Below are 112,334 nucleotides of genomic sequence, written 5' to 3' on the forward strand. Positions count from 1 at the left end.
TCAGAATCCAGAACTCTCAGGGCCTGAGACAGTCTCCAGTTCCAGTGCAACCCGACCTGAGTTGACTCTGCCACTACTTGCAGGGTAGAATGTTATACTCTGGGATATAAGATAAACTTCCCCAGCAGCTGCCAAGAGGGACCAAGAAACCCAGCCTTCAAGTGTAAAGAATCTAGTGTCCATTGGATAACTTCCAGTAAGAGACAAGAGGCAACAGATACATTCCATCCCTGTCTTCCCCAATTCCACTTAATGGACTGCCCCTGGGTAGTCCTGCAAGGCCTTTCTAAAAAATGTCCTGCAAGGCCTTTCTAAATGAACAAACAGCTGGGTTTTCTTCAGGCCAGCCGGATTAAACTAACTTGATTTCCCTCCACTCCTGCATGACTTACCTTTTTTCCTTTTCTCTTGCTTCCCTGGGGTTGCATCTCCCAATATAAGATTTTCCTCAGATTCTGTTTTATATAGTCTAGGCAAGCCTGTAAAAAACTTTTCTCCCCAGTGATCCTTTATTAAATCCCAGGAAAATAATTCTGGTTGGTCTTATTTACGTTATATGCAAAACCTTGAATCAAGTACAGTTTCCAAGGAATGCAGTTGGTCAGAGCAGGAGCACATTCTCTACCCATAACCAGAGTGTGCAGCTTGCTGAGGGAAGGGAAATGAGAACACATACTGGGTAAGCAGGAACAATGGCTACCTCAGTTTTCTACAGAGGAGCAGGGGTCACAGGATCAACACAGCAAGTCTCGGGCTTTGCTGGTTTGGATAAGGCTTACTTCCAGTAGTCTGCAAAGGAACTTAGGAGAGGCTTGTTAAAAGGTAATTAAAAAAAAAAAAGGTAAAATCATGACTCACACAAATATAAAATGAACACACACATTAAAACATGTTGCTTAGCCCATTATTGAGGGAACCAAAAAGATGTTACCACTAGTTCAAAGAAGTCAGAGGACACCTTTACTCAGGCTGACTCCACACTCTGCCTCTTACCAATGCGAGTCATCCCTAGGGGACATGGGTTAGGGGAGTGGTTTGGAGGAACAGGGACAGTTTCTTCATCCACTCTTTGCATTGGTTACTAGCTGTTGTTATGTCCTTTGCTCTTAATAGCTTTTCCCCACCTTCTGCCTCCACCTTGTTCAAAGAGTGTGCATCACAGGTTGGAAGCAATATGAAGAGGTGGGAGGCTGCCGTGATGCTCTGGGGGCAGGGGCCTGAACAGTGGAAGCAGCCATGGGAAAAGGACAGAAGGAAGCTTGGAAGAGACCTGCTAGAGGTGACCTCCCTGTCCAGCCATCCAGGATATGACAGCTAGTTGGGTGGGTATGCAAAGTAAGGAGAGATGGGTAATTCTAGAGATCTTAACCTACATGTTTAAGAGCATTGCCAGCATTAACCAGAGGGAGAAGGAACATTTTGGGGAGGAAAACAGATCCTCCCTAAATGGGGCAGGTGGATGGGGGTTTTAACCACGTGACATGCTGGCAATGCTTCCTCACGGAGCCTCTCAGTGGCTCATGGGATGTCAGAATGAAAGGGCTGGAGATGAGGGATTGGGTGGAGTCCCTGGGAATGTGGGGAACTCATGAGGGGCCCACAGAGAATGTGTGCTGTGGGAGCACCAGAACCTCTTATAAAACTGTTTGTCCACACAGGGCACAGTGGCACAGAATCTGTCTTTCGCTGGGGCTCCTCCCAAGACATCCCCATCTCTGTTCAGCAGGAGAACCTCAGGGACCCTTCCCAAACCAGTGATATTCAAATGTTTTGATTGCTACCCTGCCTGACGCTTCCCTTCTCAGCAACTCACTCCAAAATGCAGGCAAGTTGCCTGCTGGTGTCGAGCTGACTCTGCATCCCGTCCTGCCTGGGTTCAGATCCCTTTTCTGCCATGCACAGCACGGTGTGTCCATCCTCTGCCTCTCCGCCCTGGGGTGGATGGCACTGCCCTGATTCCTTCTACCTCCAGCTTCCTGGTTCTGGGGGAGGCCCTGATAGACCAGAGGGAGGACAAGAGACAGGGTACTGTGTCTGCTCCCTCCCTGCTCCAGCACCGTGGCCATGGTAGTGGCCATCCCTCTGTGCCCACAGCTTCTCTGGAGGTCCCTCACCTGGGCTCCAGACACACATTCCTTCCTTTGCTTCTAGGGATGCTAGAAACTAGGGGATGGCACAGGCTCCAGCTGTTGCTGGCACCCGGCATGTCACTGTCCCCTGCCACACCTCTGTAAACTGTTCCTATACTAAACTCTGTGCTTCCTGCCAGGGACCCTACTGACATTGCTGGCAACCAGTGCATCAGCATGTCTGATTTGTGTTTTATTTACTAGACCAGGCCAACATCAGCATTTCGAGCTTAACACTGCTTAGTGACAACAGAAGCACAAATACTTTCTGTATTCATTAAATTTCCACACTACAGAAGGAGCCAGTGCTGGAAAGGGTTTTGTACTTGACACTCCAACTCACACAGCATATTTCAAAGCATCCAGGACATAAGTGACATGCCATCTTTGTCTCCTAGGTTAAGACCATATACTGTTTCCCCATGCGTGCCTTGCTTTCCAGACAAATCTTCCTAGGCACACCTCTCCCCCCATCAGGTTTCTAAATCCTACCCACCCTTGGAGGCGTGGTTCAAATACCATGCTCCCCCTACCTCCGAACTTCTCCCAGTTATCCTAGCTTCCTGCTACTAGCAGGTGCTGCGTTCTGTTGGTCTTACTCCCCCTGCTGTAGTCCACTCTTAAAAGGGCCAGGTCTCACTCACTGTGGATTCCTTAGCACACCCAGCTCAGTGCCTTTTACGTAACAGTCAATAATAGGTTGTCTGCTGGAGAGATCTGTGAGCTGCTTCAGCTGAGATTAAACAGCTGGATTTCTTGTTTCCTGTTATGTGTCTCCCTGGCTCCTTTTCCTCCCTTCTCTCGTCGCTTAACCTGAGTCATCAGCTTCATCCTCCCACCTTCCTCTCCCTTCTGCCGGCCTCTGTTCTGACCAAGGCTTCCTAGCTCCTACAACCACAAAGGCCAGAATTAAGAAGACAGTCCCCCATGTCCAACTCCTTGGAAGCTGTAGAAAATGATGCTCAGAGCCCTCAGCAGCTCACCCAGGAAACTGGGTCCCAGGGGCAGAATGTTGACCTTGGTTTGTGGCACCCATACCAGGGATTTTGACCTGCGTCTTCCTACCTCCCCATGTGTACCTCAGGCCTGCCACTCCCAGTGACCCCAAGTCCCCTTCACTGGGGCCCACTTAGACTCATTCCTGGGCCTTTGCTTATTCTGGCCCCCTGCCTAGGCCTTCCCCACCAACCCGGGGCCAACCTGCTCTCCCAGAGCTGACCTGTGAGGCCCCATCAGTGTCCCTTCCACATGGATCTTGCTTCTTCCTCTTCACACACCTCTGTGGTTTTTACACAGCTTGTCCTCTAGTGTCCTTCAGTCATTTGTGTCTATGTGTGTGTGCACTGTGTCTTCAAGGACACATGAGGCCCTCACGGAATCCACCCTAGTCTTGTTTGGCTGGCAGCATGTGGCACAGAGCAGGGCTGATGACAAGGGCTCAGCCTTTCTTAGCTGGGTCCCTGAAACTTCGAGCCCATCAATACTGGGCTCACCAGGGAGGCCAGCTAGCGTTTCTTCCTGGCCTGGGTGGTCTGCTGAAAGATGAGGTGCGAGTTCCAGCCAAAGGCCTTCCTGTGCTGGCTGTGGCTCTGCCAGGGCCCCAGGAGGGGGCAGCTGCAGGTGAAGGCCTTCCCGCACTGGCACTTGTAGGGTCTCTAGCCCATGTGGCTCTGCCGATGTACAGGGAGGTAGAGCTTGGGCTGATGGTCCTGCCACACTGGGGGCAAATGTACAGCTTCTTGCCTGTGTGCACACCCTGCTGCACGATGAGGCTTGAGCCCTGGCTGCAGCCTTACCACACGTGCCACGGATATAGGGTTTCTCCCATGTGCACCCTCAGATGCCAGATCAGGTGGAGCTGCAAGTGAAGGCCTTCCTGCACTCCCCGCACCCACATGGCTTCTCCCTGGTGTGGATTCCCTGCTGGACGACAAGGGCGGAGCTCTTGCCACAATCAGTATACAAGCAGGGAGTTTTGGTGCTGAGGCGGGCGCCTCCATCAAGTTTCATACAGTCCTGGCCTCTCTCCTGATCCATGTTTCTTTTCTTTTGGTGCTTGGCATGTCTCTCCTCACTTGCTTGTCTGCAAGCCATTCAGATTGTTCTACTTTCCTGCTCCCCCTTCTCTGACTTCCCTAATGCACAGCCATCTGGAATTTTACCCTGGATTCTTCCAGAGAATTCTCTCAGATTCACTTGTTCCAGAATCAAATCCGTCTTTTTAATGTTGGTCTCAATATCTGCACAATACATAGAAAATGTAAACAAATAATATATTTAAAAAAACAAATAAAAATAGAGTCATCTTTATATTATGGATAGGAAACGTGAGACTATATTGGGATTTGAGGAAACAGTCCTCTGAAAGAGGCAAGATGGCTGAAAAGTACAGTATAGGGAATATAGTCAGTAATGGGATTATCTTTGCAGATGGTAACTACTTACTGTGGGGAGCATTTTGTAATGTATATAATTATTGAATAACTATGTTGTGATTCAACCAATAGGATACTGCATATTAACTATAATAAAAAAATAAAGGCAATAAAGCAGTGGGGCCAAGAGTACAGTCTCTGGGACCAGACAGCCGGAGGCTGAATCCTGCCTCTGCCACAAGCAGTTACTTGACCTCTTTGTCCCTCAGTTTTCCTATCCAAGTTACTACTAGGACCTATTTTATGGTAATGTTGTAAGAAATAGATTAATGTGCATAAAGTGTTTAGCTAGGTGTTAGCTATTAGTATAATAATCTGCTCAGTTGAGAAATAAGATATGGGGAGAGCAATACATCATCTTTATTACTGAAAAGCTGATATTGGTGAATGTGGCCTATAGCTGCAGGCAGGTGGGGTCACTAACACCTGAATCTCAGGATGAGAGAGCACCAAGTGCCCAGGGACTGCTGTGGGAGCATTAAGCAGCCTGAGCTACCACGGGTTTGCTCCTGTAACACTGAAGAGAAGAGGAACAGGCAGACGCACGGTCTGTGTGGATACTGGAACCCAAGGGAGAGGAGGGAGGACTGGCTTTCTCAGAGTCCATTTCTTTCCACTCATAGTTAAATCCAATCCCCTTTTGTCCTGGGGCAATAGTGTGGGGCCAGAGAGAGGTCACAAGTGTTACACCAGTGAGCTTCCTGAAATATCAGGAGTCAGGGAACAGGGGACTTAAACTCAAATTTTATAAATGTGTACCATGTTTTCAGTATGGGTAGAGAAAACAGAAAAGAAAGAGCAGTAAAGGAAAGCATGCATTCTGGGAAAGGGGCAGGGATGGCACCATCACTAGACATTTGCCCAGGGAGGGCACGCCTACAGATGTAAAGACTGCCAAGCCAGGAGGAGATACACAGGGTGTCTTGGGAACTCTCCAGAGCAGCAAGTAGGGTGGCTGGAGAAAGGCCCAGATTTGGACAGAGGGGTTCTGGGAGTTAAGGGGCTTGACCGAGAGGATGCAGGATGAGAATTCCTGAGAGAGCTCAGGCATCTATGAGATAAAGGAGAAGAGGGGAGAACAACAGAGCTGCCTGCAGGGAAAGGTGTGGAGGGCCTGCTGTGGGCAAGGCCAGTGCTGAGCTTGGCAGTGGGGAAGGTAGACCGTTGTGGATCCCCTCGCAGCCCACGAGATTAGTCTAGGCAGTAAAAGAGAGCAGAGCAGCTGCCCCTCCAAAGTGGTGGGGAGGGACACACACATGCCCCTTTCCACCCAAAGCTACAGGAAATAAGAGCAGGAAAGGAGGACCATGCTTGAGGAGGTCCAGAAGGGCGCGCGCGCGCGCGCGTGTGTGTGTGTGCGCGCGTGCACGCGCGCCTGTCTGTCTGTCTGTAAGTGCTACAGCAGCTCCTTAGCAGAGTTGTCAAGGTTCCACAGGGTGTGGGAGAGCCGGGAGCCAGGAAGGGGAAGAGTTGGCCCCACACTGGGCAAGTGTTACCTTATCAACCTGTTTTTGAGCACATTCCTGTAGGGCAGAGAACTGTACTGAGGGTAGAGAAGGCCAGGGTCTGCCTCAGTCCAGCACTAGCCCCCAGTCTAAGCTTATCTTCCATTTCCCAACTCCCTCCTCAGCTTCCCTGAGCTTTCTGGTCATACACTCCCCAAGAAAGGTTTCCTGCCTCTGTGTCTTTCGTTTTTCTCCTGGCCTGGAGTACCCAATCCTGTCCTCACCTTAACTGCTCATCCACTCACCCCTCTCCCCTGGTCACCCATCCTCTGGGCCTGGTTCTGCACCTCCCTCAGAAGTCTTTGTCCACTCCTCCCACAGCTCCCAGTGAGTGACTGCCCCCTCCTCTATCCCGACCACCTCTGCCATTCATCCTCACTACCTTGGCAATGACCTCATACTGGTGAATTAGATTTTTCTTCCCACATGTCCATCTTCCCAAGTAGGCTAGAGTTTCTGCAGGACAATAGCTGACTCCTATTATTATGCCTGTAGCCTTCTTAATCTGATGCACTTGTGCAAGTCGCTATGAGGACAGGATGCTAGGTGGCACAGTCCCTGCCCTCAGATGTGACAGGAGGTAAAGGGTGCTTTTGTCCTGCCTCCTTTGAGGCCCAGAAAACTCAGTACTAGTACATATCTGGCTAAATGCCCAGAAAGGCTCTGAATGATGGGCCTTGGAGTGAAAGTAATCCTGAGTACTACTGTGTCTACCAGACAGCTACAGCTAACCAAGGGATGAGAATTTGCTGGAGCGGTTCTTTGTTTATTGGGGTATTAGAAAGGATTTGGGACCGAGGCCCAGGAAAGCAGCCTGGTGGTAAACACAGCCTTGTGGACCCTGGCCTGGCTGGCATTTGGAGCCGACCTGCCCACAGAGCACCGGGCCACATTCTCTCTGGTGCCCTCCTCCACTGACAGTGCAGCACACTGGTGTAATTCTCAGAGACACCCACCAACTGACTGGGGAAAACAGCCTTTCCCAAGACACACGGAGCCTGTCTGGCCACCTTGGGGGTAAGCCAAGTGCTGAAGCCTGGGTCCTAAGAGGCCCACTCTGCTGAGAAGATTGGTATCACCTACATTGCAGAAGAGGGGAGGCCAAGGCTAGTGGGAAGCAGCCTTACCCAGCCTGGAGGAGGCCACTAGCTTTGGCCCCAGTCGTGCTTCCCCAGCGGTGGCCCTAGGGACAGGGTCCAGATAGGTCCCAGGAGGCAGGGGGCCTCAGGGGCTAAAGTCAGAGGAGCCCTGGGTGGCTTTCTCATTCCAGATCTCATGCTATTGTTGCCGGGATGGGTCTGAGACCTGCAAAGAAATGTTAGAGAAAGTCCATAGCTGACCTTAGGAAGGGAAGCTAAAGAGGGTCCAAGTGCCTTTTCCCTGTCTCCTGGCTGATGGACAGTGGGGAGAGCCCATAACAAGTGCAAGGACAACTTTCTGGGGAGGTTTGGGGCTGGAAGGTACAAAAGGCATATACCAAAGAGGCCCCTCCAGCAGGGGATGCCAGCCCCACACAGCTCTTGGTGCACCCCTCCCAAAGAGTATACCCTCTCTTCTTGGACGGGGACTCAACCTGGTTAATGGTCCTGGCAGTACCACATGACAGAACAGTTTTCACCCTGTCCTAGCCAGCTGCCTTTGATGCATCCTGTGAGGCTAGCAGGGTGGGAAATGCTGCTTCATTTGACAGGTAAGGAAACTGATTTGGAGTTTTGACTTCCCTGAGGTGAGGTGACCCAACTAGTCAAGAGGCAGAACAGCTCCTGAAAGATCCCTCATGGCTGCCTGGACACTGAGTTAATAAGAAGGGAGCCCAGCACACCACCTGTGCTTATACATTTAAGGGTCCAGGTCTCATGAGGAAACAAGAATGGCTTATAAGAGGCCAGAAGATGAGTCCCACCGCTACCTGGAAACCCTCGGTCCTTTTACTGCCCTCTGCTAGGGCCAGCCTATCTTCCACCTCTCCCACTAGGCTGTGGCCCACTGTACCCCTGCCCTCAGCCCTGCTGCTGGTGGTCCCAAGGCTAGAGCCATGGACCCAGGATTCCTCCTCCTCAGGCTCACAAGTCTTGTCCTCCTTTGTGTGTGTCAAATTCTTACTCGTCCCCAAGTGATGGCATAGCAAGTCCTGATTGGTCCTGAGCATGGCTTCTTTGGGCTCACAGAGTGTCACCTGGAGGGATGCAAACACTTTATCAGAGACTGGCCCATCTCAGGAGGGCCATCCACTCCTGAAGGAGGTAGGGCCAGCCTTGGGACCAGGCCCTCTGTGAACACAGCTCATGACAGTGATGCCCATCGTTCAAAGCCCGGCAGGATGGAAGGGAAGGTGCTCTTACCCAACGTCTAGAAGCCACCCCAGTCCCCACAGCTGTTTGGGACAAGTGCTGACCCATCCTGCTCCTGCTTCAGGTCCAGATCCTGCCAGACTTACTTCCTGAGACGTCCCCTCCCCTCGTAGGTGCTTCTGGCCTCAGAGGGTCACAGAACCATCTGGCTCCTTCCTCAGCATAGTGGCTCCTTGGATTTTAAACAGATTTTACCTTTGGGTGCCTGAGTTTTGACTTTACATCTCCCCCCGCTGACCTGTTTCCTGTCTCCTCATCAGCGAAGGCCTCTGCTTATTACTCTCAAAGCTCGGGCAAATGTGTGAAGTAACTTTTAGCAGCCAAGTTGGTGAATCTAGCCTAGCGCTGGGGCAGGACTGTGCTTGGCTGAGGCCTTGACTGGCTCCAGTCTCTGCCCAGCTCAGGGTCCACCACCCATACCAGACAAAATGGAATGGCTGCTCTGGAGCTCCTCCCACTAACATGCATACCGGAGGCTGGTAGTGGGAACTGCAACTCATGTTGAACTGTGAAAGCGTTAGGCAGAAAAATAGGTATGAGCAGGGTGGATAGAGAACAAGGCCAGTAAAGCCCACTAGAAAGGACTCAGAGTTAACCAGGTGAAACTAGAAAGCCAGAAAAGACAGTTAATCAGTTGAAGCTCCAAAGGTCAGGAGTAACTTGGCATGCCCAGATATTCCCCAGATAAAGAGAAGTATCCAAGCACAGCCCATGTCTTCATTGTGTCAATTAGATTATGCAATTGTAAGATTTACTTTAGCCTGCTAAAAGGCCCAGCTTATTCTTTAACTTAGCCTATGTGCTGTCCTTCCTCCTCCTTCATCTCCTAATCAAGTAATTTTATAACCAGGGTGGGAGACAAACACCGTAGCTAATTTTCCAAACAAGCCCAGATATAAACAGTATAGTAAGAACAGGTAAGTTTCCATCTTAGCTAAGATTGCATTTTAAGAGCCAAGAAGTTAGGAAGATTCCTAACACATTCTTTAGCAAACAGACCTCAAACTCAGCCCACCTTGAGGCAGGGCAGGGGTCTTGATTGATATGTTCCCAGAGGGAAGCCGCTATCCAGGGGGAGGAACCAGATCAGTATATTTCGTGTGTTAATTTAATTTTGCAGAATTACCTGGAGGAATGATAATAGAGGAAACATGGTGTCTCTCACCAGAGATAAACACCTTGAGGCCACTTAACAAGTCAATACCCGCTAGTCCTTTGTCACGTTCCTGAAAAATCCCTAAAAAGGGAACCCCCCAACCTTTCACGCTCCTCCTGAGGACGCCAGCACTTCTTCACTAAGTGCTTACTTCAAATAAAACTTTTACTCTGCTTCACTAATGAGTCTCTACCCTTCAATTGTTTGTTGTGGCGGGCACAAGAACAGAGGGAAAAAAAACTCAACCCCCATAAAAAAAGTACAAAGTTTTCCCAATCAAGTCATGCTTGGTTTTCTTTTGATCCATGGTTACCCTGTCGTCCAGCAGAAATCTGGCAGGCCTGTGCAACCAGGCAGCCTTTTAACAGTTACAAAACCACTTCAAATTCTTCATTTCATTCCAACTTCACACCCAGGTGGAGGCGGGGAAGGGAGCATTGCTGTTCAGAGAGGTTAAGGACTTGTCCTGCGTTGGAGGTGGGGGGCAAGGCCGGCCTGGAAGGCTTTTCTCCCACCGTGAGGTTCGAGTGAATAGTTTTCAGCAGCACCTCCGGGTTCTGCCCCGCCCACTGAAGGCCAGAGAAATCGGCCGGACAGGGGCAGGGCGCCACGGCCTCGAAGGAAGCCGTCCCTCCCCAGGACTGAGCCCCTCTTTTCCCAGCCCCGGCCTGTCCCCTTCCGCTTACCGCCATACCGTCCCGCACGTCTCCCCCCTTCCGGTCCCCACTGCCAATTCTCCCCCTGCCGCCCCTGGCCCCCCACCGAGCCCTTCCCGCAGCCGCCGCCCCCTTCGCCGCGCAGACCTCAGGCTGCAGCCCCTTTCGCTTCCCTCTCGACATGCCCCCACCCAGCGCCAGGCCGGGGCCCTGCCCCCACGCCCCCTCGCCCCGAAGCGCAGACCCTTTCTCCCCGCCCCCACCTCGCCCGCCGCTTCCCCCTTCCTCCGCCTGCGGCCCCGCCCCCGGATTTCTCGGAGCAGGGAGGCAGCTCCGCCCGCTCCAGCCGCCCACGTCAGGCGCCGCTCTGTGAACCCGCCCGGGGGAATCACCGGCAGCAGGCACTGCCCGGCAGCTCTAGGAAGCGGGAGGTGTCTTCATCTTTGTGGTTCTGCTGGGTTCCTCCGGCCCGACTCTCCAGGAAAAGGGGCGGGCAGCGGGGTCAGGACCCAACTCAGTCCTTATTCCAAAACTAATTTTAAGTGGACCCATTTCAAAGGACTTGGTGAAATAATGGGACAATCCCCTTGAGAGAAGTCTCTGATTTTACTTCAATACAGCAAAAATTAAAGTACTACTTATAAACTAGGGGAAATATTTGCAACATATATGGCAAATATACACCATAATTTCCTTACTACAGAGTTTGTACAAATAAATTCTTAAATGGATCAACAACCCAACAGAACTGCTAAAGAACATGAACAGGAAATTCACAGAAAAAAAATACACAATTTTTAAACACGAGACACGATTTCCAGTTTCATTCATAATTGAATGCAAATCAAAATGAGGGCACTTTTATCAGATCAAAAACTAGTTTTAAGGATGACTTGGGGAAATGGACATGTCTATACACTTACTGGGAACCACATTCACACTTTCTATCAAAATACCAAATGCACCTACCCTTTAACAATTTATCCTGCAGGCGAAGTTGCACAAATACCAAGGATGGTGTGTTGGTATATTCAGCATGGCACTGTGTGTAATAGGGCACACTACATGATGTGTGTACATTCATACAGTGGAATATCACACAGCAGTGAAAATAAAATGAGGTAGATCTTACAGGCTAATACAGAACCAGCTATAAGACACACTAAGTGAAAAAAACCAAGGTGTAGAGAGAGTGTCTGTGCCTGTGTGCTGGAAGGGGACACATAAGATTGTAAATGCATGGGCTATCTCTGGAAAGATCCTCAAATTTCTTTATAACAGTTATCCTACTTGGGGTACTCCAGCCTGGGAGGGAAACTTACTCTTCATTGCTGCAACTTTTAAGATGGGGGTACAATGAGAAAGGACCTTGAGAGAAAGGGGCACAGGCTTAGTTAGCCTCAGTTATTCTGACTGTGACTACTAGCTTTGCAAATGGGGGTCATCAGAGAACTTCCCACCTCAGGAGAGGAGTAAATAAGATAAGGAACATGTGGCATTCAGCACTATGCCTAGAACACAGGAACCCCTCAACTAATGGGGTGGTTACAACCTTGCTACTGGCCTGCTAGGACTTGGGTGGCCTGCTAGGACTTGGGCTGCCTTCCCCAACCTCTCTCCCAGCATTACAGAGGTGTCAGCCACTGTGCACACAGGGAGCCCGAGAGAGACACAATGGGACCGGGGCCTCTCAGGCCTGAGCCAGGCCCCATCTGTCACAGGTCATGTCTCATCAGGGTGCAGAGGCCCAGATTTCTGGTTTGGGAATTTGCTACTTGATCCTTCATGCCCCTAAGGCCTGCTCATCCATCTGTCCCTTCTCTGGCCCCATCCCACCACCTGGGTCAGAATCCCAGTGGTCTCTCAGCCTCTGACAAGCTGTCCATGTGGCCTCCAGGACTCCTTTCTTCCCTTACCCGCCTAGCCACCACACTCCAGCACAACCGTCTGCCAAACACCAGGGTGACATTATTCCCTGGTGGAACTCCTGGTTCTTGGAGGTAACTGAGCATTTTATTTTCCCAGTCCTTTATACTGTGGCTCCCTACTGCCCACTCCACTTTCTTTTATTAACTTTTCCCCTCCTGATCATGAAAGTAATTCAGGCTTATTGTAGAAAATGCAGACAATGTGGAAAATTTAACTACTGTTAACATCTGATGGACTGATTTCTATGCATGTACATTTAAGAAAACTGGGTTTTCTATACACACCATTTAACTTTGTACTTTGCATTTTTCATTTAATATGGAGAATATTTTGTATGACTTAACATTCTTTAAATTTTTTTTTTAGTGGTTACATTATATTCCATCGTATTGTAATTTAATCATTTCTAGTCACTTGGGTTCCATTTACACCTTTTGTAGATTAATAACCCTGACAAATAACAGTATCATTGTCAAAATACTCATCTTTTGGGATAGCTTTCTAAAGGTAGTACTACTGTACCAAAGTATACCAACATTCTTTTTAAAATGGTTTAGCTTCCCCTGAAATGATAATGGATTAAAATGGTTTAAATAACACTGATGGGATATGGGGAAAATTTTCTAGAAGATGGGAAATAGATGAAGTGGTAACTGATAAAGCTGGGTGGTCACAGCAGGGAACACTTCAAGGGCAATGGAGTGGAAAGAGGCAGGAGACCTACCCTGCCAGAGCCAAGCGGCCTGGAGCCTGGAACTCCCAGACACATGAAGGCTGGAAGAGAGAGAAGGGCTTAAAATTGGCATTAACTCAAAGTCTGTAATTAACACTTGATTCTCTTCTCCCCCACTCCTACAGTAGCACTCATAGCAACCCCAGACAAAAACATCAAAGGATTTTTTTACTAGAGAAATTTAACAGCCCATACAAAAGACTTCTGTATTCTGGCATTTAGAGGTTTCCAGGGAAACAGCTTGCTCCTCACCAATCACTACACAGAGGTCTCATTTGAGTTTTTGATACACATACACACACACACACAGATTTATGTATATGTGTATATATGCTGATTTATCAGTAAGAATCACAACATATTTGAGGAAAGTCTCCAGTGAAAGTGTGATAAAGAGAAAAAAGGACCCAGGGGCAAGGGCATGAATGAGTGAGATCATTCAGGTGACAAAAGAGACTTTTCTAATTAGAATACTCAGATTTGAGAGGTATCTCTAAAGTGAGAAGAGTAGACTACAAAGAAGGAACAAACAGAAAACAAGAAAAGGCTCTTAGAAGTTAAACTAATTACTGCTGAAGTAAAAACATTCACTAGAAAGGTTGAAAAATAATCAAGGTATGCTCCCAGAAAATGGCACAAGGCAAGGAACAAGTAGTTGAGGATCAACACACAAAGTACAACATGTGATCGAAAGAAATTTCAAGAAGATTAAAAACAGAAAAAAAAAAAAAAAAAACAGAAAGGGGGAACTGTTACATAAGTAACACAAGAAAATTTCCAAGAGTAGAAGTACCTGAGTCGCTAGATTGAAAAATCCCATTGAGTACTTCTGGGAATTGAGTATATCAGGAATAAAGAGGAGACTTTAAAAGCTTCCAGGTATGGCTGTGGGGGAACAGATCACAGGAAGGTAAATACTATTTACTGATTGTCAAAGAAATAAAAATCTGATTGGAATCACACAGGAATCCACAAAATTCTGGAGAAAGTTTTCAATCTAGAATTTCAGAGTTAGTCAAATTACCAATCAAGTGTGAGAGTAGAGGAAAATGTTTTTGATATGTAACCAATCAATAATTTTGTCTTCCATATACTCTTTCTTGGCAAGCGACAGGAAGATGTGCTACAGTGAAACGGAGGGAGTACATGAACAAAGAGGAAGATATGGGATAGGACACAATGGAGTCCAGTATAGCATCAGAGAACAGCAAGGGCAGTATAGAGCAGGACGCAAGAGGTCTCTGGAAGGAAATATACAGGAAAGAAGGGGGCTAGAATTTGAAAATAACGGAGGATGTGCTAAAAGCAATCAGTGCAAGGGGCAAAGAAAGGCAACTAGAAACTTCAGTAAAAACAAAACATAGTTCCAAAAGGGAAGCATCATCATAGAAAGCTACTTCGATCTGCAGTGAAAAACATTTACATGGTCATAATAACATTCATGCTGTTTATTTGCAACTTTTAGAACTAACCAATACACAAGGGATAAAAGACTATAGTTACAGGACAGAATTCAAGAATTATCAGACCTGACATTTTCAGAGGCGAAGAGTAGAAAAGATGGTGATGAAAGAAGTGCAGGGTATATTCCACATTTTACAAAATGGGGAATTGAGAGTTTATAGTTAATACAATAAAACAAAATATGTAAATACAATAAATAATTTTTTCCTTATTATAAAATTCTTGCTTATAGAAAATATGGAAATTCCTAAAAACAAACAAATAACCTCTTACTCACCCATAATTCTATTACCCATAGGACCTGGGTTTGAGCCTAAGCTCTGCAATGTACCACCTTTTATGGCTGTGAACAAGTCACACAGTCACTTATATTTTCTTAAATTTCCTTCAGGTAATTTATCTATTACATTTTAACTGTATATGTAACAATATTATGAGAACTGTACTATATACACAATTTTGAATCCAGATTTTTCTCACTTTAAAACAAAGTAAAATTCTGGATATGTATTATATGCTCTTCTATACTTCTAAATATGTCCTTGCTATAGGGCAGTCAGTGCTTTCCCAGAAAAATCTGACCAAATCTTGAAAGAAACTTAGGGTTAGGAAAAGTAGGTGGAAGCTGGGTAGGAGGTGGTGGTAACAGGCACCAAGGACAGTTGAGCAAAGGCACAGAGAGCAAGCATGTGCCTCTAGGCAGTAAAAGGTTCATGGAAAGTGAAGAGATGAAATTGGAAGATGACAATGAGAGTTTAGTAAATCATGTTAAGGGATCCAGGCATTTTTCCTGTAAGAGCCATGAGAAAGGGTTTGGTAGACCTTGTTTGTTTAGCACCCCAGGGCCTAGTACCATGTTTGCCACAAAAAATGCATCCTATGTATTTTTGTAATGAATGAATGATGTATAGGAAACCAAAAATGTTTCCAGGGGTTCCAGTGTGAGTGCTGAATAATGCTGCAATTTGCTGGGGAATCCTTAAGAGACGCAAAATTTAAAAGGTTATGTGTTTGGAGAGACTTAGAGATTCTGACCTCATTTAAAAAAACGTCACAGATGATTAAGTAGCGCATTCCCAGATGTGGCTTTAGCCCCTAGAGGATCCATGGATTGGCCAGAGGGAACCTATAACCCCAACAAATCAGCAGCTAATTGAATGTGCAATCTGTGTTTCTCCAGAAGGGAATATACAGCCTACATTAGGTCCTCAGAGGCTGTAGGCCCAGGAAGGCTAGGCTCACTGGATAGAGAAGCAAGTGGAGAAGTGACAGATGTTGGAGGACAACTGCTTAGGGAAGGAGGGGAGGGGATCCAGAGCAGAGGAGAATTAGCTTTGCCCAATGACACCTCTTCCTGACCCAGAGGAATTCGTGGCCAATTGTATTTGACAGACGTGTGTGTGTGTTGAAGAGTCTCTGCCCCATGTTCCCAAAGCACTGTATGATTTTATTATCACTTTTGCATCTCTGTGCTCCACTTTACGCATCTGCTGGTCTCATTCAAGAGTTAAGGACTGACTTCCCAGCTCTACCCTTACTGCCCATCACTAGGTCTGGCTCTTCCCCTGATAGCTAAGTCTGATAATTCTCGGCAACTTAAGAAACAGGGCTTCAGAGTTCCCATCTACTTCTAGATAGACCGGCCATGAGGGAAGGGAAATGACCCTAAGAAAAAGAAAAACCTAAGCCAACTCTGACAACAAGGGGTGCTCACTCCTCCCCTATCAGAAACCATACAGAAAAAGGGTTGTAATTGATTTTATGAGCTGGAATTCAACTGAGAGGGAGAGTTCTAACTGGAGAAGGATCTAATCTGTTTAGTAATCCATTAAGCTCACATGATTGTGGAAACCCAGACCTGGAGAAGTAATACAAGTAGAAATGTCGAAAGTCATTTTGGTGAATGAGGAACATAAAAGTATGTTATATAAAACTTGGTTTGCTTATGTAAATAAAATGTTTGGTATATTCACTTAAAATACAATTAAGTCGGGTCACAGAATCCTTACAGAAAAGGCTTGGCGGAGGTACAGGACCCCCAATGCAGCCAGTGTAGCTGGAATTCTGTTTTGCTGAAGCCACACAGAACACTGTGCACATCTAGATCCTCACACTGGAGCTGCCCCCCCACCTCTGATGGCACACATTTGTGGCCTGCAGGCTTTACTTGGCTGCAGTGGCTCACTGCCTTGGTTGCAGAATGTATTCTCCTCCAGAGTTTTAAAAAATACTGAGGCCTGGAAATGGAAAAACTTTTAAGTGCCCTATGTGATTCCAACATGCAGCCAACTGAAAACCACTGCTTTAATGCAGCATTGGGTCCGATTTGCAAGCCCAGCTTTACATTACAATCATCTGGGTAGCTTTTCTGAACCACCTACGAATGGCAATCTTTACCCAGGAAATCACAATCATCCATGGTAAGCATTTAACTGTAAGGATGAATATACAACCTGAAGCTAAAACAGTTTAACTGTCTTAATGATCATGAATCCCAGCTGACACCTTTCAGGAACATATACTTTTGGCCTCTTAAAGGGTCAAGTCACAGATTCATCCCTTGGATCTGCTCTCCCTCTTTTCTGAGGATCCTGATCATGCAGAGGGGAAAAAATATGATCTCAACAGAGACATATAGTGTTATCTTTGGGCCTCTTCACTCCCAGACGGGGGATGGGAACAGTCACTGTCAGGGTAAGTGAAGGCATGAGTATTTTTGATTCTTACTTTTGAATTCTATTGATTTATTGTGTCTGTATGATTTTAAATAGGAAAAGAAGTTGCACATGCTTTGAAAGGGGAGAGAAAAGGAAATTAATAAGCTTTCTTGTGTATGCCTTCTGCATGTGAAAGTGCTTTGTAAACTACAGAGCACTATTAATAATTGTTGTAGAAATGAAACAAATGCAGGGCACTTCTGCACAAGAGTTGCACCAAACTGCTTATTCCTGGGTATAGCACTTGAGATAAATGCTCCTGCATGCTAAGAGGAGGGGTAGGTGTCAGGAGACTTAAATTCCAGTCTTAGATTTGCTGCTTGCTGGTCACACTGCCTAAGGCACACCCTCTATCTGTCACTCAGCTTCCTCACCTGTAAATGGGACTATACACCCCATTCTCAAGCTCTCTACAGATCTGGGTGGGGGATTATAGGTGGTTAGACAAGCAGCTTGGTAGAACAAGGAGACTCCGGTTAGATCCTGGGTTTGAATACAGGCTTTGTCACTTGTTACTTGGCCTTGCATTAAATGACCACCATCAGGTAAACAGGCAAACACCTCCTTCAGTGTTTTAGGGACTAAAGTAATGATCTATGTGAAAGCATGAGATAAGTTCTAGGTACCATGATTCTGTACATTATGGTGCATAAACAAAGTTCTATATAAATACAAGGCAATATTATTACATAATTCTTCCTATTGCATAGTTTCATAAATCATTTTCCAGGAGTAAAGGCTCAGTGGTAACAAAGTTTCTTACCTTAGCCAGTTTCCTCAGCCTTCTAAAAGTTTTCATATTCCAATAGCTTTGAACTTTTCAAAAAAAACAAAAAAACAAATTAAGACCTTAGGAATCCCACTCTGTCTCCTCCCTCTCCTGTCATTTCTTTCTTCGGACCTCTTAAAAATTAAAAGGGCTCCACCATTTCTTCTAAAGACCATAAAGTGAGAATGAATCCCAAACTAAGCCTCCTGGCTGGGTCTGAGTAGAATGAGAGCAGAGACAGTGTGGGCATGCCTCTAGTAAGCCTTCTTTGACTCTTCTATCTGGGAAGGGATCTGTCAGTAGCATCTCACTCAAATGGAATGCAGTGGAAAGTGGGAGTTATTTGGAGCCGCTGATCTTAGCAAATACAGTGCAGCAGCATTTGTGGCCCCAGTACATTGTCTACATCAATCCTCAAGTGCTTGGCTGTGTAGACTGGGGAATGGTTAGAAGGGACTCATCAGAGGTCCCCACAGCTTTGCCATACTAAGGCTCATGAGGGATAGGCATTGAGAGAATTGGCTGTTTCCTATTTCTACCCATTTTAGGAGCTGTAGACAGTTATTAGTTTTGTGGAGGTTTTGATTTTTTTTAATTACTTAGAGACTGGAAACCTTGTATGTGTTCACAGGGGAGTGGTTACTGAATTTCTACCCCTTCACTAGTCAATGCTTAACCCAAAACACTAGAACACAAGGTTCAAAGCTCCAGAATACTACCATGCAGGACTATACCACTAATGCTTGTTGCTCAAGAAATTACCAGTTTAAAAAAAAATAATAATAAATACCTTTCTCAAAATGGGATCTTTATCACTTAGCTTTGTATGACCCATTTCTAAGAAAGCCACCACATTCCATTTTAGACAACATGATCACTTAGGACACAGTTACAAAGACCTTGCCTTTAGGTGTTTAGTTTCATTTTCTTTAAATTAGCCTCTGAAATGCTTCTATTGTTTTGTGCTGCACTCCTGAAAACTGTTACTTCTAAGTAAATAGCAGGCCTCATTTTTACAAAGGAAGAAGAAAACAAAGAGGTGTCCAATTTGGGAGTAGTAGCTTAATGACCAATGCCTGGAGTCTTCCTCTTTACTTGCTACTCAACAAGATGGGTTCTGTGGTGTCGCATGAGATGTGAGTTAGAAATGAAAGCTGCACCACACTTCTCACACTCATAGGGCTTCTCCCCAGTGTGGGTTCTCTGGTGTACAGTGAGACTTGACCTCTGCCTGAAGGCCTTGCCACACTCATTGCATGTATAAGGTTTTTCCCCATTATGGATTCTCTGATGAATAAGCAGGTACGAGCTGCACGTGAAGGCCTTCCCACACTCGTTACACACATAAGGAAGATCTCCACTGTGAATCCTCTGGTGCACAATAAGGCAAGAGAGCTGACTGAAGGCTTTTCCACACTCACTGCAGTCGTAAGGTTTCTCTGCAGTGTGAATTCTCTGGTGGACAATAAGGTGTGAAAAACAACTAAAGGCTTTTCCACACTCCTTACACTCATATGGCTTCTCACCAGTATGGCTTCGCTGATGCACAATAAGATTTGCACTCTGGGTGAAAGCTTTGCCACAATCATTACAGGCAAAAGGCTTCTCCCCGGTATGGATCCTCTGATGAACAATAAGGTTTGAGCTCCGAGTAAATGTTTTTCCACACTCATTACATTCATAACATTTTTCTGTAATGTGGACTTTCTGGTGCCGAGCAAGTTGTGAGCTGTAACTGAAGGCCTTTTCACATTCACTGCACTTAAAGGTTTTTTCTAAGGAGTGGATTTTTTGATGTACAGTCAGATTGGAACTCTGAGTAAAGGCTTTCCCACATTTTGAACAAACATACGGTTTCTGTCCAGTGTGGATTCGCTGATGCACAACAAGGTTAGCACTCTGAATGAAGGCCTTCCCACACTCATGGCACTCGAAGGGTTTCTCCCCAGTGTGTATTCGTTGATGTACTACAAGGTTTGCACTCTGACTAAAGCCTTTCCCACACACACTACATGTAAAAGGTTTCTGCCCAGGCTGGCTTTTCTGGTTTTTAATAGAGCCAGAACTTAGACTATATCTTTCCCCAGATTTCTGATATTTCTGGTCTTCCTCTTCTTTAAAACTTTCAGGTACATGACAGTCCTTCACTGTCACTTGTCTGAAATCTCTCTTTTCCCTCTTGATTCTCTGCCTCTTTATGTTCCCTTTTTCACTGGCTTCTCCAAACTCAGGTCCTTGAGGGTCAACTTTCTGGATTCTTCCTGATATTATGAAGGGTTTTTCTGTTTCATCACATATCTCCGTTTTTGGAACCAGTAACTGTGGGTTCTTAGTTTCAGCAACTGAAACAAACAGAAAATACAAATGTCAGCTTTTTATGGTCCAAAAAAAATTTTTAAAGTAGGCTCTTCAAGTCATAAAGGTTACTAAGTATGTGACTTCAGTGTCTGTAAAACAGCTTCATCAAAGGAAAGAATTCCCTCACACGTCACCTGTCCTCTGTAGGTTCTTCTGCCAGGTCTCTGCCCTCCCCTATACCTACAGAAGAATCCAAAGACTCATGGTCCTTCCAGTGTTTACCTCCATTAGACACTGAACCCAAGTGCCTCATGCCAGGAAAGCCATCTCGACAGCTCTCCTGATTGTGCGATGGCTGATCTCACAATTAGGACCAGTTTTGAAGGATACCAGTCTTTCCCCAGGTTTGGCTTTCTAGCCAGTTAGTGTGGATTTGTGTACAACCCACAATAGTTAATTAGGGAGATTCCCTCCCAGTGAATGAAGACCAAAGCAACTTAGGCTTCTGTATGAGGAAGTTAAATATCAAAGAAAGGATAAGCATGGACAGAAAGGGTCACACTGGATTACAAGAGGGCCACAGTGGCCAAAAGTATCCAAACCATTGAGGGGTTCTTGAAAACCTCTATGCTGCATAGCCTCTCAATGTTCTAGTAATTTAACTTTTGTGCCTCAGTTTCCCTATTTCTAAAATAGGGACAAAAACAATTTCTACCTCTTAAGACCATGACAAGATTAACTGAGTTACTCTATGTTAACTGCTGAGAACAGCCATGGATCACAGGGAGTGACTCTGTGAGTGTCTGGAATGAATTTCAGCTGGGCCAGCAGTGCTGTGGGTCAAAGTGCTGGAGTTCAGGAGGAAAGATGAACTTTAGGGGACGGAGTTGTCATGCTCATAGAATGGAGTACAAAAGAAGGTGAGCAGAAAACAGTTTATGCCTTATGTGGAGCAATCAGCCTAGCTTTATGTCAAACTGACCTTTCTGAGTTAAGTTTGAGATGTGGCCTAGTGTGGGAAAGTTGGGGTTCCTATGGCCAGGATCCTCACTGAACTTAAACCACCTGATGACATAACTGGCCTGTTGCTAGGCTACCGCTTCCACACCTTTAGGCAATAAGCTATTATTGCACTATATAGAGAGCTTGGCCCAGTGCTCTGGGCAGAGACAGAAACGCTAGTGCTTGACCTACTGCCAGGAGAACAAGCCGGGTAATAAACCCTTTCACCCCAAAGAACGTTTTGCTGTCAATTTCTTTGGTTACATTGAATCCACAGCAAACTTGCCCAGGGCTGAAACACATTGGCAAGACAATTGGCAAAGTCAACAGGGTTCACTGTTGACCAAGGGGAAAGACAGGCTGCCCTTATGGGAGGGGTGCTTCAGCAGGCTGCCCCTATGAACGGGGAGACAGTGAACTGTCCCCCAATGGGTATGTGGTCTGAGGTGGTTTGCCTCCTAGAGGACTAGGCCCCACCCCAGGACTGGAGGCAAGTGGAGGTGACACCTGACACTGTAGGGGTGGCCCTTGGTATAGTGAGTAGGTCTTTTCAGAGACTGAGTGCCCATGAGGCAGCAGGGACTGTGGGTTGGCTGTTTCTCACAGTATCAAAAAAGTCTGCAGGAGAGAAGGACACACTCCTGAAAAAGACCTAAGAAATGGCGGCACAAGAACACAAGCTGCAATCTGCTGTGGATTCCCTGAAGGAAATGACATTGACACGAGAGGAGGCAGCATGAGAACACTGGCAGTCAGGTGCCATTGAAGAGGTAAAAGATTCCTTGGAGAATGAGACAGCAGTACTGCCAGGTGTTCTGAAGGAGGAAGAGACCATCAAGGAAAAAGATGAACTCTTGAGGGAAGCACAGGCAGAGGTGGCATAAGAACGCCAGCTGTGAAGAATAGAGGTGAAGGTAAGAGAGCTTCTGAAGACATTGCTGTGAGACACGGCAGAAAAGATAAAGATTGTAGCAGATGAGGCACTTGGGGGAGGCGAGAGAAAGGTGCCATCAGCCCAGGAAATAGAGGAGCTGGGGAAGGATGATGGGTTGGTGCCAGAGGCACTGAACCCTTCTGTAAATCCCCAGTAGTTGTAAAGAAAATAAAGACCCAGCAGCTGAAAGTTCCCCAAGAAGAGGAGCAGCCCCCTCCCCAGGTCATGGAGCACTCTATGCTCCGCCCCTATACTGAAGCTGAGCTGGTGGTGGATTTGGGAACCCGGTTTAGGCAGAAGAGTTCCAAGTCAGTATCAGCTTGGCTCCTGCGTCTGTGGGACTTAGGCGTGGATGGAATTGTTCTGTCGGGATTAGAGATGGGAAAGCTGGCTACCCTGACTGTGCAGCCCACCTTGAGGCAGCGATTACAAAATGCACATCAGACCCCAGGGAGTCACTCTCCCCTCGATTGGCTTATGGCTGCACTTCGTGCTGTGTGCCCCAATCAGGGTGATCTGCCATCCTCTCCTGTTAGATGGCAGATGTATGCTGAGCTCCAACAGGTGCTACGAGAGCTCAGCATAAGAAATGCCATTTACAGTGCAGAGAATTATGGCCCAGATGAAGAGATTTGCACTACTGGGATGAGAAATATTGTGCTTCAAATGGCTCCCACATCCCTCTTTGGGTCTCTAGTGACCATTCTTTCCCCTCACTTAGGGCATCCCATAAGCGAGGTGACACATACAGTAGCAGACTTAGGAGAGGCTGAAACAATGAGAACAAAGAAATAGGGTCTGCTATTCATAAGAAGAATTTACAGGGCCCAATGAAGGTTAAGAGGACCGAGATGTGGGTTCATTTAATATGGGTGGGAGCAGATGGAAGGAAATTAGATGGGAAGTCAAATAGGATCTTACTAGAGCTATGGCAACAACTGAAATCAGAGCAGCAGTTCCAGCCATTAAGACCAAAGAGGCAGAGGTCAGAGACAGAGCCACGAGTCCAGCCTGTATGTTTGCAAGACTTTCTGCAGGAGAGCGAGCCATCCGCACTTGAGCCCACACAGGAAGGTGATTGGGGAACACGGTTTGACTGAGGGGAAGGTCAAGATATCTGCCCTGAAGGACCAGGGGGGACCACAGGCCACATGCTGAAATAGCTATCCATTGGTCCTCAGTGAACATACAACATGTCCTGGCTCTGGTGGACACAGGGGCTGAATGTTCATTGATTCATGGTAACCCTGAGTGGTTCCCCGGGACCCCCGCTATCATAGATGGATACGGGGGTAAGTCTATTAGAGGGAAACAAGCCCAAATCCCTTTGGGAATAGGGCGTCTACCCCAAAAAGGGTATACTGTGTATATATCTCCTATCCCTGAGTACATTTTAGGGGTTGATATCCTGCCGGGTCTATGGCTGCAGACCACTGCAGTTGAGGTCAGACTGAGAGTACGTGTGGTGAAAGCAGTTCTCAGGGGACATGCTAGGCACCCGCCCATAGCTTTGCCTGTTCCTTGGCGGGTGACTAATACCAAACAATACAAACTGCCTGGAGGGCATAAAGAGATTGGAGAAACTCTCCAGGAGCTGGAAAGGTGGGTATTATAAAGCCCACCCATAGTCCTTTCAATTGCCCAGTGTGGTCAGTAAAAATGCCATATGGCTCCTGGCGTATGACTGTGGATTATAGAGAACTGAATAAAGTCATACCCCCTATACATGCTGCTGTCCCCTTTATTGCAGGACTGATGGATAGCCTCAGCCATGAACTAGGAACATACCATTATGCTGTAAATCTTGCTAATACCTTCTTTTCCATTGGCATTGAGCAGGAAAGTCACGAACAGTTTGCCTTCACATGGGAGGGACGGCAATGGACTTGCACCATCCTTCCACAGGGATACCTCCACAGCCCCACCATCGGTCATGGACTTGTAGCCCAGGACTTGGCTACACAGGAGAAACTGCAAATGGTGCGGTTTTACCAGTATATTGATGATGTCATGCTAATGTCCGATTCTCTTTCAGATCTAGACGGTGCAGCACCTAGACTGCTGCAACATTTACAGGAGAAAGGATGGGCTGTGAACGGCACCAAGGAACAGGGACCTGGTTTGTCTGGCAAATTCTTGGGGATCATCTGGTCGGGTAAGACCAAAGTTATACCAGAAGCAGTTATAAAGTCCAGGCTTTTCCTACCCCCACAACTGTAGCATTGCTACAGGAGTTTCTGGGTCTTCTAGGCTACTGGGGAGTGTTTATCCCGCACTTGGCACAAATTCTGAAGCTCTTATACAAGTTGGAACGAAAGGGCATCAGGTGGGACTGGGATGAGACATTTGCAGCTGCCTTTACTACAGTAAAATGGGTAGTCAAGGCTGTACAGGCCTTGAGTGTGATAGACCCATAAACGCCCTGTGAGCTGGACATTCATGTCACTGAAGACGGTTATGCCTGGGGTCTCTGGCAGGGGCTTGAACGAATTCGCCAACCTATTGAATTCTGGTCACAACTCTGGAAAGGGGAAGAAGTATGATACACTTTGATAGAAAATCAACTGGCTGCTGTGCCGTGTATCATGCCTTGCTGGCTACAGAACCCATCACTGGAATGGCCCCAATAAAGGTAAAAGCCACCTGTCCCATCTTGGGGTGAGTAAGAGACTGGACCCAAAAGCCAAGGAGTGGTGTGGCATAAACGCTCACACTGGCCAAGTGGAGTGCTTACCTACAGCAGCATAGTGCCCTGTCTAGTAGCCCCTGGAGTGAAGAACTCCAACGCTTATTGGGGCCAGTGACATGTACTAGTGAAAAAGAGAAATAATTTGCTTTTGAACTATTAGTAGCAGAGAGTCCCTATCAGGAGGGAAGAGCCCCTATATCTGAAGATTTATGGTACACAGATGACTCCAGCCATGGGCAGCCCCCAAAATGGAGGGCCATAGCTTCCATCCTAAGACTGAGACAATATGGATAGAAGATGGTGAGGGGAAGAGCAGCCGGTGGGCAGAGTTGTGGGCCATGTGGCTTGTGATCAGCCAGGAGCCCTCCCCTATAGTTGTCTGTACTGACAGCTGGGCTGTCCTATTGGGGCTTGACCCTGTAGCTACCAACCTGGTACCATGCCAACTGGCTGGTTGGTCACTGACCCCTTTGGGGGCAAGAATTGTGGCAAAACTTATGGGCCTATGGTCAGACTAAAATAATTGCAGTATACCATGTGACAGGTCATTTGCCACTGGCATCCTCAGGAAATGATGAGGCAGATAAATTGGCCGAGATACGTTGGTTAGAAGTAAAGCCTTCCTCTGATGTAGCCCAATGGTTACATCAGCATTTGTTGCATGTGGGGCAGAAGATACTGTGGGCTGTAGCCCAATGGTGGAGCTAGCCTTTGACCTTAGAAGAAGTTAGCAGAGCCCGGCAGGATTGTGTCCTGTGCTCCAAAAGGGACTTACACTGAGTTCCACAGCAACATGGGACAATAGCTAAGGGGCCTGTACCCCTCGTCAGGTGGCAGATAGACTATCTTGGGCCTCTACCTGTGTCAGAAGGATATCGGTATACCATGATTGTGTGGACACAGTGACTGGACTTCTGGTTCCTTTTCCTACCCGTTGTGCAGTAAACTAAAAGAGCAGATGACCAAAAGAGGCCTGGGGCATCTCTTTGCCGCCTATGGCCGACCACAGGTAATTGAGAGTGATCAGGGCACCCATTTTACTGGACATACACTGCAAGAATGGGTGCGACAGCTGGGAATCAAGTGGAAGTTTCATGTGCCATATAGTACTACCACAGCAGGCATGATAGAGAGGCACAATGGCTTGTTAAAATCTGGAGTAAAGTCAGATACCAATAGTCTGTGGGGATTTTCAGTTCGCTACAGTCCATGTTATGGCGTTTGAATGAGAGACCCCGAAAGGGAGCTCTGAGCCCTGTAGACATGTTAACACACATGGCTGCCTCACCTATACAACTGCAAGTACAAACCAAGGAAGAATCACCGAAGCTGAGGTTCAGCCACCAAAATAGTATCATACTGTCAGCATCAATTGCACTGAACCCTGGAGACTCCACTGAGTGGATGTGGCCTTGGACCTTTTGACACATGGACCAATGATGGCTGGCTCTCCTGGCACCTTGGGGACAAGGCCTGGAAGCTGGGCTCCTGTGTAGTCCTGGAATAGCAGCAGAGTAGCCCCCAAAAGGTCACAGTAGTATATGCTGAATGGCCAGAAGGTAGGAGCATCTTGCCAGGGAGTTTTGTTTTATCATTATGGCCAGTACATGCACCTCCAGTAGCATTATATATAGACCCTTCAGTAACCCCCATGGGGAAAGGAGTACCCCAAGTGGTAAAGGTGTGAGCTGTAACCCCCATGGGGAAAGGAGTAAAAGTATGGTATACTAGACCTGGAAGGGACCCCCTTCCTGCTACAGTCCTATCACAGGACCACTCTCTTTCATACATCCTACCTGATGGAGACGATTTGCCTATGTTGGTGTCATTAAAACATGTTTCTTATTGCCCCAAAGGTCTTTGTGGATTGGGAACTTCCTCTGGCTTGAGGACTATTATAATTTTTGTTATTAGGAACCTCACCTGGCTTGAGGGTTATTATAATTTTTGTTACCTGTATCAAAATCTTGTTGTATTTTAATTTTTGTTATTATCTCTAAGTTGTTGTTATCTTCTCTTGCTATTGTGGAATCTGGTTACAGTGCTCCAGCTTTCTCGCACAGGGACCACTGTGGAAGATTGAAAGCGTGTAGATTGTAAGATGAGAATCCTGGAGGGGTGGAGTGTGGGGAAGCTGGTGTTCCTATGGCCAGGATCCTCACTAAATTTAAACCATGTGATGATGTAACTGCCCTGTTGCTAGGCTACTGCTTCCACACCTTTAGGCAATAAGCTATTATTGTGCTCTATAGAGAGCTCGGCCCAGTGCTCTGGGCATAGGCAGAGACACTAGTACTTGACCTACCGCCAGGAGAACAAGCCGGGTAATAAACCCTTTCACCCTAAAGAACGTTTTGCTGTCAATTTCTTTGATCACATACAATCTATAGCAAACTTGCCCGGGGCTGATACCCATTTGGTAAGACACATAGCCTGTTCCCTAATGCCAAAAATAGGAGAACACTAAAACATACCTAAGTTTTAGAAGTCTGACTAGTCTGACGATCTACATTGCCTCAGAGCCCTAATGGTGTCAAAAAAGGTCTTGAAGTCAGTAACATCATATCTGAGTTGTCTGTCTACTCTCTACCCCCACCACCCTTGACCCTGGAATGTGCATCCATTAGCCTAGTGTCAGTAGAGTGAATCCTCAGTGTTTGTGAATTAAACTAATGTCAGAAAAAGTACTCAATAATAAAACAAATGAAATAAGGTCCAGCAGGAGTGGAAGGCAAGCTTGCAGAGGTAAGTATTCCCACTGAGGGCATCAGCTTAGAAGTGAGTGGTAAAGGTGTGAGCTGCAAGGCATGCAGCAACTGTAGGAGGAGAATGCAGCATCCACAGAACATCCTACCAGAAGAGGCTTGGGTCATCCTGCAAACAGTGAGGTAAGTGGGTAGCACGGGGATGGTGGGGTACAAAGCAAAATGGGGAGGCAGGGGAACAACCCAGTTTCATTGCCTAGTTCAGACCACAGTAACATTAAACTGTATCACAGTCATTCAGACAAGATGGGCATTGTTGGAAAAAGGAAATACCTGAGCACCAGATACAGTGAAGCCCCAAATGTGACAAGAGAAAAAAAATCTGAAATGCTATCTTTTCCTGGTCATTTCTATTCCTACTATTCTGATGTCTTTTTAAAATCTATTCCATTTTTCTCCCTGTCATTTAACTGCTCTTAGATCTTTTCTTCTCTTACCTTCCCCTACTGCCTCTTCATCTCTCCTCTCTTGGTCTTTATTTTTAATTTTGTGTGAAATATTCTGATTTTTATAGTTTCACATCTCTTCTACTTTTCTTTTGCTCATTAGTTCTCCTATGTTTTCCACTATACTTTAACACCTACACTTCACCTTATTTTTCTCCCGTCTAACATTTCTGTCCTTTTTCTCACCTTTTCTCCTTTAGCTACCCATCACTGACACTGGGGACCCCTGTCCCCCACCAAGCATCTCTCCAACAGAAACAATGTCCAAGAACACTTTACCCTATGACCTCACTCCTGTCCTCCTCACTGTGAGATTTGGAATACTAGAAAGACATGAAACATGAAGCCCAGTGGGACCTACTGAACCAACTAGAGTCAGCAGAAGAAATAGGGAGCTACTGAACCAACTAGAGCTAAAAGAAGAAACAATTCCTTATATTTGCATATGCTTTATGTCATAATTATTACAGAGCTAGGCACAGCTGTAGCCTACAAGGTCTTAATGTGGCAGTAATTTAATAGGGATGAAGTAAGAGGCAGGATCTTGGCAAGTGCTCAGGGTGTAAGAAAAGGGAGTTGAGGCCCTTCTGTGTGCTCAACCTCAATGTCCTTGGGCAATTAATTAGACAAAAACCTAGGACCTGTAACTTTGGCTTCAGATAGTATTTTTTCTTTTTTTTGGATCTTGTAGGATTACTGTAACCTTAGGAAAGTAGAGAAATCAGTATACAAATAATGAAGTAGTAAACTAAAATCTCACTGGTGATCAACTGGAGTACAGACATAGTAATAAGTTTTGAAATCTTTTTCTAAAAAGGAGAGATGTGAAATGCTATATGAATCTGCCATCTTAGTTGGTGACTGTATTTTGAGATATGAAAGGCAATTTGATTTACTAAATTTATAAGTCCAATTCACTAGATTTACAAAAGCTCTGTTTATCAAGATTTCATTTATAAGATTTGTAAGTCTGCCAACTTAGGTGTTTGACATGTTTTAAAGAAATGTATTTTTTTATATAAGGAAATTGATACATAGGTAGACGAAAATGTTTTTAAAAGTTTAAAAATTTAATCTGTGAAACTTAAAGCTTAACTAAACATGAATTTAAGAAAAAGCACAAGTGCCTTTTCTGGTACAGAATTGGTCAGGCGCCCTCCGGTCAGCAGGGACCCCCGACCCCCCATGAAGTTGCTCCTGCAGGGAGGGGGAGGGGCAAGCAGAACTGGCAGCAGGGAAAGGGAGGACTTGGGGGCACACGGGGAGAGAGCTGGGGAGCACAATACAGCGAGAGGGGGCGCGAGCACTGGGAGATAAAGATGAGTGCGCACAGGAGGAGGGGGCGGAAGATGGCGGCGTGAGTAGAGCAGCGGAAATCTCCTCCCAAAACAACATATATCTATGAAAATATAACAAAGACAACCCTTCCTAGAATAAAGACCAGAGGACACAGGACAATATCCAGACCACATCCGCACCTGAGAGAACCCAGCGCCTCGCGAAGTGGGTGAGATACAAGCCCCAGCCCCGCGGGAGCCGAGCGCCCCTCCCCCCAGCTCCCGGCGGGAGAAGAGCAGGCAGAGCGGGAGGGAGACGGAGCCCAGGGCTGCCGAACACCCAGCCCCAGCCATCCGGGCCAGAGTGCAGGGCCCTCGATACTGGGAAAACAGGGCAGCAAGAACAGTGAGCAGGCACTGGAGGCTGGGCGCCAGAGGACATAAGACAAGCGCGCGACCATTTTTTTTTTTTTTTGCTTTTTTGCTGCTTTGTTTTGGCGAGCGCTTTTTGGAAGTCTTAAAGGGACAGGGACCCCAATATTAGGGAAACAGGGCAGAAAGACCGGTGAGCAGAGGCCTGAGGCTGGCACCGGAGAATAAAGAAAAATGAACGACCACCTTTTTTTTTTAATTAAAAATTTTTTTTAAATTAAAAAAATTTTTTTTCTTGTTTTTTTTTGTGGTCGTTTTGTTTTGGCGGGTGCTTTTTGGAAGTCTTAAAGGGGCAGGGCGGGTCACTTAATCCAGAGGTAGGGAACCCGGGATCTCTGGGCACCCTAACCCCTGGGCCGCAGGGAGCAGGGAGGCCCCTTACGGAGATAAATAGCCTCCCAGCAGCTCCTGCTCCAACGCGACTCCACCATTTTGGAGTAGCTGCCCGAGCCAGGCCACGCCCACAGCAACAGCGGAGATTAACTCCATAGCAGCCCGGCAGGAAGCAGAAACCCTGTCTGCGCGCAGCTGCGCAGCACAAACCACTAGAGGCCGCTGTTCTCCCAGGAGAGGAGGGCCACAAACGAACAAGAAAGGAAGTCCTTCCAGCCGTCACTCGTCCCAGTTCTGCAGACTATTCCTATCACCATGAAAAGGCAAAGCTACAGGCAGACAAAGATCACAGAGACAACACCAGAGAAGGAGACAGACCTAACCAGTCTTCCTGACAAAGAATTCAAAATAAGAATCATAAACATGCTGACAGAGATGCAGAGAAATATGCAAGAAAAATGGGATGAAGTCCGGAAGGAGATCACAGATGCCAGAAAGGAGATCGCAGAAATGAAACAAACTCTGGAAGGGTTTATAAGCAGAATGGATAGAATGCAAGAGGCCATTGATGGAATTGAAATCAGAGAACAGGAACGCATAGAAGCTGACATAGAGAGAGACAAAAGGATCTCCAGGAATGAAACAATATTAAGAGAACTGTGTGACCAATCCAAAAGGAACAATATCCGTATTATAGGGGTCCCAGAAGAAGAAGAGAGAGGCAAAGAGATGGAAAGTATCTTAGAAGAAATAATTGCTGAAAACTTCCCCACACTGGGGGAGGAAGTAATCAAACAGACCACGGAATACACAGAACCCCCAACAGAAAGGATCCAAGAAGGGCAACACCAAGACACATAATAATTAAAATGGCAAAGATCAAGGACAAGGAAAGAGTGTGAAAGGCAGCTAGAGAGAAAAAGGTCACCTATAAAGGGAAACCCATCAGGCTAACGTCAGATTTCTCAACAGAAACCCTACAGGCCAGAAGAGAATGGCATGATATATTTAATACAATGAAACAGAAGGGCCTTGAACCAAGGATACTGTATCCAGCACGACTATCATTCAAATATGACGGTGGGATTAAACAATTCCCAGACAAACAAAAGCTGAGGGAATTTGCTTTCCACAAACCACCACTACAGAACATCTTACAGGGACTGCTCTAGATGGGAGCACTCCTAGAAAGAGCACAGCACAAAACACCCAACATATGAAGAATCGAGGAGGAGGAACAAGAAGGGAGAGAAGAAAAGAATCTCCAGACAGTGTATATAACAGCTCAATAAGTGAGCTAAGTTAGGCAGTAAGATACTAAAGAGGCTAACCTTGAACCTTTGGTAACCACGAATTTAAAGCCTGCAATGGCAATAAGTACATATCTTTCAATAGTCACCCTAAATGTTAATGGGTTGAATGCACCAATCAAAAGACACAGAGTAACAGAATGGATAAAAAAGCAAGACCCATCTATATGCTGCTTACAAGAAACTCACCTCAAACCCAAAGACATGTACAGACTAAAAGTCAAGGGATGGAAAAACATATTTCAAGCAAACAACAGTGAGAAGAAAGCAGGGGTTGCAGTACTAATATCAGACAAAATAGACTTCAAAACAAAGAAAGTAACAAGAGATAAAGAAGGACACTACATAATGATAAAGGGCTCAGTCAAACAAGAGGATATAACCATTCTAAATATATATGCACCCAACACAGGAGCACCAGCATATGTGAAACAAATACTAACAGAACTAAAGGGGGATATAGACTGCAATGCATTCATTCTAGGAGACTTCAACACACCACTCACCCCAAAGGATAGATCCACTGGGCAGAAAATAAGTAAGGACACGGAAGCACTGAACAACACAGTAGAGCAGATGGACCTAATAGACATCTATAGAACTCTACATCCAAAAGCAGCGGGATATACATTCTTCTCAAGTGCACATGGAACATTCTCCAGAATAGACCACATACTAGGCCACAAAGAGAGCCTCAGAAAATTCCAAAAGATTGAAATCCTACCAACCAACTTTTCAGACCACAAAGGCATAAAACTAGAAATAAACTGTACAAAGAAAGCAAACAGGCTCACAAACACATGGAGGCTTAACAACACGCTCCTAAATAATCAATGGATCAATGACCAAATCAAAATGGAGATCCAGCAATATATGGAAACAAATGACAACAACAACACTAAGCCCCAACTTCTGTGGGACACAGCAAAAGCAGTCTTAAGAGGAAAGTATATAGCAATCCAAGCATATTTAAAAAAGGAAGAGCAATCCCAAATGAATGGTCTAATGTCACAATTATCGAAATTGGAAAAAGAAGAACAGATGAGGCCTAAGGTCAGCAGAAGGAGGGACATAATAAAGATCAGAGAAGAAATAAATAAAATTGAGAAGAATAAAACAATAGCAAAAATCAATGAAACCAAGAGCTGGTTCTTCGAGAAAATAAACAAAATAGATAAGCCTCTAGCCAGACTTATTAAGAAGAAAAGAGAATCAACACAAATCAACAGTATCAGAAACGAGAAAGGAAAAATCACGACGGACCCCACGGAAATGCAAAGAATTATTGGAGAATACTATGAAAACCTATATGCTAACAAGCTGGGAAACCTAGGAGAAATGGACAACTTCCTAGAAAAATATAACCTTCCAAGATTGACCCAGGAAGAAACAGAAAATCTAAACAGACCAATTACCAGCAACGAAATTGAAGAGGTAATCAAAAAACTACCAAAGAACAAAACCCCCGGGCCAGATGGATTTACCTCGGAATTTTATCAGACATACAGGGAAGACATAATACCCATTCTCCTTAAAGTTTTCCAAAAAATAGAGGAGGAGGGGATACTCCCAAACTCATTCTATGAAGCTAACATCACCCTAATACCAAAACCAGGCAAAGACCACACCAAAAAAGAAAACTACAGACCAATATCCCTGATGAACGTAGATGCAAAAATACTCAACAAAATATTAGCAAACCGAATTCAAAAATACATCAAAAGGATCATACACCATGACCAAGTGGGATTCATTCCAGGGATGCAAGGATGGTACAACATTCGAAAGTCCATCAACATCATCCACCACATCAACAAAAAGAAAGACAAAAACCACATGATCATCTCCATAGATGCTGAAAAAGCATTTGACAAAGTTCAACATCCATTCATGTTAAAAACTCTCAGCAAAATGGGAATAGAGGGCAAGTACCTCAACATAATAAAGGCCATCTATGATAAACCCACAGCCAACATTATATTGAACAGCGAGAAGCTGAAAGCATTTCCTCTGAGATCGGGAACTAGACAGGGATGCCCACTCTCTCCACTGTTATTTAACATAGTACTGGAGGTCCTAGCCACGGCAATCAGACAAAATAAAGAAATACAAGGAATCCAGATTGGTAAAGAAGAAGTTAAACTGTCACTATTTGCAGATGACATGATACTGTACATAAAAAACCCTAAAGACTCCACCCCAAAATTACTAGAACTGATATCGGAATACAGCAAAGTTGCAGGATACAAAATCAACACACAGAAATCTGTGGCTTTCCTATATACTAACAATGAACCAACAGAGAGAGAAATCAGGAAAACAACTCCATTCACAATTGCATCAAAAAAAATAAAATACCTAGGAATAAACCTAACCAAAGAAGTGAAAGACTTATACTCTGAAAACTACAAGTCACTCTTAAGAGAAATTAAAGGGGACACTAACAGATGGAAACTCATCCCATGCTCGTGGCTAGGAAGAATTAATATCGTCAAAATGGCCATCCTGCCCAAAGCAATATACAGATTTGATGCAATCCCTATGAAACTACCAGCAACATTCTTCAATGAACTGGAACAAATAATTCAAAAATTCATATGGAAACACCAAAGACCCCGAATAGCCAAAGCAATCCTGAGAAAGAAGAATAAAGTAGGGGGGATCTCACTCCCCAACTTCAAGCTCTACTATAAAGCCATAGTAATCAAGACAATTTGGTACTGGCACAAGAGCAGAGCCACAGACCAATGGAACAGACTAGAGAATCCAGACATTAACCCAGACATATATGGTCAATTAATATTTGATAAAGGAGCCATGGACATACAATGGCGAAATGACAGTCTCTTCAACAGGTGGTGCTGGCAAAACTGGACAGCTACATGTAGGAGAATGAAACTGGACCATTGTCTAACCCCATATACAAAAGTAAACTCAAAATGGATCAAAGACCTGAATGTAAGCCATGAAACCATTAAACTCTTGGAAGAAAACATAGGCGAAAACCTCTTAGACATAAACATGAGTGACCTCTTCTTGAACATATCTCCCCGGGCAAGGAAAACAACAGCAAAAATGAGTAAGTGGGACTATATTAAGCTGAAAAGCTTCTGTACAGCAAAAGACACCATCAATAGAACAAGAAGGATCCCTACAGTATGGGAGAATATATTTGAAAATGACACATCCGATAAAGCCTTGACGTCCAGAATATATAAGGAGCTCACACGCCTCAACAAACAAAAAACAAATAACCCAATTAAAAAATGGGCAGAGGAACTGAACAGACAGTTCTCCAAAAAAGAAATACAGATGGCCAACAGACACATGAAAAGATGCTCCACATCGCTAATTATCAGAGAAATGCAAATTAAAACTACAATGAGGTATCACCTCACACCAGTAAGGATGGCTGCCATCCAAAAGACAAACAACAACAAATGTTGGCGAGGCTGTGGAGAAAGGGGAACCCTCCTACACTGCTGGTGGGAATGTAAGTTAGTTCAACCATTGTGGAAAGCAGTATGGAGGTACATCAAAATGCTCAAAACAGACTTACCATTTGACCCAGGAATTGCACTCCTAGGAATTTACCCTAAGAATGCAGCAATCAAGTTTGAGAAAGACAGATGCACCCCTATGTTTATCGCAGCACTATTTACAATAGCCAAGAATTGGAAGCAACCTAAATGTCCATCAATAGATGAATGGATAAAGAAGATGTGGTACATATACACAATGGAATACTACTCAGCCATAAGAAAAGGGCAAATCCAATCATTTGCAGCAACATGGATGGAGCTGGAGGGTATTATGCTCAGTGAAACAAGCCAAGCGGAGAAAGAGAAATACCAAATGATTTCACTTATCTGTGGAATATAAGAACAAAGGAAAAACTGAAGGAACAAAACAGCAGCAGAATCACAGAACTCAAGAATGGACTAACAGGTACCAAAGGGAAAGGGACTGGGGAGGATGGGTGGGGAGGGAGGGATAAGGGGGGGAGAAGTAGGGGGGTATTAAGATTAACATGCATGGGGGGGTAGGAGAAAAGGGAGGGCTGTACAACACAGAGAAGGCAAGTAGTGATTCTACAACATTTTGCTATGCTGATGGACAGTGACTGTAAAGGGGTTTATAGGGGAGACCTGGTATAGGGGAGAGCCTAGTAAACATAATATTCGTCATGTAAGTGTAGATTAGTGATAGCAAAAAAAAAAAAAAAAAAAAAAAAAAAAAAGGGCAGTTCCTGTGTGGTAACCTCCAACGAGTTCTACACAAGGGTATAAAGGGCATATAAAAGTGTAGGCAAAGGGTCTGTTTGTGTTTATACAGAGGATCAAAGCCTAATTGGGCTACCCTGAAAATGAACTAAGATACGATATGAAAAAGAACTTCCAACATCTGCACTCTCTGGAAGACTCATGCCAGAAGATGATCATCAAAAAACCCCAACAAAGATCCACGCACTGCTACAGCTGTAGATGCACTCATCCCACCAGTTCCTGGACTTGCCATGGGAATGAAGAAGGAGATATCTAAGCTGACCTGTGCATACAGTAAAACAACAAATTTGACTGGATCTATACTGTTGGAACTCAACCAAGAATTTGGAGAAGTGCAAATTGTAGCGCTCCAAAGTCTTACAACTACAAACTATTTATTGTTAAAAGAACATATGGCATGTGAACAGTCCCCAGGAATGGGTTGTTTTAATTTGTCTGATTTCTCTCAGACTGTTCAAGTTCATTTGGACAATATCCACCATATCATAGATAAGTTTTCACAAATGCCTAAGGTGCCTAACTGGTTTTCTTGGTTTCACTGGAGATGGCTGGTAATTACAGATATGCTTTGGTTATGTAACTATACTCCTATTATGTTAATGTGTGTGTGCAATTTAAGTAGTAGCTTAAAACCTATACATGCTGAAGTTACTCTACAAGAAGATATATCAAAGAAATAATCAATCTTCCCATGTTTTCTTCCGCCTGCTACTTCTATAGCTTTTCTTCTTCCTTCCTAATTACAACCCTTAAACAGAATTCGTGCCTCATATCAAATTTACCGAGTATCATAATTCTTCCAAGTGGTAAAGATACCTCAAGACAAATGCTGGGCATAGAAGCCACAGGGCATAAATATGCAAAGAAGTAAAAAGCTAACTTTTTCAAACAATAAGGCTTCTCTCTCACTTACCAACTTCACATTTCCCTGTATGGCCCCGGAAGATGACTGGTTAGCCAGAGACGGGTAAGATTCCTCAAGGGAGGAACAACCTAAGACAGGCACAGTCGCAGGGGGGCCATCAGGTGAGAAATTGGGGATCAACAGAGGTGAGGCTTAGAACCTCACCTCCCCGCTCTGAGAGAAATCTTCTGCATACGTGGATGTTTTATTGCCCTGGTCTAGCTTGGATTAACACATAGTCTACAGGCACACACCTGATCATCTACATTTGCTCTCTTACAACACTAAACTATGTTTTCTACCTTTATCTTGTATCTACCTACCACTTCAGCATTTTATTAAAAATAATAATAATAAAGAGAGAAATGTGGTATCCACATATAAATCAAGTATAAAAACCAAATGAGTATTCATATTTGAACTGACTGTTTATAGTTCATAATGCATGAGCAAAACCAAAAGTTTCTGTGATGACTGCCCTTGTACTGTTCACTATGTAACTTATTCATTATGTAAGAATTTGTTCTCCATGTAAGAACTTGTTTGTTATGCCTCAGAAGATTGGAGACTGACAAAAATTAGGCTTGGGGTGGAATAATGATTGTGCATTGAGAATTGACTCCCCTATACAGAATTTTATTGTCGTTAACAACCATTTGATCAATAAATATGAGAGATGCCCTCACAAAAAAAAAAAAAAAAAAAGGACAGACTTCCAATGGTAAAATAAATTAGTAACCGGGATGTAATGTAGAGCATAAGGAATATAGTCAAGATATTGTAACAGCCTGGTAGGGTGATAGCTGGAACCTAGAATTATGTATATAAATGTTCTACCACTGTGTTGTACACTTGAAACTCATGTAATGTAATACTGTGTGTCAACTACCCTTCAATAAAAAGTAATTATTAAAAAAAAAAAAAAAAAAAAGAAAAAGCACAAGTGTTCTCATTTTTATAAAAGTATTTCTAGGTGTATAAATGAAATAAAAATAAGTATGCTTGAAAACTTGGTTTTAAATGTATAAACTTTAATTCACACGTCGGCAACAATAGATAAGCCTCTCAGATGTTAATCCAGCAATACACCAAAATTTCCAAAGCACTGTGGATAAAGTGAAGGCTCCTATGGCTTCTCACCTGGCCCTGGTCAGCTTACTCACTAATATGCGTGGGCAATGCGTTGTTACTGACTATATAAAGAGATCCACCCAGTGCTCTGGGTGTCACGGTGGCATGGCTGCATGGCTGCAAGAGAGCAGAGACTGGAGTGGTGGCAGCACAGAGGACAGAGACTGAGACGACTATAGTGGTAGAGAAGCCCAGAGGCAGTGACTGGCTTGCTGCCACGATGGGAATGAAGTTGGGTAATAAATCCTTTTACCCCCAGAATGTTCCACCATCATTCCTCATTCTCATTGAATCCATAGTGAATTTGTCTGGGGCTGAAACCCACTGGCAAGACAAGTACTTTCATGTATATTATGTAATTTTATCATCAAGATGAAAATTCTTGTGTGGGAGCTTAAACAGGGCAAGGCTGTGTCTTAATTCACTGCTGTATCCCCAGCATCTATCACACTGCTCAGCACACAGGAAGCAGGCCCCCAACAAATACTATATTTACTGAATGAATGCACACTAGTTTAGAGAACAGGAAATGGAGGTCCAGAGAAAGAACTTGCTCAAGGTCACAGAGTTGTCAGAGGCAGGGCAGCAACTACACTCAGATCTTTCTCTTAATTCTTAGAGCTCAGTGTCCTGCCATCACCTGCTATTATGGGAATGACTGGCAGCACAAGAAAAGGCAAATCTTGGCTGTGTACAGGGTCTTGAAGTAAGGGCAGGAAGGAAAATGGTGGCCATTCGAGGGTATGGGAGCAGCTGTGGGAAGTTTAAGACTATGAATAACTGTTAAGAAAGGGAACAGAAATGATACACAGGGAAATGCATCACAGAAGCTGCCGAGAGTTTGGGAGATAATTAAAGGAGATAAGGGAATGAAAGTTGGCAATCCTAACCTGCCCCACAACACTGGTTTAAGACAGTGACCTGGTCCACAAGTGCCTGAGGAATAGGCTAGGGAGGAAAATGGGTTAAAAATATTCTGGCACAGCCCTGTACCACGCAGCCTCAGAGCATGTGAGTGCCAAAGGTGCCTTGGCAGTCATCCAGGAATTGCTTCCACAACACAGGACCCATGGTCACCACACCGCTGACAAGTTACATGTGTCACTCTTTCATATGCAAGCTTCTGCCACTGCCAGTCAAACATATCCTGAGTCTCACCTCAGAGAAAACCAGGTGGTAAGTTTTGGACATCATTATGGTTGGCACAACTGCTCAAAATCCTCTATAATTTGCACAAAGATGTGTGAAAAATGAACATCTCCAGGAAAGATCTTCAAAATCACCACAAAAGCTGAGCCTTCCTACCTTAGCTAGCTTCTCTTGCAGGCTTACCAACCTGTGATATGTCTCCATGTGCAAATAAATATGAAACTTGCTGAACAAATGTGATTAAAAGGTGAATTTAGATAGTAGTTTAAAACCTATACATGCTGAAGTTACTCTACAAGAAGATATGTCAAAGAAATAATTAATCTTCCCATGTTTTCTTCCGCCTGCTACTTCTATAGCTTTTCTTCTTCCTTCCTAATTACAACCCTTAAATAGAATTCGTGCCTCATATCAAATTTACCGAGTATCATAATTCTTCCAAGTGGTAAAGATACCTCAAGATAAATGCTGGGCATAGAAGCCACAGAGCATAAATATGCAAAGAAGTAAAAAGCTAACCTTTTCAAACAATAAGGCTTCTTTCTCACTTACCAACTTTACATTTCCCTGTATGGCCCCGGAAGATGACTGGTTAGCCAGAGACGGGTAAGATTCCTCAAGGGAGGAACAACCTAAGACAGGCACAGTCGCAGGGGGGCCATCAGGTGAGAAATTGGGGATCAACAGAGGTGAGGCTTAGAACCTCACCTCCCCGCTCTGAGAGAAATCTTCTGCATACGTGGATGTTTTATTGCCCTGGTCTAGCTTGGATTAACACATAGTCTACAGGCACACACCTGATCATCTACATTTGCTCTCTTACAACACTAAACTATGTTTTCTACCTTTATCTTGTATCTACCTACCACTTCAGCATTTTATTAAAAATAATAATAATAGAGAAATGTGGTATCCACATATAAATCAAGTATAAAAATCAAATGAGTATTCATATTTGAACTGACTGTTTATAGTTCATAATGCATGAGCAAAACCAAAAGTTTCTGTGATGACTGCCCTTGTACTGTTCACCATGTAACTTATTCACTATGTAAGAATTTGTTCTCCATGTAAGAACTTGTTCGTTATGCTTCAGAAGATTGGAGACTGACGAAAATTAGGCTTGGGGTGGATTAATGATTGTGCATTGAGCATTGACTCCCCTATACAGAATTTTATTGTTGTTAACAACCATTTGATCAATAAATATGAGAGATGCCCTCACAACAACAACAAAAAAAAGTACACACTTCCAATTGTAAAATAAATAAGTAACCGGGATGTAATGTAGAGCATAAGGAATATAGTCAAAATATTGTAACAACTTGGTATGGTGATAGCTGGTACCTAGAATTATCATGTATATAAATGTTGAATCACTGTGTTGTACACCTGAAACTAATGTAATGTAATACTGTGTGTCAACTACCCTTCAAAAAAAAAAAATTATCTACAAAAAAAATTAATTAACTAATTAATTTTTTAAAAAAAAGGTGAATTTAGAGTTCACCTGTCTTTGTCCTGAGACTGTGTGTAAAATAAGCCACTTCTTGTGGCAAATGCATAGGCATTGTCCAGCATTCCTCTATCCAGGCCCCCTGGACTCGTTCAACGCCTCAGTGCTCTCTGTTGCTGGAACCAGGAGATCATACCACCAGTCTCTGAACAGATTTTGAGGAACCCCAGTGGTCAGATTCTGAATCACAGAGGTTGAACCTTACCTAGAGAAGCCATGTTCCCATAAGTCTCCATTATCTCACTCTTGGCCAGAGTCCCTGGTAACGAGTAGCTGCCAAGGCTTGAAGCAGCAGGCACCTCCTTCGTTGCTTTCAGAATCATAGCCATGTCCCAGAACATGTTTGGACCCTGAAGACAAATAGATACAGGTGAGTTTAGGAGGGGATTGTCAGTTGGAGGTCGTGTGAATACAGCTTTGAGGATGAAAACATAAGTAGCTATTCCTGGAGGCCACAAAACATTAAGGAAAAAAAAAAAAGGGAAAAGGAAACCAGTCTTCCCTAATCCCCAGGGTGAGTTAGGCAGAAAAGCAAACCTGCTACCTTTTTCCCTATCACTTTGATTTTACCTCATTGTCCACTCCAGCACCCAAACCTAACTTGCCCGGAGTGCATGACAAGTGAGCACAAAAGGACATTCTCCAGAATAGACTTTTCTGAGGTCTAAAGATCAAAGAAGCAAGGTTCTGATCATATTAGCACAGGGATGCTTTGAGAAACCTCAGTCCTTATCTAGCTAGCGATGGTTAAGGGATGTGTTTGAAAACACTGAGGGCCACAGTATATAGTTTCACTTCTCAAAGTGCGGTCCAGATCAGCAGCATCACCGCCTGGGAGCTTGTGACAATGTCAGACCACACTCCAGACCTCCTGAATCAGAATCAGCATTTTCAGAATACCCCCTGGTGACTCCTATGCATATTAAAATTTGAGAAGCACTGGTTAGAGTTATCAAATCTTTCTTGACTGTTATCACCTGAAGAATTTTTTTAAAATACTGATGTCTGGGTCTCGCCCACCGCCCGCCCCAGAGATTCTGATTTAACTGGAATGGGGTATGGCATAGCATCACTATTTTACAGAAAGCTTCCAGGTCATTCTGTGTAGCAAAGTATAAAAAGTACTATATCTCACATCAATCAGAAGAAAATGTTCCTATTATGTTCCAAAGGACTAAAGGCCAGAGCCCTAGCCAGAACACAAGACTGCAAGTGTGCAGTCTCCTCTGAAACCACTTGAGGTTTTCAGTTCTCTCACCCCTCCTTCCTCCCAGCCCTTTTTTACCTTTTCCTCCTGTTCTGATACATCAAGGCCTGTCTGAGGACCCTCCCCAGGAGCCCAGACCTTGATGTTCTCAGAGTGCACTTGCTGGCTGGATGCCTGACCTAGGAAGTTCTCCTCCTCGTCCTCTTCCTTTTTCACTGTCACTGGGCCCCAAGGGGCCAGGGCAATAGCCTCTCTCAATTCTGCAGTCATCTTCTCTGCTCAGCAGGGGAACTCCAATAGCTGGGGGCTGCCCAGCAGAAGTCAGGCCCCATCTAATTTTTAAGTTTCAACAGCTTCTTCTTGAGTTTCTCCCCTGGGCCAGGATGAGTATCGTCTACTGAGAAATCAGAAAACACTGTCAACACTCAGCAGAGGTTTGCCTGGATGCCACTAAGCCCACTGACCAGTTTCCTCAGTGCCTGGGCAGTGGCCACTGCAATACAGTACTCATAGGATGGAAAGAGTTGAACCATGGACACATAATTTGCCACCTTACAAACAGCTTTATATAATAGCCATGGATGTCCCCCCCACCGATTACACAATCTATTTTTATTGTAAAAACTTGAAAAATACAGAAAATGACTAAGAAAAATCACCCTGGTCTACCTCCAAAGACATAACCCCTGTATATAGAATTAAAGATATTTCTTATAAGGGAAAACCTCCTACACTGACAATTATGACTTAATAAAATTTTTGTGTTTACGGGAATACATATTTTCACAATTATCACCATGTGTTTTTCAAAGAAACACTATTAAAATACAGATTTATTTTTTATTGCCAAAGATACACAACAGCATGAACAAAAGAAATCTCAAGAAAAAGACTGGAAGTCTAGACACCAACATGTTAGGGACAGTCATTTCAGGGTCATAAGATTACAGGTAGTTTTGAGGGTTTTTTTGTCTGATTTTTAAATTTCCCACTTCTTCCAAATGTCTAGTAAGGTCAAGTATTACTCTTAAGATAAAAAAATATTTTTTCATGTTGCCATTCTTTATGCTTATCATTTTTAGTCTACATAATAATGTATGGTATTGACTGTCATTCTCACTGAAAAAGGACCAAATAATACAGAAATATGTAGAATTAAATGTCTACACACACACACAGAATAATTATCAGTTATCAATCTTTTCTTTCTCTCTCTCTATATATATCTTCACACATATTACTTTCCCCAAAAATACATTAGCTTACACTTGTACATTGTTCAGCAACTTCTAGTGTTTGTTTTTTGAACTTCCATATTTCACAACAGTCTTCAACAGATCTTTCAATGTAAGTACATACACAGGTACCTCATTCTGGCACAGTATCCTAAACCACGGCCACAATTTACCTAGCCACCCCCTATTTATGAACCATTGTTTTAGTAAAAATTTTATTTCCAGTTTTCCTTAATAATTATTGTTAAAAATGTTTCTGTTCAACTGGTTATTTCTTCTGCTGAATGACTCCTTTAGGATAGAGGAATTACTGGTTCAAGGATTTTATATTTGACATGTATTCTAACATTGCTTTCTAAAAGGACCACACCAAATGACACCATCACTAACTTAACAATACCCTTTATCATAGCCAAACCAGCAGGTTTTTGTTACTTTTTTAAATTTGTGAGTTAAAATATCTTACTATTTTAGCTGACCTTTAAGAGATTGAAAAATTCCTATTCCACTTCAGATGTTTTATTAGAAAAAAAGTGCTAATTTTATTAAGTCCCTTTTTGAGGCTACTGAAGTGATTATATGCTTTTTCCTCTGTCAACTTAATGTATACAATGAATTTGAGAACGCAGTAGTTTCATTTCTGCAACAAATCTTAATTCTGGATGATTATCCTTTCCATGGCTAGCTGAATCTACTGGGCGGGAAGGCCCTTAACACTCATTTCGTCTGTGTACTGAGCACGACTACCTACGGTGTTGTCATCGGCCTCCAGACCCAGAGTACAGTCCTAAGAAGGGCTTCCTTTTCAATGTCCTGTCCCTATTTCCAAAGGTGGCAACCTGTCGCCTCAACCCCACGCAGCCCTGTTCCCAGGGGGTGAGCCTGGCCCCTGGGGCGGTCCGTGTCCAACTTCCCCCGGAGTCAGGCCTCCGTATGGCGGCAGCCAGCTTTCCGAGGTGCTGGGGTGCGGAGCCGCCCCCAGACAGGGCTGAGTCCCCAAGAGAGAGATGCAGCGGGCCGCCCCTGGGATGACTCTTCTCGCGCCCCCGACGTTCGTGCCCATCCCCGTCAACCTCGCTCACCGTGCGCCGAGAAGAGATCCAGACAGAGCTCGCAGGTTCTGGAGTAGAAGGCCAGCGATCCAATTTACACCTACCGGCGGCGCGAGAACAATGACTGGACAGGAAGTGCCTCGAAATGGGCTTCCGGCTTCCCAACTCGTCAGGATGTCCTCTCTAGGCATCTCGGAGGTGCTTTCTTCTCGATGGGTGTCCGATACCGCTCTAGACCAGGAATGGGGAGCAAGGGCGTCTAGACTGAGGTTGCAGATGGACTGTGACACTGAGCCTCAGGGAAGATTTCCCCAGGCGGGGCAGTTAAGCGAGGAGCGCACCCGGGAGTCTGAAGCTATAAAGCACTAATCTGCAGAAAGCCCTGCTAATTTTGGCCCAAACGTTTTATTTGAAAATATCAAACAGTAAAGTTTAAAGAATGGTACAATATACCTGTATCCTTCATCTGGACTCAATATTATTAACGCTGGTACGTTTGCCTTCTCTCTATATACCACCTACTGAAAAACAATTTTTTGAAAGTTGTAAACATCAAAACACTCTATTCTAAATATTTCTATATGCATCCTTTAATAAGAATATTCTCCAAATTAACATCATTACAGGCAAGAAAATCAACGATCCCCTAATATATAATATCCAGCATTATTCAGATTTCCCCAACTGTCCTAAATATATATATATATATATATATATATATATATATATATATATATATAATAGTTTTGTTTTTCCAAATAACACTGCATTTGGTTATGGCTCTTTAGTGTTCGGGTTTTTTTTTTTTTTACCTTTTATTTTGAATTTATAAATTGACAGGAAGTTTCAAAGATACTTACCTTTCACCCAGATTCCTTCAGTGGGTACATCTTACATAATGACATAGTTTAAAAATTAGGAAATCGACACTGGTAAGACGTGTATGCTTGGGTGGCCTTTTATTACGTGTATTCATGTAACCACCACCACAATCAAGATCACAATTGTTTCCACACCACGAAGACTTCCCTAGTCTATCCCTCCCTCTCCCGCCTGCCCCTCCCACCATCCCCAGCCTTATGGCAACCACTAATCTGTTTTTTCGTCTCTATAGTTTCATCATTTTAGAATGTGTAAATAAAAGGATGTCAATGCAATTATACAGTATATGACCTTTTTGAGACAGGATTTTTTCACTCACACAGTTCTCCTGAGATTCACTGATTCATTGCAGATATCCATAGCTGATTCCCTTATTGCACAGTATTAAGTATCCCAGGGTATAGCTATTCCAGTTTTAACCACCTGTTAAAAGATATTTGGATTACTTAGCAATTTTGACTATTATGAATAAAACCGCTATGAACTGTCATGTACAGGTTGTTGTGTGAACTTAAGTTTTCATTTCTCTGGGGTAAATGCTCAAGAGTGCACATAAGTCAATCATATGGTGTTTGATCTTACAAGAAACTGCCAATCTATTTTCCAGAGTGGCTGTACCATTTCCTGTTCCTAGCAACATATGAGATCGTTTCTCTGAACTTTGATAACACTATTTTTTAAAAGCTATTATGATAGGTATGCAGTGATCTTTAACTTGCATTTCTCAAATGGCTAAAAATGTTGAACATCTTTCCATTTGCTTGCCATCTATACTTAAGTAAAATGTCTTCCCATGCCTTTTGCCTATTTATAAAAAATGAATCTTATTAAGAAACCTTCATGTAATGTGAAGAATCTTTATACAGTACAGATGCAAATTCTGTGCTGATACATGATTTGCAAATATTTCCTCCCAGTCTGTAATGTTTTATCATCCTCTGAAAAGTCTTTTGCAGAGCAGTTATACTGCTGCTGAGGTCCAGTTGATCACTTTTTTCTTTTATAGAGAATGGTTTTGATATGAGTCTGAGTTCAGTTAGTCCTACTCCCTTATTTATTTACAGCCTATGGATATCCAATTGCTCCAGGAGCATTTGTTGAAAATACCATCCCTCCTCTACTGAATTGCTTTTGTACTTTTGTCAAAAATCAATAAGGCATTTGTGTTAATCTATCTCTGGCTCTTAATATCTTTTAAAAACAACCCCACTCATCTAATTCTTGTGTTTCATTATGGGGAATTTCATATATGTACAAAAGCAGAGAACAGTACAATGAATTCTCAGTACACATCCAGCTTCAACAATTGTCACCCCTCCCTTCTTCACCATATCTTTTTGAAGAATCCAGTGCAGTTTTCTTATACAATATCCCACATTCTGAATTTCTCACGGTGTCAATTATCTTGTTCCTCTGCCTCCTGTATGTCCTGTAAACTAGCAATCAGATCTAAGAAGCTTGATAAATTGTTATACTTTTGGCTTGTTATATCACCTGAGGAAGCACATGATGTGTGTTCTGTCTTAGTGATGTTACATTTTGTTAACTAGTTAAAAGATAAATGGCATCTTTCTCCACTATTAAAGTACATCTTTCCCTTTGCAATTATTGTGCAATCTGGGGTGATCCTTCTACAGCAGGAACATAAAACATCTTCATATTCATTACCTCATCACAACTTTGTGAGGTAGATATTCTCCCTGTTTAACAGATCAGAAAACAAAGGCTCCAAGAAATGTAGGCATTTGTCCAAGCAAAGTGACTCATACCCAGTCTTAAGACTTTAAACCTGGGACCCCATTTCCAGTTTTCACTCTTGGGTACCTTTCAGTCTAATGAGGAATCAACCCTCAAGGAACTTCGGGGTTGAATTAATGACCTTTATTATAATCAATACACCACTTCAACACAATCAGCAACAGAAAACACCATCCTGATATTAAGGTATTTATAGTCCAGCTGCAAAATTGGAGTTTTGAGAATTACAATATAAAATTAGCAACTCAAGAATATAGTATGAATGAAATCTACAAATGTACATAAGGGCATAGATTGAATGAATGATTGGTTCACATGGAGTAACTGACCTGACCAACCAGAGGTGGATTCTGAATTGGTTTAATCAGAACTTGAAGGGACTGGCTCTGTGTGAAAAACTTACATAGTAAGTTAAGTGCTGGGACAGAATGGTGTTCCTTAAGTAACAAGTTACCATATGTCAGCAAAGGTGAAATGTTGATTACAATTGAAAATGACAGTGGCAGGATCATCAGCTCAGGAGGTGGTGTTAAGGATTTTTCCCTATGAATAAAGCAACATAGGATCATCCTTTCATTTTGACACTCTACATCTCTAGGTTTCAAAGTCAAAAGTTGAAAAATAAGTTTTCCTTGGCAACAATGTTGGCAGTTGGACATACTGTTTTTCCATAATAAGTATTTTTCCACTAAAACAAACCAGGCATATTATCTATTAACTCCCTTAAACATTTTTAAAGCTACAGGTTTAAAAAGACTTCTTTGAATAGTAAATTCCAAAGTCAGCTACCCACCATACTTCCTCTTATAAAAATGAGTATCTTTTGAGGCTCATGGCATCCTTATATTGACTTAATGAACAAGTATTACATTATATCATGTTCTAGATTTTGACCATACCTCTTTTTCCAACTTTACTGACAACTAAATTATTTCACAAAGTCCTTTCACAAATACCCTTTCATTTAATCCTCACAACAGCCCTGTGAGATGGGCATTATGTTAACATTTGACTGAGGAAATGAAGCTCAGAGACTGACTTAAACACATGACATAGCTTAGTAAAAGAAATAGCCAAGACCTAAACCTAGGTCTTCTAATTTCAAATCCAGAGCTCTTCTTAAAGGTCCTCAAACAAGAATCTTGCCCACCAAACTCCATGTCCGACTCATCTCGAACATACATACTGTCTATATACTTTCTATAGCAGTGATGCTATCTTTACGGTATACACACTCCCAGAAAAAAATGTCCACTTTTTAATACAAAGATATTTTTACTGTCATTTATAACTACATCATTACATCTTATAAAACATAAATCCAGCTTCTTCAGAGTCCTCAGTTGTTTGAAGGTCCCTTTCTAGCGTCATAACAAATAGCCTGAGAGTATCCTTTAACTAGAATTTGCAGATTACGTTTTTGTAGTCTTGAAAGTCTACATTAACTTTCTTCTACATGCAACTCACTTGTCAACAAAAGGGTCAACCATGGATTTTTTTCCCTATGAGAACTATATATTGCCATTTCTTCAACAGTTACTTAAGTAGGCAGGGATTCTATTCTATTTTACATATGACACTATTTCTGAATCTCTATCTTGGACTTGGCATTCCTCCACAGTATGGGTTTTTTGTTGAAGATGAAGGTTTGAAGTCTGAGATAATTCTTTTTCAGACTCATCACAGTCACAGAACTTTTCATCTGTATGAATTTTCAGATGTACAGTAAGGTTTTTCCTTTGCCTAAAAACTTTACTACAATCATTACACCCATATGGTTTCTCCCCAGTGTGGATTCTCTGATGGCCAACTAAATTCCTCTTAGAAGTAAAAGATTTTCTACACTTCTCACATTCATATGGTTTCTCCCCAGTGTGCATCCTCTGATGTACAACAAGGTTTTTATTCTGACTGAAGTCTTTTCCACACTCATTACATTTATAAGGTTTCTCTCCAGTGTGGATTCTTTGATGCACCATAAGATTTCTACTAGAGGTAAGAACTTTCCTACATATATGACATTCATACGTTTTTTCCCCACTGTGAATTCTTTGATGTTCAATAAGGTTTCTGTTGTAAGTAAAGCCCTTCCCACACTCATTACATGCATAGGGCTTCTCACCAGTGTGGATTCTCTGATGGGCTATAAGGTTTGAGCGGTAACTGAAGACTTTCCCACAGTCATTGCATTTATAAGATTTTTCCCTTGTGTGAATCCTCTGATGTCCAATGAGGCTTTTCTTCAGAATGAAGCATTTACCACACTCATTACACTCATAGGGTTTCTCACCACTGTGGATTCTCTTATGTTCAATGAGGTTTCTGTTAGAACTGAAAGCTCTTCCACACTCACTGCATTCAAAGGGCTTTTCCCCAGTGTGGATTCTCCGATGTACAAGCAGGCTTGAATTGTAACTGAAAGCCTTCCCACAATCCTCACATTTGTAGGCTTTCTCCTGTGTATGGAGTTTTTGATGGACCATGAAACTTTTGCTCATAATGAAGGTTTTCCCGCACTCTCGACATTCATAAGGCTTCTCCCCATTGTGGAGTCTCTCATGGTCAATGAGGTTTCTGTTAGAACCAAAGACCTTGCCACAGTCTTTACATTCATAGAGATTCTCTCCAGTGTGGAACCTCTGGTGTAAAATGAGGCTCTTCTTCAAAATGAAAACTTTCCCACATTCATTACATTCATAGGGCTTCTCTCCATTGTGGAGTCTCTGATGGTCAAAAAGGTAAGCACTCTGAGTGAAGGCTTTCCCACATTCAGTACATTTATAAGGCTTCTCTCTGCTATGCATCCTCTTATGGTCAATGAGGTTTGACTTGGAATTGAAAATCTTCCCACATTTTTTACAGCCAAAGGTCTTCTTTTCTGTATGTACTCTCTGGTGTAAAAGGAGGCTTTTGCTTCTAATGAACACTTTTCCACATTCTTTACATTTGTATGGGTTCTCTGCACTGTGGAGTCGCTGATGGTCAACAAGGTAAGTGGTCTGAGCAAAGGTTTTTCCACATTCATCACATTTATAGGGTTTTTCCCCAGAATGAATTCTCTGGTGTAAAATGAGGCTCTTCTTCAGAATGAAAGCTTTCTGACACTTGTTACATTTATAAGGTTCTTCCCCTTTGTGGAGCCGCTGATGGTCAATGAGATAAGCATTCTGAGAGAAAACTTTCCCACACTCATTACATTTATAAGGTCTCTCCCCAGAATGGCGCCTTAAATGTATAATAAGGCCTGAGTGCCTATAGAAGCCCTTTCCACACTCCTTACACTTATAAGGTTTCTCCCCGGTATGGATTCTTTGATGGTTTAGAAGATAAGCACTTTGAGAGAAGGCTTTCCCACATTCATTACACTTGTAAGGTTTCTCCCCAGAATGGTTCCGTAAATGCATTAAAAGGCTTGAGCGCTGAATAAAGCCTTTTCCACACTCCTTACATTTATGAGGTTTCTCACCAGTATGGATTCTCCGATGGTTTATAAGATGGGAGATTTTATTGAAATGTTTACAACATATATCACATTTGTAAAACTTTTTTCCTTCAGAACCTATTAAACTTTCAGAAAGAGCTGAACCTAAAGTGAAGCTTTCTCCAAATTCTTTCCACTTTTGGCTTTGCTTTTCTGGTTGAGCTCCTTTCTTCTTGTCTCCTTCACAGAGGGAACCTTTCTTCAGCGTATCTCTTTCCCCTATTTCATTTCCCCAGTGATTTACCAAAACTTTCCATTCATATTCTTCCTCCAAAGGAAGGACTTGGGGAATACCTCCTTGAAGTCTTTTTGATGTTCCTTTCTGAGAATCTGCTCTTTGAGAAATACTTGGCTTTGATGTCACCTCCTCATTCTCAGTCATGGTCTCCCATTCTAGTAAAAGGAATAAGAAATGTAAATGTTACCACATCCCTGTGTTAGTGCAAAATCTTCAAGTGACTTTAAAATAAGCTAATAGGGTACACTTATATAAATACAAAAAAATTAACTTTTTACTAAATGAAGGTACAAAGCAGAATGAAACACTGACAGAATGTTGTAAATAGACTGACACAATTCACTCTGACTCTTCAAAGCTCTTTGTCTTCAGAGGGCAGATGGGAAAATAGAAATGTTGAAAAAAACAGATGCAAGGAAAAACCAGATAGAGAACATGGGATCATATGCATGTGGTTCAGATCTGAGGCTCAAGAATTTGGATGGAATAAAGAATCATTTGGCTTATAAAGAACTATCTTTTTGTTTTTTTCATGCTAGCAAGGGAACGTAAAGGAGAGAAAATATTCTTAAGGACTCTGAAAAGGCAATCTTTAATTTCTGGAGAGTCAAATGCATCAATACTTTTTAGTTACTTGAAAGCAATTCATCTACAGGAAAAAAATCCATTTAAAAGCATCTTAATGCTGAGAATTCATATATAACTCTCACTATTCTAAAATTGATAAATGGAAATTTAAAAATTCATTTCACAAAAACATCAGGTCTGGGTTAGAAACTCTCAATTAGACACAAAGAAGAAATACAGAATGAAAAGAAAAGGTATAGAGACAAAATTTAAAACTATGATAGCATCTATAAAATGAGGCTGAACTAGTAAACCGCCAAGGTCCCTTTCTTCTTTCTCAGATATTGTAAAATGTGAAATCATTTTTTTTTGAAAATGCATTGGAAACTTACTTTTACCATCCAAATGTGAAAAAAATTATGAACTAGTTCCCCAAATTAGCTAAAAAGTAAAATTATGTGAATAATAGTAACATTATATCCTGTTTGAGAATAACAACACTGTTCTTCTACCTAAATAGCAAAACATAGGAAAGGAGTATACCTATTTTATTTCTTCTTCAAGTTTATGAGAGTACAAGAATGGAAAACATTTGATAAATGTTAACTTTAACTATATTCTTAGGTCAGGTCCTCGTGTCTCATCAACTGTCCCTGTTTCCAAGATTTAGTCAGGATTGCCAAACACCCTACCCTACTTCACCTGGCATGTATCCTGAGCCTACCCAAAATTGGCACTCCAGTTTCTTTATCCACAGTGTTTGGATCAAGGACTGGTTTTTCAATTTAAGAATGAAACTGGTAGAAAGGAAGGATCTCTTTGAAGTACAAGTGTTTTAAGGAAGTAGTTTTAAGGAAGTAGAAGTGTTGCAAGTGGTTGAGAGGGAAAATGTTTAAGAAATGAAATGAGCAAGTTTTGTACAGTTGCCCTTGAACAGCATGGATTTGATCTGCACAAGACATTTATACACAGGTTTTTTTCAATAAATATATTGGCATTTTTTTGGAGATGTGCAACAATTTGTAAAAACAGTTCCTTTCCTCTAGCTTACTGCATTATAAGAATACAGCATACAATTCACATAACATACATGTGTTAATTGAATTATCAGTAAGGCTTCCAGTCAACAGTAAGCAATTAGTAGTTAAGTTTTTGAGGAGTGAAAATTTATATGGATTTTTTTGACTGTGAAGGGGTTAGTACCCCTAAACCTTGCTTCAAGGATCAAATGTACACACAGTAGCTGATTAGATGGCTATACTATCTCAAATTTTAGTTTAGGAATCAGACAATATATGGGCCTATTGAGCTTTAGGGGACTTAGTGAAAAAAAATTTCAGAATAATAAAGGAAGCTAGTTATTTTGTGCAATCTTTGATTAAGCCTGCAAGAAACAGGCTTCCCTATCTTCATCCTCTCTATTCCTTTAATGCATTTCCACTCCACTGCCAATTATCTTTCTGATAGGTAAGTTTGATCTTGTTACTCAACTGCTCAAAACAACTGGCTCTTCATTGACTACAGAATAAAGCACAAATGACCAGCAGGGCCCAAGACATGCTCTCACCCACTGTCTGCCTACTTTCTGGTTTTATTTCTTGTCAGTATCCTTTATGACCTTAGACTCTAGCTAGAGAACTACCTGCAGATGCCCAAACATGTTGTTTTTGCTTGCTCCTCTATCATTGTCCATGCCTTTTCCTCTTCCTGAACTGCTTTTCCTCTTCCCAACTTACTATAAGCATTGTACTTACACCCTTAAAAACTAAGCTCAAGGGGGGGCGGAGACAAGATGGCGGCGTGAGAAGAGCAGCAGAAATCTCCTCCCAAAATCACATATATCTATGAAAACATAACAAAGACAACTCTTCCTAGAATAGAGACCAGAGGACACATTACAATATCCAGACCACATCCACACCTGTGAGAACCCAACGCCTCGTGAAGGGGGTAAGATACAAGCATCGGCCACGCGGGACCCGAGCGCCCCTCCCCCCAGCTCCCACCGGGAGAAGAGAAGGCAGAGCGGGAGGGAGAAGGACCCCAGGACTGCTGAACACCCAGTCCCAGCCATCCCAGCAAGAGCGCAGACACAGTGTGTGCGCGGGGGGCCCAGGATACTAGGGAAACAGGGCAGCAAGAACAGTGAGTGGGTACCGGAGGCCTGGCGCCAGAGGACATAAGAAAAGCGAGCGGCCATTTTTTTTTTCTGTTTTGTTTTGGCGAGCGCTTTTTGGAAGTCATAAAGGGATAGGGACCCCAATACTAGGGAAACAGGTCAGTAAGACCGGTGAGCAGATGGCTGAGGCTGGCTCCGGAGAATAAAGAAAAACGAGTGGCCACTTATTTTTTTTATTAAAAAAATTTTTTGTCTGTGTGTGGTTAATTTGTTTTGGTGGGTGATTGTTGGAAGTCTTAAAGGGGCAGGGCGGGGCACTTAATCAACAGGTAGAGAATCCGGGGATCTCTGGGCACACTAATCCCCTGGGCTGCAGGGAGGTCGGAGGACCCTTACAGAGATAAATAGTCTCCAGGTCGCTCCCCCTCCAACACGACTACACCATTTTGGAGTAGCTGCCCGAGCCAGGCCACGCCCACAGCAAAAGCGAAGATAAACTCCATAGCAGCCCAGCAGGAAGCAGAAACCCTGTCTGCGTGCAGCAGCGCAGCACAAGCCACTAGAGGTCGCTGTTCTCCCAGGAGAGGAGGGCCACAAACCAACAAGAAAGGAAGTTCTTCCAGCCGTCACTCGTCCCAGCTCTGCAAACTATTCCTATCACCATGAAAAGGCAAAGCTACAGGCAGACAAAGGTCACACAGACAACACCAGAGAAGGAGACAGACCTAACCAGTCTTCCTGACAAAGAATTCAAAATAAGAATCAAAAACATGCTGACAGAGATGCAGAGAAATACGCAAGAGAAATGGGATGAAGTCCGGAGGGAGATCACAGATGCCAGAAAGGAGATCGCAGAAATGAATCAAACTCTGGAAGGGTTTATAAGCAGAATGGATAGAATGCAAGAGGCCATTGATGAAAGTGAAATCAGAGAACAGGAACGCATAGAAGCTGACATAGAGAGAGACAAAAGGATCTCCAGGAATGAAACAATATTAAGAGAACTGTGTGACCAATCCAAAAGGAACAATATCCGTATTATAGGGGTCCCAGAAGAAGAAGAGAGAGGTAAAGAGATGGAAAGTATCTTAGAAGAAGTAATTGCTGAAAACTTCCCCAAACTGGGGGAGGAAATAATCGAACAGACCACGGAAATACACAGAACCCCCAACAGAAAGGATCCAAGAAGGGCAACACCAAGACACATAATAATTAAAATGGCAAAGATCAAGGACAAGGAAAGAGTGTTAAAGGCAGCTAGAGAGAAAAAGGTCACCTGTAAAGGGAAACCCATCAGGCTAACATCAGATTTCTCAACAGAAACCCTACAGGACAGAAGAGAATGGCATGATATATTTAATACAATGAAACAGAAGGGCCTTGAACCAAGGATACTGTATCCAGCACGACTATCATTCAAATATGACGGTGGGATTAAACAATTCCCAGACAAACAAAAGCTGAGGGAATTTGCTTTCCACAAACCACCTCTACAGAACATCTTACAGGGACTGCTCTAGACGGGAGCACTCCTAGAAAGAGCACAACACAAAACACCCAACATATGAAGAATCGAGGAGGAGGAACAAGAAGGGAGAGAAGAAAAGAATCTCCAGACAGTGTATATAACAGCTCAATAAGTGAGCTAAGTTAGGCAGTAAGATACTAAAGAGGCTAACCTTGAACCTTTGGTAACCACGAATTTAAAGCCTGCAATGGCAATAAGTACATATCTTTCAATAGTCACCCTAAATGTTAATGGGTTGAATGCACCAATCAAAAGACACAGAGTAACAGAATGGATAAAAAAGCAAGACCCATCTATATGCTGCTTACAAGAAACTCACCTCAAACCCAAAGACATGTACAGACTAAAAGTCAAGGGATGGAAAAACATATTTCAAGCAAACAACAGTGAGAAGAAAGCAGGGGTTGCAGTACTAATATCAGACAAAATAGACTTGAAAACAAAGAAAGTAACAAGAGATAAAGAAGGATACTACATAATGAAAAAGGGCTCAGTCAAACAAGAGGATATAACCATTCTAAATATATATGCACCCAACACAGGAGCACCAGCATATGTGAAACAAATACTAACAGAACTAAAGGGGGATATAGACTGCAATGCATTCATTCTAGGAGACTTCAACACACCACTCACCCCAAAGGATAGATCCACTGGGCAGAAAATAAGTAAGGACACGGAAGCACTGAACAACACAGTAGAGCAGATGGACCTAATAGACATCTATAGAACTCTACATCCAAAAGCAACAGGATACACATTCTTCTCAAGTGCACATGGAACATTCTCCAGAATACACCACATTCTAGGCCACAAAAAGAGCCTCAGTAAATTCCAAAAGATTGAAATCCTACCAACCAACTTTTCAGACCACAAAGGCATAAAATCAGAAATAAACTGTACAAAGCAAGCAAAGAGGCTCACAAACACATGGAGGCTTAACAACACGCTCCTAAATAATCAATGGATCAATGACCAAATCAAAATGGAGATCCAGCAATATATGGAAACAAATGACAACAACAACACTAAGCCCCAACTTCTGTGGGACACAGCAAAAGCAGTCTTAAGAGGAAAGTATATAGCAATCCAAGCATATTTAAAAAAGGAAGAGCAATCCCAAATGAATGGTCTAATGTCACAATTATCGAAATTGGAAAAAGAAGAACAGATGAGGCCTAAGGTCAGCAGAAGGAGGGACATAATAAAGATCAGAGAAGAAATAAATAAAATTGAGAAGAATAAAACAATAGCAAAAATCAATGAAACCAAGAGCTGGTTCTTTGAGAAAATAAACAAAATAGATAAGCCTCTAGCCAGACTTATTAAGAGGAAAAGAGAATCAACACACATCAACAGTAACAGAAAGGAGAAAGGAAAAATCACGACGGACCCCACAGAAATACAAAGAATTATTAGAGAATACTATGAAAACCTATATGCTAACAAGCTGGGAAACCTAGGAGAAATGGAAAACTTCCTAGAAAAATACAACCTTCCAAGACTGACCCAGAAAGAAACAGAAAATCTAAACAGACCAATTAGCAGCAAAGAAATTGAAGCAGAAATCAAAAAACTACCAAAGAACAAAACCCCCGGGCCAGATGGATTTACCTTGCAATTTTATCAGACATACAGGGAAGACATAATACCCATTCTCCTTAGAGTTTTCCAAAAAATAGAGGAGGAGGGGATACTCCCAAACTCATTCTATGAAGCTAACATCACCCTAATACCAAAACCAGGCAAAGACCCCACCAAAAAAGAAAACTACAGACCAATATTCCTGATGAACGTAGATGCAAAAATACTCAACAAAATATTAGGAAACCGAATTCAAAAATACATCAAAAGGATCATACACCATGACCAAGTGGGATTCATCCCAGGGATGCAAGGATGGTACAACATTCGAAAGTCCATCAATATCATCCACCAAATCAACAAAAAGAAAGACAAAAACCACATGATCATCTCCATAGATGCTGAAAAAGCATTTGACAAAGTTCAACATCCATTCATGATAAAAACTCTCAGCAAAATGGGAATAGAGGGCAAGTACCTCAACATAATAAAGGCCATCTATGATAAACCCACAGCCAACATTGTACTGAACAGCGAGAAGCTTAAAGCATTTCCTCTGAGATCGGGAACTAGACAGGGATGCCCACTCACCCCACTTTTATTTAACATAGTACTGAAGGTCCTAGCCACGGTAATGAGACAAAACAAAAACATACAAGGAATCCAAATTGGTAAAGAAGAAGTTAAACTGTCACTATCTGCAGATGACATAATACTGTACATAAAAAACCCTAAAGACTCCACCCCAAAACTACTAGAACTGATATTGGAATACAGCAAAGTTGCAGGACACAAAATCAACACACAGAAATCTGTGGCTTTCCTATACACTAACAATGAACCAACAGAAAGAGAAATCAGGAAAACAACTCCATTCACAATTGCATCAAAAAAATTAAATGCCTAGGAATAAACCTAACCAAAGAAGTGAAAGACTTATACTCTGAAAACTACAAGTCACTCTTAAGAGAAATTAAAGGGGACACTAACAGATGGAAACTCATCCCATGCTCGTGGCTAGGAAGAATTAATATCGTTAAAATGGCCATCCTGCCCAAAGCAATATACAGATTTGATGCAATCCCTATGAAACTACCAGCAACATTCTTCAATGAACTGGAACAAATAATTCAAAAATTCATATGGTAACACCAAAAACCCCGAATAGCCAAAGCAATCCTGAGAAAAAAGAATAAAGTAGAGGGGATCTCACTCCCCAACTTCAAGCTCTACTATAAAGCCATAGTAATCAAGACAATTTGGTACTGGCAGAAGAACAGAGCCACAGACCAATGGAACAGACTAGACAATCCAGACATTAACACAAACATATATGACCAATTAATATTTGATAAAGGAGCCATGGACATACAATGGCAAAATGACAGTCTGTTCAACAGATCGTGCTGGCAAAACTGGACAGCTGCGTGTAGGAGAATGAAGCTGGACCATTGTCTAACCCCATATACAAAAATGACTCAAAATGTATCAAAGACCTGAATGTAAGTTATGAAACCTTTAAACTCTTGGAAGAAAACATAGGCAAAAACCTCTTAGACATAAACATGAGTGACCTCTTCTTGAACATATCTCCCCGGGCAAGGAAAACAACAGCAAAAATGAACAAGTGGGACTATATTAAGGTAAGCTTCTGTACAGCAAAAGACACCATCAATAGAACAAAAAGGATCCCTACAGTATGGGAGAATATATTTGAAAATGACACATCCGATAAAGACTTGACGTCCAGAATATATAAAGAGCTCACACACCTCAACAAACAAAAAACAAATAACCCAATTAAAAAATGGGCAGAGGAACTGAACAGATAGTTCTCCAAAACAGAAATACAGATGGCCAAAAGACACATGAAAAGATGCTCCACATAGCTAATTATGAGAGAAATGCAAATTAAAACTACAATGAGGTATCACCTCACAACAGTAAGGAAGGCTGCCATCCAAAAGACAAACAAAAACAAATGCTGGCGAGGCTGTGGAGAAAGGGGAACCCTCCTACACTGCTGGTGGGAATGTAAATTAGTTCAACCATTGTGGAAAGCAGTATGGAGGTACATCAAAATGGTCAAAACAGACTTACCGTTTGACCCAGGAATTCCACTCCTAGGAATTTACCCTAAGAATGCAGCAATCAAGTATGAGAAAGACCAAAGCACCCCTATGTTTATCGCAGCACTATTTACAATAGCCAAGAATTGGAAGCAACCTAAATGTCCATCGATTCCAATTCATACCATATACATATACACAATGGAATACTACTCAGCCATAAGAAAAGGGCAAATCCTACCATTTGCAGCAACATGGATGGAGCTGGAGGGTATTATGCTCAGTGAAACAAGCCAAGAGGAGAAAGAGAAATACCAAATGATTTCACTCATCTGTGGAATATAAGAACAAAGGAAAAACTGAAGGAACAAAACAGCACCAGAATCACAGAACTCAAGAATGGACTAACAGGTACCAAAGGGAAAGGGACTGGGGAGGAAGGGTGGGTAGGGAGGGATAAGAGGGGGGAGAAGAAGGGGGGTATTAAGATTAGCATGTATGGGGGGGTGGGAGAAAGGGGAGGGCTGTACAACACAGAGAAGGCAAGTAGTGATTCTACAACATTTGCTATGCTGATGGACAGTGACTGTAAAGGGGTTTATAGGGGGGACCTGGTATAGGGGAGAGCCTAGTAAACATAATATTCGTCATTTAAGTGTAGATTAATGATACCCAAAAAAAAAGGCAGTTCCTGTGTGGAGACCTCCAATGAGTTCTACACAAGGGTATAAAGGGCATATAAAAGTGCAGGCAAAGGGTCTGTTTGTGTTTATACAGAGGATCAAAGCCTAATTGGGCTACCCCGAAAATGAACTAAGATACGATATGAAAAAGAACTTCCAATATCAGCACTCTCTGGAAGACTCATGCGGGAAGATGATCATCAAAAAACCCCAACAAAGATCCACACACTGCTACAGCTGTAGATGCACTCATCCAACCAATTCCTGGACTTGCCATGGGAATGAAGAAGGAGATATCTAAGCTGGCCTGTGCATACAGTAAAACAACAAATTTGACTGGATCTACATTGTTGGAACTCAACCAAGAATTAGGAGAAGTGCAAATTGTAGCGCTCCAAAATCTTACAACTACAGACTATTTACTGTTAAAAGAACATATGGGAGAGAGGGGTGGAAGATGGCGGCGTGAGTAGAGCAGCAGAAATCTCCTCCCAAAACAACATATATCTATGAAAATATAACAAAGACAACCCTTCCCAGAATAAAGACCAGAGGACACAGGACAATATCCAGACCACATCCGCACTTGAGAGAACCCAGCGCCTCGCGAAGGGGGTAACATACAAGCCCCGGCCCCGCGGGAGCCGAGCGCCCCTCCCCCCAGCTCCCGGCGGGAGAAGAGCAGGCAGAGCGGGAGGGAGACGGAGCCCAGGACTGCTGAACACCCAGCCCCAGCCATTCGGGCCATGTGCAGGGCGCTCGATACTAGGAAAACAGGGCAGCAAGAACAGTGAGCGGGCACTGGAGGCTGGGCGACAGAGGACATAAGAAAAGCGTGCGACCATTTTTTTTTTGCTTTTTTGCTGTTTTGTTTGGGCGAGCGCTTTTTGGAAGTCTTAAAGGGATAGGGACCCCAATACTAGGGAAACAGGGCAGAAAGACCGGTGAGCAGAGTCCTGAGGCTGGCACCGGAGAATAAAGAAAAACGAATGACCACCTTTTTTTTTTTTTTTTAATTAAAAAAATTTTTTTTTTTTTTAATTAAAAAATTTTTTTTTCTTTTTTTTTTTTTGGTGGGCGTTGTTTTGTTTTGGCGGGTGCTTTTTGAAAGTCTTAAAGGGGCAGGGCGGGTCACTTAATCCAGAGGTAGGGAATCTGGGATCTCTGGGCACCCTAACCCCTGGGCTGCAGGGAGCAGGGAGGCCCCTTACAGAGATAAATAGCCTCCCAGCAGCTCCTGCTCCAACGCGACTCCACCATTTTGGAGTAGCTGCCCGAGCTAGGCCACGCCTACAGCAACAGTGGAGATTAACTCTATAGCAGCCGGGCAGGAAGCAGAAGCCCTGTCTGCGCGCAGCTGCCCAGCACAAGCCACTAGAGGTCGCTGTTCTCCCAGGAGAGGAGGGCCACAAACCAACAAGAAAGGAAGTCCTTCCAGCCGTCACTCGTCCCAGTTCTGCAGACTATTCCTATCACCATGAAAAGGCAAAGCTACAGGCAGACAAAGATCACAGAGACAACACCAGAGAAGGAGACAGACCTAACCAGTCTCCCTGAAAAAGAATTCAAAATAAGAATCATAAACATGCTGACAGAGATGCAGAGAAATACGCAAGAGAAATGGGATGAAGTCCGGAAGGAGATCACAGATGCCAGAAAGGAGATCGCAGAAATGAAACAAACTCTGGAAGGGTTTATAAGCAGAAAGGATAGAATGCAAGAGGCCATTGATGGAATTGAAATCAGAGAACAGGAACGCATAGAAGCTGACATAGAGAGAGACAAAAGGATCTCCAGGAATGAAACAATATTAAGAGAACTGTGTGACCAATCCAAAAGGAACAATATCCGTATTATAGGGGTCCCAGAAGAAGAAGAGAGAGGTAAAGAGATGGAAAGTATCTTGGAAGAAATAATTGCTGAAAACTTCCCCACACTGGGGGAGGAAGTAATCGAACAGACCACGGAAATACACAGAACCCCCAACAGAAAGGATCCAAGAAGGGCAACACCAAGACACATAATAATTAAAATGGCAAAGATCAAGGACAAGGAAAGAGTGTTAAAGGCAGCTAGAGAGAAAAAGGTCACCTGTAAAGGGAAACCCATCAGGCTAACGTCAGATTTCTCAACAGAAACCCTACAGGCCAGAAGAGAAAGGCATGATATATTTAATACAATGAAACAGAAGGGCCTTGAACCAAGGATACTGTATCCAGCACGACTATCATTCAAATATGACGGTGGGATTAAACAATTCCCAGATAAACAAAAGCTGAGGGAATTTGCTTTCCACAAACCACCTCTACAGAACATCTTACAGGGACTGCTCTAGATGGGAGCACTCCTAGAAAGAGCACAGCACAAAACACCCAACATATGAAGAATCGAGGAGGAGGAACAAGAAGGGAGAGAAGAAAAGAATCTCCAGACAGTGTATATAACAGCTCAATAAGTGAGCTAAGTTAGGCAGTAAGATACTAAAGAGGCTAACCTTGAACCTTTGGTAACCACGAATTTAAAGCCTGCAATGGCAATAAGTACATATCTTTCAATAGTCACCCTAAATGTTAATGGGTTGAATGCACCAATCAAAAGACACAGAGTAACAGAATGGATAAAAAAGCAAGACCCATCTATATGCTGCTTACAAGAAACTCACCTCAAACCCAAAGACATGTACAGACTAAAAGTCAAGGGATGGAAAAACATATTTCAAGCAAACAACAGTGAGAAGAAAGCAGGGGTTGCAGTACTAATATCAGACAAAATAGACTTGAAAACAAAGAAAGTAACAAGAGATAAAGAAGGATACTACATAATGAAAAAGGGCTCAGTCAAACAAGAGGATATAACCATTCTAAATATATATGCACCCAACACAGGAGCACCAGCATATGTGAAACAAATACTAACAGAACTAAAGGGGGATATAGACTGCAATGCATTCATTCTAGGAGACTTCAACACACCACTCACCCCAAAGGATAGATCCACTGGGCAGAAAATAAGTAAGGACACGGAAGCACTGAACAACACAGTAGAGGAGATGGACCTAATAGACATCTATAGAACTCTACATCCAAAAGCAGCGGGATATACATTCTTCTCAAGTGCACATGGAACATTCTCCAGAATAGACCACATTCTAGGCCACAAAAAGAGACTCAGAAAATTCCAAAAGATTGAAATCCTACCAACCAACTTTTCAGACCACAAAGGCATAAAACTAGAAATAAACTGTACAAAGAAAGCAAAGAGGCTCACAAACACATGGAGGCTTAACAACACGCTCCTAAATAATCAATGGATCAATGACCAAATCAAAATGGAGATCCAGCAATATATGGAAACAAAAGACAACAACAACACTAAGCCCCAACTTCTGTGGGACACAGCAAAAGCAGTCTTAAGAGGAAAGTATATAGAAATCCAAGCATATTTAAAAAAGGAAGAGCAATCCCAAATGAATGGTCTAATGTCACAATTATCGAAATTGGAAAAAGAAGAACAGATGAGGCCTAAGGTCAGCAGAAGGAGGGACATAATAAAGATCAGAGAAGAAATAAATAAAATTGAGAAGAATAAAACAATAGCAAAAATCAATGAAACCAAGAGCTGGTTCTTCGAGAAAATAAACAAAATAGATAAGCCTCTAGCCAGACTTATTAAGAAGAAAAGAGAGTCAACACAAATCAACAGTATCAGAAACGAGAAAGGAAAAATCACGACGGACCCCACGGAAATGCAAAGAATTATTGGAGAATACTATGAAAACCTATATGCTAACAAGCTGGGAAACCTAGGAGAAATGGACAACTTCCTAGAAAAATATAACCTTCCAAGATTGACCCAGGAAGAAACAGAAAATCTAAACAGACCAATTACCAGCAACGAAATTGAAGCGGTAATCAAAAAACTACCAAAGAACAAAACCCCTGGGCCAGATGGATTAACCTCGGAATTTTATCAGACATACAGGGAAGACATAATACCCATTCTCCTTAAAGTTTTCCAAAAAATAGAGGAGGAGGGGATACTCCCAAACTCATTCTATGAAGCTAACATCACCCTAATACCAAAACCAGGCAAAGAACCCACCAAAAAAGAAAACTACAGACCAATATCCCTGATGAACGTAGATGCAAAAATACTCAACAAAATATTAGCAAACCGAATTCAAAAATACATCAAAAGGATCATACACCATGACCAAGTGGGATTTATCCCAGGGATGCAAGGATGGTACAACATTCGAAAGTCCATCAACATCATCCACCACATCAACAAAAAGAAAGACAAAATCACATGATCATCTCCATAGATGCTGAAAAAGCATTTGACAAAGTTCAACATCCATTCATGTTAAAAACTCTCAGCAAAATGGGAATAGAGGGCAAGTACCTCAACATAATAAAGGCCATCTATGATAAACCCACAGCCAACATTATATTGAACAGTGAAAAGCTGAAAGCATTTCCTCTGAGATCGGGAACTAGACAGGGATGCCCACTCTCTCCACTGTTATTTAACATAGTACTGGAGGTCCTAGCCACGGCAATCAGACAAAATAAAGAAATACAAGGAATCCAGATTGGTAAAGAAGAAGTTAAACTGTCACTATTTGCAGAAGACATGATACTGTACATAAAAAACCCTAAAGACTCCACCCCAAAACTACTAGAACTGATATCGGAATACAGCAAAGTTGCAGGATACAAAATCAACACACAGAAATCTGTGGCTTTACTATATACTAACAATGAACCAACAGATAGAGAAATCAGGAAAACAACTCCATTCACAATTGCATCCAAAAAAATAAAATACCTAGGAATAAACCTAACCAAAGAAGTGAAAGACTTATACTCTGAAAACTACAAGTCACTCTTAAGAGAAATTAAAGGGGACACTAACAGATGGAAACTCATCCCATGCTCGTGGCTAGGAAGAATTAATATCGTTAAAATGGCCATCCTGCCCAAAGCAATATACAGATTTGATGCAATCCCTATGAAACTACCAGCAACATTCTTCAATGAACTGGAACAAATAATTCAAAAATTCATATGGAAACACCAAAGACCCCGAATAGCCAAAGCAATCCTGAGAAAGAAGAATAAAGTAGGGGGGATCTCACTCCCCAACTTCAAGCTCTACTATAAAGCCATAGTAATCAAGACAATTTGGTACTGGCACAAGAGCAGAGCCACAGACCAATGGAACAGACTAGAGAATCCAGACATTAACCCAGACATATATGGTCAATTAATATTTGATAAAGGAGCCATGGACATACAATGGCGAAATGACAGTCTCTTCAACAGGTGGTGCTGGCAAAACTGGACAGCTACATGTAGGAGAATGAAACTGGACCATTGTCTAACCCCATATACAAAAGTAAACTCAAAATGGATCAAAGACCTGAATGTAAGCCATGAAACCATTAAACTCTTGGAAGAAAACATAGGCGAAAACCTCTTAGACATAAACATGAGTGACCTCTTCTTGAACATATCTCCCCGGGCAAAGAAAACAACAGCAAAAATGAGTAAGTGGGACTATATTAAGCTGAAAAGCTTCTGTACAGCAAAAGACACCATCAATAGAACAAGAAGGATCCCTACAGTATGGGAGAATATATTTGAAAATGGCACATCCGATAAAGGCTTGACGTCCAGAATATATAAGGAGCTCACACGCCTCAACAAACAAAAAACAAATAACCCAATTAAAAAATGGGCAGAGGAACTGAACAGACAGTTCTCCAAAAAAGAAATACAGATGGACAACAGACACATGAAAAGATGCTCCACATCGCTAATTATCAGAGAAATGCAAATTAAAACTATCATCAATGAGGTATCACCTCACACCAGTAAGGATGGCTGCCATCCAAAAGACAAACAACAACAAATGTTGGCGAGGCTGTGGAGAAAGGGGAACCCTCCTACACTGCTGGTGGGAATGTAAGTTAGTTCAACCATTGTGGAAGGCAGTATGGAGGTACATCAAAATGCTCAAAACAGACTTACCGTTTGACCCAGGAATTCCACTCCTAGGAATTTACCCTAAGAACGCAGCAATCAAGTTTGAGAAAGACAGATGCACCCCTATGTTTATTGCAGCACTATTTACAATAGCCAAGAATTGGAAGCAACCTAAATGTCCATCAATAGATGAATGGATAAAGAAGATGTGGTACATATACACAATGGAATACTACTCAGCCATAAGAAAAGGGCAAATCCAATCATTTGCAGCAACATGGATGGAGCTGGAGGGTATTATGCTCAGTGAAACAAGCCAAGCGGAGAAAGAGAAATACCAAATGATTTCACTTATCTGTGGAATATAAGAACAAAGGAAAAACTGAAGGAACAAAACAGCACCAGAATCACAGAACTCAAGAATGGACTAACAGGTACCAAAGGGAAAGGGACTGGGGAGGATGGGTGGGTAGGGAGGGATAAGGGGGGGAGAAATAGGGGGGTATTAAGATTAACATGCATGGGGGGGTAGGAGAAAAGGGAGGGCTGTACAACACAGAGAAGGCAAGTAATGATTCTACAACATTTTGCTATGCTGATGGACAGTGACTGTAAAGGGGTTTATAAGGGAGACCTGGTATAGGGGAGAGCCTAGTAAACATAATATTCGTCATGTAAGTGTAGATTAGTGATACCAAAAACAAAGCAAAAAAAAAAAAAAGGGCAGTTCCTGTGTGGTAACCTCCAACGAGTTCTACACAAGGGTATAAAGGGCATATAAAAGTGTGGGTAAGGAGTCTGTTTGTGTTTATACAGAGGATCAAGGCCTAATTGGGATACCCCGAAAATGAACTACGATACGATATGAAAAAGAACTTCCAACATCTGCACTCTCTGGAAGACTCATGCCAGAAGATGATCATCAAAAAACCCCAACAAAGATCCACGCACTGCTACAGCTGTAGATGCACTCATCCCACCAGTTCCTGGACTTGCCATGGGAATGAAGAAGGAGATATCTAAGCTGGCCTGTGCATACAGTAAAACAACAAATTTGACTGGATCTGTACTGTTGGAACTCAACCAAGAATTTGGAGAAGTGCAAATTGTAGCGCTCCAAAGTCTTACAACTACAGACTATTTACTGTTAAAAGAACATAAGGGATGTGAACATTCCCCAGGAATGGGTTGTTTTAATTTGTCTGATTTCTCTCAGACTGTTCAAGTTCAGTTGGACAATATCCACCATATCATAGATAAGTTTTCACAAATGCCTAAGGTGCCTAACTGGTTTTCTTGGTTTCACTGGAGATGGCTGGTAAGTACAGATATGCTTTGGTTATGTAACTATACTCCTATTATGTTAATGTGTGTGCGCAATTTAAGTAGTAGCTTAAAACCTATATATGCTGAAGTTACTCTACAAGAAGATATGTCAAAGAAATAATCAATCTTCCCATGTTTTCTTCCACCTGCTACTTCTATAACTTTTCTTCTTCCTTCCTAATTACAACCCTTAAATAGAATTCGTGCCTCATATCAAATTTACCGAGTATCATAATTCTTCCAAGTGGTAAAGATACCTCAAGACAAATGCTGGGCATAGAAGCCACAGGGCATAAATATGCAAAGAAGTAAAAAGCTAACCTTTTCAAACAATAAGGCTTCCCTCTCACTTACCAACTTCACATTTCCCTGTATGGCCCCGGAAGATGACTGGTTAGCCAGAGACAGGTAAGATTCCTCAAGGGAGGAACAACCTAAGACAGGCACAGTCGCAGGGGGGCCATCAGGTGAGAAATTGGGGATCAACAGAGGTGAGGCTTAGAACCTCACCCCCCCTGTTCTGAGAGAAATCTTCTGCATACGTGGATGTTTTATTGCCCTTGTCTAGCTTGGATTAACACATAGTCTACAGGCACACACCTGATCATCTACATTTGCTCTCTTACAACACTAAACTATGTTTTCTACCTTTATGTTGTATCTACCTACCACTTCAGCATTTTATTAAAAATAATAAAGAGAGAAATGTGGTATCCACATATAAATCAAGTATAAAAATCAAATGTGTATTCATATTTGAACTGACTGTTTATAGTTCATAATGCATGAGCAAAACCAAAAGTTTCTGTGATGACTGCCCTTGTACTGTTCACCATGTAACTTATTCACTATGTAAGAATTTGTTCTCCATGTAAGAACTTGTTCGTTATGCTTCAGAAGATTGGAGACTGACGAAAATTAGGCTTGGGGTGGATTAATGATTGTGCATTGAGCATTGACTCCCCTATACAGAATTTTATTGTTGTTAACAACCATTTGATCAATAAATATGAGAGATGCCCTAACAACAACCAAAAAAAAAAAAAAAAGAGAGAAATGTGGTATCCACATATAAATCAAGTATAAAAACCAAATGAGTATTCATATTTGAACTGACTGTTTAGAGTTCATAATGCATGAGCAAAACCGAAAGTTTCTGTGATGACTGCCCTTGTACTGTTCACTATGTAACTTATTCATTATGTAAGAATTTGTTCTACATGTAAGAACTTGTTTGTTATGCCTCAGAAGATTGGAGACTGACGAAAATTAGGCTTGGGGTGGATTAATGATTGTGCATTGAGCATTGACTCCCATATACAAAATTTTATTGTCGTTAACAACCATTTGATCAATAAATATGAGAGATGCCCTCACAAAAAAAAAAAAAAAAGGACAGACTTCCAATGGTAAAATAAATAAGTAACCGGGATGTAATGTATAGCATAAGGAATATAGTCAAGATATTGTAACAGCTTGGTAGGGTGATAGCTGGAACCTAGAATTATGTATATGAATGTTCTACCACTGTGTTGTACACTTGAAACTAATGTAATGTAATACTGTGCGTCAACTACCCTTCAATAAAAAATAATTATTTAAAAAAAAAAAAAAAAAAAAAGAACATATGGGATGTGAACAGTCCCCAGGAATGGGTTGTTTTAATTTTTCTGATTTCTCTCAGACTGTTCAAGTTCAGTTGGACAATATCCACCATATCATAGATAAGTTTTCACAAATGCCTAAGGTGCCTAACTGGTTTTCTTGGTTTCACTGGAGATGGCTGGTAATTATAGGTATGCTTAGGTTATGTAACTATACTCCTATTATGTTAATGTGTGTGTGCAATTTAATTAGTAGTTTAAAACCTATACATGCTGAAGTTACTCTACAAGAAGATATGTCAAAGAAATAATCAATCTTCCCATGTTTTCTTCCGCCTGCTACTTCTATAGCTTTTCTTCTTCCTTTCTAACTACAACCCTTAAATAGAATTCGTGCCTCATATTAAATTTACCAAGTATCATAATTCTTCCAAGTGGTAAAGATACCTCAAGACAAATGCTGGGCATAGAAGCCACAGGGCATAAATATGCAAAGAAGTAAAAAGCTAACCTTTTCAGACAGTAAGGCTTCTCTCTCACTTACCAACTTTACATTTCCCTGTATGGCCCCGGAAGATGACTGGTTAGCCAGAGACGGGTAAGATTCCTCAAGGGAGGAACAACCTAAGACAGGCACAGTCGCAGGGGGGCCATCAGGTGAGAAATTGGGGATCAACAGAGGTGAGGCTTAGAACCTCCCCCCTCCCCCTTTCTGAGAGAAATCTTCTGCATACGTGGATGTTTTATTTCCCTTGTCTAGCTTGGATTAACACATAGTCTACAGGCACACACCTGATCATCTACATTTGCTCTCTTACAACACTAAACTATGTTTTCTACCTTTATCTTGTATCTACCTACCACTTCAGCATTTTATTAAAAATAATAATAATAAAGAGAGAAATGTTTTATCCACATATAAATCAAGTATAAAAATCAAATGAGTATTCATATTTGAACTGACTGTTTATAGGTCATAATGCATGAGCAAAACCAAAAGTTGCTGTGATGACTGCCCTTGTACTGTTCACCATGTAACTTATTTACTATGTAAGAATTTGTTCTCCATGTAAGAACTTGTTTGTTATGTGTCAGAAGATTGGAGACTGACGAAAATTAGGCTTGGGGTGGATTAATGATTGTTCATTGAGCATTGACTCCCCTATACAGAATTTTATTGTTGTTAACAACAATTTGATCAATAAATATGAGAGATGCCCTCACAACAACAACAACAGAAAAGTACACACTTCCAATTGTAAAATAAATAAGTAACCGGGATGTAATGTATAGCATAAGGAATATAGTCAAAATATTGTAACAACTTGGTATGGTGATAGCTGGTACCTAGATTTATCATGTATATAAATGTTGAATCACTGTGTTGTACACCTGAAACTAATGTAATGTAATCCTGTGTGTCAACTGCCCTTCAATAAAAAATAATTATCTATAAAAGAAAGAAAAAAAAAAAACTAAGCTCAAAAGTCACCCCCTCTGAATCTACAGATTCAATGCAGTCCCTATCAAAACACCAATGGCATTTTCCACAGAACTAGAACAAATAACCCTAAAATTTGTATGGAACCACAAAAAACCCAGAGCAATCTGAAGAAGAAAACAAAGCAGAAGGTATTGTGAATCCTGGTTTCAAACTATACTACAAAGCTATAATGATCAAAACAGTATGGTACAAGCACGAAAATAGATACACAGATCAACAGTGCAGAACAGAGTGCCTAGAAATAAACCCATGCTTATATTGTCAATTGATCTACAACAAAGGAGGCAAGAACATGCAATGGGTAAAAGTCTAATAAACAGTGTTCAGAAAACTGGACAGCTACATACAGCAGACTAAAACTGGAACACTTTCTTACACCATACACAAAAATAAACTTTAAACAGATTAAAGATGTAACTGTAAGACCTGATACCATAATACTCCTTAAAGAAAATACAGGAAGTAACTCTTACTGTCCTGAGCAATTTTTTTCTGAATATGTCTACTCAGGCAAGGGCAACAAAAGCAAAAATAAACAAGTGGGACTATATCAAACTAAAGGCTTCTGCACAGTGAAGGAAACCATCAACAAAATGAAAAGGCGACCTATGGAATGGAAGAAAATCTTTTCAAAAGATATAACCAAAAAGGGATTGATGTCCAAAATACATAAAGTGCTCATACAACTCAACACCAAAAACACCAATCCAATTAAATGGGCAAAGGACCTGAATAGACATCTGTCCAAAGAAGACAGATGGCCAAAAGACATATGAAAAGATGCTCCACATCACTAATCATCAGGGAAATGCAAATCAAAACCACAATGAGGTATCACCTCACACTAGTCACAATGGTTAGGATCAAGAAAAGAAAAAAGAAATAACAAGGGTTGGCAAGGATGTGAAGAAAAGGGAATGCTTGTGCTCTGCTGGTGGGAATGTAAATTGGTACAGCCACTATGGAAAACAGTATGGAGGTTCTTCAAAAAATTAGAAATAGAAATACCATATGGCCCCATAATTGCACTTCTGGGTATTTACCTGAAAAAAAACAAAAACAAAAACACTAAATTCGAAAATATACATGCATCCTTATATTTGCTACAGCATTATTTACAATGGTCAACATATGGATGCAACTCAAGTGTCTATAGAGAGAAGAATGAATAAAGAAGATGTGGCATGCACACACATGTGCACACACACAAACACACAATAGAATATTATTTAGCTGTAAAAAAAGAAAGAAGTTTTGCTATTTTCAACAACACAGATGGTCCTAGATGGTATTATGCTAAGGGAAGTAAGTCAGACAGAGAAAAGACAAATACTGTACGATTTCATTTACATGAATCTAAAAAATAAAACACAAATACTCATAAATAGAACAAATTGATGGTTTCCAGAGAGGAATGGGGTGTGGGAATGGGTGAAAGAGTTGAACAGGATAAAGAGGTACAACTTCCAGTTATGAAACAAATAAGTCACAGGGATGAAAAGTAAAATATGGAATATAGTCAATAACACTGTAATAGCTTTGTATGGTGACACTGTAACAACATATATCACGGTGAAAATTTCATAATGTATATACTTCTCAAAATCACTATGTTGTACATCTTAAACCAATATAATATTGTGTATCAACTGTACTTCAATTTTTAAAGTCATTACCACAGAACTTACAGAAACAAAAGAATTATAAGGGGACATTATAAATAAAATCTGTGCCAAAATATTGGACAAGACAAAATGTGCAATACAAATTACTAAAACTGACTCAAGAAGAAATAGAAAATATGAAGAGGTTTATAAAAATTAAAAAAATTTAATCAGTAATTTTTTTAAAACTACCTACAAGGAAAATCCCAGGCCCAGACTGCTTCACTACAAATTCTTGGTAGTAGAATTGGTAAATTCTACCAAACATTAAAAGAATTAATGCCAATTCCTCACAAACTCTTCCAATAAATACAAGAGGTAGGAACCCTTCCCAACTCATTCTATAAGGCCAGTATTACCCTGATATCAAAACCAAAGATTATCACACATACACAAAAAGGTACAAATATATCTTATAAATACAGACATTAAAATCCTCAACAAAATACTACTAATTCATCTAGCAACACGTAAAAAGAATTATATACAATGACCAAGTGGATTTACCACAGGAATGAAATGTTGATATAAACCAGAGAATCAAGTAATGTAATACACCAACCATATCAATATAATAAAAGACAAAAATCACATAATCACCTCAATATACGCAGAAAAAGCACTTGGCAAAATCCGACACTTCTTCATGTTAAAAACACTCAACAAAGTAGGAACAGAAGGGACCTTCTTCAACCTGATAAAGGACACCTACAAAGCTAACACCATACTTAATGATGAACAATTGATGCTTTTTCCCTCTAAAAGCAGGAACAAGAAAGGACTTCTGCTCTTGCTACTTTTATGAAACACGTACTGCAGGTTCTAGCCATGGCAATTAGGCAACAGAAAGAAATAAGTCATTCAGATTGGAATGTAAGAAGTAAAACTATCTGCATCTGCTGATGACAAAATCTTATAAAGAATATCCTAAGCCATTTACAAAAAAACTATTTGAAATAAGTAAGTTCAGTAAGGTTGCAGGATACAAGATCATATACAAAAATCAGTGGTATTTCTATATACTAGCACTGAACAATTCCAAAAAGAAATTAAGAAATAGTAACATGAAAAAGAATAAAAGATTTAGGAATAAACTTCAAAAAGAAGTAAAAAACTTATTCTATGAAAACCACAAAACATTGTTGAAAGAAGTTAGACTAAATAAATGGAAAGATAGCCCATGTTCATGGATTGGAAAACTTAATATTGTTAAAATGGCAATACATCCCACATTGATCTACAAGTTCAATGCAATGTCTATCAAAACCCCAGCTGGCTTCTTCACAGAAATTGACAAGCTGATCCAAAAATTCATATGGAAACTCAAGAGACCTAGAACAGCTAATCTTGAGTAAGAACACAGCTGGATGACCCATACTTCCTGATTCAAAATGTATTACAAAGCAACAGTAATAAAACAGGATGCCACTGACATAAGGATAGACATAGAATCAAAGGAACAGAACTTAAGAGTCCAGAAATAAACCCTCACATTTATGGTTAACTGATTTTCAAAAGGGTGCCAAAACAACTCAATGGGGAAAGAATAGTGCTGGGATAACTGAACAGTCACATGGAAAAAATGAATTTGAATTTGGATGTTTACCTCACACAATATAGACAAATTAACTAAAAAATGGATCAAGACCCAAATAAAACGGCAAAAACTATAAAAATCTTAGAAGAAAACATAGACATGTTTTCATGACTTTGGATTAGGCAATAGTTTCTCAGATATGACACTAAATCACAAGCAATAAAAGAAAAAGTAAATGTGAATGAATAGCCAACAAGCATATGAAAAGATGCTCTACGTTGCTTAGTCATCAGTGAAATGCAAAACAAAACCAAATGAGGTATCACCTTACACCAGTCAGAGTGGTCTCTATCCAAAAGGCAAGAAATAATAAGTGTTGACAAGGATGTGGAGAAAAGGGAACCCTCTTACACTGTTGGTGCGAATGTCAATTGGCACAACCACTGTGGAAAGCAGTATGGAGGTTCTTTAAAAAACTAAAAATAGACACACCATACAACCCAGTAATGCCACTTCTAGGAGTTTACGTAAAGAAAACAAATCCCTGATTCACAAAGATATATGCACCCCTATGTTTAGTGCTGCATTATTTACAATAGCCAAGTTATAGAAGCAACCTAAGTGTTGATCAACAGATAAATGGATAAAGAAAATGTGGTACATAAACACAACGGAATATTACTCAGCCATAGGGAATATTACTCAGCCATAAAAATGAGAAATCATGCCATTTGCAACAACATGGATGGACTAGAGGGTATTAAGCCAGGTGGAGAAAGACAAATACCATATGATTTCACTTATTTGTGGAATATAAAAGCGAAACAAAACAAAAGGAACAAAATAGCAGTAGACTCATAGACACCGAGAAATCACTGGTAGTTACCATGGGGAAGGGGTTGGAGCGGGTGGTAGGGAGGCTGAGATAAAGGGGCACAAAAATTCTCAATCATAATATAAGTTGGTCATGGGGATAGTAGAGTAGAGATAGTCATGGAGAATATAGGCAATGATTCAGAAACATCTTCCTATGTTGACAGATAGTAACTGAACTAATGGAGGTGAGGATTTAATAATATGGGTAATTGTTGAACCACTGTGTTGTATACTTGAAACTAATATAAGATTATTATCATTGATACTTCAATAAAAAAAGTAAAGGTGAATTCACCTTTGTGCTTCAAAGGATACAACTGAGAAAGTGAAAAGACAACCCACAGAATGGGAGAGAATACTTGGAAGTCATATATCTGACTAAGTACTTGTACACAGAATATATAAAGAAGCCCTACAACTCAATAATAGACAATCCAATTAATATACAAGCAAAGAGTGTGAGTAGACATTTCTTAGAAGACATATAAACAGCCAATATGCACATGAAAAGTTGCTTAACATCTTTAGCCATTCAGGGAAATGCAAATTAAAACCACAATGACATATTATTTCAGACCCACTAGGATGGCTATAATCAGAAAGATAATAAATGCTAGAAGATTTGGAGAAACTGAAATCCTTATGAATTGTTGGTGGGAATGAAAAATGGTGCAGCAACTTTGGAATATAGTCTGTCAGTTCATCAAATAATTAAACACAGTTACCATATGACCCAGCAATTCCCTCCTAAATATATATCCAAGAGAAATTAAAACATGTCCACACAAAAGTACAAATGTTCATAGCAGCATTATTCATAATATTCATAAATTCCAAAGGTGGAAGCAACTTAAATGTTTATCAACTGATGAATGGATCAATAAAATGTTATATATCGATACAATGTAATATTATTCAGCAATAAAAAGGAATAAAGTATTAATACATTCTACAACATGGATGAACTTTGAGAACATTATGCTAAGTAAAAGCAGTCAGTTACAAAAGACCACATGCTGTTTGACTCCATTTATATGACATGTCCAGAATAGGCAAATTTAGAAACAGAAAGTAGATTAGCAGTTGTCTAGATCTAGATTGGAGGGGTGAGATCAGTGAAATGAAGGTGACTGCTACAGTATACAAGGTTTCTTTTTGGGGTGATTGAAATTTTCTAAAGTTGATTGTGATGATGGTTGCACAACTCTGTGAATGTACTACCAGCTACTAAACTATAACCTTTAAATGGGTGAATTGTATGGTATATGAATTACATATGAATAAAGCTGCTATCAAAAGTAAAGTCACCCCTCTGCAAATCTTTCCCTGGACTACCCACCTCTCCAACTCTCCCAGTCCTTCCACTATTGCAAGCTCCAATGAGCTCCCACACTTGTACATACTTTTATTACACAGCATTTGCCACACTGTATTATAATTACTAGTATAAATGTCTATCACCCCAACTTGAATGTATTTCAAGGTAGGAGCTAAGCTTGACTCCAATCTCTTAAATGAACATATACAAGTCTTCTCATATCGAAGCAGCATGTGCAAGCTATTTGGGAGTCTGCTTTTCCATCAAATAGTTTTTCAATGCGTGGAAATTGAGTGCACAGAGTTGTCATATTCGATACTGTCATAGTATAACTCAGATCAAAACATCATAGCCTGCTTAGTACTTTATCTTGGGGAATCTGGTTGTGCCCAACTTTCAACCATTACAAACACTTGCTGAAAGTATCTTAAACATATTCCTTATTTTTCCTCTTTCTGAACCATTTCCCTAAGGTATCCTCCTCAAATCAGAATTATGAGGTCAGAGAGCATTAACACCTGGGTGTCTATTTGCCTAAAGCCCCAAAAATATTGCAGTTAAGAGTATATCTTGTTCCTTAAAGTTGATTCAAACTTCTGATTTTTCAAAGAGCTAGGATAAATAAGCAGTTCTATTTTGTAATTTTTTTTTTAGTTTAACTCTTGGACCCATCTGGAATTTATTTTGGCTTACAACATGAGGTATGGATTCATAGTGAGTATTTTTCATAAAGTTAATCAATTTACCCATAAAGCATATTTAAAAATTCTTACAAAATATGGATTATTGAGTAAATAGCATTGAACTACTAAAAGCCAACTGGGTTAAAAAACAAACAAACTGGATACCTATGTCAATCTGTATAATAAGATAAATTTTAGATGGAGTAAAGCTTAAATGTAAAAATGAAACAATAAAGTATCTGAAAAGAACATGGAAGATTAAAAAAATTATGGAGAAGACCATGACAGCCATAAAGGAAAATACTGGTAAGTTTAATACTGCATAAAATATTTTCTTAGGCTTAAAACTAACAAATCATAAATAAAGCTGAAAGGCAAACAAATGGGAAAAACATATACAACACTTGACAAAGGGTTAGTGGTTCTAGTAAATAAAAGAAATATGAAGGAAGGACATGTATGAATAGGAGCAAAATGACCAATAAACATGTGAAAAGATTTCAACCACAATAATAACCAAAGAAATGAAAACAAACAAAAGACAGTGTTCTTCATCTACCTAGCAAAGATTTAAAGCACTGAACAAATCATAAACACATACAAGGGAAATGGACCCTCTTTTACTGTTTCCATGGTTATGTAAATTGGTACCCCATTGGTAGAAAGCCATTTGGTAATGTGTATTAAAATGTAAAATATACAGAATATTTGACTTACCAGCGGCACAGCTGAGATATTAAAAGGTTCTCATAAGTATAAAAATATACAACATAAATTACTATGGACAATAAAGGCTGCAACATAAAAAAATCAGTATTTTCATATATGCAAAAAAATAGTCAATTAGAAAACATCAGGTAAGATTCCAGTTACAAAAAAATCAATATAACCAGAAATATGCAAGATCTAGATGAATGAGACTTAAAAACAGGCTTGAAACACAGTAAGGTAGAACTGAACAAATACAAAAGGCATGTAATGTTCTTGAATAGAAATCCAGTATCATAAAGCTATCAATATAAAGCATGTTACACGAAAAATGGAATACTATGCAGCTATTTAAACTGATAGTAGAAGTTTGTATTTCAGTCCAAATTAGGCCAGTCCATTAGCTGATTCTTCAATTTTTAATGTCTGTTTCTCCAAACAAATCCTGCTTTTTTCTTCAAGGTCCAGCACAAAGCTGCCTCCTTTATTGCCTTTCCTAGTCCTCAGGAATGGTACTGGTTGCTTTGTTCTCTCCATTTCCATCTTAAGAGCCTTATGACACTCTTACACCACTTTACTTTGCCTAATTTATTCTTTCTATATTCATCTCCCAAACCATGGTAAGCTACTTAAGAGCAGAATCACATTCCCACAGTTGCCAAAACATGATAGGTATTTTATGTTGGAAGCACAAGTAGCTAATAAATTTTTTAGAAATACTCTGACTTTACTACAAAGACAGCTGCTTGAGAATAAATAGATATTGTAGCTTTAAAAAAAATTGTCATAGCAAAAGTTTAAAAGAATGGGTTTGCTCAGTACCAATAAAGACAGAGCAAAAGGAGTGTTCTTATGTACCATTGGTGAGAGCAGAGAAGGCAGAGACCACTATCGAAAGCAATTTGGCAGTATGAAGCAAGAACCTTAAAACAATTCGCACACTTTGACCTTGTAGTTCTACTTATGAGAAATAAAAAAAGACCTAGATACAGTGATTGCAGTGGGGTGTGGGGGGGACTTGATTGTGGGTGAATGTAATAATCACATGTTACTCATGTGAAACCTTCATAAGATTGTATATCAATGATACCTTAAAAAAAAAAGACCTCAGTCATAGAGATAGATGATTGTTACAGCAATTATCTAAAACAAAGGAATGGCCAACTGAATTATGGCACAAATTATATATGTATACCAATATAGATAATACTTAAAAATAATTTGTAATAATGTAAGTGAGGGAAATGCAAGGGAAGTTTACACATACACACACACTTATTACACATACTTAAAACAAAGTAAGAAAAACTTAAACACAGAAAAGAAAACAGAAAGGTAATACGCCAAAATTCGAATAGTGGTCTGCAAATAGTGGGTTTAAGTGTTTTTTCTTGTTTCTAACATTGTGTTTTCCAAAATAAGTATATACTACTTTCATAATCAGAAAATAAACAAAGGCCGATTAAATAAATGTGAGAATTATGGGAAGAAAGGACCCTTACCCAAGGAGGTCACATTTCCATATGTCTCCAGCATCACATCCCAGTACAAAGCCCTCTGAATTGGGCCCAGACATGACCATTCCTCTGAAGTGAAGCAAACTGATACTTCCTCAAACATCACCAATTCCTGAAATAACAGGTATGTCTGAGATTATCTATGGCCAGGAGCTCCCCTACTGAAAGGTTCCTTTAACTTCTGGGGAAGGGACACACTGTGAGGCCAGGAAGTGGGCAAGGGGTATCAGGCAGGAAACCCCACATGAAGTTTGCCTTCCACTAGCATGGACCTTGATTTGGAGATGGGAACTGACTGAACACCTAAGTACCAGGATTAGAAAGAGCGCTTCAGCCACAATTAGGTAGTGCAGATAGGGCCTTAGGATGGAAAGAGGTTGCAAACCTTACCTGGGGCTGCGCTGTTAGGAGCATGAGGGCCATTAACTGATTTCTTGGGTTCTCTTCCTGGGAAAGTGCAGAAGCTTCAGGGGCAGGAGAATCTGAAGGAGAAAAAGCTGCATGTGAGATTACTGCTATTCCTACCTACTCCTCAAGTCTAATATCTTCTACAAACAAGGAGTTCAGAAAGACCCAGAACTCCCACCATAGACAAAGATGGCTATGGAATGACCTACAGACCTTTTCTGAGTGACCTACATATGCAGGGCTGGAATAACACAAAGAGTAGCAATAAGAATGGATAAAGGGTCAGAGGAACCCAGGAGAGAATGAGGGAGAATAGCAGAAAGAGCTTGGGACCATAAAGGATTCATACACAGGGCAGGAGAGGAGGCACCTATCTGGGAATAGGGGAATGAGCCACAGTAAAGGTCCTGAGAAAGTCCAAACACAGGGCCACTGAGTAAGTACCATGTTGAGGATCCTGGACATTGAACACCACTGGGTCAGTAAAAGCATTTGGATAAAATTCAACAGACAAGGGGCTGCCAGTGGGTGTATGAAGTGTTGTTCCTGTAGTGCTCATACCCTCCTGGAAAGTGTCCTGGTCCTTGATGAGGACTGGAACCTGAGGAAAGCAAAACAAAATGAGCTGACTCTTCTTGTACCTCCAGAAAATGGACTCACCTAACCACCACGGACCTCCTTCTGCCCACAATCTAGAACTGTGAGATCAGAGAAACCCACCTCAAGTATGGAGCATCAAAACAGCAGTAAAGCTTTGCATTGAGAACAATGGAGCTGCCCACTAGCCCCAATCATGGCACTGGTGACCTCTCCCAGAGGAGACTGAACAGAACAGTGGAAACAGAAGCCAGACCTGGGTGTGGATTAAGGAGGGAATGGGAAGCAACAGGTAATAATTAAGAGCATGGGTTTCTAGCTTCAGACCTGGTTTTAGATCAGACCTGGGTTCCACACACTCTTCTACTTATTTAACCCTTTCTGCTCCAACAGAAGGAACACTAGAGTAGGAGTCTAGACAGTTGCTTTTGCTTTTAGTGAGACATCTGATCTAAGGCAATCCAGTGAACCTTCCTCTCCCTTCATTTTTTTCTCTCTCAAAGGAGAAGGATGGAATAGTGATTTGGAATGAAATACAAAACTCTAAAATTCTTCACTTTTAAGACTTTAACAAACAAGCCCATCCTTGGTACCACTCCCAAGTTTAAGCTATGTTTCAGACTTCTTAAATAGATATGTTTCTAGTGGGCTACAGACTGACAGAACGAGACCCCTCACACTCTAGAAATTATATTAAGATCCCAATTTAATAGTCAAGAAAATCTTCAAATATTTCAACCCAACCCATTGGCTATAGAATACCCAGTAGGGGCCACATGGGGTGGTCTTGACAAGTCTAGAAAGCTTCATTCTTGCTCTCACACTGCCTTTTATACTACAGGTTTACATCATCATTCCAAAGAGACTTACACTAATAGTATGCATGCTTCTGATCAGAAGAACACTTAAAAACATTATAGTCTTCAGGTTTTAGAACCAACCTTAGCATTAGCAAGCATCTCCCAAGTGTACAATGCACAGTCAAAGCCTTTGTGCTGATTCTGAATTGACCCTAATCATAAATACATTTCTCTACAAAGATATTCTATGGTTCTCAACAGCTCATGAGCCTTCTTTAATTAGCATGAGGGTTACTAATCTGCTACTGTTAATGAAAATCACAGCATCACACTCCAGCCCAGCCTGTCCTGCCTTAATTCTCTCTTTCTTTCCAGCCCAAACTCTCTCTCTTCTCCCTTTCTCACTTTTAGTTCTGGTCCATCGAGGTCTTTCTGCAGTTCCTCTACAAGGGCAACGGCCTCCTCACCACTCCCGGGGCGATGGATCTGCACCCAGGTCCGAATCTCTCCAGGCAGGATGCTCAGGAACTGCTCCAGTACCAGCAGCTCCAGGATCTGGGCCTTGGTGCGGGCTTCTGGCCTCAGCCACCGGCGACAGAGCTCCCGCAGCCGGCTCAGCGCCTCCTGGGGTCCAGACGTTTCATGGTAACGTAACTGTCTAAAGTGTAGGTGGGAAGTCTCCCAAACAGAGGAGCTGCTCCCTTGGAAGCTCGTTCCCCATTTCCAGGTATCATCCTTCCCTTTAACAAGCCCCTCTTGTCTCAGGGCATTGTGGGTCCAATTTTCTCTTGTCATTGTTGTCGTTTAAGAAAGGCTCCTCTTCAGGCCCTCTCAATCTTTGCTTGAGTTCTTCCTTAGAACTTGAAGAACATCATCTATAAGACCTCAATAAATCATTGTTAAAGTTAACACAGAGAAACACCAAGTTTTCCAGACCCCAGTCAGCTCCCAGTGATGAAGAGAACCTCCCTGAACACAAAATTCTAGGCTCTGAGCAATGTCTCCTCTGACAGAAACCCCCTGCCCTAGGCTCTGGGGACACAGACACCCATGTTACCCAGACTGTCTTTGAAACCAAAGACATGAAATTCCTTTGGTCTTTATTCACAGTGTCTCCTCCACCTAATTACAATAAATCCTTTATCTACCACTTTAACAGAGGGCACCCTGTCCACTCCCATATGGCCTTGAACAAGTTACCTCATGTTTGAATCTTAAGTTTCTTAACCTGTAGAACAGGGAGTAATAACATTTCTTATCTCACAGGCTTGTAAGGATTTGATATCTAAATACATTCAAGTTTTGACCAGTGCCTTGTATATGGACTCAAATATTAGTTATTATCGTAATGTAACTAGCACTCTTTCCTATATTCTATATGGTCAACAAGTAATCATGGTCTTAATCCTGATACACATGAGATAAAATCCTAACACCTTCCCAATTAACAAAAAAAAGCTGAACTAAGTTTTGTGCAGCTCTGCTGCACATTCTTTGAATCCTCTGAAAATTATTCATCGTTGATCAAAATATTATTGAATTATCTGAAAATTCTTCATTATTAATATTAATCCAAAAAACATTTGGAAAATTTTGAATGAGGTTTTATTACACAGAACTTATGCTTGTTGCTCTTTAGAAATAACATTTACTTTTCTTATCACAAAACACACAATTTGTAAAATCAGAAAAGACATAGAAAACCAGAGAATATATCACTGCTATTGCTTTGTACTATGTTCTTCTCTATGCACAGATTTGGATCACAAGATTGGACCCAATGATACTGCTCTGTAACTTGCTTTTCACACCTATTATGTATGAACATAATATTCTTCATCATTATTTTTAAGAACATGTGACCCTATTCATACTTAATTGGTCCTCTGTTTTTGACATTTATTTTTACTTTTCTCCTATTATAAATTATGCTGCAGTAACTATCCTTGTTAATGAATTTTTGGTTACATCTATGCCTATTTTTTTTTGGAAAACCATCCCCTAAAGGGGGAAAATATTGCATCAAAAAGTAAAATAGCTTTAAACTTTTAAGATTGTAACAGTTACATCACTATCAATGACATATGAAAGCACCCTCATTGATATTATTTAACACATGGCCCCTTAAGAAACATGCTTGTAAATGAGCAGAGGAGGCAGAAATATAAACAATTTCAGTATAAAGTATAAGTAAAATTAATAGGAGGTCATACAAGCATAGGAATAATTCCTGAAAGGTAATTTTGGGTCAGGCTTTAAAGAAAAATAGAGAGCACTGGAGTACAAGGAAGAAAGAAACTATAATTTCAAAAGCATGGCAATGACAGCACGAATAGCTGTGTTAGAAATGAGCTTTGCAAACCAGAAAAGGGAAGTAAACTCTGTAGGTAAGGTTGTAAGAGTAGAGTGGAGAGATACAAAAGTTAAATTCTAAAGGCTCTTGAGAGGCAGAACAAGGAGGTGATTGTGTACTATGAACGATAGGCAGCCAGTAAAGGATTTGACTTTACATTTTTCTTCATTATTTCTGAGAACAGATAATATATTCACACAGTTCAAATTTTTAAATTTAGAAATGCATACTGTACAGTTTCTCCCCATTAGTTTCTCATATATCTTTCCAGCTATTTACATACAAGTATGTATAATGTATGGTGTTTTGTACTTCTCTTTTCTCACAAGTGATAGCACACCATGAATCATGTACTCCATCTTCCTTTTCTTAATTAACAATGTATCCAAGAGCTCTTTCCTGTCAGTACACAGCTCCTCCCCCATTTCTTCAAGTGCATGGTATCACTGTACAGCTGTATCATAATTTATGTACCCACTTCAGCACTGATGGGACATTTAGGCAGTTTTCAATCTTTCCTTATTCACAATATTATCATGAAAAACCTTGGGCATACATCAATTTGCATGCATGTGGGCAAAATGAAAAAGTACAGAAAAGTTCCTTGAAGCAGAATTGCTGGACCAAAATTTATGTGACTTCATAATTTTGATATTGCCAGTTATTCCTTCATTGAGCTTGGAACAACTTACAATTTACACTCCCATCAGCATGAGTGGTGTGGGAGTTCCTGTTTTCTCACCAATGCAGCTGTCAAAGTTTGGGATCTTTACCAAATCTCTAATTTGCACTTTGAGAGAAGGAGTATATTTTTAAGAGTTATCTATATTTTATTTTCTCTTAACCATCCCTATCTTTTCCCTGTTTCTATTGGAATGTTTGGTTTTGTTCATTTGTACACACTTGTTGGAAAGTTAGTCTTTTGTTTACAATGGGAGCTGCAAATTTTTCCATTTGTTATGCCTTTGTCATATATCATGTGACTTTGTTTATAGTTTTTGCCAAGCACTTATTTTTTCTTTTATGGCTTTTGGGTATGGTGTTGTACTTAGAAAGGACTTTCTCACTCTGAACATGAAGACTGTATTAAGTAATGTGGGCAGGAACCAATAAAGGAGGAATGATGCGGTTGGGAGGACTGCTATCAGGAAGGCTGGTAAGCTTTTTGCAATAGTCTGAACAAATGATTAAGTTCTAATATAAGTAGCAGTATGATAAAACAAGAGATGGAAACTGAGCAGTTCTTGGTAACTGATCTGGGGGTGATGGAAAGGAATTCTTAAAAAGGACTTTTATTCCACATCCATAGCTAAAACGTCTCAATATCGTCAAAGAGCCACTTCTTTCCAACTTCATCTATAGATTCAATGCCATCTGAAGCAAAGTATCAGCTCGTTATTTTGTGGATATTGACAAATGGATTCTAAAGTTTATATGAGAGGCAGAAGACCCAGAATAGCTAACACACTATTGACGGGGAAGAACAAACACCACCAAACCACTTAAGAGGTAATATAAATATGTACAGTAACCAAGACAGTGTGATATTGGCCAAAGAATAGAAAATTCAATGGAACAGAGTAGAAAGCCTAGAAATAGACCCACATAAATACAGCCAACTGTTCTTTGATAAAGGAGCAAAGGTAATACATTGGAGCAAAGATAATTTTTTTCAGCCAAGGTGCCAGAACAATTGGACATCCATATGCAAAAAGATGAATCTAGACACATATCTCACACCCTTCACAAAAATTAACTCAAAATGGGCCTAAATGTAAAATGCAAAATTATAAAACTCCTAGATGGTAACACAGGAGAAAATCTGGATGATCTTGGATATAGTGATGACTTTATAAATACAACACAAAAGGCATGATCCATGAAAGAAACAGTTAAGCTGGAGTTCATTAATATTAAAAAACTTCTGCTCTATGAAAGACAATGTCAAGAGAGTGTGAAGACAAGCCACAGACTGAGAGAAATACTTGCAGAAGACACACATATTGGATAAAAAACTGTTATCCTTTGTATATGTTACACAAAGAACTTTTAAAACTCAAAAAGAGATTTCACTCATCTGTGGAGTATAAGAACAAAGAAAAAACTGAAGGAGCAAAACAGCAGCAGACTCACAGAACCCAAGAATGGACTAACAGTTACCAAAGGGAAAGGGACTAGGGAGGATGGGTGGGAAGGGAGGGATAAGAGTGAGGGGGTTGGGGGGAAGAAAGGCGGCACTAGGATTAGCATGCATAATGTAGGGGGGACACGGGGAGGGCTACACAACACAGAGAAGACAAGTAGTGATTCTACAGCATATTACTACGCTGATGGACAGTGACTGCAATGGGGTATATGGGGCGAACTTGGTGATGGGGGGAGTCTAGTAAACATAATGTTCCTCATGTAAATGTAGATTAATGATAACAACAACAACAAAAAAAACTCAGTAAGAACAACTCAGTTATAAAAATGGCCCAAAGACCTTAACAGACACCTCACCAAAGAAGATACACAGATTCCAAACAAGCGCATAAAAGATGCTCCACATTATATGTTGGAGAAATGGGCTAAAACAATGAGATACCACTGCACACCTTTCAGAATGGCCAAAATCCAGAACACGGACAACGCCAAATGCTGGGGAGGATGTGCAGTTGAAAACTATGTTGACACAAAAATCTGCACACAGGTGTTTATAGCAGCAATATTCATGATTGCCAAAACCTAAAGCAGCCAAGATGTCCTTCAGTAGGTTACTGGATAAACTGTGGTACATTTGGACAATGGAATATTACTCAGTGCCAAAAAGAAACAAGCTATCAAGACTGTACAATTCAACTACACAGCATTCTGGAAAAGGCAAAACTATGGAGTCGGTAAAAAGATAAGTGGTTGCCAAGGGGTTGGGGAGAGGAAGGCATTAATAGGCAGAGCACAGAGGATTTTTTAGGGCAGTGAAAATACTCTGTATGATACCATAAATGGTGGACATAGGATACATGTAAATACACATTTTTTCAAACAACAGAACATACCAGACTGTAATGTAAAAAACTATGGACTTTGGGTAATTATGATGTGTCAATGCAGGTTCATCAATTGGAAGAAATGTATGTACCACTCTACAGGGGGATGTTGATAGTGGATGAAGTTATGCATAAGTCTATGTAGGGAGTATATGGAAAAATTTCTGTGCTGATTTTGTTATGAACACAAAAGCTCTAAAAAATAAAGTTTATTTTAAAATAATGTTGAGCCTGGAAAAAAAGGATTTCTAAATATTTTTCTACTGTAAATTATCAGAACCCTATTCTTACTTTACAGATACAAATAAATCTTTAAATATATTTTTGTTTGCTTCTCACAAACGCTTTGTGAACTCTAAGTTAAAAAAGAACAAAAGAAGGCTCAGAGGAGCTGAGTCACTGAAGGCCTCTCAACTAGTTAAGTTGTGGGAGCAAATTCTGAACTAAAGGATTCTAATTCCGAAAGTCCAAAATACTTCCATCTAAAAGAAGACTTCTAAAAGCCAAATATTTATCCTAAAGCAAATTTCCAAATGCTAGTTCATTATAAGCTTTAACCTAGCCAACTGTGTAAGGAAAAATACAGTAACTATACATAGCCACTGACAGGCTGGCAGTGACCTTTCTTGCAAAGGACGGCATATATTCTAAATTTAGGGAGTTAGTACTTGGCGTTAAAATATATTCTCTGAAGTAACGGTGGTATGGATGATTTAAGTTTGCTTTTAAATAACATTGTAACACAAAGTTAAAAGACGGCAATTGGTCCATCCCTCAAAAAATAAAATGGAAGTGCCCAGAAGTCTGGGGGCCACCGCTCAGGATGCGTCCAGCTGTTTCTCTGAATGAGCCCCAACGAAGGCTGAGGGAGGGCGGAAAGGCCCGGGCTGGGGAACCGGGTTCCAGAGGCAGCTGTTCTCAAGGCGGCAGTGAACCGACTGACTCGAGCACCACAGACACACATCGACTAGGCGCTGCCGTCAACACCCTCCCCAAGCGGCGGCTCGCCCTAGTCGAGGACACGGCGTCACCCGCAACACAGCGCGGAGGACGGGCCGTGCTGGCGGGGACGAGCGTCCGGGAGCCGCCGGCGAGGGGGGCGCTGTCCTAGAGAGCTCCCGGCCGACCCCCCGGGCGCCCTTTGCGCATGCCCACCCTACCCAGCCCACCCGGCTCACCAGGGCCTCCCGCTGCGGCTCCGGCCTTGGGTACCGTCGCCGCGGCACCGGAACGCTAGAAGATGACACGCACACTCTGTGCGACGGCAGCCGAAGACCAGAATAATGGCTGACCAGTTACGGCGACTTCCGGTTGCTGGCCTCTCTGTCCCTGGCTCTCTAGGAGACCACATCTCTATGGTTTCTTGCTTTTCCCAGGCGACGAGGGGCGGGGCTCCTGGGCTCTGCTCTTCATTCGTCCTGAGAACCGGTGGGTGCTGCTGCGTTCCAGACCGGAAGGATGCAGCGGTGAATGACGTATCCCAGGTCTTCGGGACTCTTGTTGCTTCTTGAAGGAGTTGGACCTATCTTTGCATGTACCACCTGATCTTCTAAGTAAAAGGGTATGAGCCTCATCTTTGTACTCATCTTTGGAGAGGCCCAAAAGAAGTGGTAGTTCTGAGGTCAGTCTGGTATCTCCTAGTCTTAGAACTGGCTAGGTTTCTGGGGAGCAGAGCAAAATGTTTAACCGAGACCCTTCCCAGTCCAAGAGGTTGTGCAGATACTTTTCTTTTGGGCATTGCAAATAGGGAAGTAGTTTTGTTAATTAAAACTACTAATTTTTTTCCATGAGTTTTTTGTTGTTGTTGTTGTTGTCATTAATCTGCAATTACATGAGGAATGTTATGTTTACTAGGGTCCCCCCTTCACCAAATCCCTGCCACATACCCCATTACAGTACTGTCCATCAGCGTAGTAAGATGCTGTAGAATCACTACTTGTCTTCTCTGTGTTGTACAGCCCTCCCCATGCCCACCCCCCACATTATACATGCTAATCGTAATGCCCCCTTTCTTTTTCCTCACCCTTATCCCTCCCTTCCCTCCCTTTCTCCCCAGTCCCTTTCCCTTTAGTAACTGTTAGTCCATTCTTAGGTTCTATGATTCTGCTGCTGTTTTGTTCCTTCAGTCTTTCTTTGTTCCTATAGTCTTTGGGTTTGAAGTGAGTCTCTTGTAGGCAGCATAGAGATGGGTCTTGCTTTTTTATCCATTCTATTATTCTGTGTCTTTTGATTGGTGCGTTCAGTCCATTTACATTTAGGTTGATTATTGAAAGATATGTACTTATTGCCATTACAGGCTTTAGATTCGTGGTTGCCAAAGGTTCAAGCTTAGCTTCTTTAGTATCTTACTGTCTAACTTAACTCGCCTATTGAGCTATTTTAAACACTGTCTGGTCATTCTTTATTTTTCTCCCTTCTTATTCCTCCTCCATTCTTTATATGTTGGTTGTTTTATTCTGTGCTCTTTTGTGCTTCCTTTAACTGCTTTTGTGGGTAGTTGATTTTATTTTTTGCCTTTAGTTAGTATTTTATTGGTCTGCTTTCTTTGCTGTGATTTTATTTTCTCTGGTGACATCTATTTAGTCTTAGGAGTGCTCCCATCTAGAGCAGTCCCTCTAAAATACCCTGTAGAGGTGGTTTGTGGGAGGCAAATTCCCTCAACTTTTGCTTGTCTGGGAATTGTTTAATCCCTCCTTAGTATTTAAATAATAATCGTGCTGGATACAGTATTCTTGGTTCAAGGCCCTTCCTTTTCATTGCATTAAATATATCATGCCATTCTCTTCTGGCCTGTAAAGTTTCTGTTGAGAAGTCTGCTGATAGCCTGATGGGTTTTCCTTTGTAGGTGACCTTTTTCCTCTCTCTAGCTGCCTTTAAACCTCTGTCCTTGTCCTTGACCTTTGCCATTTTAATTATTATGTGTCTTGGTGTTGTCCTTCTTGGGTCCTTTCTGTTGGGAGTTCTGTACACTTCCGTGGTCTGATCGATTATTTCCTCCTCCAGTTTGGGGAAGTTTTCAGCAATTATTTCTTCAAATACACTTTCTATCCCTTTCTCTCTTCTTCTTCTGGTACCCCTATAATGTGGATATTGTTCCTTTTGGATTGGTCACACAGTTCTCTTAATATTGTTTTATTCCTGGAGATCCTTTTATCTCTCTCTGTGTCAGCTTCTATGCATAAAACTACTAATTTTAAGTAGAGTTAAATCCCACACAGATGAGATTGTTGGAAGACACTAAATTCTTTGAGTCAGATATTAGAAGCAGCTTCTGCTTGTTACCTACAGAATATGCTGTCTGTGCTCTATAGTCACTTCTGCACACCTGTGATTTTTGTGCAACTGCTGAGGAATGATCCTGTCCACCTTGAAAGCCTCTCATCTCACGTGTGCACTGTAATGTCTTTTTTTTTTTGGCCTTAGGGCTTTATCTGAAGCTTCAGAAGCTTGCCAGCCAGGTCTCAGGTACAGCCTGGAAGAAGTAGATGAGAATAATATCCCCAAGGGCTGCCCTGAAAGAACGACAAATAAGAATGAAGCGTTAATGCCTAAAATTCCTGTCTTTTGACAAGAAAATTCTCGGCTGTGCTCTACATGGGTCCTTAGTGATGCCGGGGTTCCTGCTCACGGAGTCGAAGAATGAGCTTCACAAACACTCAAGGTAGGAAAGCAAGGGAGAGGCTTTTATTTAGAGAGAAAGAGATAGGACAGAGCTCCTGGTGCACACCAGGAGGGGACAAAAGTGCCTGGGGTTGGGTGTTGTCTAGGGGTTTTCATCTTTAGGTTTAATTGAGAGGTGTTTAGTTAGTATTGGTCCCAGCCTGAATACTGCCTTTTTGTTTTAACCAATCCCGCCGAAAATTGCCTATATTCCTAATTTGATATTTTAATCGTAAAGAATCTGTATGACTGATTTTGCTTGGTGTTTAACACAGAGTTTGGGTAGGAGTTTTTCTGCACATTCTTACATTGTTCTGACCATAATTATCCTGCTTTGGTTCTTCTGGAGGCCTTCACCCTACTCTGTCTAAACCCCTGGTCCCTGTCTCATTAGGGCACCCAAGTGAGATTGTGCCTCACTTGGCCACAGTGAAACCACTCAATAATCTACTCTTTTTGGATTTTCATCTATTGTCAGTCTTATTCTCCCCACTCCCTCCTTTCTGCTCCATGGGATTACTTTCCAAATAACCTACCTCCCCCTATGTCTTTATCACAGGCTTTGCTTTTGGAGAAACCAAAACTTATAATTAGCCTTGTAGATTCAGTCAAAATTGTGTCCTACGAGGCCCAATTTTGTGAACACCCGTGTAGTAGTCTGAATGAAAGACTAATTCTCTTGTTCCAGAGGATCCAGAAGCCAGTTCTTTAACTTCTAAGTATATAGGACCTGACACACAGATTAGTGAGCTTTATTAACATAACACATCTCATGTTCCTGAATTATCTATAGGGTAATAAGGGAAAGGGAGGATCCCTAGCCAAAGATGAGTTCTGGTTAAAATTTCTCCCCACCACGGGAAGGAATCCAAATCCTACTAGAAGACTGTAGCAAACAAGGCCTCATGTAAAATGCACCTTGATGCAGCGCAGTCTGGGGGCCTCAGCAACAACAGTAAGTGGATCTTTATTCCAGTGTCTCACTGTGAATGTAACACTGCTCCCTGTTTATCTGTTTTCTTCTTCCACTACCACTGTTTCTTCATTCGAAACTTTCTGTCGCTCTCGTAGCTCCTTTTGCATTATTGTTTCTGTTCCCTCCTACTTTCTTCTTCTTCCCCGTCCTCCCCTCCTCCTCCTCTGCCCAGGCTCCTAATGACTCAGCATCATTTTGGCTTCAGCTTCTGCTCTTAACAGCCTTTTCTTTGCCCTATTTACAATTCAGAATTTGCACACACAAAGAGGGACTCTAGTTGGCTCGGCACGTGGGTGTGTGGCCCTGGTTAAGAAGTGATTGAGAGGAACCAACATTTTCATGTTTAGTGATTATGACCATGATTACTCTGCCTTCTATTTTTGACTTGAGGTGCTTAAGATCACCATGTTTTACAAATTTCTCTCCTGCTTTCCAATTGGCCTTCTGACTTGGTTGTGATGATTCAACATCTGTCTGTCCTGATATCTCTTCTAGCCTCTTCAATTGATCAACTTCCCTTTCTTTATATTTTTCTGTCCACGAAGAAAACACTGAACTATTTCTGATTCAGTTCTCAGTGTGTCACCTCATTCCTTACCCATAATGTGAAAACTTTTGGGGTTTTTTTTTGTTTTTTTTTTTTTGTTTGTTTGTTTTTATTGAAGGGTAGTTGACGCACAATATTACATTACATTAGTTTCAGGTGTACAACACAGTGATAAAACATTTATATACATAATTCTAGGTTCCAGCTATCACCCTACCAAGCTGTTACAATATCTTGACTATATTCCTTATGCTATACATTACATCCCGATTACTTATTTATTTTACAATTGGAAGTCTGTCTTTTTTTTTTTTTTTTTGTGAGGGCATCTCTCATATTTATTGATCAAATGGTTGTTAACAACAATAAAACTCTGTATAGGGGAGTCAATGCTCAATGCACAATCATTAATCCACCCCAAGCCTAATTTTCATCAGTCTCCAATCTTCTGAGGCATAACAAACAAGTTCTTACATGGAGAACAAATTCTTACATAATGAATAAGTTACATGGTGAACAGTACAAGGGAAGTCATCACAGAAACTTTTGGTTTTGCTCATGCATTATGACCTATAAACAGTCAGTTCAAATATGAATACTCATTTGGTTTTTATATTGATTTATATGTGGATACCATATTTCTCTCTTTATTATTATTATTTTTAATAAAATGCTGAAGTGGTAGGTAGATACAAGATAAAGGTAGAAAACATAGTTTAGTGTTGTAAGAGAGCAAATGTAGATGATCACGTGTGTGCCTGTAGACTATGTGTTAATCCAAGCTAGACAAGGGAAATAAAACATCCACGGATGCAGAAGATTTCTCTCAGAACGGAGGGGGTGAGGTTCTAAGCCTCACCTCTGTTGATCCCCAATTTCTCAACTGATGACCCCCCTGCGACTGTGCCTGTCTTAGGTTGTTCCTGCCTTGAGGAATCTTACCCGTCTCTGGCTAACCAGTCATCTTCCGGGGCCATACAGGGAGATGTAAAGTTGGTAAGTGACAGAGAAGCCTTACTGTCTGAAAAGGTTAGCTTTTTACTTCTTTGCATATTTATGCCCTGTAGCTTCTATGCCCAGCATTTGTCTTGAGGTATCTTTACCACTTGGAAGAATTATGATACTCGGTAAATTTGATATGAGGCACGAATTCTGTTTAAGGGTTGTAATTAGGAAGGAAGAAGAAAAGTTATAGAAGTAGCAGGTGGAAGAAAACATGGGAAGATTGATTATTTCTTTGACATATCTTCTTGTAGAGTAACTTCAGCATGTATAGGTTTTAAGCTACTACTTAAATTGCGCACACACATTAACATAATAGGAGTATAGTTACATAACCTAAGCATACCTATAATTACCAGCCATCTCCAGTGAAACCAAGAAAACCAGTTAGGCACCTTAGGCATTTGTGAAAACTTATCTATGATATGGTGGATATTGTCCAACTGAACTTGAACAGTCTGAGAGAAATCAGACAAATTAAAACAACCCATTCCTGGGGAATATTCACGTCCCTTATGTTCTTTTAACAGTAAATAGTCTGTAGTTGTAAGATTTTGGAGCGCTACAATTTGCACTTCTCCTATTTCTTGATTGAGTTCCAACAGTATAGATCCAGTCAAATTTGTTGTTTTACTGTATGCACAGGCCAGCTTAGATATCTCCTTCCTCATTCCCATGGCAAGTCCAGGAACTGGTGGGATGAGTGCATCTACAGCTGTAGCAGTGCGTGGATCTTTGTTGGGGTTTTTTGATGATCATCTTCTGGCATGAGTCTTCCAGAGAGTGCTGATGTTGGAAGTTCTTTTTCATATCGTACCTTAGTTCATTTTCGGGGTAGCCCAATTAGGCTTTGATCCTCTGTATAAACACAAACAGACCCTTTGCCTACACTTTTCTATTCCCTTTATATCATTGTTTAGAACTCATTGGAGGTTACCACACAGGAACTGCCCTTATTCTTTTGTTTTGTTTTGTTTTGTTTTTGGTATCACTAATCTACACTTACATGACGAATATTATGTTTACTAGGCTCTCCCCTATACCAGGTCTTCCCTATAAACCCCTTTACAGTCACTGTCCATCAGCATAGCAAAATGTTGTAGAATCACTACTTGCCTTCTCTGTGTTGTACAGCCCTCCCTTTTCTCCTACCCACCCATGCATGCTAATCTTAATACCCCCCTACTTCTCCCCCACCCTTATCCCTCCCTTCCCACCCATCCTCCCCAGTCCCTTTCCCTTTGGTACCTGTTAGTCCATTCTTGAGTTCTGTGATTCTGGTGCTGTTTTGTTCCTTCAGTTTTTCCTTTGTTCTTATATTCACAGATAAGTGAAATCATTTGGTATTTCTCTTTCTCTTCTTGGCTTGTTTCACTGAGCCTAATACCCTCCAGCTCCATCCATGTTGCTGCAAATGGTTGGATTTGCCCTTTTCTTATGGCTGAGTAGTATTCCATTGTGTATATGTACCACATCTTCTTACTCCATTCATCTATCGATGGACATTTAGGTTGCTTCCAATTCTTGGCTATTGTAAATAGTGCTGCGATAAACATAGGGGTGCACTGATCTTTCTCCTACTTGATTGCTGCATTCTTAGGGTAAATTCCTATGAGTGCAATTCCTGGGTCAAATGGTAAGTCTGTTTTGAGCATTTTGATGTACCTCCATGCTACTTTCCACAATGGTTGAACTAACTTACATTCCCACCAGCAGTGTAGGAGGGTTCCCCTTTCTCCACAGCCTCGCCAACATTTGTTGTTGTTTGTCTTTTGGATGGCAGCCATCCTTACTGGTGTGAGGTGATACCTCATTGTAGTTTTAATTTGCATTTCTCTGATAATTAGTGATGTGGAGCATCTTTTCATGTGTCTGTTGGCCATCTGTATTTCTTTTTTGGAGAACTGTCTGCTCAGTTCCTCTGCCCATTTTTTAATTTGGTTATTTGTTTTTTGTTTGTTGAGGCGTGTGAGCTCTTTATATATTCTGGACGTCAAGCCTTTATCGGATGTGTCATTTTCAAATATATTCTCCCATACTGTAGGGATCCTTTTTGTTCTATTGATGGTGTCTTTTGCTGTACAGAAGCTTTTCAGCTTAATATAGTCCCACTTGTTCATTTTGGCTGTTGTTTTCCTTGCCCGGGGAGATATGTTCAAGAAGAGGTCACTCATGTTTATGTCTAAGCGGTTTTTGCCTATGTTTTCTTGCAAGAGTTTAATGGTTTCGTGACTTACATTCAGGTCTTTGATCCATTTTGAGTTTACTTTTGTATATGGGGTTAGACAATGGTCCAGTTTCATTCCCGTACATGTAGCTGTCCAGTTTTGCCAGCACCATCTGTTGAAGAGACTGTCATTTCGCCATTGTATGTCCATGGCTCCTTTATCAAATATTAATTGACCATATATGTCTGGGTTAATGTCTGGATTCTCTAGTCTGTTCCATTGGTCTGTGGCTCTGCTCTTGTGCCAGTTCCAAATTGTCTTGATTACTATGGCTTTATAGTAGAGCTTGAAGTTGGGGAGTGAGATCCCCCCTACTTTATTCTTCTTTCTCAGGATTGCTTTGGCTATTCCGTGTCTTTGGTGTTTCCCTATGAATTTTTGAATTATTTGTTCCACTTCATTGAAGAATGTTGCTGGTAGTTTCATAGGGATTGCATCAAATCTGTATATTGCTTTGGGCAGGATGGCCATTTTGACGATATTAATTCTTCCTGGCCATGAGCATGGGATGAATTTCCATCTGTTAGTGTCCCCTTTAATTTCTCTTAAGAGTGACTTGTAGTTTTCAGAGTATAAGTCTTTCACTTCTTTGGTTAGGTTTATTCCTAGGTATTTTATTTTTTTTGATGCAATTGTGAATGGAGTTGTTTTCCTGATTTCTTTTTCTGTTGGTTCATTGATAGTATATAGGAAAGCCACAGATTTCTGTGTGTTGATTTTGTATCCTACAACTTTGCCATATTCCGATATCCGTCCTAGTAGTTTTGGGGTGGAGTCTTTAGGGTTTTTTATGTACAGTATCATGTCATCTGCAAATAGTGACAGTTTAACTTCTTCTTTACCAATCTGGATTCCTTGCATTTCTTTGTTTTGTCTGATTGCCATGCCTAGGACCTCCAGTACTATGTTAAATAACAGTGGAGAGAGTGGGCATCCCTGTCTAGTTCCCGATCTCAGAGGAAATGCTTTCAGCTTCTCGCTGTTCAATATAATGTTAGCTGTGGGTTTATCATAGATGGCCTTTATTATGCTGAGGTACTTGCCCTCTATTCCCATTTTGCTGAGAGTTTTTATCATGAATGGATGTTGAACTTTGTCAAATGCTTTTTCAGCATCTATGGAGATGATCATGTGGTTTTGTCTTTCTTTTTGTTGATGTGGTGGATGATGTTGATGGACTTTTGAATGTTGTACCATCCTTGCATCCCTGGGATGAATCCCACTTGGTCATGGTGTATGATCCTTTTGATGTATTTTTGAATTCGGTTTCCTAATATTTTGTTGAGTATTTTTGCATCTACGTTCATCAGGGATATTGGTCTGTAGTTTTCTTTTTTGGTGGGGTCTTTGCCTTGTTTTGGTATTAGGGTGATGTTAGCTTCATAGAATGAGTTTGGGAGTATCCCCTCCTCCTCTATTTTTTGGAAAACTCTAAGGAGAATGGGTATTATGTCTTCCCTGTATGTCTGATAAAATTGCAAGGTAAATCCATCTGGCCTGGGGGTTTTGTTCTTTGGTAGTTTTTTGATTACCGCTTCAATTTTGTTGCTGGTAATTGGTCTGTTTAGATTTTCTGTTTCTTTCTAGGTCAATCTTGGAAGGTTATATTTTTCTAGGAAGTTGTCCATTTCTGCTAGGTTTCCCAGCTTGTTAGCATATAGGTTTTCATAGTATTCTCTGATAATTCTTTGTATTTCTGTGGGGTCCGTCGTGATTTTTCCTTTCTCCTTTCTGATACTGTTGATTTGTGTTGACTTTCTTTTCTTCTTAATAAGTCTGGCTAGAGGCTTATCTATTTTGTTTATTTTCTCAAAGAACCAGCTCTTGGTTTCATTGATTTTTGCTATTGTTTTATTCTTCTCAATTTTATTTATTTCTTCTCTGATCTTTATTATGTCCCTCCTTCTGCTGACCTTAGGCCTCATCTGTTCTTCTTTTTCCAATTTTGATAATTGTGACATTAGACCATTCATTTGGGATTGCTCTTCCTTTTTTAAATATGCTTGGATTGCTATATACTTTCCTCTTAAGACTGCTTTTGCTGTGTCCCACAGAAGTTGGGGCTTAGTGTTGTTGTTGTCATTTGTTTCCATATATTGCTAGATCTCCATTTTGATTTAGTCATTGATCCATTGATTATTTAGGAGCGTTTTGTTAAGCCTCCATGTGTTTGTGAGCCTCTTTGCTTGCTTTGTACAGTTTATTTCTAGTTTTATGCCTTTGTGGTCTGAAAAGTTGGTTGGTAGGATTTCAATCTTTTGGAATTTACTGAGGCTCTTTTTGTGGCCTAGTATGTGGTGTATTCTGGAGAATGTTCTATGTGCACTTGAGAAGAATGTATATCCTGTTGCTTTTGGATGTAGAGTTCTATAGATGTCTATTAGGTCCATCTGCTCTACTGTGTTGCTCAGTGCTTCCGTGTCCTTACTTATTTTCTGCCTGGTGGATCTATCCTTTGGGGTGAGTGGTGTGTTGAAGTCTCCTAGAATGAATGCATTGCAGTCTATGTCCCCCTTTAGTTATGTTAGTATTTGTTTCACATATGCTGGTGCTCCTGTGTTGGGTGCATATATATTTAGAATGGTTATATCCTCTTGTTTGACTGAGCCCTTTTTCATTATGTAGTGTCCTTCTTTATCTCTTGTTACTTTCTTTGTTTTCAAGTCTATTTTGTCTGATATTAGTACTGCAACCCCTGCTTTCTTCTCACTGTTGTTTGCTTGAAATATGTTTTTCCATCCCTTGACTTTTAGTCTGTACATGTCTTTGGGTTTGAGGTGAGTTTCTTGTAAGCAGCATATAGATGGGTCTTTCTTTTTAATCCATTCTGTTACTCTGTGTCTTTTGATTGGTGCATTCAACCCATTAACATTTAGGGTGACTATTGAAAGATATGTACTTATTGCCATTGCAGGCTTTAAATTCATCGTTACCAAAGGTTCAAGGTTAGCCTCTTTAGTATCTTACTGCCTAACTTAGCTCGCTTATTGAGCTGTTATATACACTGTCTGGAGATTCTTTTCTTCTCTCCCTTCTTATTCCTCCTCCTCGATTCTTCATATGTTGGCTGTTTTGTGTTCTGCTCTTTCTAGGAGTGCTCCCATCTAGAGCAGTCCCTGTAAGATGTTCTGTAGAGGTGGTTTGTGGAAAGCAAATTCCCTCAGCTTTTGTTTATCTGGGAATTGTTTAATCCCACCGTCATATTTGAATGATAGTCATGCTGGATACAGTATCCTTGGTTCAAGGCCCTTCTGTTTCATTGTATTAAATATATCATGCCATTCTCTTCTGTCCTGTAGGGTTTCTGTTGAGAAATCTGATGTTAGCCTGATGGGTTTCCCTTTATAGGTGACCTTTTTCTCTCTAGCTGCCTTTAAAACTCTTTCCTTGTCCTTGATCTTTGCCATTTTAATTATTATGTGTCTTGGTGTTGTCCTTCTTGGGTCCTTTCTGTTGGGGGTTCTGTGTATTTCCATGGTCTGTTCGATTATTTCCTCCCCCAGTTTGGGGAAGTTTTCAGCAATTATTTCTTCTAAGATACTTTCCATCTCTTTTCCTCTCTCTTCTTCTTCTGGGATCCCTATAATATGGATATTGTTCCTTTTGGATTGGTCACACAGTTCTCTTAATATTGTTTCATTCCTGGAGATCCTTTTTTCTCTCTCTATGTCAGCTTCTATGCGTTCCTGTTCTCTGATTTCACTTCCATCAATGGCCTCTTGCATTCTATCCATTCTTCTTATAAACCCTTCCAGAGTTTGTTTCATTTCTGCGATCTCCTTTCTGGCATCTGTGATCTCCCTCCGGACTTCATCTCATTTCTCTTGCGTATTTCTCTGCATCTCTGTCAGCATGTTTATGATTCTTATTTTGAATTCTTTGTCAGAAAGATTGGTTAGGTCTGTCTCCTTCTCTGGTGTTGTCTCTGTGATCTTTGTCTGCCTGTAGCTTTGCCTTTTCATGGTGATAGGAATAGTTTGCAGAGCTGGGACGAGTGACGGCTGGAAGAACTTCCTTTCTTGTTGGTTTGTGGCCCTCCTCTCCTGGGAGAACAGCGACCTCTAGTGGCTTGTGCTGCGCAGCTGCACGCAGACAGGGTTTCTGCTTCCTGCCGGGCTGCTATGGAGTTTATCTCCGCTGTTGCTGTGGGCGTGGCCTGGCTCGGGCAGCTACTCCAAAGTGGTGGAGTCGCGTTGGAGCGGAAGCGGCTGGGAGGCTATTTATCTCTGTAAGGGGCCTCCCTGCTCCCTGCAGCCCAGGGGTTAGGGTGCCCAGAGATGCCCGGATTCCCTACCTCTGGATTAAGTGTCCTGCCCTGCCCCTTTAAGACTTCGAAAAAGCACCCGCCAAAACAAAACAACCACCAAAAAAAAAGAAAAAAATTTTTAAATTAAAAAAAAAAAAAATTTTTTTTTAATTAAAAAAAAAGATGGTCGCTCGTTTTTCTTTATTCTCCGGTGCCAGCCTCAGGCCTCTGCTCACCGGTCTTGCTGCCCTGTTTCCCTAGTATTGCGGTCCCTATCCCTTTAAGACTACCAAAAAGCGCTTGCCAAAACAAAACAGAAAAAAAAAAATGGGCGCTCGCTTTTCTGGTGTCCTCCTGCACCAGGCCACCGGTGCCCGCTCACTGTTCTTGCTGCCCCGTTTCCCTAGTATTGGGGTCCCTATCCCTTTAAGACTTCCAAAAAAGCGCTCGCCAAAACAAAGTAGCAAAAAAAAATTGGTCGTGTGCTTTTCTTATGTCCTCCGGCGCCCGGCCTCCGGTGCCCGCTCACCATTCTTGCTGCCCTGTTTTCCTAGCATCCAGGGCCCCCTGGGCACATACTGTGTCTGCACTCTGGCCCGGATGGCTGGGGCTGGGTGTTCAGCAGTCCTGGGCTCCGTCTCCCTCCCACTCTGCCTGTTCTTCTCCCGCTGCGAGTTGGGGGGATGGGCGCTCTGCTCCCGCCGGGCTGGGGCTTGTATCTTACCCCCTTCATGAGGCGCTGGGTTCTGTCAGGTGCGGATGTGGTCTGGATATTTTCCTGTGTCCTCTGGTCTTTATTCTAGGAAGGCTTGTCTTTGTTATATTTTCATAGATATATGTGGTTTTGGGAGGAGATTTCCGCTGCTCTACTCACGCCGCCATCTTCTGCCCCTTCTGGTTTTGTTTTTATCTTTAGTTAACGTCTCTTGGTGATTCTGTTTCCACAGGGGAAGAAGTTAGGGAAAGCAGTTCTCTTTATTTTCTTTTGATAAATGAAAACAGGATGGAGCTTTTACTTCAAAGAAGGAAATTTCTAAAAGATAGGAATCATCTGATGGGACACAGGATGAATCTATGGAATGGTTCCTGGGGAATCAGAAGTTGGAGATGCCTGTGAAGATTCTTTAAAGAAGCCAGAAGGCAAACTCTCAGATGAAGAAAGGAATAGATTGGAAAGCGATTTCTTGGAATACACAAAAATTTTGACAAATATACACAAAAAGATGGATATGATGAATATGAATATAAGGAACTTAGGGAACATTCTAATATGTCCTTCTGAACATTAAGGAGTTTTGAAGGGACAGAAATTATATCAGTGTGATGAATGTGGAAAGCTATTAGTCAGAACTTACACCTGAGTGGCCACCAGATTTCCACTTTGAGTGTAATGAATGTCTTAAGATTTCCAGGTAGAACTTTCTATCCAGTGTATTTTTTATCTCCTAAATTGTAATTTTCATCTCTAGAAGTTCAGTTTGGGGATTTTTAATCTTTCATAGCTGTTAAACAAGTTCAGTCTTTCCTTTAGGTTTTTGATTATGTGACACAGTCTCAGTAACTATTTTGATGTCCCTGTTGGTTGATTTATAATGTCTGTATCAGTTCTGGTTAAGTTTTGATTGATTTTGTGTGAAATGTAAATACAGGTTGTATTTTCCTGCTTGTTTGCATGCCTGGTAATAAGTATATGCCAGATATTTAGAACTTTTGATGGGTAGGATATTTTTTGTTCCTATAATCATACTTGAACTTTTCTTAAGGGGGCTGTGCAGTTAAGTTACATTATATTCACAGAACATACTTCATTTATTTCAATGCTTTTAAATGTATTGAGGTTTGTGTTATGGCCTAGTACATCCACTAGGTCTATATGGATGTTCCACATGCATTTGGGAGTAATGCATATTATGCTATTCTTAAGGATAGTGTTGTAGAGATATATATTAGGTTTTGTGTTAAGTGTTAGAAGTGCTCAAGGCTTCTTTTTTCTTGTTAATCTCTATGGTTGTTATATCTATTCTTTTTTTAATTACTATCATATTTTATCAAAGTATAGTTGATATACAATATTACATTGGTTTCAAGTATACAACATAGTGACTCAAGTTAACTACATCGTTAAATGCTCACCCCAATTAGTGTAGTTACTGTCAGCATAGAATGATGTTACAGAATTGACTATGTTCTCCATGCTGTATTGTTGTCCTCATGACTTCTATTGAGATTTTGTGCCTCTTCAACCGTTTATTCTCTATTCTTTTTTTTATTAAGTTATCATTGATACCCAGTACTATGAAGGTTACACATGAGCAACATTATGGTTACTACATTCACCCATATTATCAAGTCCCACCCACACCCCATTGCAGTCACTGTCCATCAGTGTAGTAAGATGCCACAGAGTCACTACTTGTCTTCTCCGTGCTACACTGTCTTCCCTGTGACCCCGCTACATTATGTGTGTTAATCACAGTGCCCCTTAGTCCCCTTCTTCTGCCCTCCACACCCCCTTCCCTTTGGTAACCACTAGTTTCTTCTTGGAGTCTGTGAGTCTGCTGCTGTTTTGTCCCTTCAGTTTTTGCTTTGTTCTTGTACTCCACAGATGAACGAAATCATTTGGTACTTGTCTTTCTCCACCTGGCTTATTTCACTGAGCATAATACCCTCTAGCTCCATTCATGTTACTGCAAATGGTAGAATTTGTTTTCTTCTTATGGCTGAATAATATTCCATTACCATATCTTCTTTATCCATGCATCTACTGATGGACACTGAGGTTGCTTCCCTATCTTGGCTATTGTAAATAGTGCTGTGATGAACATAGGGGTGCATATGTCTTTTTGAATATGAGAACTTGTATTCTTTGGGTAAATTCCTAGGAGTAGAATTCCTGGGTCAAATGGTATTTCTATTTTTCATTTTTTGAGGAACCTCCATATTGCTTTCCACAATGGTTGAACTATTTTACATTCCCACCAGCAGTGTAAGAGGATTCCCCTTTCTCTGCATCCTCATCAGCATTTGTTATTCCTAGTCTTTTTGATGTTGGCCATCCTCACTGGTGTGAGATGACATCTCACTGTGGTTTTAATTTGCATTTCCCTGATAATTAGTGATGTGGAGCATCTTTCCATATGCCTGTTGGCCATCTGTATTTCTTCTTTGGAGAAGTGTCTATTCAGATTTTCTGCCCATTTTTTAATTATATTTTTTGCTTTTTCGTGTGTTGTGGCGTGTGTGTTCTTTATATATTTTGGATGTTAACCCCTTAATGGATTTGTCGCATACAAATATATTCTTCCATACTGTAGGATGCCTTTTGTACTGCTGATGGTGTCCTTTGCTGTACAGAAGCTTTTTAATTTGATATAGTCCCATTTGTTCATTTTTGCTTTTGTTTCCCTTGCCCGAGGAGATGTATTGAGGAAAAAGTTTCTCATGTTTATATTCAGGAGATTTTTGCCTATGTTTTCTTCTAAGAGTTTTATGTTTTAATGACTTACATTCACGTCTTTGATCCATTTCAAGTTTACTTTTATGTGTGGAGTTAGTAATCCAGTTTCATTCTCTTACATGTAGCTGTCCAGCCTTTTCAACACCATTTGTTGAAGAGACTGTCATTTCCCCATTGTATGTCCATGGCTCCTTTATCATATATTAATTGACCATATATGTTTGGGTTAATGTTTGGAGTCTCTATTCTGTTCCACTGGTCTGTGGCTCTGTTCTTGTGCCTGTACCAAATTGTCTTGATTACTGTGGCTTTTTAGTAGAGCTTGAAGTCAGGGAAAGTAATCCACCCTGCTATATTCTTCCTTCTCAGGATTCCTTTGGCTGCTATTCAGGTTCTTTTGTGGTTACATATGAATTTTAGAACTATTCCGTCTAGTTCGTTGAAGAATGCTGTTGGTATTTTGATAGGAATTGCATTGAATCTGTAGATTGCTTTAGGCAGGATGGCCATTTTGATAATATTAATTCTTCCTGTCCGTGAGCACGGGATGTATTTCCATTTATTGGTTTCTTCTTTAATTTCTGCCATGAGTGTCTTGTAGTTTTCAGAATATAGGTCTTTCATTTCCTTCGTTAATTTTATTCCTCGGTATTTTATTCTTTTTGATGCAATTGTGAATGGAATTTTTTCCACATTTCTCTTTCTGCTAGTTCATCGTTAGTGTACAGGAATGCAACAGATTTCTGTGTATTAATTTTGTAGCCTGCAACTTTGCTGAATTCAGATATTAGTTCTAGTAGTTTTGGAGTGGATTCTTTAGGGTTATTTTATATACAATATCATGTCATCTGCAAGCAATGACAGTTTAACTGCTTCTTTACCAGCCTGGATGCCTTGTATTTCTTTGTGTTGTCTGATTGCCATGGCTAGGACCTCCAGAACTATGTTGAATAATAGTGGGGAGAGTGGGCATCCCTGTCTTGTTCCCAATCTTAAAGGGAAAGCTTTCAGCTTCTCGCTGTTCAGTATGATGTTGGCTGTGGGTTTGTCATATATGACCTTTATTATGTTGAGGTACTTGCCCTCTATGCCCATTTTGTTGAGAGTTCTTATCATGAATGGATGTTGAATTTTGTCGAATACTTTTTCAGCATCTGTGGAGATGATCATGTGGTTTTTGTCCTTTTTTTTGATGTGGTGGATGATGTTGATGGATTTTCGGATGTTGTACCTTCCTTGCATCCCTGGAGTAAGTCCTACTTGATCATGATGGATGATCTTTTTTATGTATTTTTTAATTCAGTTTGCTAATATTTTATAAAGGATTTTTGTATTTATGTTCATCAGGGATATTGGTCTGTAATTTTCTTTTTCTTTGGTGTCTTTGCCTGGTTTGGTATTAGATTGATGCTGGCCCCGTAGAATGAGTTTAGAAGTACTCCCTCCTCTTCTACTTCTTGGAAAACTTTTAAGTAGGCTGGGTACTAGGTCTTCACCAAATGTTTGATAAAATTCAGCAGTAAAGCCATCTCATCCAGGAGTTTTGTTCTTGAGTAGCTTTTGTATACCAATTCAATTTCATTGCTGGTAATTGGTCTGTTCAGATTTCCTATTTCTTTCTTGGTCAGCCTTGGAAGGTTGTATTTTTCTAGAAATTTGTTCATTTCTTCTAGGTTGTCTAATTTGTTGGCATATAATTTTTCATAGTATTCTCTAATAATTCTTTGTATTTCTGTGTTGTCCATAGTGATTTTTCTTTTCTCATTTCAGATTCTGTTTATATATGTACACTCTCTATTTTTCTTGATAAGTCTTGTTAGGGGTTTATCTATTTTGTTTATTTTCTCAAAGAACCAGTTCCTGGTTTCATTTATTGTTCCTATTGTTTTATTCTTATCAATTTTATTTATTTCTTCTGTGATCTTTATTATGTCCCTCCACGTTCTGACTTTGGGCCTAATTTGTTCTTCTTTTTCTAGTTTCACTAATTTTGAGTTTAAACTGTTCATTTGGGATTGTTTTTGTTTCTTGAGGTAAGCTTGTATTGCTATATACTTTCCTCTTAGTACTGCCTTCACTGTGTGCCACAGATTTTGGGGTGTTGAGTTGTTTTAATTTATCTCCATATATTGCTTGATCTGTTTTTATTTGGTCCATTGATTATTTAGGAGCACGTTGTTAAGCCTCCATTTGTTTGTGGGCTTTTTCATTTTCTTTGTGTAATTTATTTCTAGTTTAATGCCTTTGTTGTCTGAGTAGCTAGTTGGTATAATTTCAATCCTTCTGAATTTACTGTGGCTCTTTTTGTGGTCTATTATGTGATCTATTCTTGAAAGTGTTCCATGTGCACTTGAGAAGAATGTATAAATTGCTGTTTTGGTCCATCTCTTCTAATGTATTGTTCAGTGCCTCTGTCTTCTTTCTTATTTTCTATCTGGTTGATCTCTCCTTTGGAGTGAGTGGTGTGTTGAAGTCTCCTAAAATGAATGCATTGCCCTCTATTTCCCCTTTAATTCTGTTAGTATTTATTTCACATATGTAGGTACCCCTATGTTGGGTGCGTAGATATTTATAATGGTTATATCCTCTTGTCGGACTGAGCCCTCTATCAGTTACCATCTTTGCTTTGAAGTCTCTTTTGTCTGATATAAGTACTGCAGTGCCTGTCCTCACCCCCTATTATTTGCATGAAATATCTTTTTCTAGCCCTTCACTTTTAGTCTGTGTATGTCTTTGGGTTTGTAGTGAGTCTCTTGTAAGCAGTGTAAAGATGGGTCTTCTTTTTTTATCCATTCTATAACTCTGTGTCTTTTGATTGGTGCATTCAGTCCATTTACATTTAGGGTGATTATCGATTTGTACTTATTGCCATTGCAGGCTTTAGATTTGTGCTTACCAAAGTTTTAAGGGCATATTCTTTACTATCTAACAGTCTAACTTAACTTGCTTATTATACTATTTCTAGCAGAATCTAAAGGTTTTTTTTCCTCCCTTCTTTTTACTTCTCCTCCAGTCTTTACATATTAGGTGTGATATTCTGTACTCTTCGGCTATCCCTTGTCTGACTTTGTGGGTAGTTGATTTAAATTTGCATTTGCTTACAGGTGGAGAAAGACAAGTGCCAAATGATTTCCCTCATTTGTGGAGTATAACAACGAAGCAAAACTGAAGGAACAAAATAGCAGCAGACTCAGAGACTCCAAGAATGAACTAGTGGTTACCAAAGTGGAGGGGTGTGGGAGGGCAGGTGGGGAGGGAAGGAGAAGGGGATTGAGGGATATTATGTTTAGTAGACATGGTGTGGGGGATCATGGGGAGAACAGTGTAGCACAGAGAAGGCACATAGTGGATCTGTGGCATCTTGCTGCACTGATGGACAGTGACTGCATTGGGGTATGGGTGGGGACTTGATAATATGGGTAAATGTAGTAACCATATTGTTTTTTCATGTGAAACCTTCATAAGAGTGTATACCAATAATACCTTAATAAAAAAATGTTTTAATTGCATTTGCTTAGTAATTAATTGGTCTACTTCCTTTTCTGTGGTTTTATATATCTCTGCTGATAGCTATTTAGCCCCAGGAGCACTTCCATCTAAAGCTTTCCCTCCAAAATACACTGCAGAGATGGTTTGTGGGAGATAAATTCTTTCAACTTTTGCTTATCTGGAAATTGTTTAATCCCTGCTTCAAATGTAAATGATGATCTTGCCAGGTAGAGTATTCTTGGATGGAGGCCGTTCTGTTTCATTGCATTAAATATATCATGCCACTTCCTTCTGGCTTGTAAGATTTCTGCTGTAGGTGGGGCAACCTTCCAGCTAGCCTAGAACCATGGCAGGAGCAGTAAGTTTGCAAACCGGTGTTGCTGGCGGCCAGGAGGAAGGAGTGGCAGGTTGCATATCACAGTGGGGGGCCTCAGTGCTGCGTTGCCAGCCAGGGGAATAGACCGTGTGAAACTCCTGAAAATTCCCAACCTGCAGGGCAAAGTGTGCTGGGACGATTTTGTCCACCTGTCCCTTCCCTGAGCTCAAGCTCTGTGTAATCCTCACCCCTTTAGCACCCCTCTCACTGTTGGGAAGTCTTTCAAAGTGTCTGCCTTCTTTTGTCCCAGAGCAGCTGGTTGTGGGAACCCATTCAACACAAGCGGCTGGGCTCTCAAGTCTCTCTGAGTATTCTGCTTGTCTTTGCTTTCCAATCCCTCTAATCTCCAGAGCAGCATGTAACGTGGGTTCATGCTCCCAGAGCAGATCTCCAGGGTTGGGTATTTAGTAGCCCCAGGTTTCCACTCCCTCCCCACTGTTACTCTTCCTCCAGTTGATGAGCTGGAGTGGGGGCAGGGTTTGGATCCCACCAGATCACAGCTTTGCTACTTACCCTTTTCCATGAGGTCTTCTGTTTTCCACAGATGTAGGTTGTCTGTTGCATTCTTCTTTCCATTTACTCCTTCAGGATTATTTATATTTGCTCTATTTTCATGTTATATGTGGTTTTGGGAGGAGTTGTCTGCCTCACTTCTCACGCTGCCACCTTGCTTAATCCTTTACTCCCATTCTTGAAAGTAAGGTATTGATGTCTCCAATTATTGTTGAATTATCTATTTCTCCTTTCTCTCAGTTTTTGTTCCACATATTTTGGGGGACTTTTATTCAATGCATATATAATTGTTAACATCTTCCTGATAGATTAACTGAACATTGTAAGAAGGCAACTTCCTGAGTTAATCCATCAGGAAGATGTTACCAGTTATATATGCATCAAATAAAAGACTGCTCCAAGCTACATGCAAGAGAATGAAACTGGATTATTGTCTAACCCCATACACAAAAGTAAACTCAAAATGGATCAAAGACCTGAATATAAGTAATGAAACCATAAAACTCTTAGAGGAAAACATAGGCAAAAATCTCTTGAATATGAACATGAGCAACTTTTTCCTGAACACATCTCCTCAGGCAAGGGAAACAAAATAAAAAATGAACAAATGGGTCTACATCATGCTAAAAAAAGCTTCTGTACAGCAAAGGACAACCATCAGCAGAAAAGGCATCCTACAGTATGGGAGAATGTATTTGTAAATGACCTATCTGTCAACGAGATAACATCCAAAATATATAAAGAACTCACACACCTCAACACCCAAAAAGCAAACAACCCTATTAAAAAATGGGCAGAGGATATGAATAGACACTTATCCAAAGAAGAAATTCAGATGGCCACAGGCACGTGAAAAGATGCTGCTCCACATTGCTAATTATCAGGGAAATTAAAACCACAAGATATCACCTCACCAAGTTAGGATGGCCAACATCGAAAGGACTAGGAACAACAAATGCTGGCAAAGATGCGGAGAAAGGGGAACCCTCCTACACTGCTGGTGAGAATGTAAAATAGTCCAACCATGTGGAAAGCAATATGGAAGTTCCTCAAAAAACTAAAAAGAGAAATACCATTTGACCCAGGAATTCCACTTCTAGGAATTTACCCTAAGAATGCAGGATCACAGTTTCAAAAAGAGATATGCACCCCTATGTTTATCGTAGCACTATTTACTATAGCCAAGAAATGGAAGCAACCTCAGTGTCCATCAGTAGATAAATGGATGAAGAAGATGTACATATACACAATGGAATATTATTCAGCCATAATAAGAAAACAAATCCTACCATTTGCAATGACATGGATGGAGCTGGTGGGTATTGTGCTCAGTGAAATAAGCCAGGTGGAGAAAGACAAGTACCAAATGATTTCACCCATCTGTGGAGTATACGAACAAAGCGAAAACTGAAGGAACAAAACAGCAACAGACTCACAGAACTCAAGAATGGACTAACAGTTGCCAAAGGGAAAGGGGCCAGGGAGGGTGGGTGGGAAGGGAGATTGAAGGGGAATAAGGGGCATTACGATTAGCACACATAATGTGGGGGCGGGGGGGCACGGGGGAGGCAATATAGCACAGGGAAGACAAGCAGTGACTCTATAGCATCTTACTACGCTGATGGACAGTGACTATAATGGGGTATGTGATGGGGACTTGATAATGGGGGGAATCTAGTAACCACAATTGAGACAGGGACCATGGGTGTAGTCAGGGTAGGGTGAGGGCCTCCGGGAAAAGCAGGGCAGAATATTTACAGTGAGAGCAATGTAACAATGGACAAGGAAGTCCCCATTGAAACTCTGTTGAGCATTATGCAAAATCAAGGTCACACTAATTCTCTAGGGAAAGATACCTAAGAATATAGACATCTTCAGTGAGATCAGTTAAAGGTAAAAAGGCCAGAAGCAAATTGGCCTGGAATGTTTGAGTGTTGGGCAAGGGTATCAGCATAACCCATGACTCCGCTGTCAGCCCTGGCAATCAGACTACGACCCAGCCCACCTTGAGGACAGGGCAGGTGATGCAAGTCCACACCCCTAAGTTTTTTCATGTTCTCGAAAAATCCTCAACTGCCTATAAAACCCCCTAGACAACGCACCACTACTGGGCTCTATTGTCCCCTCCTGGCATGAGCCAGGAGCTCTATTCTCTCACTTTATTTCTAAATAAAAGCCTGTACCTTGCTCTCCTACCTTGACTGTTTGTGAAGCTCATTCTTCTGCTCCACAAACAAGAACCCTGGCATCACAATGTTGCTCATGTGATTGTATATATGGCAAAATAATAAATGAATAAATGAATGAATGAATGAATGAATGAATGAATAAATAAATAAATTTGTGAAGGGGTACAAAAGTAGATGAAAAGTGGGAAAGTATAATATGGGTATAGATATCATATGTGAAACTGAAGAATATCACTCAAGCCAGATGGCTTGGCAAGAGTTTTTTGTTGTTTTTTTTTTAATCATTGACATACAAAAAGAAAAAAAAAAGAACACTCCAGGTTGCTGGTCTTTTTTTCCTCCCCTGATGTATCTTTTTCTGTCCTTTTACTTTTATCTTTGAAACCAAAGTATGCCTCCCGTAGGAAGAGTACAGCTGTATCTGTTTCTTTATCCAGTCTGACCATCTCTGATTTTTGATTGGATGGCTTAATTCATTGACATTTAATGTTATTAATACAGTTTAATTTACATTTGCCATTTTACTTTTTGTTTTTCATACATCTTGTGTCATTTGTTTATCTAGTCCTTACTGCTTTATTTTGCATTAAGTGAATATTCTCACATTTTAATTCCTTTATTTTTTTCACTATGGTTCCCGTTATTTCCTTAGTGGCTGCTCTTAATTTACATCTTAATTTACGAGACTCTGCTTCAGATATACACTGAATTCCTGTGACAAATAGAACTCCTGTGTAGTTCCTCAACAGCTCTGTTTTTTTTCCCCCCTTTTTGTGCTGTTATTATTACTTTATATAATTTTATCTCTTTCAAAGAAGCTGAGAGAAGAGAACAAGTATGCATTAGTAGTGTTCGTTATTTACTGTTTCTCATGATCTTCATTTGTTCCTGTGGATTTAATTTACCATCTGGTGTCATTTCCTTAGTTGTCTTGCTGGGTCCGTGTCCTTTGTGCTTTTATAGGGAAATTGATTACATTTACATATATATTATAGCCTCAAGAATACATTTACATACATATTGTACAATTGCTTTTTAAATCAGTTAAGAGCAGAAATATGCATAAATGTTGTTTTTTTGCAATTACATAATTACCTTTAGCAGGGTTCTTTCTTTTTTCATGGGAATTCATATTACTGCCTGGGGTCACTTGCTTTCAGCCTGAAAGTCATCCCTAGTATTTATTGTAGGGCAAATATGCTGGAAACGTTCAATTTTCATTTTTCTGGGAGTGTCTTAGTTTCACCTTTCTTTATTTTTGTATTGAGATAAAATAGACATAACAAAATTTTCCATCTTAATCACTTTTCATTATACAGTTAATGGTATTAAATACATTAACCTTGTTGTGCAACCTTCACCTTTACCACCATCCATCCCTATAACTCTCTTCATCTTGTAAAACTGAAACTCTATACCTGTTAAACAATAATCTCCCCTTTATCCCTTCCAACAGCCCAGGACAACAACCATTATACTTTCTGTCTTTATAGTTTTAACTAACCACCAAATATAAGGATAAATCATACACTATTTGTCTTTTTGTGACTGGTTTATTTCACTTAGCACAATGCCCTCAAGGTTTATCCATATTGTAGCATATTGTAAAATTTCCTTCCTTTTTAGAAAAGTGTGAATAATATTTCGTTGTTTATATACTGCCTTTTACTTATCCATTCATCAGTGGATGGACAATCGGATTGAATCCATATTTTAGCTATCATGAATAATGCTCTGAACATGGATGTACAAATATCTCTTTGAGACCCTGCTTTCATTCTTTTGAGTATATATCCAAATGTAGAATTTCTGAATAATATAGAAATTCTATTGTTATATTTTTGAGTAGCTGCCATGCTGTTTTCCACAGCAGTTGTGCCATTTTATGTTCTCACCAACAGTGGACAAAGGCTCCAATTTCTCCACACCTTCAACAAGCTCCACTTGTTTTCTGTTTTTTTGTTGTTGGCAGGAGCTTCCCTGATGGGTATGAGATGCCACTCCCGTTTCCACCCCTTGATTCCTGGGTCACAAATCCTGGATATTGGAGAAAGGGCACTATATGTCAGCCACTGATTCAGAGCATACACAGCCTTCTGGAGAAACTTGCCCCAGTCCTGCAAGATACAGTCACCTAGCAGGTGCTGTAACTGAGTATTCAAAGGGCCATCCCATGTTCTGTCAAGTCAGCTGCTTCAGGATGGTGGGGAACATGTAAGACCAGTGAATTCTATGAGCATAGGTCCACGGCTGCACTTTTGCTGTGAAGGGAATTTCTTGATCAGAAACAATACTGTGTGAGATACAATGATGTTGGGATAAAGTCCATGAAGAGTAGTTTCAGCAGAAGCACTGCATACAGGGAAGGCAAATCAACATTCAAAGTGTCTATTCCATTAAGGACAAAACACTGCCCCTTCCATGCTGGAACTTTTCTTATTATACAGACCAAGTAAGAATTTAGTAGGCTTTGATGGAGACGGCCTTTGTCTTCTCACATGTCTGAATACAGAATGGGAAAGCACCTTCCCCCAATGCAGCATGGGGAAGCACCAGCTTGAGAACAACTGGTGCAGTCCTTGGATGTTATCTGCCCACTGAAGCATGTCTTGTCCTCAAAAAGGAGCCAGGACGCCTCACGCTGAAAACAGGGAGACCTTGAGGATGTGTGAAAACACCGCCCCTGCTTACTGGGCAGATTCTAAGAAAATCAACAAGGTGCTCTGGCCTGACCCCCCTGATAAGGAAAAGATGAGTATAGCACTTGGCTGAGGTCCGAGAAAGGCAGTATAAAAATAAAGGTGCTGCACAACATCGGGGCTGCAGCCATTATCTGTCTGTCTGTCTGTGTTGTCTGTTTTTTGTTCACTCCCATTTCACCTGAGAAAACACTGAAACGAGCAGCACGCAGCAGTCTTCCTATCTATTTCACTTTTAGAAACACCACAGTAACTAGTCAGTGCTTTTTTTGGTTGCTGCTTTGACTCTGCTGTTTATTATAGTAACCAAACTCACCTTACTTTTGGTGGTTGAGTGTTGCTACTTGTCCCTTGCCTCCCTGAAGTCCAAATAGCCCTACTACATTTAGGCTTTCCAGTTGAGTGGCTTCAGTTCCCACTGTAAGATCTGGCCTGCAGCAATCATGGAGCTCTTCAAGAATGCTAGTGCTATAATTTCTCAAAGTATTGATGAAAGACGTCTTATCGACTCTCCCAGGGTAAGTAGGTCTTAAATGACGAATCTAACATTCCAATCTCTCTAAGCTTTTGAATTCATTCTTCTACATTAAACCAAGGGAGGTGGGGAATTTCCTATGAGAACTTATAGTGGACCACGTTTTGGTCCACGTTTCTGCCTGTTGCTCCAGGAGGAGGGGATTACCCACTCTAGGCAAGTTCACCATGAAGCAATAAGACCCAATAACCAAAACAGAACGTTAGGGGTAAAAAGGGGTTCATACCAAGCTTTAGTCTCACAGCAGTAGGTCTAGTGCTACAAGTGCTAAGCTCCCATCTGCCCATCTCAGTCTCTGGCCCTGGCTCCAGCCTCTGCCCCAGGCACTGCATCCGCTGTTGGCTCTGTCTCTGCCCCCTACTGCTTCCCTCTGCCCTTCTCTCAGCTCTCAACTTCCTAGCATGGGGCTCTGTGGCTTCCCCCTCTGTTCCTTAACACCAGCAGGGTGGGTCTCTATGGAGACTGGCAGATGCCTGATCAATTAAGTCCAGGCACTTGTTTCCTCTCCACCCCTCCCCAGGCTCATACTTCCGTGACTGACAGTTTGCTCTGGGCGGAGTTCTATCAGCCATAAACAGCTTACTGCCAAAGGTATGGAAGCAGGTGCCCGTATATATGCAATGGACAATATTAGAGTCAGGTGAGAATTGTGGCCATGAAATTTCCATTTTCCCTACACCACTAGTCAACCAAACAGCCCTTTCTAACTCCCAGAGTTTACCGATTCAAATGCTATTCTCTTCTGGAAACAATCTCATAGATACTCTCAAAAATAATGTTTTATCAGCTATCTGGGCATCCTTAGCCCAGTCAGTTCAACATAAAATTAACTATCATAATAATTATCCTTTTAAATGGTGTAGAATCTTATCTAATTGATGTCCTCTCTCTTAATCTGGATGTTGGTACTTTGTGTCTAAATCAGTCTTACTAGAGGTTTAAAAATATCATTGATTTTTCTAAAAGAACTACTTTTGATTTCATTGATTTCATCCACTGTTTTATTTTACAGTTTTCCATTCTGACCTTATTTTATTTCTTCTGCTTTTTTTATTTTAATTTGCTGTTCTTATTCTAGTTTCTTAACCTTTGCCCTTTTCTCAGACATTTTGTGCTATAATTTCTCTCTAAATACTCCTTTAACATTCCATAAATTTTTATGTATTTTCTGAGTCAATTCAAAATACTTTTCAACATACCTTTTATGTTTGAAATATATTTTGTATTAGAAGTGTGTTATTTAGTTTCAAATATTTGAGGGTTTCCAGAGAGATTTCTGTTACTGGCTCTAATTTAACTCCATTGTGGTATGTTTTATTATTGCTGGGTAGAATGTTCTTTGTCAATTAGGTCAAGGTGGTTGGTAGTATGGTTCAAATCTTCAACTTTGTATATTTTCTTCTTATTTATGCTCCTTATTTATTGAGAGATAGGTATTGAAATAAACTCTAAATGTAGATCTGCTATTTTTTCTTAGAGTTCTACCAGTTTTGGCTTCATGTATTTCAAAAACAGTATTGAAACTTTTTAGGTCTATAAATGTTTAAAATTGCTATGTCCTCTTAATAATTTGATCCCTTTTCATAAGAAAAGTACCTTTTTGTGTATAAAGCATATACTTACAAGTATTTATGATAGCATTTGAAGAAACTAACTTCATTTACTTCTTTTGAATTATTTGGAATAATCTTTAAGGGTACTTTAGATGTTGTGAACTGTCCATTATCAGTTAAATGGCTTCTTTAAATGTATAATTACATATGCTCATAATATGTATAGGATGG

General features: G+C 41.1%; 2 protein-coding genes across 9 annotated transcripts; both read right to left on the bottom strand.

Annotated features, from left to right (window-relative positions):
- Positions 1–2,383: 2,383 nt before the first annotated feature.
- Positions 2,384–44,494, bottom strand: ZNF35 (zinc finger protein 35). Of its 7 annotated transcripts, XR_005024522.2 has the most exons (8): positions 43,841–44,493; positions 41,602–41,920; positions 40,522–40,666; positions 19,371–20,186; positions 17,839–17,891; positions 8,137–8,245; positions 7,197–7,374; positions 4,237–4,369 (listed from the first exon to the last, which is right to left on the bottom strand). XR_005024522.2 is itself a non-coding variant. In XM_057497265.1 (7 exons), the coding sequence occupies exons 2-7, from the start codon at positions 41,791–41,793 to the stop codon at positions 4,224–4,226; spliced, it is 1,461 nt and encodes a 486-aa protein (XP_057353248.1). In that variant the 5' UTR covers positions 41,794–41,920; positions 43,841–44,494; the 3' UTR covers positions 2,384–4,223. The 7 variants fall into 7 exon arrangements, 5 of the variants coding, with proteins under 5 accessions (XP_057353248.1, XP_057353250.1, XP_057353253.1 ...); XM_057497265.1 differs by lacking the exon at positions 7,197–7,374 and having other exon boundaries at positions 2,384–4,369; positions 43,841–44,494; XM_057497267.1 differs by lacking the exon at positions 4,237–4,369 and having other exon boundaries at positions 5,952–7,374.
- Positions 44,495–44,565: 71 nt separating this feature from the next.
- On the bottom strand, positions 44,566–85,944 carry ZNF197 (zinc finger protein 197). Of its 2 annotated transcripts, none has more exons than XM_036883904.2 (6): positions 85,812–85,944; positions 79,657–80,126; positions 78,299–78,455; positions 77,837–77,928; positions 77,432–77,558; positions 44,566–50,324 (listed from the first exon to the last, which is right to left on the bottom strand). In XM_036883904.2, exons 2-6 carry the CDS (start codon positions 80,044–80,046, stop codon positions 48,013–48,015), a joined length of 3,078 nt encoding a protein of 1,025 aa, XP_036739799.2. In that variant the 5' UTR covers positions 80,047–80,126; positions 85,812–85,944; the 3' UTR covers positions 44,566–48,012. The 2 variants fall into 2 exon arrangements, with proteins under 2 accessions (XP_036739799.2, XP_036739798.2); XM_036883903.2 differs by having other exon boundaries at positions 79,657–80,135; positions 85,812–85,926.
- Between the last annotated feature and the right edge of the window lie 26,390 nt (positions 85,945–112,334).

Source organism: Manis pentadactyla, chromosome 1 (genome assembly GCF_030020395.1).
Source record: "Manis pentadactyla isolate mManPen7 chromosome 1, mManPen7.hap1, whole genome shotgun sequence".
NCBI classification, from domain to species: domain Eukaryota; kingdom Metazoa; phylum Chordata; class Mammalia; order Pholidota; family Manidae; genus Manis; species Manis pentadactyla.

Coding starts and splice junctions, on each gene's coding strand:
- ZNF197 (XM_036883904.2), bottom strand. CDS start 80,046: ATGACAAGAGAAAATTGGACCCACAATGCCCTGAGACAAGAGGGGCTT. Junction 78,456..79,656: donor TCGATGGACCAGAACTAAAA/GTGAGAAAGGGA, acceptor TGCTTTCCTCAG/GTTCCAGTCCTCATCAAGGA. Junction 50,325..77,431: donor TGGAAATGTGACCTCCTTGG/GTAAGGGTCCTT, acceptor TCCTTTTACTAG/AATGGGAGACCATGACTGAG.
- ZNF35 (XM_036883909.2), bottom strand. CDS start 41,793: ATGACTGCAGAATTGAGAGAGGCTATTGCCCTGGCCCCTTGGGGCCCA. Junction 40,667..41,601: donor TATCAGAACAGGAGGAAAAG/GTAAAAAAGGGC, acceptor ATTTGTCTTCAG/GGTCCAAACATGTTCTGGGA. Junction 20,187..40,521: donor TGGGAACATGGCTTCTCTAG/GTAAGGTTCAAC, acceptor TGTTTGTTTCAG/TTGCTGAAACTAAGAACCCA.